A 128326-nucleotide genomic window follows, 5' to 3' on the forward strand; every position below is an offset into this window, starting at 1 on the left:
ATTTGTGTTTGCGGCTTCGAAGGAAGGAAGAAGTGTTCCGTTTGTGAAATTTCCGAGTGCGAACAATTAAATAAATTAAAAAAAAAAAAAAAAAAAAGAAGTCAGCGCTCACCAGCAGCAGCAAGTAATTTTGATAAGATATGCCAATGGGCAAGACATCAAAAACAAAAAATACTTACCGCACAGCATCTCGAACAGCAGTCAATATCAAGGTTACAACGGCTGGCAGCATCGTATCAGACATCTATCTAATAAACATGTCGATAAAGCACAAAACAATACTAATGTACTTCAGATGCCTATCGGCACACTGGCGCTACCATATAAAAGCGACTGCCCCCGACGATATTGTCATTTAAGTAAAGCACTCTTTGTGCCAAGTCTTCTGGTAGCCCAAGCATATACAACAGGAATAGCTGTCAACGCTCTCAACTCCTTGAAGATGAGAGCTCATTACGGTATGAAACGACAAATGGTGGTGCAAGATGCAAGGACTAACCCTACCTATATCCGTTTAACCCCTTTCTAGTCCTTACCTGCCTGGCTCTACTGGTGGCCACCACGGGTGCCGCCAACATAAGGCCCTCAGTGACAGCCGTGAATAACCAGCTGTACCGCCGGTTTGTTTGCGTGAACAAGTCCAATGGATTCCGTGCTCTGGTGCCTGGTAGCTGCTCTAAATACTACGAGTGCCAGAATGGCGTCGCCATGGAGACCACTTGCTCGCGTTTCTTTGATCCTAAGGTGCAGGGATGTGTCACCTATAACACTGGATGTGTTGAGGTCATGCAAACATCAGCTGCAGCATTGATTGGTGGTAATTCCGGCACTGCCGCAGAACCATGTGCAGAAACAGTAACCACTACATGTGTCCCACCCGTGACTACCACCTGTGAAACGACCACCCCCTGTAAGCCAGAAACGACAACTACCACATGTACGACACCGAAAACTACCACATGTACAACGCCAACAACAACCACTTGTTCAACAGTGACAACAACCACGTGCACAACACCAACAACAACCACTTGTTCAACGGTGACAACAACCACATGCACAACACCAACAACAACCACGTGCACGACTCCAACTACAACTACTTGCACAACACCAACAACAACCACCTGCACAACGCCAACAACAACCACGTGTACGACACCAACAACCACCACATGTACGACACCTACAACCACCACCTGCACAACGCCAACAACAACCACGTGCACGACACCTACAACAACCACTTGTTCAACAGTGACAACAACCACCTGCACAACACCAACAACAACCACTTGTTCAACGGTGACAACAACCACATGCACAACACCAACAACAACCACGTGCACAACACCAACAACAACCACCTGCACAACACCAACAACAACCACCTGCACAACACCAACAACAACCACTTGTTCAACAGTGACAACAACCACCTGCACAACTCCAACAACAACCACTTGTTCAACGGTGACAACAACCACATGCACAACACCAACAACAACCACGTGCACAACACCAACAACAACCACCTGCACAACACCAACAACAACCACCTGCACAACACCAACAACAACCACTTGTTCAACGGTGACAACAACCACATGCACAACACCAACAACAACCACCTGCACAACACCAACAACAACCACGTGCACCACACCAACAACAACCACCTGCACAACACCAACAACAACCACTTGTTCAACAGTGACAACAACCACCTGCTCAACACCAACAACAACCACTTGTTCAACGGTGACAACAACCACCTGCACAACACCAACAACAACCACTTGTTCAACACCAACAACAACCACCTGCACAACACCAACAACAACCACTTGTTCAACAGTAACAACAACCACCTGCACAACACCAACAACAACCACTTGTTCAACGGTGACAACAACCACCTGCACAACACCAACAACAACCACTTGTTCAACAGTGACCACAACCACTTGTTCAACAGTGACAACAACCACCTGCACAACACCAACAACAACCACTTGTTCAACGGTGACAACAACCACCTGCACAACACCAACAACAACCACTTGTTCAACAGTGACCACAACCACCTGCACAACAACAACTTGCTCAACAACCACCTGCTCAACAACCACATGCATTGTACCAGAAACAACAACTTGCACGCAACAAACAACCACCATTTGCGCTCCTGGAGCATCGGGCAGTAAGGTAAGACCCTCGTCTGTCCATGTGAGACCCGCCGCGAGACCGTTCCACAGCCCTCTGGCCGAGACACAGCAGCAGCCAATGGAGATGGCTTCGGCAACGAACGAATTGAGCATGAACCTTTACACCAGCTACGTGTGCCGCAACAAGCCCGACGGCTTCATGCTGGCCTCCCTGACGAGCTGCAACAACTATTATATCTGTCGCTACGGCAAGCCCCTGCAAGTTAGCTGCGGCAAGAAGTACTTCAACGCGCTGAAGGGCATCTGCGATCTGCCCGAGAATACACGCTGCGTACAGCCGCAGGCCTGAGCGAGTCGCTCACCCGTTGACAGCACTCCCCATGCATAGGAATGACTAATGACTCCACCATCTTTATAAATATAATTAACTACCTTATAAACGAGTTGTATCTACTGATTTAAATGTCACAGAAATGCAAATGCTAATACAGGCCATAAAAATGCAAATTGCTTGGGTTTTCAGTTCATCAGATCTTTCTCTTTCAAAAATATCAAAAGTTACAAACAAATTACAAATTAGATGCAAATGTACTAATTGGGTCTTCAGCTTGTAAATAGTATAGTGTACCAGTCTACGGTATTCCTTAGATAACTCCAGAACATTTAAATGTTAATCAAAACAATTTTACCTTGTGGGTTTAGTGTTTTGAAAATTCCCTAAAGTTATGGGCGAGTTAGAGCTTTTTTTCTAAAAAAGATAAATTATTTTTAGATTATTTTATAAAAATAGAAAAGGGCTAACACAATTTATGATAAATTGCAGTTCCTTTTGGCGATGCAACCTTTTCGGTTTCCATTTTTTCTACAGAGTTTCGCCAGTCGGCAGAAAGTGTAAATCATATTGACTACTGGGGTCTTACTTATACAGATCACATTTGCGCGAGCACAAAGCGGACCAAAAATTCCAATTTCTGTGCGCCAAGAAACAATTGTTCATGTATATATGTATATGAATATATGTATGTATGTATGTACGTATATGCGCAATGGTTTTGGGCAAAAAAACTGTAGATCTTATGTATGTCTTTATTTCATTAAACATTTGTCAATATATATCGCCTTCTAGTTATGAAAATGAAAACAAGAGGCAACTGAAATTGTAAGTCTGTTGAATAGAAAAACACCACATGTTTACTTGAATTTGTGGCGATGCCTGCTATCGTGATATTGAAGCCAAGCTTTATTTTAATTAAGCTACGTTTGTATTTAAACACATTTATCGATCATCTGCCCTTGCTCACCTACTTTTGAATGGCACTCACTCAAGTTTATGGTTAACTTACTCAATTTGTACACTCTGAGTCCGTGCAACAGAACTCGTTTTAGTTAACAGTCGTCTAAAGCTGTTAAAAATATTGTGAGTGCAAATTTTTGGGTAAACATGTTATCCTCCGTATCTCTCATGGTATACGCACGTTCGTACTAGTGCGGATCGGGAGTATTAAATGTTGATATATAATAAAATCGTATTCTAAAGTTTGACCGGAATGGCAATTAAACTTTTAGCCAAATCTTTGTAGGTTCTGAAATCAACATTTGTAGAGAGACTTCTGTCGAACGTTTAAGAACTTAAATGAGCTCCAAAAGATAAATTCTGCAGAAGTCGGTCGGTTTAACCGATATAAAGTCATTTAAAGTTTACAAAATACTGATAAACTTTACATTTTGTATTTTTCAGGCCATGGACTGGATAATAATCAGTATCGTTGGTAGCTAGATGGCCTCTATATTCAATGGATGGAAATTTAACAAAATGTCATTCTAAACGTTGACCAAATTGCAAGTCGTTTGGTTGTGAAATAAATACTTTTATTGTTCTGACAATTTTAACGGCTTTCATGATTCCCAAAAAGTGTTTCCAAAATAGATGGTAATATAACGTATATATCAAATATATATATATTATATAGTTCACAAAAATGTATTTTTTATGTGTATATGTATACTTTACTTTGCAATGAATAAAACTACAAAATTTGTTTAATTATTTAAAATAAATTATTTATTAAATTTTAAATTAACAAATTTGTTTTTTTTTTTACATGTATTTTCGGTTTTAGCTTAAATTTGCTATATCTAGCTTAATATATGTTCGATCCTGGAAGGAATAGCCTTTTCGGATTCGTAGAAGTCCTTAGAATCAATTGGAGTCCTTAAACCCTTCAATCTGAAAAGAAAAAAACACATTTGAATCAAAAATATCCTAATAAATACAAGGGTATTTTGAGGAAAGAAACAGCCATAACTCCGGCATATCCTTGCAGATCCTTGCAGGACATGGTGCGTTAGGATCGTGGGGACCAACTGCATCGAACTGCATTAAAATATTATGGGGTCATCTAAGAATCCTGGACTTGGTAATTTTTCAGTCGCGGGCCGCAAGGAAAATTGGCCTAAAACACAAAATTACAGTAAAATTGCAATATCTCTGAAATTAAAAGGACGATCTTGATGAAACTTGGCCAGATTGTAGTCCTGGTCCATACAATTTTTTTGACACAGGAATCGTAAGGATACGCCAGGATATGGCCGAGTTATAAGCTATTTTCTGTTTACAATTTTGTCCTTAAAACTTTTTTGTCCGAAGGACTTTCGTCCTTTGGATTGCATATTCGTAAATGGGATGATAAGGAATATCTACTGTCCAAAGGACATCTCGATAGTCCTTCAAATGGCAGAGTTAGTCCCGAATTTTTCGATTTTTGGCAATTTTCTGACTAAACCCCTGTGAAAATTTTTCGTGAAATTTTTTGTCAAATTCTGGAAATCCTTGAATGCCAATCGATAGTCCTGCTCTCCACGAGTTCAGAAAGGTATATCCTTTGGATATCCTTAAGGATATGACCAAGATATGGCCATAAAAAGAATGTCCTTTTTAGAAAATTAGCCATATCTCTGAAACGACAAGGACGATTCGGATGTCCTTTGGCCGGTTTGTAGTCCTTGTCTATACAATTTGTTTGACACACGACTTATCAGGATCCGCAAGGATATAGCAGAGATATAGCGATCTCAATATACAACACAAATATCCTTTTATCTTGGCTGTTTGAAGGACCTCCGTCCTTTGTATTACATTTTCTGAATGGGCAAGAAAAGGACAGTCTGATGGCCGAAGGACATGCCGGAAGTCCTTCAAATGCCCAAGATATGGCCAGATTTGTAAAAGTATCCTTTTTAGAAAAATAGCCATAACCCGGTCATATCCTTGCAGATTTTGAAAAAACATTGTGCGATAGGATCGTGGCGACGAACTGCATCAAGTGTTTCATCTAAGGATCATGGACTTAGTAATTTATTGTCGCGATGTCCTGGGTTACAGACTGAAAACAAAATCCTTTAGATTTCATTAAATGACTAGGTCGATTTGGATGTCCTTTGGTCAGTTGGTAGTCTTAGTTATAAGCTTATTTGTGTGTCTAATCTGATTAGATTTTATGATGCAGAGGGGTCAGTTAGAAAATCTAAAATATCTGGACTAACTTTACAACTTGAAAGACTATGGGGAACTTCTTTGCCCAATAGATAGTCCCCATCCTCCCATTAAAGAATATGCAGCCCCAGGACTCGGCTATATCGAATTAGCACTGACTACAAACTGGCCAAAGAGGACCGAAATCGTCCTTTTAGTTCCGGATATATTGGCGACTTTGCGTCTTATGTAAATTTTCTTGCGGCAACGACTGAAAAATTTACCAAGTCCTAGATTCTTAGATGACACCCTAATATTTTGTTGCAGGTCGATGCGCTTGGTCCTCACGATCATAACGCACCACGTCCTTTCAAAAAACGCAAGGATATGGCGGAGCTATAAGCAACCAAAGATTAAAATTTCAATTGACCTGCCGAAAAAAAATCATTGCATACCTGAATGGGGCACGTTCGACAGCTCAAATAAAATTAACATTTTTTTTGGCGAGTTGTGGTTACAAATGGAATGTCCTTTATGGAAAATTAGCCAAAGTACAAGGACTATCGTAACGTCCTTTGGCCAATTATAGTCCTCATTCGTGAGTTATTTTCGTTCCTTGTGAACAAAACACGGATGATAAAGATGTCCTCTAGCCACCTGCTATTCAATAAGTCGTTTCACACAGGACAGTTTGGCATCTGCAAGAATTTGATCGAGTTGTAAAACTATCGCTTTCTCTAGGTTTGACAAAACATGATACTCAGATATGACATGCTTACCAGTAAGTACCAGCAATCTGTAGTGTGAAGCTGCGTAGAGTCGTCGGTACAGAATATCCAACGTAGTTCACAACTCGTAGCCTCATCTACGCCGGAAGCTGCCAACACCATCGGGGCCCTTGGCCATAACAGACAGAAGAGAAGAAGCTGCACAATGGAATTATGGGCACATTTTTACACAGTTGACATTGGAAGACGTGCACTAAATCCACTCCGTTCGAGCTGCAACAAACACGTCCGGCATATTCAAATTAGCAAGGCAGCAGATGTCCCAAAATCGGCTAAAATGAATAAATAATGTAATATGAGCTGAGAGGCATTCAAATTATGCTCTTACCTTTTATCCTGGCGAGCAGTCTGATGATGTGCTACTCCAGTTAAATTCAAAGATATCTGCCCTCCTGCTTTTCAGACGTACTTGGGTTCTGTTACGCGCAGACATGTTCTAGCATATATCGGGCTCAATTATGTAATCACAGATATCCCAAGATCGCCTAAAATAAATGGATAATGTTATATGCGCCGAAAGACCTTTATCTTAAGTTCTTACCTTTTATACCGTTACTCCAGTAAATTCAAAGATATCTGCTTCACTGCTTTGCAGACGAGGAAAAAAAACTGTGAATACACTTGGGTTCCGTAACGCTAAGACATTTTCTTTATCCTCGCTGTGGCTGGAACTCCAATGACATCCGACATATTCATGTTAGCAAAGATTCTATCCCAAGATCGCCTAAAATAAATGGATATTGCAGTATGCACTGAAACACAATCAACTTGTGATCTTACCTTTCATCCCGGCGAGCACCCTGATGCGCGGTCCCACTTAAATTCAAAGATATCTGCTCCACTGCTTTCTAGGCGAGGAGAAGGAAAACTTTGTGCATCCACTTGGGTTCCTTAACGCGCAGACATGTTCTATATTCACGCAGCTGCTTACACTATAAGGAAATCTGGCCCAATTAAATAAGCACAGATAGGCCAAGATCGCCTGAAATGATTGAATTATGTTAAATTAACGGAAAGACCTTTAAGTTATGCTCTTACCTTTTATCACGGCGAGCAATTCAGACGTACAAAGAACATTTTGCGCCCACGTTGGTGCCGTGGCGTCCACGCAGGAGTCCTAGTAAAAGAAAGAAGTAGAGTAAAGTGCTGCCTCATACGCGTCCAAGAAGGTATACCATTCGAAAATAGGACGGCATTTACCCATGAAATTATCGTTTATATGTTTATTTAATATGCTTTAAGCGAATATAACTCACAGCGGAGCAACGCGTCACACTAAATACTCCAGTCAAACTAACATAAAGTGAGAAACGACTGGGCAAAGCAACCGAAATAACGGCGCATTGAATGTAGAGAGCGAGAGAGTAAACGATCCCATTCGGATATACACACTTGCATAAATATTTAACTGAAAAAAACACAACACACAAACATGTGTATGCAGAATATGCCAAATATGTGTATACATATGTACATATGTGTATATGCGAAACTGAGCATTATCTTATTGTGCATCGCGCTCTCACGAGTTGCTGCTGCTTAGCGAGCTGATTTTTCGTAAAGTGGCATCTCTATTTCTTGAAAAATTCACAGAGAAACCATAACAAAAGGAGAGTTACCGTTTTTGTGATCAGGCACCATCGATTTGCATAATACATACATATGTACATGTGTGCACAAATGTCTCGGCGGGCAGAAATTAGAGCAGGCAGATGATCGAAAGATAAATTCGTTATTTAGTGAGCGCGTTTTAGGCTAGATAAGTAGATGTCTCTGTAGAGTACAAACACCCAAACATACATATGTACATATGTATGCAGAGAGTATCGACAAATATGTGTGCACGTACGCATGTTTATATGACTGCTAGAGCATTATCTACCTACATTACTCATGCGTCGCGCTCAAACATATTTTTGTTGTTGCTTATTGCTCCGTAAAAGAGTTGCTCTCTCTGGATGCCGTTATTTGTGCCTTCTCTTCAAATTCCATGTTAGTTTAAACCCAGTAGTCAATATGAACTTATTCATCTGTAAATTCACACACACGCAATGTGCTATGTTAAATTAAAAAAGTTGAAATAAAAATCGAAAAAATAAAGACAGACCATGATAAGATATTTGTTTAGAAAATTTGCGGTCTATAAAAAGGGTTGACTTAAAATATAATATAATGTCATTTGACAATTAAACGTTAAATTGAAATTGAACGTTAATTCCCCGGCAAGTTCCACAGATATTTTGTAATGAATCTCGCAATTAAACAGCCCGCCATATCGACTAATTGGGCCAAACTAGGCACCCAGAAAATAGAGTAACCCATCAGCGATATGACAATAAAAATTGGGAGTGCATGAGCATAAGTAACGCACAAGCGAACATACACACAAACAGGTGCCTGCCTTGTCTATCTCTACTGTTGGCTTCGCTCTCACTCGATTTTTTATCGCCTGCTTATTTGCTGTGCGCCGGTTTTTCGTCCGCGTAAGTCACTCAATTTAAGTCTGTTTGAGCCCAGTGGTCAATTTGCTCCTGCAAAAATCTTGTATAGTCAACATGCTGACGAGTCTGTATAGCCGCAGGCTCCATTGGGTTTAACAAATGCCTTTAGGGTATTTTTGGCCAGTGTGACCAACCGAGGAAATAAATTGTCGTAAGTGCGGTGATACAGCAAACCCTTTTTCAAAGTGACGCTGAGCATTATTTAAGGCATTTCGAAAGAATTTGAGGTATAAGCTCTAGAAATGCGTGACACACGCTTGAGAGATTCCCCCACCTGCTGCTGTCCAAGAGCCTTTTAAAGCCACAATGCGCTCTAAGGCTTAGCGGCCAGTTACTTTGCGAGGGCATCCCAGCCCAGTTATTTCTTATTTTGTTCATGGCTAAGGTTTGTGTATTAAGAGCCTAGTCAGAAGTCTGTGCGGACGCAGCCTACATTGGAGGCCTAAAGTTCCTGTTATGTAATTTCGGGAGCTCAGCCCGCGGAAGGGTTCTGCTCAAACATTACTGTATGAAATTTGCTGGCAAATAGGCAGCTGAAGACGTTCGCGCTTTGTGGATTAACAGGCGCAACAGGAATGCCAACAGCAAAAGGCTAAAAAGTAAAACCAGGCAGCACGCACGCACACATTCCCAGGATAAGCCATGACTTTCAATTTCTTTGCAAAGTAAACTGTGCCGCCAGCTATTTTGTCGCGACCATGTGTAGGCGGTGGCGAGGGGTAAGGGGCATGGTTTTAAATAGTCCTGCGATAACAAGGCAGACGAGTATGTACGGATAAATCTGAGAGTTTGAACAGGCAACTTTTCGCTTGCTAGACCAGCGCTTAGTTTATCGGCATGCGGCATTCTACTAAAAAGTTTGCCTAACTAAAACCAGGCACAATTGACAGGTAAAAATTTTATTGTTCAGAATTTAACGCTATTACAGAAATTGTGTATGTTAACGGGGTAGCATATATCTGAAACAAGAAAAGTATATATTTATTAAAAAAACAAGTCGCCCATTCATTTCTGTTGCATGCTGTGCGCCTTGCAAATTTTTATACTGCGGCGGAGGGGGGAAGGCAAATTGCTGGCAGGGCAAAGCCAGCACCAATATGGCATAAAGCAAAGCACAATTGGTGGCACCGCGGGCGGTTTTACCGGCGCTAAACTCCTCGCCCGAAACAGTCAAATAAACAATGAACACAAAGCACGAGAAATTTCGTAATAAAAAATTACACACGCACATATGTGAAATGTGGGGACGCACCTCCCACGTGCCTTCTTTTATGTACGAATTTTCTTTGGCGCTTTTCATGTTGGCAACGGGCTGCGGAAAATGAAATCCGCTTTAGCTATTGCACCTACATGCGACACGGCTCCGCTTTGCTCTTCAGCCCTTCTCCGAAACAGGCAAGGAATTCAAATTACGTTACGAGTTTTGTTTACAATCGAACCCCAGCCCCAACTCCAACTCTTTGGCGCACACGAGTTATTGAATTGCGCCCTGACAGCGCGGCCTCACCTGTCCGCCCCCACTCCCCGCAACGCACCGCCTCACGACAGTAAAATTTTTATTGGCAACGCGCGGTGCTTTGTTTCGGCTGTCAAGCAATTTTCAATTTGCCTAGCACTCGAAATGTTGGCAGTCGGCTCAAGGCCGAAGGAGAGAGTATTTGGGGCTCACCTTGCTGGTTGGTTTGCTGCCTTTCCGCAGAGCACAGCCTGTAACCCAGGACACAAATAGGCGTCTATTCCGATCTTGTTTCGAAAAGTGTCGGGCGTAGCGGTTGCTCCTCCTAATTTCTTTCCAAAGCTTAGCACGTATATAAGCCAAAGGGCCAACAGGCTGGACCAGACGGACCACACCCCAGGGGCCCACAGCCGCCGCATGGTCCACATCCACAACCTCCAGAGGGTCCGCAGCCTCCGCAGACACTCCAGGGTCCACAGCCGGCGCTGCAAGGAGCACAGGAAGCCCAGGGACCGCATCCGTAGCCGCCGCAACCGTATCCACACATTGTGAGTTAATTTTTTTAGTGCTGTGTGCGGCATGCCCTTAGTTAAGCCAGGATAGGGGGGGTATATCTCACTCACCTTTGCTTCACAGAAATAGGAACTGGAAATATAAATTATGTATTTAGCCCAAAAATGCTGCTGGTATTATTTTGAGTTTTATTATAGAACTTTCAGTCCGATGTGGCTTAGACGAAAGTGCTACAAATAATGAACTATACAAATTTGAACTTTCTCTACGAGGAATTCGAACGGTGTCAAGGCTTACTTGGCTGATCGCAAGGATTATATAGGAAAAAGATTTTTAAAAGAAATGACCAAATAACCCACATTAGAGAGTAATAGTGATACAAATGAATAATAAATGAAAACGAATTTATTATTAAATTATTATGATTATTAATTTGCGCCTCGATTACGATGCCTTATTTTCTTATATTCAACTGGCTGACTGAGCAACTCAGGGGATTGCGATGGATGAAAGATGTTCTTTAAACATCCATCACATTATCTTGCTTTAACTTATTCAGCTTCCATTTCGCGCTGCTCCTGTAAGTTATATTACTGCAGAGCTGTGCTGGGAGCGTCAACTGTAAGCAATCCAAATGAAGGCCGGGGCAGAGTTGGCTTAAGTAAAGAAAGAGAAGCTGCGCGTAATTATTATACCTGGGAGCTCGTTGTGGGGCTTCCAGGAGCTAACGGTGTCAGTTCCTGCAACAGCAACAGCAACAGCAGCAGCAGCTGCAGCAATTTTTACGACGTCATTAACCCAACAAGTAGCTTCCGTTGCTGCCACGAGCCAACGAGGTGGCATCAGCCTGGGTAAACGGGTTAGCCAGACACCGAGTTGCACATTCCGGCAGCAGCAGCAGCAGCAGTGGCAGCAGTGGCAGCAGTGGCAGTGGCAACAGCGGAGCCAGACAGTTATGCGCCAGCAAATATGCAATGCAAAATAGCTACTGGCAAATTGTTTGGGGGCCAGAGAGACATTCTGCACAGCTCGTAATGCACTGCACAGAATGGGGCTAGATATTTGGGCAGCGGCACATGCTTCATAGCACAATTTGTTACCTGCTTTTTCAAGCTTGCACGTTGAAGGAGCTGCGAGGCTCTTCTTAGCTCTACGCACTGCATTTAAATCAAAAAGTGAAATAACTTCACCCAAACGCACCAATGTCGAGTCAACGGAAACGCGACTTAAGACTCAAGCTTTTTTCGACTAGATCTGTTTGAGTTGCACACCAAAATTTGAGCTGTAATCCAACTGCTTCGGTTGCATTCGATTAGCTCGAACATGTTGCTCCTAAGCGCTGCTCGAACTTCGTTTGAACGAATCGAATTTGTTGCAAATGAATTATGCGATAACGGCTTCTTGCTAGCAACCCATTAGAGCTCTTGAAATTATCATGGAGGCTAACAATATGCTGATTCAGATCAATTTCGCCTTGCGAATTTTTTGGTGAATTATTTGCGTATCGATTCGCATAATTTTATAGAATTTAAGAGCGCTTTTTATAGCCCAGTTAAGAGGACGCAACTGGAAAATCATCTTTGGCTGTTTATAGGCAAAAGTTTTACAACATTGCTTAGAAATGATGCAGCTCCTGCCATTTGCTGAAACATAAAACTTGGCTAATGAGCCGCTAAGCAGCAGCCGCGTGCCAAATAAGACCCCAAAGGGTTAACACTAACTACAGCAACAACAACAGCAGCAGCAACAGCAGCAGCAATAACAATTATAAAAGAAAATGCCACAGCAGCGAAGCCATGAAAATCAACGATTTAGTCGCACTTGGCTGGCAGCAAGACGTTAAATTTAATAACACAATTGCAAATTGGCTCAGGGTCTTAAATTTATGAAATTTAAATTGAACCAAGCAAATGGAGTTGCTCAAATCAAAGCCACCACCCGCTGCGCAGCCTGGACGAGCAGCAAGCGCAAGGGCAACAGCTGTGCCGCCCCCCCATTTTGGCCTTATTGTCCGCCCCCCTGTCCCGGGGGATAAATTAGTGGTTTTGGTCTCTAATATAGTCTTTGTCGTCGTCGTCGTCGTCGTCGTCTTGCGACATTTGTCACCCCTAGCTGCCGCACTGATTTAATATTTATTTTATTAATAGAAAATTAACATAAAAAAATTGCCGAAATATTTTGACACTTGGCACTTCGCATTGCCCTAACGGCTGCTGCTGCTGCTGCATGGGGCGTGGGGCGGGGGTTGATGCTAAGGCTTGCCAAGGGTTGGCTTGTTATTATTTTGACACTTGCCAAACAATTGGCATGCGAAATGAAAACCCAGCTGCCTTAAAGCTGCAACACAAGCAACGACAACAACTGCTACAGAAGGTGTCAAGACAAGCCAAGCAAAATTTTATTATGGAATTTCGTAAATTAAATATTTACACGACAGCTGTGCGAAGATCTGAAGTTCTTCGCAGGCATCGTGTTGATTCAATATTGAGCTTCAATATAATTGAATTTAATAGCTCGTTGGGTCAAGGCTTTAAAATTCTGCTGCACAACCATTGCGAGCTGATTGAACGTGGATATTGGCTACAAAAGACAATCGCATGTTTTGGGAAATTCCAAAAATAAATTGGAGACAGGAGCATTTCTAGGGCATCTATGCGAAAATATATTTCACATGTATCTCATAATCCGTCAACCTGGATTTAAATTTAGTTCCAATCGGGCTTATACTTGTTTTTACATTTATTTCTACGGCGAGGAATGGAAAGAAAGGTGAGATAGATTTCCATGTATCTCAAATCTTTTTAAATATAGTCTAATAACTAACTGAAGCCCCATTCCAAAAGGGCTCTCCGCAGCTGCAATCCAATTAGCACGCATTACAATTACGCGCCATAACCAAAGTCAACAGCAGTGTCAGGAACTACAAGGAGAATTGTTCATTTAAAAATAAAAATAAAAAAAAAAGAATAGAAGAGTAAATAGAACATAATGCAAAAGAAAAGGCAAAGGCAATCGAGGGACCTGGCGGGGCGACCAAACGAGCAGCCAGCGTGAAAACGCGTTGAACGCTGTGTCACTAATTCAGGTAATTTGTCACTTTATTTACATTTGAAATGAATGTTGTTGCTGTTGCTATTGTTGTTGTCGGTCGCGGAGAGCAAGAAAAACCGAGAAAACCAATTTCCATTCTCATTTTGTGGGCAACGCAGCGCACAGAAAACAAAACAAATGAGTGACTGACGTGCGGGGCGCGGAATGAAGCAACCCTTTATCTTATGCCACTTCCCCGGGCCTCACGGCCGAGTCCCGGCCAAGTGTCGATGCCGAAGGACTCCCGGACAGACGGACAAACGGACAAACGGGCCAGCAGCGGCGAAACCAAGAAATGCGATTAACATTTGAACAGTGGGCAAAAAGGCAGCGACGCGACGTCTTTTGTGGCGCGGCACGTTGCACGTTGTTCGTTCCACACGGCGTATGCTTAATTTGAATGAAGTGGCAATGTTGTTAATAGCCCTTCACCCCTCCTCCTGCTCCACCTCACGCTTTTACCTTTACAGGTGGTGCGCTCGGCTTTTAATGATGCTGTTTACTTTGCATTCGATGTGACAGCCTTCCGTGGAAAAGAATTAGAATTGTGACCCGAGCAAATGTTGGCACAGCAAATATTGCCAAAAAGAAATTGGCAGGAAATTCCTGCCTACCTGCCTACCAAGGTGTTGGCATAGCTATAATATTTAATTAAAAATGCAGAAAAAATATGCCAGTATATTTAATTGAAAATATGCCTGAGCACTTAATTAAAACATTTTGAGAAAATTATTAAAAATATTCACAGTTTTCTTTGCTCTGATAAATTATTTGAACAAATAATTGCAAGAAAATATTTAATTTAAATTTTTGCATAAATATGCCTATGCATACATACATATATATTTTGAATAGCATTTTCTTTCAATTACTTTTCGTTACCCCTTTTGAGGAAAAGTCGTCTGTAATGAAAATTTCAATCAGCCAAGCTCGACTCGACAACGTCGACATTTATGAGCAGCTTGTAACATAAATTCTGGCAAAACAGCCAAAGAACACTCCCACACCCACACACACACACACACACACACACACGCACGCCCAAGCACAACCACATGCCAGAACTCAGTTGCCCTCTCGCTTCCCTTTTTGGTTTTCCACCTGTTCTTTGCCACCTTGTGCCATTGCCACAAATAAAAATAAACACACGTGCGCTGGCTGCTTCATTGCCAAAACGTGTGCCCAGGCGACGCGTCTCGAAGACAATGCCAACGAGCTGAATGGGCTGGAGGTAAGAGTCTGAGAAAGGATATGTGTGCGCGGTTTTTGCGCAGCCAGAGACAAAGTGCCGCCACAATAATAGTTGAGGAGCAGCAGCAGAGAGGTTTTCACATAAATATTTTAAACATGTTTACTCTGCCATATTTTGTAGACCCCTCAACGTCTCACCCGCTCACACGGAACGGAGCTGCTTCAAACACGCCTGACCACGTACGCTATCAATGTCCAATCTTGGCTGACTCCTTGCCACAATTCCACATGCTTGCCACACATAAAACTCAACAAATTTTTGCAATGCAGACGCAAGATGAATTTACTTGGCCCGTCTTGTCTTTTCCGCTTTTTCGCTTTTCCACTTTTCATTATTTGCTTATTTTATTTGCTTTGATTTCCGCTTGCAGAGTTGCCAACTCTGCCAAATTTCGGAGTGTTTCTCTTCCTCTTCATCCAGTTTTTCATTCTTTTCGCCATTGTATTTGCCTTGCCCCATGTAAACAATAAGCTTAAATTGTGAACTGTGTGTATTCATAAGAGCCTCTGAATGAGTTATGTCACTCGAAAAACTACAAAAGGATTGTGTTCTAAGTATGCATGTGTCTGCTTGTGGCTGACTGTGTAAGTTAGGGTGTCTAGAATTGTGTGTTGCAAACACTACAGTGGAAACAAATTTCAAGTAACCCAAAAACAACCAAAAACCTACATTGGATAGATACATGCACAATTCAACTAATTTTTTTTATTTTTAAGAATCGCCACAAAACATTTACGAGCAATATTTGCTTTAGTTATCAGAATTTCCATGGCAACCTTTCAGCGCCAGTTCACTGTGCAGCCCATGTGATGTACGCATGTCTTTGCTCTATTGTTTATATTGTTTTAATTAATTTCATTTTGAGACTTGCTGAAAGTAACACGCACCGCAACCTCCTGTGCCACAAGTTCTGCTCACGTGTGCAGAAATGATATCGCACCGAGCAGCTTCTTTGAGGCCAAAGCAAATTTTTGAGTGTCGAGCGTTGAGCTTCGACCGCAAGCCGAAGTTGTGTGCTCTGTTAAGTGGAGAGCGGTTACCGCATCCACATCCACATACCCATCGCCATCGCCATCCCCATCCCCATCCCTCATCCCACTTCAACCTCCGGGACAAACAAGACAACAGAGAGGCCTTTAGAAATGACAGAGTCGGCTCTTGCCACTATGTTTGTGCAATGAAGCGTTGGGCTTTTATAACGCCAACAGTCAGTTAAGAGACTGCGACTCAGCCTGGCAGGGATAAGGGATGTGGGGCGAGGCGGGGCGCGGCGGGGCGGTCATTGAGAAGCTCTAAAAAAGCTGCAGGGAAATTCTTAATTTACGAAAAAATACAAAAAAATAAAAACAGAAATGGAAAAACCTCTGCGTAATAAATGAAACGTAAAGGCAAAAAATGTGAAACTTAACAACTCGATGCTGGGATGGGTCGGTGAGCGGTAAGGGACAATCTGTGAGCTAACGGAGGGAATGAGGGCTTCGGACAGTTTTAGGTTTTTGGACAGACACTATACTCCTCCAATCCGGGCACTGAAAGCTTTACGCTCCACTTGGCTGCTGCTTTGATTCTCACGGTTTTCATTTGAATGCGCCTGTCCCGGCGGCACACCCGGACCCCAGTTATACCCGAAGGACGCGCTCCTCACCTGTGCGCACGCCTTGCCATCGTATCTTTGAGATACTTAGATACGTATATATTTTAATGTGCGCTTTATCAACAGCTTTAGATAGCTGCGAAACGTACCCAGCTCCCAGCCATTTGTTAGACTTGACTGCATCGGCTGCTGCTTCTGCTTCTGCTACTCCTGATGATGTGGGTGTGGCGGGTAACCAGGTGGGCAGGTGGGCAGGTGGACGGGTTGGGCATCTTGGGCTGGCCAGCTTGTTGATGGTTTCGTGCTGTGCTTTTGTTGCCTCAAGCAAAAGATTTTAAGTGATTTTTCTTTGACTTTTTATGTAGCTGATGTCAAATTTATCTTGATTTTACTTTTTCGCTATGCAGTTGGCAGCACAGTTTGTCAATCAACGCAAGTTGACAGTGCTATGCAATTTATAGAAGAGAATCTTCTGCGCAATATTTGTCAGTTAATAGACTGTGCTAAAGAATTATTGGAATTTTATATTTTCCTGACATTAATTCATTATTTACTCACATAGCGAATTGGGCGAAGTCTGTTATATGAGTTATATATTTTTGTGGTCCTCGGCTATACCAAAAACTTGGCCCGGGCAAAGTCAAATATTTCCCGCTTAGTTTATATTTAAGAACTAATCCGAATACTTGCAGCAATGTCTTAAAGGTTTACACTCGTGACTGAAAATTATTTGACAGCGCCTAAATACCAATTGCAAGCAGGGGCACTGAAATATTTCATTTCCAACACGTTGGCAGCACCTTAGCCTTTCACTTTCGGGTTGTCTAATTAAAAACTTTGGCGCGTTTATCCAACATATGAGACAAGCTCACACCTTGGCGGGGCGCCTCATGGCTGCCAGTTCTCTCTGTTCACGCTCCCTGTCAAAACTGTCACAAAAATGACATTTTGCTGGCTAATTACAAATTCAAATTAAATCACAAGTAATTAGCTGGAAAGTCAAAGCCAAAGTTAACAACAATGCGCAAGGTGCTTGAGGGCGGCAAGGAATATTCAGTTGGTCGGGAGGCGTTCAGGAATTTGACAGCATTTTATGATTTACAAACGCTATAAAATGCGCCTAATGGTTTGTTTGTTTGTTTGTTCGTTTGTTTGCTACGACTTTTCAAAGGGGGCGTGGTACATGCCCTACAGGATGAGGCAGCATTGAGCCAAATGAAAGACATTAAAAATGACAACAGGCAGCCAAAATGCCGGCAAAAAGGTAACCAAATGACAGAACGGGCGACACATTAAAATACATTTTTAATGCTGATGTGTTCCATATGTGTGTGTGTGTGTGTGCCCTGCCACGCCCATAGCTCCGTTTGGTATTCCACATTTTAGGCGTGTTTATGTAACTTTTGCATGGACATGTGTCTGCCAGTCATTGGCTTGACTTTAACCCGCCCCCTAATAATGCCTCACCCCATTGCACGTTAGAATTGTAATCAAAATAATTACTTTTATTGTGATTTCACTGAATGTTAATCAACAAAAACTCGCACAGCTGCGAGCTGCAGCATTTCGGGGGCGTGGCGACGTTTATTTTTTTATCCAGAATTTCGCATCTCGCTGACTTTTGAATTATTGTTATGGCTTTCATTTTAATGGATTTTAATTTCCTGCTTAAACAAATCCAGTGGCTTGTGCAATTAAATGTGGTCTACGCCAGAGAAAAAGCTGTATAATTTTCTTAGTTGTGTCTAATTATTTGATTTTATTTTATTTGAATTCCGAAATGCTTTCTATTTATTCCATTTATTTTTTTTTTTTTGTTAAAATGTAATATTGTGGCTTATAGTCGAAAATTGAGTTGCTTAGTTCGTATTCTTGGACAACCAACAATTACAATGTGTACAATCTTCAGCCTGCTTGGCATTTTAATCCTTTCCACATTGACTACTGGGGTCAAACAGAAAGAAGTTGTGGAGACGCACGATGGGCAAAAAAAAGGCGCACAGAAATCTTAGCGACTCCAGAAATTCTGAAGATCATTAGGCAAAGGGCAGCAAAAAAAAGTCGTGAGACTGCAAAAGCATAAGTAGATAACGCACAAGCAAATACACATAATTTTACTAGGGGCCATCTCTATGCTCTGTTTTAGTAATCGAAAATGCGGCAACATTTGTACTTTTCCCATCAAGTTGGCAGTTTGCATTAAATTTTATATATATTAAATAAACGTCACACAAATTGTATTGCTCTAAATATTGTGCACTGAGAAATTAACAAAAATTACCAAATAATGAACCTGGTGTGGGGACACAAAGGGCCATATTTCCATGCGCCGTGTCAGCGCGATCGCTTTCCCAGCGTGCTGGACGAATTAGGCGAGGACGGCGACAAGCTGGTGGCCCATTTGGGCATCTCCAACATGTCGGACATGGGCGCCCGTCTGAAGAGGGGTCGCAAGCATACAAGTGTCGCCGAACAGCGTGCCGCTGATATTGTTAAGGAATCGCGGGTGCCGCTGCAGAAAATGTTTTGCTCCTCGGCGCAGGGAATGCGACGTGGCGTCGACAAGTACACCCAGATACCTAAATACGATCCCTATGTGGATGAGGAAGATCAACGTGAATTGGCGCAGCGCTATCGCAAGCTACTCAATCGCCCAAATCCCACACCAGCCCAGCGCCAGGTGGGCGAGCCCCCATACACAGGCAATTGCCAGCACTGTCGTCGCCGGGGCAGCAACGATGTGGCCAACGACTTTCAAGGACGACTGTATCTGCAGCAGGCCTATCTGCTCGGCCAAATCAATCTCATGTGCGTGAGTAGAGCTTATGGCTGGTGTCTTTGCTAATTGCTTGTTACTTTACAGGGTATTGGATGGTCAACATCAGCAGCAGCAGCAGCAGCAGCAGCAGCAACATCAGCATCAAAACGATGGACCGCTCAATATTCATCGCAATCGCAATCATGGCTAGCATTGGACCTACATTAAAGCGTTTTATTTGTGCAGTCTAAGTGTCATTAAAGTTCAACATCTGCTTTCAATTATGATAAACATGCAATATGTAGCACGACAGTGGGACAGTGGGGGGGTTGTGTCACAAATCAACGCCAGCATTAATTTTTCATGTATTGCATGTAATCACAAGCACCGCAGCTGCTGCACAAATTGCAGCTTTTTTAATTGCTATAAAACTCTGCGGCATTTAACAGATGTCAACAGCAAAAGATTAAGTATCTGTATCTGAAACACGAGCGCCCTAGCGCCAGCCATGTAAACTGTGTGCGCTCATGGAATGCTAAATATGAGGAAGCCTACAGTAGCAACTGCGATCGAGTGCTCAAAGTGGGCATCACGTTAGCTCTGGAACTTTGGCTAAAGAATTTGCATTTCACTTAATGTTATTTCGCCGAAGATTGAATACCCTAGCATAATTATGGCTAACGGGTTGGTAGCTTTGTCATGGGAATGGTGAAACTCTTAGTTGATATCTACACGCACAGAAGTTTCCTATACAAAAAGTGATATTGCGATCAGTTCTTATATATATATTGAGTTTGGTTAAAGTATTTTTACACGCTAAAAAGTTTTCCAAAGAAGAACTTTATTGCAATCTTTTCTAAGGCAAGTTTATGGTATAATAGTCCGATGTTGCCGTTCATGATGATATCTTTAAGACTAAGAGACTAGTTTGGGTAGAAAGAAATAGACGAATGTCAATGAAAATTATCGGATCGAATTAGCATTACAATGCTTTAACAATCAATCGGATGAAAATTAAACAGCCACTGAGTACAAGCCGTTTTACTTATTTCATTTCATTTATTTCATTTTCTAAATTCTACAACCAATAAAGAAAAATGGGCTTAATTTTTTAAGAGAAAGGTTAAGGCTCCCACGCTTAAGTTAAAAAAAAACAGGACGCACAACGTTTTGCTTAAGTTGTTGAATGTTTCTCAGTTATAAGCTGTATTTATTCATATATTAAAAGACAACGCTCATCCGGCGATCCTATGGACCATGTTGCTGTCTGTCTCAACGCTTTGTTCATTTCGCGCTGCTTCTTGCTCATTCGCCCACTTTCACCCACTCAGGGCTTGTTCACTTTGCCATAAGCTTTACATAACTTGAGGCGCAACAGGAAATGAATGAACACGCCCCAGTCGACTGGCTGGAACAAGCGACACAAAGCGAAAGCAAGGAAAAATGTTGCCGTGGCACAGTTTTTCCATGTACTTAGCGCCCATTCCAGCTAATGTCACGCGGAGAAAGACAGCGAAAGGGAAAGAGAGGGGGGAAAGAGTGTGCAAGGGGCGGCGGTGGATGTGCCATATCCAAACACAAATTGCTCTTGTAATATCAATTTAAAGCACCGTCAAAATTACGCCTTAAATTATGCAAATGTTTTGTGCTGCGGCGGGCGAAGAGCTAACAAGAAAAGTTTAAATAAATATTCAGTTTGGCTGATTTGTATCTTTAATTTTGGTCGTATTTGCAGTTGTTTTTCTTATTATTATTGCTTTTGATTTGTGAATGCCTTTTAATTAACTGCAAAATGCTCAAAACTTTAACAAAAAGTTTTCAGCCCATCAAATTAATTTTGAAATAAATCAAAAAACGTCACGAAGAAAAAATAAATAAATAAAATAAAATACCTGAGCAAGTCGAAAGTCGGAGCGTGAGGAGCCTTGTGTTGTGTTCACACACATCCAAACACACACACACTCGCACACACACACACACACTTAGCATAACTTTCATTTTGTTGAAATAACTTTCTTAATATTTTGTTTTATATCTACGTATATTTTGGCATCGCCTTTGCCTCTTGTCTGCCCGCCCATATTTTTCTCTTTCTGTATCTTTTGCTGCGTTTCCTGTGCCACATTTCCTTTGAACTTTATCTTTGTTGTTTGCCATTTTCATATATAGCACAACAACAAACATTTTCAACTTTTCCCGCTCAAGTTTATGCAAAGCATTTCAGGTCCAAGCCCTCCAGAACCCTCTCCTACCAACTCACCTAAAGTTCGCTCTGGCAAAAAAAAAAAAAAACAACTGAGATCTCTGCTAGGAAGTGCCTGACTACGAGATACTCTAAGCCCAACGACAAGATGCTATTCTATTATTTTTCTATACACTTAAGCACAGGTTGAGCTCCGCTTTCCATAGCCCGACACTTTGGGAAATGCATTCCTGATTAACTTCGGTACAAATTGTCCAATCTTTATGAAATTTTTAGAGTTTAAGATGTACCAGCTTCCGCTTATATGCTCCAAGATATGCACAAAATAGATTTCTTGCAAGCTGTGAAAATATTGCGATCTGTGCCATTAGAGGATCTACGACCTGGACCTTGATATTTTAAGTGTCTAGCTTTATAGTCTCCAAGACGGACGGAGAAACAGATGAGGCCTGAAACATGCGTTAGCACATAAACGCTGTATCCTTTGCAACAATGATCAATGGGTATAAGGCATAAAAAAAAGAAATGGGAGCGCCAAAACTTTCTGTTACCTTTAAACAAATTGTCCCTTTTTGTGGGCTTTACATGTGTGAGTGTGTGTGCGTGTGTGTGTTGACAACAACAGCAAAAGCAACACTACAAAAACAGCTAGAAAAGCACATTACAAAAACCCGGCTAAGCAGGATATGCACACTTTGATCCCGTGTTGGTTTTACTGTGTGAGCGGAATTGTGTTTGCCATATTTCCGTTGATATTTCTACTCAAAACTTGGCCAAGTTTTCTTTGCTTTTCTCTTTTATTTTATTTAGGCATTTTTAAGTTTTTCCTGCCTGCTGGCAAAATCTTTTAAGCAGTTGACATTTATGTGTTGGCTTTATCAAAATCTCAATTCAAAAGAAAGGGTATTCCAACTTAAAAGAAAAGCTGCTCATATTTTTAATATATTTAAATGTAGCTGGCGCAACAATAAGATGCGCAACCATTTCATGTTGTTTTTGATAGAGAGAGCAGGGCAAAGGGCGGTGCATCCAGTTGGTTTACATAATTATGGCATTGACAGAGCTACTTTATTGATGCCCCGACTTGACTGGTTGAACATGGAGCTGGCTTTGGCAGATATGGGAAAGAGCACAAACTTTTGGGAAAACACGCATTGCCTTTGACTGAAATATGTTGCTTGGCTGGTTTCGTGCGCTTGACCGACTTTTGAGCTGGCTTTTTGGTCAAAAGCAAAAGGCGGGCAGCATACAAAGGGAAAAATCAAGTAGCCGACGTGTGTGCTCAGCTATTATAAAAAATGCAATGCTATTAATATAAAATAACGCATGCTGAGCCAGAGCTCAGCGCGAGTTCAAGAGCAAAGGAGAGTGCGAGGGTGAGGAAACAAGAACGAGAATGAGAGTAAGAGCACAGCACTGTAACTACACAGACTACCTTTGGATTAAAACTACAATTAAATTCACATAAAACAAAATATCCTGCGGTGCTTTTTATGTGTACGCTTGTAATATAAATCCTTTTGGCTAATGGGAGCAACACACACACACACACATACATACATATTTACTTTCCCTGTCACAATCACACATACACATGTTTTTGGCTTTGGCGAAAGCTGCAAGTGCCACGAGGTCGACTAAAGCTGCTCACAGCAGGCGGTTCCTTTTGTCCCGAAATGTGGGGTTGGGGCAAAAAAAAAATAGAGCTCGACTAGCAAAATGAACTGAAAACGCAGCAAGGACGAGGGGAAGCGTTTCGAGTGCCGGGACGTAGCTTGTGTGTGTGTGAGTGTAAGCAGAGGTTAAGCAGCGCGCTCGTGTGGAGCTTCTAATGAACAAAATGTGCATGCGAATGAGCAGCCTGTGCTTGGAAGGGGGGGTGGGGGGTCTTTAGAGGGGGACGGCCAGGGTGCTGGCAGCAGTTAGCCAGGAACACCCAGTAAAATATGCATCCTTCGTGTGTGATTAAGCGCAAATCCATTTTTATGTCCCTAGTATTGCGCAACAGCAGCAGCAGCACACACACACACACACACACACACACACACACACACACCCACACACACACAAATCCGCCATTGTTGGCTGTGGGTGAGTCGCACGAATAGCAAAAGAGAAAATGTTTTAAATTAAGTGAAATTCCGCTAAATCTTATTTGGTTTAAATTCGATCTCTCTCTCTCTCTCTCTCTCTCACGCTCTCTCTCTCTCTCTCTGAGGATTTGCTGCAGTGTTTCGTAAATAGATTTATATTTAAAATGAGACCGAACTAAGATCTAACCTGAGGCAACGGCATAAATGTCATTATGTCTTAGCCAAATGGCATCTCAAGAAAAAATGATATTAATATGTATAAATAGTAACAAAAAATATTAGTAATTAATAAGAGTTGGTAGGACATGTAAATATCCCAATTGTGCAATTTTGTTCGTCGTTATAAATCATTTTATGTTTTAAGTGTATTTTCGTGAGTTCAAATCTATAAAAAAGTATTGAAAAATCAATCAGCTTAAGTTCAAACGTGAGGATAAAGGCATATGCCATGATATGCACCCAAAAATACTTTGCTTAATAGTATTCTGTAATTATTTGTAGCTACATACGATATAAACCTCACTCTTAAAATGGTAAAAAATAACATTATTATATTCCTAACTGGTTAAAAATGACATTAATCAATTATAACAGTAATTAATCAAATTTGTATCATTTATATTTTAAGTGTATAAATGAAATATTACCAATGCCGGGAACTTTAAGCTTTAAAGGTAGTTTATTGTCTCAGTTATGACACCAGGCTGTGCTCCTGTTATCTGGTTTACTGTAATGCATGCAAAATACCGCTTTTAATAATAGGTTTTGCAATCGCAATTTTCATTAAGATACTTATACTGCGCTACACAACACAACAAGAAGCGGCGACAGGCCGACAATTTAATTTAATGTGCATTTAAGTAAATAATTGAAATTTATTGCTCTTTGACTGAAAGGCTTTTCAACTGGCTGGCAAAACAGTAAGTACAGTAGATACGCTTTGGAAGCTCAGTGGAAGTACAGTGTGGCAGGGGTCATTGCAATGCAACTCAATTAAACGATTGTCATGTGGCGAGTGATTTAAAGTCAAATGCAATTGAAGGCAATTCCAGTTACGAGTATAAGCCCAGCTCAGCAGATCAGCAGCTCACACTAGCGATGTAAGAAAATATGCATCGATTTACCGCAAATATCTAATAGTCCTTGGGACTTTCGTGCCAGCCAAAGGGCTTATTTCATTTTTAATTGTTAAGAATTCAGAATTTGTGATTGGCATGCATCAGTAGAAAATAATGTTTAAAATTAAAGTTAGTTTTCGTTTAGCATTTAGATTTAGGTTTTTGTTATTTAAGAATTTTCTAGAAATATGCGGGAAAACCCGTTGCTAGATCTTAAATATTCAGATAGATCGACGCATCGACATTCTTGGCAGTTTTCTTAACCAATGTAAAAGAATCGATGTTCATTTTGGACTTACATCGCTAACTCACATACATAAGCTTGTTTGCAGGTTTATTCCAAGGCGTAAACAAAGAATTTAGCCTCTATTGTAGTGGACCGCTCTCTGTAGACAACTTCAATCGCATGGGGTCGATTCAAGTTTTGAGCTCTTCACATGGTACGCACATTTGCCACGGCAAAGAAAATTTCGACAGCCGCTTTTCCAACTGAGTTTTCTCTGCTTTGAATGCTTTTCTTTTTTTTTTTTTGGCTAATTAAGGTCACGTGACCTGGCTGCAAATATGCCTCCTTGTCTGCGTCTCCTGTGCGGCGATGCATGCGCCTGGAAAATGTGTGCTCTCGCATCAAATGCAGCCCGGCTGCTGAGCCGCCCCCAAACCGGCCCCGCCCCACCACAAGCCCATCCATCCAGCCCAACCCAACCCATCGGCTGCGGCACTTGATGGCTTCGGCCACTAAAAGAAACGCAACGCATGGTTCACGCACATTTGCGCAGAGACGACGAGCGAAGCGCCCATTCGGGCAATTATCATGCGCCGAAATCAAGAATCGCCCCACCCTCACACGGCCCGGCCCGCCCCGTCCCACCACCCACACCCGTAAAGCAAGACCGCCTGCCATGTTCAAAGCAAAGTTTTTCCATGGGAAAAAACAAACTTAACAGAGAAAATTACGCACACGAATTGCGCTGGACAATAAAAAAGCCAAAGCGCAAAAAAAAAGAAAAAACGGCAAATAAATTATGAACAGTAGAAGGTTGTGTGATGGGCGCTTGCGGGGGTGTGGAGGGATCTGTGGGAGGTGGGGGCCCTACTTGCGCGTCTAATTTGTTGGAAAATTAGTTTGTGTGTTTTGTGCGTGTAATTTCCATGCAAGTTTTGGTTTCAGACGAGGTCTGCAGTTGATTTTGATTGAAATACGCAAAAAAAAGAGAGGGCAGTCGCTACCGTTTACTGAGAGAAAATGAGGGCAAAGGGGAGTTTAGCAATTTTGGGGAGAGGGCAGTTATGACAATGTCTCCAAAGGGATAACAATATTTTGGATAGCAAGCACTGTGGAATACTTACAATAAAACTTATTGAACTCTTTTATTTTGAATACTCATCGCATAATGCTGCCATATTAAATAAGTGGTAATTAGGTAGACTTGATAAAAAAAATTGCATATGAGAGAGAGAGAGAGAGAGAAAGAGAGAGAGAGAGAGAGCTGAGAGTTTAAAAGGAGATATCAACATTGCCCTTCAATTCCCACAAAATTTAGTTAGCGGAAGTTAAATATTTTGCCATTTGTAATGGAATCTCTGGTGTAAACTCTTTCTGAGTTGTTTTAGTCTTCTCAAGTTTATTTCAGTTTCAAGTTTTTATTGTCCAGACACGTTTCTGCTCGACTTTGATGCTGTCTCGGTGCGCCACGCCCACCTGCTAGTGAGTGCGGTTTAATAAACGGTTTTACCAACTGCTCCCCATCCCTTGGCCAATCAAACGCATCAGCAGCAACAGGCTGGAGCCGGAATTGGAGTTGGAGTCAGAGTCGGAGCCAGAGACATGCTCGTAATCATGATGATCTTCCATGGTAAATTGCATGCACGCCTTTTTAACCCAAATATGATGTGCTCGTTGCCCCTCTTCTCCTGTATCTCGAGCCGTTGCCTCGTTGCGTCGATTGTCAGGGGCCGATAAGCAGGCACCGCGTGCTTTTATTATGGGGCAAACGAGTGGAGCGCCTCGCCGCATGGATTAATGAGTCGCGATCTTGCGGCGCGGCGCGGCGCGGCTGGAAAAACGTTTACGTGACTGAATTTTCAATTATTTTTTATTGCAATCGGTGCTGCTAGGCTGCGGCTGCGGCTGCGGCTGCAAAGTTGCAAAGTTGCAGGCCGCCTTTAATTGCAGGAAGTTGCATTTTGAATGTGCAATTTATTAAGAAATTATTTATTGTCCAATGAAATTGATTTTGAAAGTCGCGTGACGAGAAGTTTGGCATTGTGTGTGGCGGGCACACAGACACATGCTGGCAGGCTGCTGGTTCCACATAATTAGGCAGCATAGCTGCAACGATCTCGCTGCGATCTGTGATCGTGCCACATTTCAGGCCTTTCCACATGACTTCTAACACCTTGTCGCTGCACACGATCTGCAAAAGCCGCTTTCCCGATTTCCTGCCACACCCACTTGCGCCTGCTATTCGCTGGCAATTAATTTGATTTGATGGCTGGCCCTGGCCCAGGCCCGCGCTGACTTCAGGCCCAGTTGCTGGGCTGCTGCCATAGCTGCTGCTGCTGCGGTTCTCTAGCTCATTGCCTGCTTTCAAAGTGCATCCAGTTGCGAGTTGGCATCGCTGCTGTCTTGAGTAATTGACTGCTTTGATCTTATGGCCCGGGTGACGCCTGGAGCAAGCAGAGTTCCCTAAAAATAGGCAGTTCCCGTCGAGGCACTTTGAAGTGCACATATATACATATACACATGCTCTTAGGTATGTTTAATTAAAAACGTGCGCTTATGAAAATAAACAGCCGTCAAAGTGGCAGCAAATTCCCCTGTCAAGAAGTTTGCATGCCATTTGACAATTGTGGAAAAAAAAGCAAACAATGACTTTCAAGCCGGGCGGCACAGTTTGGAGACCAAGTTAAATGAATAACTTTACTGGCCTTTCATTTCCCTCTCAGCTGGTAGATCTGGGTCAGCACCTTTAAGAGTTCGCCTTCAGCTGCAGCCTTCGGGGCAGCTCACGCTATCTTGGCTTATGCGGCTCATTAATCAAATTAAATTGCATGAGAATTACGATGAGAATTTGTATCGTTCACTGCGCCCACAAGTAGGCAGCGTTGCGTGGCGATGCCACGCCTCGATTGCTGACCACCCCAAAGGGGGCGCGGCGATAAAAGGGTGGTGCGTGTGCAGCCAGCCGCAAAGATTGCGCGACAGAACACTCAGCAGTTGGTGTCCAGTCCCCCCATATGAAGGCATAGGCGCCTTTATCCATCCCACTGTCTTTATACTGAATAACTTCGACAAGATCATATCTAGATGCGTTTATCTATAGCAATAGCTATAGCCAATTGCAATAAGATTTGATCAATAGCAGAAAATCTAACTAACGGGCCGCCCCACGATTCAAACATTCTATTAAAGAAACAACAAACTCAACAGGAAATACGTTTTTCGACAAGCCGAACAACTAAATACCCTCACAGACATATTGGTTCGCAGGTTCGTTGTCTTGAAAACAAACAAAAAAAAAGAACAGTTTAATTTTCGACTGATCATTTTTGTGGAAGCTATATGATACAATTTCCCGATCCAACTGAGAGATAAGTTTTTGCATAGAAACAGTTGGACATGCATATGTCAATTCGATTTCTGATACTGGTCTAGAATATATAGTGCAATCCTTTGTATAAATAATATAAATGGTCACAATACAACAATAACAATTGCATCAGAAAATAAAAAGCAAAATCACAGTTTTATACTGTCAACAGCTGTTGGAATGGGGTGGATGTTCGACTGCAGGGTACCGATGATCGATGACTATCGATACGTAGAAGAAATGTTTATATTGTCTTTGATGAAATATAATATTATGAATAATAATATAATAATTATACTGTTAATGAATTTAATAAATATTTAGCTCTTCTTTATATTTTGAAATATACTTCTAAAATGAGTTTAATTAAAAAAAAATAATTAAATTGGCAATTACAATTAAATTGTTCAGGTTTTAATGTTTTGAAACATAAATTGAGTTCGGAAACTGAACTACCGAACATTTTATATACTAGAAGGGAGGTCAATGATCCAATGCAATGTATCTGGCACGTGGCAGTGGCAGCAGTCGAGTGGAAACGGCGTTAAATGACAAATTACAAGTATTTACATGCAAAACACAACAAGATGTTGCTCCATAGTGAAATAATCGATGAGGTGAGCGCGTGCCTGGCAAGCGTTGCGGAGCATCCAAAAACACGGCAACCACAGGTTGACAGAGTGCCGCCAACAAAAGACGAGCCGACGAATAGTCGGGGATGTGGGGAAAGAGGGCAACTGGCAGGATGCGGGTCGTGTAATTGAGCGTAAGAAGCCAAATGGCGAAGACGCTGGCGCCACCTGCCGTTGAGTGTGCGCGCTCAAATTGATTGCATTAATTGCATAAAATTGTTGCAGTTGTTGGTGTTGCTGTGTGCAATTTAATGGCTACAGTGAAAACTGCAAACGATTGCCAAGCTTCATCGGTTGCGCAAGTTCATTAAATGTCTCAAGTGGAGGCGTGGCAGCCGCTCAAATCAAATGCAATTAGCAATTGACACTTGGGCGGCAGTTTGATGCAGTTTGGAAACAAGAAAGTTGACTGTGCATTTGCTGCTGATTTAACAGACTTGCAGACTTTTGTTACCAATAATAATTTTGGGATCTCAGCGACAGCTAATTAATTCCCTCCTCCGCATCTGCTTTTATATTTATCTCAGAACCTATAAGAGCTGTTTATTAATGTATGTACACAGCCAATAAAACCTTTAGTTGGGGAATGTTCTTGTTTTTCAAGCTCCATAGTTTTCTTCACTATCAACGAGGGTAATTGGACTTCGGCGTGCTGAAGAGAGCCGTTCTTGGTTGTTTGCTCGTTGATTTTGAGGCTGGATATTTGCAATTTGAAATATTGTATACATTCGGGTATCGATAAATACACCATACTCTTACTTACTAGATGGCGTGTCCTATCCAAGCGCTGGCATTCAGTTGTGGGACTCTCAATGTCCGGGAAAATATGTACATTGTTGTGGCGAAATCTACACACACGCCAACTTTTAAATCATTTCGACGCCACGCAATGCACGCCTTATGGAATGGACCCGCCCCTCCCTCAAAGCGTTGGCATCTCAAGATCGCATGGCATGGAGTGTGAACAGCGGGTGCCGCTTTTTTTTTTTTCTTCATTTTTTTGTGTGCTGTCAAAACATGCCAGGCGATGTGGGAGCTTGGTGGCGGTGGCCACATGCTGGCAAGTGCCTGGGCTCATAAATTGCCGCTATCTGCGGACTGTATCTGAATCTGTATCTGTATCTGTATCTGAAGCTTTGTATCTGTTATGGCTCGAGCCTTGCAAAATATGCTGCTAATTGAATTGAATTGAACTTGGGCACAGTTCGATGAGCTGCGATTTTCCGTGTGATTTATGCGGGTGCGGGCGGGCCAAATGAAGTGCTAGCCAGTGCCAGGCCCTGTATGTCATTGCCAGTTTTAGCGACTGGTAGACAATAAAGCCAAACAACAGGCACACAGGCCACAGTTGGCTTTGGCAAGTGCGATTCCACCGAGAGAGAGAAGAACTCGGGAACGTTCTCAACCAATTAAACCAGTTTCCTGTCACAGTTGCTCGTTTCGCAGAATCTTTGGTTTATTTTTGCTGGTCTCGTTCATTTGATTGCACGCTGATGAAATAACAAGACCGAGACCCGACCCCTTGACACTCTTCCCAGCTGCTCAACCAGCGACGCCCTCATAATCAAACAGTGCCCCAGCCGGAGTGTCTGCGCAGACGCAGCAGAAAGAGTGAAGAAAAAAAAAACTGAATTAAAAATTAAAAAAAAAAGAGGCCGAAGATCAGCACTTAACGTACGAAAAGCGAAAATAATTTAGCGCAAAACGTGCGAATGTTTACTTTGAACAAAAGGACAAATACGAAGCCAACTTGCAACTCAACTCAAATGGAGCTGGCCCCAAAATGCTTCTCAGTCTGAGTCGGAGGCTCCGTCTCGACTGATGCACTGTGAGAAACAGCCGCCGCTTGTGCATATACCCCTCCCGGGCATAATTGGGGGCGGACAGCTGGACAAGCAGACTTCGAGCTGATGTGAATCTGTTGGGCTCTAAAACGAGCTGCTGGTATTATTCGGAGCCCACGAGCTGTGGGGCAGTTGGATATAGCTGGTACTGCTGCACGTACATATTTCAATTTGTGGGTTTTAAATTGCATTTTTGGTGCAGTTCGACTTATTATTTGTGTCTACACTATTTACAAATAAAACATCTATACAATGAAACGATTGTTAAAAACTTTAATTCAAGTAGTTTTCATTCTTGTTCATGTTGATCGACTAGCTGAGTTAGGATTATATCTATTGCCATTGAATTTCTGAAAATATCTTGCTAGATCTGGACAAGCGTCATGCGGCAATATTAGCTGCAATGAACTTCCATCATATTCCATCTGCCCAACCATCTAATCCCTGGCGCAATTCCCAGCAGTTTCTATTTGACACTTGACAGGGGATTCGGACAACAGGGAGCGGGGAGTCCAGTGTGCAACGCGGTCGTGACTACAACTATATATATATATATGGACGTGCAGTGTGCAGTGCAGTTGACAGCTCGAGTCCAAAATGGTGGAAAGTCGGCGGCGACGGCGACAACGAAAATTACTACCGAAACGAGTTTGTTTCGAGCTGCTCCTTTGTTTGTTATATGTATTTTTTCTTTTCTCGCTGTGGTACTTGCGACGAAATTGAAAATGCATTTTTAATGATTTGTTGCTGTGCGCTGCATGTGAAAATATCACGGGCAGTGCATCAATGGATGAGCTATGTGGGTTGCAGCTTCAAAGATGCGGTGACTGACCCTTAACGAAAACAGTCTGAAAAAATATACCACGATTCGGCTTGATCCTCAGCCGCTGCTCTGACTCATCTGGTAGGAGGAGAGAAGAGTTTCCGAGAAACATTTTGCGCGGTTTCCAAAATCAACAACAATAAGAGGTATTCACAATTTATGGCAATGCCAATGTGGAGCACTTTAAGACAAAAGATACGCAATGCAGCATTATCAGGAACTTATTCGCAGCGTGTCGAACCGAATCAAATGAAAGGCAATTTCGTTGAACAGAGCGCCGATTTTTGAATACCCTCACAAATACAAATGGTAATCTAATCTTAATCAGTCAATATTAAAAAGGTTGTTTTTAGTTAATATAGATCTATATCGACTTAATGTGGTCTACTCAGTTAACCTATTAGTTTCATAGTCCATAGCCTTATTATGGAAGAAGGGGTTTTAAACGTAAATTAAGTTTCCAATCAAAGCTTGTTTTGCAGAGAACTTTGATAACATTTCCAAATTCTAAGCGGAGAGGATTATTAAAAATGTTACATTTCAATAAAAATATGTTGCAAGTTTTCTCAAAACTGATGTTAATTAAAAATGTCTGCTAAAGCAGGCAAGAGGGAGGGAGGAAGGTAGAGAGAGAGAGAGAGTTATGGCTAGCACTCAGGGCACACTTGATTAATTGTCCTTAGAGTTTCATGCGTTGGGAACACACAAACGACAATACTTGACTTTTGGTTCGATGCTATTGCTTAATATTGAAAATGGAATTTAATATGCCAAAATATTGCCGGACACTTGAGGCTGTCATTGGCAGGAGCGCACGTATGGATATAGAAACGAATACATATATATATATATATATATATATATAGATACAGAATGCTGTAAAATTGATGATAATGAAGTGCTGCAGCTGCAGATACATTTGACAGGGCGAAAGCTTGAAAGCAAATAAGCAAATGCCAGAGACAAAAGATGTCATTCGAATATCTAATGGCTGTGCTGTGTGTGCTTGAGCAATTTGTGAAGCATCTTTAAATGTGACAACATGTTGTTTGCAACTAGTAGATACAAAAGTATCTACAGCTGTCATATCAAGTGACAGCTGCCCACAGCTCTACGATAGCCTATTATATCCACTTTGGATTGCCAGTTCAGCAGAAGCATCAACAGCAGCAGCAGCAGCTCCTCCAGACTGCGGTTTTGTGTGTTTTACTGCGGTCAATGGTATTTGCTTAAGAGGATTTGAAAAATTTCAAATTAAGTGGATTGCTTTGAGCTGCCTTTCATAGCCGCCTGGCCTGCGGTTGCCTGCATAATTGTCCTCGTTAGTCAGGCGGCATGTTGAGGCGCCACCAAAACCCCTTTGACGTGGCAATTTGAATGACGGCCTGCAAGTCATCAGCTGGATAGATACTGAACTTTTAATGCTCACTTACCTTTCAAATGGACGTGCTAATTGAAAGATGCGCACATTGTCTGTCAGGCTGTTAACTGCCAATTGGCTGCTTGAGCCTCGCCCTTCTCCTTGGCCAAAGTCAATTTGTCGCTGTACTTATTCACATGCATAAATTCCAAGCCAGCTCAGCAAACGAGCTGACAGCAGTCCACGAAGTTCACGTTGCACATTAGAACTTTGAATGCCAACTCGCAAATGAACTATAAATAATTAATTTGAATTACTGGGATAAGAAAAATACAAAACCATTTACGACTTATATCGAGAATAAACGAGGGCGGCTTATTGTTGTTATGTTGCTACTCTTAAAGACTCATCGTTTAAAATGATCTTTTCATTGCATATTTAAATTATTTTCTGAAATCTTATCGAATTCGATACGACTCTTGAAAAGATCAAAGATCAGATTTCCAACAACGGTTGTTATAATCAATGCTTGAAACTTTGATAGACTTGAATGCGTGAGAATCGCATAGTAAATCATTTTTTTCACTTGGAGCAAAGCGGGCTTTTAATAAAATGTATGTAAGCTTGGTTTGTGTTTGGTATAGAAGAATCTAAATAGATCACCTTATTTGTATATACAAAACTTATTTCAAAAGCAGAAGCAGCCCTCGCATGCACATGCAGAGCAATTCGCAGTTTTGGCTGTCAGAAAAACGAAATAAAAAGAAAAAAAACTATCGAAACGTAAATGCTCGACAGCAACAAATCGCCCGAAACAAAAGAAAAACAAAAGTACTTTATAACATGTCTGCTGCAGAAGCGTTCGCAAAGATACTCGAGCGTACAAAGTTGTAGATACTCGTACTCGTATTCGTATTCACAATTACATTCACATTCGTATTTGTATTTGTATTCGTATGCTGTTCTATGGCCGGTAGCAGCAGTCGCTCGCTACAAGTTCATTAAATAAATAATTCATACGCAACGTGTGCCAACAAAATGGCGACTGGCGGCCGTCGCTTTGTTTCACTTTTTTCACACACACACACACACACACAGTCACACAAAGACATGGTGGAACATTTTCATTGGCAGTTTGTTTTATTTGGCAATGTCTGCACCGTTGTGCGGAATGAAAACGCATTCGGTTTAAATATTTATGGCCAAATGTCTGTGTTTGTGTGTGCGGGCCTCGTACCAAATGGCCAAAGCCTCCCTCCATCACCAAAATGGGTCGTTTGGCGGTTCCGAGGCCGGTTTCATTCTCAACTTGACATTTGTGAAGTGTGCGCCGCTTTCACTCAACGGGCTGTCAAGTGGCAGCATCATTAGGTCACCCTTGCCAGTTCTCTGTCTCTCTACCCCTCTCTGCAATTCTCATTTACAATGCTAAATGCCAAAGTCCGCAAAGTGAGAGCTGAGAGGCCGCAACAAAGTATGCAACACTTTTCACCAGGCAACAGTTTCGCAAATCAAAACTAATTTAATTCGTAATACTGAATGACATCTGGATGCCCATTCGGACACCGGCTCTGGACTCTGGGTGATGACTACATCACAGATTACAGCTAACCAAGCTGGCAGGCTGCCCCCTCTCAGCTGGCAAATGGCAAGCATTTGACTGACATCTCTGATGCTGCTGCATGCGGCTACAGAATTTAAGCTGTTAAATGGAATTTTTTATATCCTTCTGCTCACAGTCGTAGTAGTAGAGTATTCCTGGGCCAGGTTAACCAATAAAAATGCATAGTGAAGTATGCAAATGTCAAATGTAAATGCCAGTAACCGACGATTGTATGAATACTTCTACATGTCAATGCATTCCAAGAGTTGGACCTGCATTTTTGACAGTTGCAACTTGTTGTCGGCCCCTGCTCCCAACCTCTCAACCCTTTGCTTCCATCAGTTGAGAGTACTATGTGGCATGCAAAAGTTGCCCGACATTTTTTTTATTGTACATTGCGGTTGGCTGAGCTGCATGAGATTGCATTTTGAAAAGTCGGATACATGCGAGCAGAACGCAAGAGTCTAATATTTGACTAATTTGAATTGGGGCGAATTGTTTCTGCCTCACTGGTCCCATGCAAAATTCCAAAACAGCTTACCCAAAGGGTCTGCACCATCCCTGTACAGTACGCCTTACTATTCGATTCTCAGCTGGAAATTTCTTGAATCCAATTGTAGCCAGGTTGGCAGAATAAATATTAAAAAAAAGTTTATGATTCAAAAGGTGAATACACATTAAGTGAACTCATGTTTGCTTAAATTGATAGGAAACTGTTTAGGAATATAAAAAAACGATGACTGAGAATATAAAGTAAATTTAAATGAGTTCAGTTATGAGATAATTAGTCAGATGTTAGTAAGTAAAGTGTAGGGTTCTCTTAGAGTATATATTCAATATAAACACTTCCTATCCTGAGTGAAAAATTCCAATGTAACTTGTCTGTAAACGTCGTTTACACGCATCTTTACAATTGAAACGGATTCTATTTATAAGCATATAGTTTTATGACTTCGTATTTTACATTATAAGCATTCGATAGCCGGCAAGTTCTCGCGCTGTTCCCGAAGAAACTGACTTCGGTCGTAGCTGGTCTCATTTTTTGCTGTTTTCCCACGCAGTTCCATCACTTTGACAGCTGGCCAAAGAGTAGAGCAGCAGCGAAATGTCAACGAACTGGCAATTTTTTATAATTTGCAAGCGGCAAACGTTCAAAATGAAAATATTTTTGAACAAGCGCAAACAAATTCATTAAAACGCAACAGCAACAACAACAGTGGCAAAAGAGGCTGCATATGAAGAATAACGATCCCAAACACAACAATTGACATTGACAAAGAGGCGTCGACGATGACAACGACTGAGCAGCTGGTGGTGCGGCACGGGGCGGGCGTGGCAAGCGGGGGCAACCGTCTGGGGGCTCTTCCAGACAGGCGGCGATGCTTTCTAATAAATCTGGGCGCAGTTTTTGCCTAGCACTGAGAATTTAATTAAAACTAAGCTCTTCATTTGCCTTCGTGCTGCTTAAATGGGTCAGTCAAATGGGCGTGGCAACAGCTGCTGATGACGCCCACAAAACTTTTGCTTTCGGCCTTCGCTCATAAATGTGGGAATTTGTAATGAGACTGCGTGTCCCAGAGCGGCACAGAGGCTGGAACGGTAGGCGGGGCTGTGGGGTTGCGACGCGACGGGTCCATATGCTAATGATTATTGTCATCATCTTTGAGCATTTACTTATTCATATTTTTAATATGCTTGTCGCTGCCGAAAATTAACGTCAAATAATATGTTTTCATTATGTTTAAAGTCGTCTTTTCTGCCACCGTTGTCAAATTAATTTCACTCCATTTTCTTATTAATGCGCACAAAATTATGCTTCGCTTTTTGCCCAGCCATCATTTTTTTTAGCCCAATTTGTTGCTGTTTTTGTTGTGGCTGCTGCGGCGCTGTTGTCTTGCCTGATGGAATGATTAAATGGCCAATAGAAATTGCGGACAAATTATGCATGCTACAAAAGAAAGTTAAAAGTCTTGCAATTAGCAAAAAGTTACTTCGATTTTTTAGGCAATTTACAGCAGATGCTAATAAAAAGTCACAGTCTGATGAGTGGCAAATTTTTGGGTGAAACTTGGCGCTTTAACTTATCAATAATCAATTAACAATAAAAGTCTAAAGTTGAGATCAATGTAGAGTTTAAATTTTCATTTAAAGCTTCCTTTTAACTCACAAGTAAGAAGTGAGTAAGTAGTAAATTTTAAGAAACAGAACGAAAGTTCAATCCCGCACGTAATTCAGCTGGAAATACGCCTTTCTGTTTTTTGTTATCCAGTGCAAGGGCATCCAATTTCTGTATATTTCCGGACTACAAGGTATTATAAAAACAAGTTGCACGACTAAACTGGTCTAAACAGAAACTAAAACATCAAGGGGTGCTCGGGTGGCGATTCAACTGGCGTACCGACACGCCCACAGCCTAGTGGACACTGATGTCAGCAACAATTTTAACCCCTATATACCCCCCACCCACACACTCACACAAATGCACCACATTTGGGAATAGAGTGCAGCATCATAAGGGATTATTTCTATCTCGCTCTGGCGCGCTTTGAACTCTGCTCGTGTCGAATAAATTTATTTAAATAAATAATTTTTCCATTAACCGCAAACATGGATTTTGGCGCAATTGCATAAATGGAATGTAATAAATGAAGTGCAGCGCACCGCTGCAGAGGGGCAAAGCATTATTATTGTTGTTGTTGTTGTTGTTGTTGTTTTTTTTGTGTTTTCCATTGTATATTGTTGTTGTTGCGGTTGCTGGCGTGTTGACGCGGTCGCATCGGCTTCGTCTATGCGTCGGATTTTCATTACAGTTTTTGGTTTCCACACTCTGTACACACGGCACGCAAAAATAGGGTATGCAAATCGTATACAAGCGATGTAACTAGGCTCAATTATAGGAGCCCATCATCTGGCTAAGCCTCAGACAATTTCCTTTACTCTCAAATGGGATTAATATCAGCTATCATGTCATATACATATATATATATATATATCAGATTAGCTTGATCAGCTATCATATCATATACATATATATATATATATATCAGATTAGCTTGATTAATGATTAAACTGTGTACACGAGATATCTTTAAGTCGAGCACTGCCGCTGAGTGCAATTGCCTGCTTTGGCTATTTTTTTGCTTTTTGTGTGTTGTTTGAGACTGAAAATTAGTTTGTAATTTGTTTAGTTTACACAGAGAAAATGGCCGCACAATGCATTTACATATTACATATTATGTTTTGCGGTCGCATTGTTGTTTCGTGTTGCTCGCATTCTCTGGTTAACTCGATTCCCTTCCGTGTTCGCTCCTTTGTGCCATAAACTCAAAAGCTGACTGGCTGTTAAAATTTAATGCCGACTTTTAGGCGTTCGCAATGTATGGGCCATGCGGCCGCCTCTACTGTGGCTCTCAGTGAGTCGAGTTAGTTAATTAATTAACTGGTGATTGGCTGGGGAAGGGGGGGTGGGGGGGGGGGGTGTGGCGAACAGCTCTGAAGCCTTGTCATGTGTATTATTGTTGGCGAAATTGGGAGGGGGGAATACTCAGTACATGGAAAATATTTATTTGTTTTTGGCTATAAAACTAATGAGCAAAATAAAAGTTGTGCAGCTGCCTAAGGGTTAATTACATATGTCATATCATAGCAGAAATAAAACTATACTAATAATTATAATAATAGTATATATTTCGTTCATGGAATATGGTTGTGTTTCGCTGGCTACTGAGCTGGGATTGTCCCTAAAAAACCCTTGTAACATGCGTCTCTGTTGTATGATTTATCGAATATTCTAAAAATATTCACTCATATAGTTGTGTATGTTGTTGATAGTTAAATTCATTCATTTATTCATACAAAGATACGCCAAGTTGAACATGCTTTTGTGTTGATTTTGTTGTTTTCAAAACTCACTCAAAGTTATTCGCTGATAATCCAAACAACTTTGACTGGCGACTTCCTAGTTCTTGTAGGCCCCCAAGAAGCACAAACCATTTGACAATTCACAGAAACTGACCTCACGCGGCATGTGGCAGCAGCAGCAGCAGCAGCAGCAGCAGCAACAACAATTGAAAACTCTATGCAACGCACATCTCATAAACAAAGTGACTTCAATTGAAAAATTATACAAAAATAACAGCAAATGAAAACAATTTGTTCGACTGTTGCCTCTGTTGTTGTTGTTGTTGTTGTTGTTGTTGTTTATCGTTTAATATAAACAAAACAAAATACATATTTAGCTAAAAGGCAACTCTCGAGTCGCGTCCGCCTTTTCGTTTGGCCACTTGAAGCCATCGATCGCCACGTCGTCTTCGATTTGACTCGACGCGGCTCGACTTGCCATTTCGACATCCTGCGTAGCATTTTTATTCAGCTCTCAGTTATTATCGAAACGTGCAGTGACAATTTGTGTATTAAATTTATGGCCCATTGTGCAATAGATGTCATGCCAACGCTTCAAAATGGTAGTAGCAAAAAAAAAAAAAGAAAAAGAATATGTATTTATATAGACGAGGTATGTAGAGAACAAAAAGCAGCATGAAAATGTTGCTGTCAACTTTGGGCATTTTTTTTTGTTTTCAATAATTTGATGGCACTTTTACAACGTCACGTCTTCGAACAGCTTTCGAGCGTTGCGAGTGTATTCTTTTTTTATGAATTTCTAATTAGGCATTTGCAACGCACATTTCTGACACCTATCGAAGGGTTAAGAGCACAACTCGCCCAGTCGTAAATGTTGTGAGCCGTTTTACGATATTTTTATTTAATTGCAAAAATACGCATTAATGTAATCGAGGGGCAGCCCACAAGCTGCTTCCTTGGCTTTTACGACAGCTGGCAGCCATTTGGAGCGACGATGTTGCACTGAGGTGCCGGCCAAGTCGTTACATTACAAGCTTTACTGTAATAATATTCAAATTTTCGAAGCTGTTGCTTGGCACACGCCGCCGGACAGACTCGAACGAACGGAAGTCATAATATATAAGTTAAAATACCAGACGAAGGTCTAAAAGTGAGACAACATGTGTTGATGATTAATGCCGAGGAAATGCAGCATGCGAAATGGAAGCTACGCTTTGTTGCAATTTGAATGATTTTCCAGGTAATTTTTGGCACGCATTTTACGCACTTACAATTTAAGTTCAGATCATCTTTTATCTAAGTTTAAACAATAACAATGCGATTGCAACTGTTTTAATTAAATTGTTATTAGCATAACAAAGTCTCTTTAGCTGCGGCTCTTCCACCTATTTGAGCCCTTTGGCCCGGCACAAATCGCTGCTGCTGCTGCTGCTGCTGCTGCTGCTGCGGCTGCTGTTCATCATGCTGCTCATGCATCTGAAGTTTTGACAGTTGACTGTGATTATTCAGGCCCCTGCCCGGCCACGCCCCGCAACGCCAACTGGTAAATTTAGCAGTGCGTTTGCGTTTTACATTGACGTTAACATTTTGCTGCCTTGCATACTAAACAAAGCCGCCAGTTGATCCCAACAGCCCAAATGTTATGGCTTCTGTTGTTGTTGCTGCTGCTGTTGCTGCTGCACAAACCGCAAAATGGACAAAATGTGTTCAATTTCAGGCCTGTGATTTTTCAATAGAGACAGCAGCAGTTGCACCCGACCCAATACCACACCAGCAACAACAACAACAACAGAAAGGTGGCTGCTTTGGCGAATTAACATTGATGGCTTGCCTATGAACGGATCTGGGCAGGTGACGGTTGGAAGGGAGGGGGGGGGGAGGCTGCTCCATTTTGTTTGCCGGGCAGCAGCATTCACAGTGCACTGGAACTGAGCGTTCATTAGCACGCACGTCGGCGCCATTTTGCAAACGCATTTCCGCTGCAGCTACGTGCAGTCGTGCGGCGGTTCCGTTCGTCCGTTTCCCGTTAGTCAGTTTAACCGTTAGCGAGCCGTTAAGGCCAGGTAAATGTTGTAGCCACTCTGATTCCTGTTTTACTATTTTTTTTTTTTTCTTTTACTATTTGTTGTGCGCGTGTGTGTGTGTGTGTGTGTGTGTGTGCGTTGTGCCGTGCTCTGCGCATGTCATCATCAAAAGGCATTTTTAATTGGCGTGTTGCAGCTTAACGCTCCGGAGAGCCAACGGTAGACAGCAGCTTCGGTGGGGCGGAGGCGGGTGGAAGGGTGGAGGGGTGGAAGTGTCAGGCAGGCAGACATGCAACAGTTCTCGAGTCGATAATTGGTAACGCGTCACGTGTAATGCCCCCAAAAGCCAAAAATGGAATTTCTAATTAAGTTTTGCTGGGATTTAATATCGACAAGCGAGCTGAGCTACAAAACATCAGTTTCAGTTACAGGCCACACACACACACACACACACACACGGCCAGTAACTGAAACTCACAGTTTATCTGTGTCCATGCGTGTGTGTGTGTGTGTGTGTGTGTGTATCTATATCTGTATCTGTTTCTATGGCTGTGTCTGTGTCTGCCTCCCAGCGAGTGTGTACGAAATTTTGGTCAATTAACACATCAACGAGCTTGGTTTGTACGAAGCCAAAAGCCAGAGCAGCCCCAAAAAGCTTCAGTTGCAACGAGTACAACAACAAAAAATAATACCAAAAAAAAAAGGGGGGAGGGGGGAGAAAAGAATGAACTAAATTTTGACTTACTTGCTGAAACATTTTGCAGTTGCTGCTGTTTGATGCGCTTGAGGGATTAGCAGCAGAAGCAAACGCCAGAATATCAGGAATATAACAGGACTTAGTTTTGGCTCTCTCCCACTCTCTGCCCACTCTTTCGCTCTCAATTGATGAGCTCAAAACAGCATTAGGAATCACTGCAGCAGCTCGAGCACTGCTTTACATGGCCATCCGGTGAGCTTTTTATGGTCTGTCTGCTCGATTGGACAGACTTTACAATCTCCTATTAAGCAGCTGTCAATGCGTTTGTTGGCTGGTGCCTTAGATTAATTGTGTTTCAGTACTGCAATTAAATGATTTGGAGAGTGTTAGTTGTGTGCATAAAACATTTGAATACATCACACTGCAATATGTGTCGTAAAAGTGCATTAAATAAGCAGCAGATTTTTTCTTCCTCAAATTAATTTCGTTCTCTCTCTCACTCTCTTTTAAGTATAAACGCGCGTCATGAAAAGATTAACAAAAAAACTCAATGACGTTTTTACCTTTTGCCAAATATAGCTGCACGAGTATTAATTGGATTTATGCTAGTTTAATAAACACTCACGACACGAACTAAGCACGTTAAATACCCGGTAATTCACTAATTAATTATTTAATAAAACATTTTTGCTTGCATGCGCGGACAACGAATCCATTTGAGAGACTAACTGCTCTCATCATGCTTGAGCCTCAAGCCACGCTCGCATCTGCATTAATACAACAACAGCTGAAAGCAATTAACGGCATTGACGCATTCACAACATGAGCAATGCTCTCTCCTTGCATCGGCGCTCTCAGCTGGTTGCGCATCTAAGGTAACGGGATCAAAAGCATTATCCTTTGCGGTTGGTAAACAGCAGTGTTGCCAACTCAGCTGTTTTCCGGCTAAATTTGGTTATTTGTAGAGGCTAACAGCCGGAAACAGTAGCAGTTATCAAATACTTAGCTATTTTTTGAATATTCTGATCAACAGTTCAAACAGAAATTGACTATCCTTCCTCTCTCTCTCTCTCTAATTTTTCTTCTTTCTATTATACCCCTCCTTCCTTGTATGCTCTTTAATGCATTTGGCTTTCATTCATTTGTTTTGCATTCAATTTTTTAATCAGCAAAGAAAATTTAGATTTAAATAAACATTAAAATAGCAAACAGGTTGCGCAGACAAAGAGCTGTTGATATGCATAAAGAATCAATATTATATATAGGCAGAGGGACACATAGACAGGCAAGTCGTGTAGCAGGCAACCCGTCAATCGCTCAGTCAGTCAGTCAGTCAATCGGACAGTCAGACAGACAGACAGTCAGGCAAGTTGGGCCATCATTTGCCTAGAGCTGGCAGCAACAATTGATATACGCGTACGTGAGCCGCATTTCGAGGAGTCGCACTGGGGCCGGCAATTGATTTGATGTAAGCGGATGGCAGAGAGAGAGAGAGAGAGCCAGAAGGGGAAAAGGGGCGGGAACTTACTTGCAAGTTTCCGAAGTGCGGTCGCAAACTTTGTGAGTGGCACGCGTTAAACTAAATTTATGAGTCAGGCCGAGAGAGAGAGGGAGAAAAGAGACCCAAATATAACTAAAGATACTTAAAGTGTGGCAGGCTAGTAAAGTATTAAGTAGCTAGTTTGTTTAGTATATTAATTTTAATTTAAATTTAATTAAATTGATTTAAAATTGAACAATTTCGGTTATCTCCGGCACGCTGAAGATTAAATACCCTTTAAGTTATTTTTCTGAGAAATGCTCTTTTCCAACCAATTGTACGCAGTCGCATTTGATATGTTTTATCGAACGATTCTCCACATAGAGCTATCAGATATAGATATTGAAAAGTGGAGCAGGAGCAAGATTTCTTGGTTTTATCTCCCACAAGGCTATAAAACCAACTCTTTACAACAGAAGTTAAATGTAAGGCAAGATTCTTCGATGCACATAAAGCAAAGTATGCAAACAAGTTGTTGTCCCGGAAATGGCAAAAATGGCAAATGTCTGCAACTGTGACAAACCAAACAGAAATGCAGCAAATAACAAATTTATCAATTAGCCATTTATCATTTATGCAAACAAGCCAAGTGCCAAGTGCGAAGGGCCAATCGGCAACTGCAACTTGCAACTTGCAACTGTTGCCTAGCTGCCAGGCAGACAAATGCGCTCAACATATATATGACAGGCCAGACGGACAGGACAGGGCGTGGCTCACTCAAATAAATCAGCCCAAAACTGTTGCGCATGCGCCGCTGTCGTCGCATTGTTTGCCTTCGGCTAGGAGCATTATAAACAAACACTGCGACAGAGCCGACTCTGAGGAGCTGCCTGGACGTTGATTGTTATTGTGGCAAGAATTTACACAAAAATGCAATCAGCGAGCTGGATAAATAAATATACAAATGCACGACAGACGACAACTGGCGCGTTATCATGAATGAATATTTACACAATTCGATAAATTTATCACTCGAGACATTCGTATCCCCACGCATAGATGTTTAATTTTCATATTTAGCTATTTGCTTGCGCCCAGCTCCAGTCAAGATAGTCTCAACGATTCGAGTTGCACTGCTGATAGTGCAGGCAGATAATATCTTAGGCAATTTTCAGATGCGTTTACATGAGCTTAAATTGATGGACATGCTTTTAAAAGTCAGCAGACTAACAAGCTGTCAAATGAGTTACGATATTTGTGCCCTCAGGACAGGCAGCTGGAGTAGAAGGCTAAAAAACTCTGCACAATAGTGTAGAAAGAAGACAACGTGGCTGGCTTACATAAAAGGAAATCTGCTCATTACAAATATAATTATTTTTCATATTTTCTTTCAATGAAAAACAAATTTAAATTATATATAACATGTTTGACTCAAGAATAATCAAATACAAATTGAAACGAGAAAGTAATAAATATATTCATAAAAGAATCTACTTTAAAATATATATATATATATATATAGTTTATCCGATTATAGCATTCGGACGCAACAGAAAGATAGACCCATGGAAAGTTTCAAGACAAAAGCTGTAAAACTGAGAGAATGGAATATATATACTTTGTTTTTATAAAGTTTACCAATTATTTTGCATTAAATATAATACAACATTTTAAAACTAATTATATGTGAATATTAATTAGCACATATTTGCATAAACTTGCATTCAAAGTTTTTAAATATTCACTATTATTATTAGTTTCGTATTTAAAATCAAAAGTCAAGTAATGTCAAATGAGATGTAAAAGTAATTAATTATATTTATAGCTTAGAATTCTTTCATTAATGCTCTCCTATAATCTGGCACTGTGAATAATTTTGTGTACAATAAAAGCGAAATGTGGGTCAAGTGGCTTATCCCTTCGAAGCTAGTTGATTTGATCAAGTCTTGTGCTTACGCATTTACCTTTGCTGTGTCACCTGGTCGCAATATTCGAAAGTAAAAACTGTTTGACTGGGTTCTGGGCATATCATAAAACAAAACCCAAAACAAACACAGCCTGTGTGCATGTGTGTGTGTGTGTGTGTGTGTGTACGGACCAATCAATCAAACTGGCAACGTAAAGCGCGCCACGATACCATCTACAACAAGTGCTGCGGCAGTACCCCGCGCCCGGCAACCCACTGCTATCCCCTACCCCTGCCGGCTAAGACTCTATCTGAGAGTTTGTATCGCAAACAAACGACGGCTCGTCATAAATCATGGCGAGATCGCACGCTGCTCTCTTTGCTCTGCTCTCAGGCTCAGCTCTGCTCTGCTCTGCTCTGTTTTTCGCTGTTCTCAGCTTCTGTCTCTGTCTCTGTCGCTGTCTCCGCTTCGGGCTGGCTTCAAATCTCGACGGCACTAAGCTGCTTTTTAATGCCTCATTATGACAAGTTGCGGCGCGTTACGCACTTTGTATCTGTATCTGCAGCTTGTATCTGGCAGCAGGTTTGGCGCGCGCGCGTGTGAATATCTTGATTAATGCGCTTGGCAATTATTGGAAATGCATCAGGCCGCAGATTAGCCACAGCTGATAAGAGCCAGGTGGCAAGGCGATGCGACGACAGGCAAACGGGACGAACTACTTAATTCCATTAGAGTTAATAATTATTTAATTTCTATTATTTAAATTACATTGAAGGCCACATTTGAATTGAGTATTTCAGACAGCGCTCTGATAACAGCTCAACCAAACGTATCTCAACCAAATGTATCTCACGGATAGATATCCAAATCAACAGTTTGAACCGCTATTTGTTTTGTTTCACGCGCTTCCCAAAATGTGCCACAATTGGAACAAAATGGCAATGAAAACTCTGCTACTGGCGGGCAAGAGAGCGTCTGCCGGGCTGCTTGTTTGCAAAAGAGAGTGAGTTGGTCTAAGAGAGCGGAAGAGCGGAAGTTGTATTCCAACTAAACTTAAATTGGACAGGTGAATCGGTCAAAGTAATACAATAAACAGCCAGAAAATTAAAAACAAATTAAAAAAAATATATATATATAATAACTATGGAATATAATATGGTATTATATAAAAATAAACAATTGAGAAAATCTTTAAAAAAAATAAACAAACAAATAAAGCATTTAAATAAATATATTAAGGCTCAAGGTCCATACAGTCAAATATTTCAAAATGAAGAGGTCGCCAAATTAACAATAAAAATTAAGAAAAATATTAGAAACGTGCAAAAATAATAAGTAAATAAATACATAATTAAAAACATGTCTTTATACATTTTTTAAATATTAATAAAAAATAAATATAGTAAAAATTAAATGATTTTTTTTATTTATTTTTTGATAAGAGCAGAAACCTAAAAGAATCTCTGTTAATAATATTGTCAATTTCTACCCGGTAACGCTGCCATCCACAGCTTAATTCATTCCACAAACAGTTCTCGCTCTTTGCTTAGAGGCCATGTTCCACTCTTTCGCTTCACGCTGACGCTCTCCGCTTGAGATCCACAGAGGGCAAATGCCGTTGTTCGGTTACATGGCCGGTCCGCGTCCGATAGGCGGCTCCTGAGCAACTTTACAACGTTCGTTCAATTCAATCGCTCGTCAACCTTCGTTCGGCGCGTTACAACAAGCGAAAGGCAGCAGCAGCAGAAGCAGCAGCAGCAGTGGCAGCAGCAGTGGCAGTGGCAGCGGCAGCAAACAGAAAACGCAGCGAACGTCGGCGCTTGTTGCAACAACTCGGTCGCGCTCGCTAAGGCGATGGTGGTTGCAACAGTGGCAGCTCGTCTCGTCCAGTTTCAGTCTCATCCCAACGCTCGTGGCGGCAACAACAACGCTCAGCTCAGTTTAGTTCAGTTCAGATTCGGTGCGCGTCGCGTTACGTGTTTTTGCGTGAGTGTGTGAAAGATACAGATACTGATACTGCGTAAAAGTATCTCAAAGCTGGCCACAACAAAATGCGGCACCTGTGCAACGGTCGGCGCCAGCCAAGCAACGCAAATTTGAATATCCGATAAATAAACGCAATGTGTGTCCCCGCCTAAGGCTGTCGGCATGTAACTAAGGCAGCCGCAATACAAAAGTATCTCAGCCGAGAGTGCTAAACATATCAAAACAACCCACAAGATACACGAGCTACGTGCAACAGTGCAAAAAATAAAAAAAAAATAAAATAAAATTTATTGCAACAGCTTCGACTGCATTTAGTTTGCATTTAAAAATTGTGTTGAGAATTTTGTGTGCATGTGTCTGTGCCCCAAATACGCTTCAATGCATTTGTGTAACGCTTTTTAACTATTCAAAATATTATATGAATATATACATAACTATATATAAATATATATATATATATATAACCCATATACAATGCAACACATATGCAAAGGATACAATCTATACAATTTAACTGAAAACATTTGATGCGACAAATATTTTCAAATTAGGTAAGTCGAAGTCAAGGCAGAATATTGTTTTATGCGAATAAAAGTGAAACTATAAATAATTATTTTAAGATTTGTGAAAGACTTGAATATTTAGATAAATATATTTTCTAAGCTCAATATAACTTCACTTTCTGCGTAAATTAACCAATCAAATTCTTGGAGAAATTTATGTGAAATTTAAAAAATAAGTATACTTTACCCACATTCGAAGATTTTTTAAATAATATTGTTTTAAGTGAGTTTAAAGTAAAGCTTTCAACGTTCAACTAAATAAATATCTTTTTTGCGTTCAATATACCTTAACTCTTTTAATAAAATTCTGAGAGAAATTTGCAAGAAATTCAAATAGATGAATTTTACACAGATTACATTTTTAGCAATTTCGCTAAATAAATAAAATAAATTTCGAAGATTCTGCAACATTTAATCGTTGGTCCACAACTCTATCTAAATCAATTTGGAACCTTAACCATTTTTTTAATTACATTAAAAATATTCTCCCGAGTAGATTGAAAAGTAATTTATTTGAATATTGAATTTTTCCATCCATGCATATTTTTCCCAATATTGTATTAAATCAAATGTTATTTATGGCTCTTGCAGTATTCAATATACCTAATCTGTGGCTCCGTAAATCAATTTGCGTAGAACATAGAAAACATTTAAAGTCTCGTTTGCCGTAGTTGTTGTTTTTATGACAGGCTTTTGGTAAAGTGAATCGAGCGACTGAATAAATAAACAAATCATTGTTTAAATAATCGATGAGTGAATAAAAAATAAAAGCAGCAAATGCTCAAACTCGACGTCGATTTGATTTTCTTGCCAATTAGTCGAGCAAAAATGAAACCAGTTTCTTTTAATGAATTAAGTCAGAAGTGGATACAAATGTTTTCTGTTCAGTTGCCTGCCTAAATATTACTCACGGTGCAAGTTCCAGTGCAACTATTTACAAGTGTTTGCCATATAAAAATAGTTATCAATTCCATGGAACAGTATGTGAACGAATGATTTATTAAACTATTGCCAAGCTTCTACTATTTCTCCCATTTCTTCCAATCGTTTACCCCTTCTGGCTGCCGCACACAAGCCGTGTGGCATGTGGAATTTAGTGCGCAGACTAAACGTTAATTAAACACAAATTAAGTAAAGTCAAACTGTCAACATGCCAGTCTAATCAAAATAACCTGCTGTATCTTATGGACACAAAACAGCAGCAGCAGCAGCCATCAACGCCAGCCCCAAAGCAGGTCATAAAAAAAGGAAAACAAAATTCAACAACAAAAACTAGAAATCCAATTTTTTTTTTTTTTATCAGCCAGAGAAAAATCTTTTCTCAAACAGTTTGTAACGCTTCGGGTAACAGGGGCCAACAGTTTTACACGATCTTTATCAGATACAGCAATGTATCTACGTATCTGCGAGTTGGCAACTTCACACATCGCTGGCGAGGCGAGCGTACTTAAGATAGTTTCCCACTGCAATTTCATAATTTCCTTGTGCTGTCAGGCAATTAATAGGAATTATGCTTGGCAATTAAAATTCTATAAAGAACTGGCCAACATGCGCGTAAATTTCTTTGCTGTTTGGGCAGGCAAATTAGTTTTTATTGAAACGCTGTTGCGTGTTTAAATCTCAATCCGAAACTGAATCTTTATCCGATAGCTAATGCAGCTACTGCGCATGCATAATTAATTTCGTGTAAAAATCATAATTACAGCAATTAAAATTTATGTAAACAAGTTGCCAGCCGCAACGCAACGACTCATAGATGGGGCAGCGGCTGCTGCCTGAGGCGCCATTGGGGCGCAATCATCATAATAATCTTGAAAAACTTTTCTTCTTTGCCTTGTTGTTGTTGTTGTTTTCTTGTGGTCGATTCATTTTATTAGCATTATGATAAAAGTTGGCGCTATCTTGTTTGTTATTTTGTTGTTATTTCACTGGACATTGTACGAGTTGCCGATAGAGACAGATACTTAAATGGCTTTGTCTTAAAGATTATAGATTTGCCAAGCTACGAAATCTTTGCGACATTCTTGCAAAGAAAGCGAGCTTCAATTTAAAATATATTAAGTTGATGCTGAGTAAACTAAATATGTTTTTATTGAAATCCACATTTTGCGATTTAAAACACAAGGAAATTCTATTGGTATTTAGAAAAGGAATAAAGTTGTATTAAATTATGTTTTGTTTCCGGAAGAGTAAAAATATATTGTCTTTGGTATCAGCAATGCATTTCGATAGCCCCCAGTTGCTCTGGCTAAACTCATTTGGTAATTATAAATTAATTTTTATTTAGAAATAAAAAAAGCAGATAGTTCCGGCATGCCAAAGATTAAATTCTCTTGTAGACATTTGCCTTAGGACTTTTCAGATATTTGGGAAAAGTTTAGTTCGGAGTTGCAGTTTTATCAAAATATCTTGGAAAACAGATTGTTTTCCATGCAACCGATTGTTCCAATGGTAATTATATGATATAATAGCTGCTTTAAAACTGAGTAACTAGTTCGAATAGAAACAGACAGCCGGACGAGGCTTTATCAACTCGACTGTTGTTGCTGATCTGATGAGCTATTTTTATTATGACACTTTCCCTACTAGTCAAAATTATATTTCAAGTAAAAAGAATGTTGGCATATTTAACTGAAATAATTCAATATTCCCTGTTTTATCTTTTCAAAAGGCCCATGTTTACAGCCCTGTCAAGATGCAAGTGTTTTTAAATGCTTGTTATTTCGATTCCTGTTATATTTCATGCCCGATGCTATTCTTAGCTCCTGCTACTGCAGCCTCCCACATCTCTTCTCTGTTTGCGGTCAATCCGACGTTTCCTGCGTCGAATCCTCCCACAACGAGACACATAGGGAAAATTTATGCTCATCATGCACTGAGAGTATGTCATGCAGCGTTGCTTCGACAACGTCTTGTGCTGTCGTATCTGCCCACATATTTGCCACCGAAGTATGGCCCCTGGGTTGTTGGTTATTGTGTGTGTGTGTGTGTGTGTGTATGTTACGGGTTCTGCTTCTTTAATTAATTAGCATCTAACTAAGAATAATGTTTCCTGCGGCCGACGCGTCGACATTGCGGCCGCTGCTGACTGTCATAACTTGGCCGCCAGTTTATTTGTTTGGCTCGTCGGCAAAGATACAAAGATACAGATGCGCGGCCGCAGATACAGCGCACAGGTGCCACAAATTCTACAATTTGTGCAGCGCCCGCTTCCCTGCTCCACACACGCACACACACACTTACACACACACAGGCACATTTGCCCCTACGGCGTTGGCGGCAGCAGTCGTGCATGGCCAGGGAAAAGAAACAGAAGGAAAACATTTTCGGGGCAGCCAAATAGCTGCCACGCCCCCACCGCCTACCTTGGCTGCTTGCCTTTATTTTCTTGTTGCTTGTTCTTATTGTCTTCTATTTTTTTTTTTTTTAGTTTTATTCTTGTTTTTATTGTTTGCCAGGTTTTATGCTGCTTTATTTTCTTCTGTGTGTTAAGTTGTAAGAATACAGCAAAGGAAAATTATATCTGCTGCTTCTTGCGGTCGACGTCAGCGCCTACGTCAGCGTCAGCGTCAGCGTCGTCGTGTACTTGTGAAAAATTTTCAAGTGTTGCGGCTCATAAAAAGAGCCACTGTAGCTATGTGTGTGTGCGTGTGTGTGAGTGTGTGTAAGTGTGTATGTGCCTTGGCATGTAGTTGAGAATTTTTTCATGTAATGACTTGGCGCCAGCTTTGCTCTTGTTGTTGCCTCCGCTGTTTTTTATATGGTGGCACATTTCTTTTTTTTTTTTTTTTTTCTTTTTCGTGGCCTTAACTTGAAGTTTTCCACAGTTCTATTTCGGTTGTTGTTGCGTGTGGGGCGCTTAATTAGTAAAAAGTTGTTGTTAAAGTATCCCAAATATTTCAGGCTGTCAGCAGAGCTTAGAAAATGGAACAAATGTGCAGCTGTAAAAGCTATTCCATTAAAAGACAGTCTTGAACATTGCAATTTTAGTGTTGTGTAGCAGCGAAAAGTGTTTATAGACTTGACGTTGATAACACTGTGTTCTCTGATCGCCTTTTGGTCAATTTTTATTTTATTGAATTGTTTCAGTTTTCTTTTTATTTTATTTATTTTCTTTTTATGCCTTAGTCTTCTTTTAGTATAATCTTTAACTGCTTTCTTACTTATATAATTGTAATTGTTTTCTGAAATAAATTACTTTTCACTTCCAAATGTTATGCTGCTTGTTTTCTTGGCTTATCTCTAGCTCCTTAAAAGACACTCGACGATAGTTCCATTTTGTGTTCCCAGCAAAGACGAACCCTTTTTGTTTTCTCTCACAAACAAGACCGACATGAAGATTTCCTTTTTAGCTGCGTCGCTATCCAAGCAGCCAGTCGACCCTTATAACACGGTTCGTCAATGTTTCTGATACACTCAAACTTTACAAGTTTTGCCTTTTGAAGAGACACTGAGAATTCGTCACATAGAGTCCCCTCGACTGGGATGCGACTGCAACTGCGACGATTTCGTTGAGCTAATTAACTTTCGGTTACAGTTCACTGCGCAAATTTGCGACCAGGCCCCGAGAACCAGAAACGAGAACTACGGGACAGGAGCAGGGGACACACACGTAGTTCATATATGTGTGTCTATATATGTATATGTATGCGTATATAAAGCATATTAAATTTGTATTTAGAAGTGATGAGCGGAAATGAATCGCCGCTCATCAAACTGAGGAGTCGCTCGCTGACGACTTCCCGCATTCGTTGGACCTTTGTCTGGCCCGCTCGCTTTGTGGGGCCTGGGCTTGCCTTTGTGTGCTCGGGCAATCAGAAGACTCACTCGATTTGTAAGAGGCATTCAAGCAAGTCGCAGCTCAAAATTAGCCAGTCGACGTCGTCAACAAAACATTTTACGCATCACAAAACAATAAAACGTCATTAGCGCCGTTCTGCAATGCCTCCATGCAATGGGCTCAGGGTCAACCGCGAGCCGCCGGGTAGCCCAGCCCACAAATCCATCAAAATGCGGGAAGACTCATCGGGAATGCGCCGAAAATTTGGTTTGGTAATTGAGTTCTAAGTTAGCAAATGCATAGCTTAAGCACACACATACACACACTTCGGGGCATGCACAGCTCGGCTCATTAATCAATGCACACACCCTGTCACCCACACCCGCTGCTAGCAGTTGGTATCTGCTTTTGAAAAAGTTTTGTCATACATGCAATGTAATTTTTCACAGTCAACACATTTGTTAGATACCAGACTGAAAACTTGTTTCATTTAGTCAGCAAACAGCCCAAACTAGAGATAGATACGGACAACCGGAGAACCGGAGACCCGACCCGTTCAGTCCAGTTGGAACAACTTAGCTCATATCACGCCCCTCTGGGACTATTCAGCTATGCAAATGTAGCGCCTGTTTCCCAAGTGTATATCATGATGGGCCACACGCCAGGTGTCAAAAATGTTTCAATGGAACTTGTCATTCGCCGTGGCCGTGGCCGTTTGAAGGTTTCCTCGAGGGTTGCCCCGAAACGGACAACATGTTTGCGTAATTAGAGCGACTCTCGAGGGTTAAGTGCCAACTGTTGTAGCAGCAATTTTTGAGTCAGCAACTGAGCGGGTTAGCAGAAAGGGTTAAATGCACGCGCCCGCTCAAAGTTATCAAGCTGAAATAACGCACAAGTTCAAAAGATTTTTGAAAACCAAAACCGTTTTGTAGCATTTGGTTTCATTTTGCTTTAATGCATAAGAAACCCCTAATAAAGGTCCAATATAGTCGCTTTATTGTTTAAAGTTCTTTTTGTTTTTAATAGGAAAGTTATACACATTTGTGTTTTTTAAGGTATATCAAATAATTTTAGAATTTCTTAACTTCAAAACTAACTTTCCTTAAAAAAGTGTCGTAAATTTAAAAATGTTCTATAAGTTCAGCTTAGAGAACACTTAATGATTTGAATTTCAGGAATTTACTCGAATATGTTCTCATTTTTTGACTGCAAAAGAAGATTCCTGGTAAAGAAAGGCAATTTAAAGTATTGATTTTTTGAAATTTACAGAAAAGGCACTTATAGATTTTCTTATGTCTCTGCATATAGCTCAAATACATGCACTTTTTCTAAATGCGTAAGTCTATTTGTTGATATTTATAGGCATTAACTAGTCGGCCAGATATAGGGTTATGTGTATTCTTTTCCATAAACGAATTGATGTTTCATTTAGATATTCTTCATACTCCATAAAAACCGTAATGCAGCAGACATCAGGGGGAGTTTTTTGGCTTTTGTTCAGCTGCATTACGGTACCGCAACAAAGTAGTCATTTAATGCCCATTACCTTATAAAAACAATCAGCTAATAAAGCCTTCCTGCAACCAGCAGCAACAGCAGCAGCAGCAGCAGCCCAAACAAGCGTTAAATTTTATGACCACAAAACCCACAGCGAGTTAACGTTAACCCGACCAACAAAAACAACAGCAACAACAACAGCTATAACAAATAGCAAAACAACAACAACAAAGCAAAAGTTTTCAACAAGCCGCCTTTCCGGCATTCGGGCCCCATTAAAAAGCGGCTGTCCATATGGGCAACTGTGTCACAATTGTCTAGTACATGATTTCTATAATCAAATGGCCCAAGCCGCTGCATGCCACGCCCACACACAGAGGCGTGCACGTGCAGCAGAATGAGACAAACTTGAGTTGCATTAGGAAACCAACGACAACATCAGCAACAGCAACAGCAACAGCAACAGCAAGAGCAACAACAAAAAATGGCTATGGCTATGATTATAAGCTATTTGCCTAATTGCGCATCATTAGACAAATGTTGGGTTGTTATGGCGCATAAACAACATGTGTGCATATGTATGATGTATGTAAAATGTATCTGAAAGATACTTTTGTGCCTGCCAGTGGGCTTATGCCAAAGTTCTGCTCACCTGCGGCTGTTGTCTCTGTCAGTTACAGTGCGCGTCATAAAAATTAATCAAGCGTTGCTAATTTGTCTGGCTAACGGTGCCTACGCGGGTTCCAAACTCCTCACATGGCAATCATTAAAAAACATGTGAAAACAATGAGTGTTAACGGCTCGGGCTGTGCCCACTGATGAGCCCGCTGCGGCACAGCTGCATTTGCTGCATGCCACTGAGTTGGCCCTTCAAAAATCGATAGAGCTTGAGCCGGTCTGAACCCACATGTCCTGGCCACGCTCCGTTGCCCGGCCTAACGATTGTCTGTGCTCGGGCTCGGTGCCCGGTGCTTTTGGCTATGGAACTGTATCTGTGGCCCTGGCATTTTGTCTCGTCATTCGTCTGTCGACTGTCTGTTCTGTCCATGTGCTCCGCTTTTGTATGCCTTCCTGTCAATCAGCGCTTTGTTGTTGCGCCCGCCTGGCAGCCACTTACCACCGCCTCATTGTCAATGTCGACGACGTCGTTGTTGTCATCCTCGAAAATATTTTTACATATTTTTTTGAGCAGCTTCGCCATATAATTCATAAAAATTCCAGCAGTGGCCCACACACGACGAAACTGCTGACAAACCGCAGACAAAGCGATCCACAGGATGTGCACTGTAGGGGTTGGGGGTGTGGCAACTGAACCGCCTACACCATTGACAGTTAAGTGAATGCCTGGGCGAGGCTTATCAGCTGCGGCTTACAAGCCGTTGAGGGATGTGTGTGCAGCATGTGGGGCATCCCTTGAGCTCCAAGTCCCCAACCGTCTATTGTGAGTTATGCCCCAAAAAATTGACAGGGTGGCATACCTGCTTTGCCTGGGGCACCCAGTTAAACCATTCCATTCCACATTCAGCTGAATTTATCATTACCCTTTCATCTGCTGCTTGAATTGCTTAACATACAACAGATCGGTTAAAAATAATTTATTTTTTTTATTTTTTCCCATTGTTTTCCCGTTTATATATTTTAAATTATGAAGTTTTATTTAATATCCTAAATTGCCCACCCTTTGGATTCTAACTTCTAGCTTTTATATTCATAAAGAAATATTTTAAATTAACTAAAAACTATTTTATTTCTAAAATTTACTTCAATATATTCTGAGTATACCTTCTATAGAACCATCGTTAATTTGTGTTTGTTTTTATATACTTTCAACACTTAATCCCATCTCTCCCATGGTGTATTTCTCCCGCTTTTATTACTACTGTCAATATCCTAGCGCTTCTCGTTACCCACTTCCTGGTTTTTTGGATGACATGTGACGACTGACAGGCAGCCACTTGAGAGCTTTACATTTGTATTTCTTGCATTTTGACTTGCGACCCCTTGAAGCACTTTGCCTCCCCACTTAGCATGCATATAGAGTCTAGAGTTTGCCGCATTCTTTTTCAAAAAACTCGACTAATTTGATCCCCAGGCGCTGCTTGGGCTCGTCCTCTCGTCCTCTTCTCTTTTTTTCTAAACCTTCTGCTTACGCGCTGTGATTTTCTCAGCTTGCCCAGGCGTGAAGCATTTTTTCGCAACCTTGTGACCTCACACACAAACACACACACACACACACTTACAGATACTGAACGACCCCTGAGCACCCATACAGGCATAGAAATTCAATATTGCGCTCTATGTCTATGCTAATGAATGGCTCGCGAACTGTGTACTCTGAATTGGGGGCCTGGGGGCGCGGGGAGGACTGCCCTGTTGTCTCGTCTCGCCTTTTTATTTATTTTTCCGGCTTCCTGTTGCGAGCGTCGCTCCGGTTCGCCCTTTTTGCTCTGCTGCCTTTTTGCGGTTTGCAGCAGCAACTAAAAGTATGCAACACTTTTTTTTCACTTTTTCGCATGTTGCTTTTTGCATATTTAATGGCCGGGCACAGACAAAATGGCGTCGCCTATTTTTTTTTCTGGTCTTTTGGGTACCGCCCCTCCGCCCATGCCTTTGTGGTTAGGCGTTGATTTGTGGGCGCGTCGTGTGCCGCTTGCTGTCGCATCTCGTGTCTATTTGCGGTTGGGAAAATGTGGGCAGAGAGGATATTTGTTTGTGTTTTGGTTTTTGTTTTTGTTTTCGCTTTTTTTGCACGCTTCTGATGTGACTTTAATGAACTTGGAACATGTCGAAAATCAATATGCGCTCTGCTTGAAGTGCTTTTAAGCCCTGGCAAGCTTCCTGCTTGGCTTTCAAGTGGCAGACATGCGAGAGACAGAGGACAGTCAAGAGACAAACAGACAGTCGACAGTCGACAGTCTCGCTGCCAGCTTGTCAGAATAATAGAATACATTTTATTTAAGAGTGGAAGGGGGTGTTTGTGAGTGGGGATGGGGTGTTGTACTGATTGTATGCAATGACAGTAACTGGCAAATATATGTATATATATATATTTATATATATAGAAAAAGTTGTCAACTGTCGTTCGTGTGGCAGCTATGCAAATGCCGGCTACCTGTGTTGCACACACGCACACGCACACAGACACATTAGCTGTGCCCCTTCCCGGGCATTTACGCCCACTTCCCCATTATTAAATCATCAAAAGTGTTGGCCATCAAATTGTGACAATAGTCACAGGAAACGCGCACAGTCAGAGTCATATTCCTGCGAGAGTTGCATGTCGCTTTCCCACTCTCTCCCCATTCTCTCCGTCTCTTTCTCCTGGTCTGCTTGGCTAGTTGCCTTGCCGTTTGGGCTTCAGCAAAGTCGTTGCAGTTTCCTTGCTGTCTGCGTTGTCATTTGATTTGATTACAGCTGAGGGAAATTCGAGTCGTCTCCAGTTCTTGTTGTTGTTGTAGCTGCAACTGTCTGCTGGCTTGATGGATTATATGACGCTGCTGTCTGACTAGGCAAACAGCCCGCATGTTGGGCTTTAAGCCGCCAGCAGCAGCAGCAGCGGCAGCAGCAGTAACCACGCACTGCAATCGCAGCCAATTTGTCTAGCTGGAGCTACCAGCTCGCTCCAACAGCTCCCAGCTACACCCTATTTAAATGCTCAACAGTCGCTCGCTTGATTAGCGCCGCTGAATTGACAGAAATTGTCACTAGCAGGTCTAGAGTCACAGCAAGACCCCAGGGCTCAAGCCGACGCCCGCTTGCAACCCCACTTGCACCCCTAGCCCAAGCCCCTTTCAACACGTTCCACAATTTGCGTCACTTGTTGTGTGTGTGTAAAAGTTGCATTAAGTCTTTCCCTGCTCGGGTACTCCTCGCTCGCCTTCCTTTGTGCATTTGCTGCATTTTTCACTTGGATTTTGTTCAGTTCTAGAGACAGGGAGGGAGAGGGAGCGAGACAGAGAGCGAGCTGCCGTCACGTCAATTGCTTAATTGATCAATTTAATTTGACACTCATTCAGACACTCGACGCGGCAGAGGCAAGATAAATATCTTTTGCTCCCGATTTGCAGAGCAAGTCAACTCGCTTTTTGTGTTTCGATTTATGCAAATCGTGTCGAGCCATGTGGCCTACTATATATACATACGTACATCTACATTCGAGACACATTCTATATGTCAGTCTCTCATTCCAGCTTCATTGATGTGCTCTACTTTGGAAATGTGTTTTTTTTTTTGTTGTTTTGTATTTTTTTTTTCATGAAAACTGCGCTGCGCTTCATCAATTAATCAATTTGGTTTGTTGGTATTTTCGTTGCGGGCATTATTCAGTTGTTCTGGTTCTACTTCTTCTTCTATTTTCGAGTTAATCAGGAAGTCAGCCAAAAACACAGTTTGATGTTTAAATTTTCAGCACGCGGGTCTGCAATTTGTTTAGTCACACACATTTAGATCGAGGTGTGTATGTGTGTGTGTGTGTTGACATTTAAAATGAAAACACATTTGATTGATGACCTGTGTCCAGTTAGCTGGACTCAAAAATGCCAGTGGGGCGTTAGAGCGATGAAATTTGAGATTGTTTAGGTTGATAGAGAATTGGTAAAGTTAATTAAGATTTCTAGGAAATTGTCAAACAAAAGCGTGTTAAACAACGAATTAACACGCGCTTCAAATGGCACTGCTCAAAGAAAGGGTATGTAGAATTTTTGACATTTAAGAATTGGCAAAATTCTATATTCAACATTTATTTTGATGCTCTTGTAGAAAGGTTTATAATTTTGTTATGAAGGGAAAAATCTTCTCTCCGACGTATATATATTCTCGATCTCTGGATATGTATTATATTGCATAGTTATGTCCTGAGTTCAAGTTTAGAATAATGTATATTACTTGGTTCTTCAATATCTGAATGTAATTTAGTTTTTCTCAGCTGACTGTGACCCTTTCCCACACATTATGCTCCGCAAGCTGGTTTCGCAAGCTATTATATCACACTCTCATCGACAGGCCAACTGTGAATGGCAATGATTGCCTGGCATTATATATATCTGTGTATTTGTGTGTTGTGTGTGTGTATGTGGCTATATATATACTGCTAACGCCTCTATCCGCTAAAGTTGGCTGCTACTATTGGGCGATAAATCTTTTATGACAACCATTAAAAATGCAGTCGTAGAGCTGAAATTGCTAGGCTGGTTCTCGCTGGCTGCCTTGGCCGGCTGGCTAATGCCACTTTTAGAGCCAATTGAGCGTGTAATTAACTAACTGTACATTTCAATTTATGAAATATTCGCGCGCGGCACAACGAAAAATGCAGCAGAAACAAAAAACAAACAAACCGCGCAGCGTACTTGCCACAAGACGTGGCAAGCTCAAGCCGCAGAGCGCTCAAAGCGCCGCCAGGTGCAACGGCTGACCAGAAGGCATTGCCACGCGCTCCAGAGCGAGTGTCACTATGCATCTAACCTACATTGTGTGGCAGGCAGCCAGCCAGCCAGCCGGGATCGCTTGGCCCGATCGTTGAATCGCTGAATCGCCGCTGGACGCGTTTGCTGCTGTGCATATGAAGCACAGCAAGTTAATACTATGACAGGCGGCATTTGTCAAGTATTTTTTTTTTGTTTTTAGTTATTTTTTTGCCCGCTGCAGTTGAGAATTTTCTAATTTGTTGGCCAGAGCGTTGAGCGTCAAAGGCTGCCGCTGGGCCAGAGTCAAAGTACCTGCGCCCTGCGACGTTGAAAGATGAGCAATTAAGCGCTGAGTTATTGACAAGAGTCAGGGGAAAAGCCAACAGAAACACATACTAGAGATACGGGGTCAGGCGGGGGTGTTGCCTTTCTTGATGCAGCAGCTGCCTCTCACGTGACAAATTACCACATGACGTTGCCCATTTTTTGCATGCATGTTGCATCGCGGCGTTGCTGCTCCTGCTGCTGCACGTTGTTGAGCTTGGGGTTTTTGTGGAGGAGTCATCAGGCGGTCGATAAGGTTGCTCAGGTTGCAAACAGCAGGATGGGCACATTTGTTAGATAAACATCAGCATGGAGCACTATGTGGGCATCGGCTACTCGTTAACTGAGCAGCTATTGAGGCAGCGGGTCTCTCGTTAGCTCCATAGGAATGTGAGGTGGAATGTGGCCAGGCAGAAGAGAAGTTTGATACTCTTACAGAGCACTTGGAAGCGTAGCTGAAGCAACGCTTTAGAAAGCAACTAATCGAACCTAAATATTGTAAGACTCCTTTTCAAGTCTTTAAAGAAATGTAAGCTCGTGAAGGATTTCTGAGATTTCTTTCTTAAGATCTGCATGACCGAATCCTAAAACATTTCACATAATCTTCTGTTAAATTAATAGACAAATTTACTGAAGAAATGTTTACCATATTATTTTCATTTATCGGAAAACTTTATATAATCAATTATAGGTGTAAAGGTGCTCTGTAAATAAACTGTAAGTCCAAGGGCAAGAACAAGTAGATATCTGACAATTTAACAATAGGAACGCTACCTTTATTTTTTTTTATGATTTGCCATATACCCTCGGGTAGGTTACAGATCGTTTTAGCCTTTATCGGTAGCCTGCACGCATCTTGTTTCTCTTGCCAGTGAAGGAAAAGGGAAGTCACTTGAGTATGCCAACAGTCGAGGCTTAGACTCTAACTAACTCTTAGCTTCTGTCAGAGCTGTCTGAATGGTTCTCTTCAATCTGTTGACTGTCTCCGGAATTAGAAAGCACGTTTGGTTATTGCATCATTTGGCTTTAACTGTGAATGAATCTGAAACTCAATTGATGCCAAAATAAAAACAACAACAAAAACAACAACTGCCAACGCCAAATGTGTTGCAGGCTGTCGACGTAGTCGGTCTTCGGTCTTCGAGAGGGGCTTCCACTTCGACAGCGACTTCGACTTTGCCTTCGAGTTGAATGAATGCAAAGTGAATGTGCGTGACGATGACGCGGAGGATGCGGACCAGCATAGAGTAGAGCAGAGCGGGGATCGACACGTCGTGAGCACAATGCGGATGAGGCGGATGAGGTATGTGCCAGTGTGTGCCCATGCCAGCATCCAAGTCATCGCTCCTCCTCTGCCCTCGTTTTCTCACCGCCACTCTTTCGGTCTGACTCTGTGTGGCTGCCTGAATGACTTTGTGCTTTTCATTTAACATTATTTTGCAACAATTTTGCTTGAGCGAAGGCAGAGCCGGAGCCGCAGCAGCCGGGGCAGATATGTGAGCCATAGAAAGCGGCCAAAGCAAACATGTTGACTGCCTGGCTGCCTGACTGCCCCCCCACTGCCCGGCACAAGCCAGTTTCCGCTTTAATTTAACGCTGGCTTACAGTTAAGGAAGAAGCAGCAGCCTCATAGACCCATAGACCCGTCAGCTGGCGCAGCAATTTAAAGCAGCAGATGCACTGCCAGAAAAGCACCTAGCCCAACCATCCCCAAACCCGGACAGACGAAAATCCAAGTCAGCCCACTTTATGACATGCCCGTAAGGCGGGTGGCCAAGAAATTTATTTAGTTTATGCAAAGCGTGCGGCGAAAAAAAGGGCAAAAGGTAGCACAAAAGGCGGCAGCAGATGAGCGAACGTGCCACGCCAGGCCGAGGCTAGGAGCTGTAAAAAGGACATCCTAGGCGCAGTCCACCCTGGTCCACCAGCTGCTGCCGCTGTGTTTGTGTTTAGTTTGCAAATTTCTTTTGATGTCTTTTAATTTTAATGAGTTGCGATGTGGGCGAAGCAGCGGTGACTACCCTAAGCAAAACTAATTAGAAGCGAAGGCGGCGCATTGAGAGCACCGCGTACGTAAGTGTTGAATGTGTGCACTGAGAAGCGCATAGAAAGGCTCGCAGCTTAAATGAGCTCTTACTGTGAAGGAGTTTGTAGTTGGTGTATGGGCTAAAGATAAAGACGGAAAGTGTTGCTGATGAGAAGGGCCTATCTAAATAAGCTTCAAATGCAATTATAGAAGCGTTGTTCTTTTAGAATTGCAAAGAAAGGAGACAAACTTCTCTCTGTTCCAGCAGTTCTAATGTAGCTTATGAGCCTTAAAAGCCTTTGTTGAATAAGAGTTGAATAAAAAACGAAATCAATTTTGCATGCTTATACATTTTTTAATATTAATTAATATTTTGAATTCATCTTTTTCTATTACAGATCTCACTGCCAGGCCAATTTCAATCAGTTAAAGTTTCTCACCAAAAAATGACGCGCAGCTTATCAAAAACAAACAAAGCGAATACAATAAAAACAACAACAATAACAGATTCTAGCTACAAAATGTTCTCCCGCCAGTGCCTTTCCAGCTCCCCTCGCTCTTGCTGTCCCCGCTCATCATCATCTACACCTAACCACAGTCGAGTCCGGCATTTAGCCAGTCCGACAAGTAACTGGAATGGCAACTGGAACCTTAGCCTCTTGGCATTGATTATTGCCAGCGGCTGTTTAATGCTCAATACGCCAGCAATTGCGGCTTTCGACATTGGTGAGTAGAAGACGACTCATTTTTTGGCAAAAACTAGTGCCTCGTATATCTGACAAATCAAATAAATGAACTCTTGGGGCGGGCAAGTCAAAAGGTGTGCTCATTTATCAATTTTGCCGAGGCCAAGCACCATTAAAGTCAAACTATATCTAAGGAAATGGAAAAAATTACTATATATGTTTATTTTGAATTTATTCAAGTGGCACTTGAAGGGGAAGGAGGCGACTTCAGTTCAAGAAAAATGTATTTTAATTGACATTGAAAGCACATTTTTATGTGGCTCATCATTCTCTGGGGCAGCGACAGGCGGCACAGTTGGTGGCTTCTGGCCAGTCGCCATGGGGCGCCCGTCGCTGTTGCACATGAGATCTGACACAGCTCCGGCTTGGACATGGGTGGTTGTGGATCGTCTGCTTTCTCCCTCTCTCGCTCTCTCTCTCTCTCTCTCTCTGTCCCCGGCTCATTAATTGGCATATGGACATACATATGCAGCCTCTAAACTTTTGCGCAAAAATTTTCCACACACACACACACACACAACACAATAGTTGCAGCAAAGGTGGCTTTAATGAAGCCATACTGAAGTAGCCATGGTAGCTGGAGCTGACTTAGGATTATGGCCACTTTGAATGGCCCTGGCATGTCAGCGGCTCATAAATTTCTATGTTGATATGAGGACAGGCCGCTGGGGACACTGTGAAGGCTGCCTGATGGACTGAACAAAAGCTAAGCGGCATGGGAAGACTTTCAAAGGAAAAGTATGAAACGCAAATGGGGCGCATTACAATGGCATAAATAGGTATACATAAATATATACAAGCATAGATACATACATATGCAGCATAGAAATTTATTGTTAATGGAACTATTGATTTGGTTTGTAGAATGCGTTAAAGCTCAGAAAATAGGTTAAACGAAAAACGTAACATTTTAAGAGGAAAAAGCATATTTTTATTATGCAAAAATTATAGGAATAGGAAAATATAGGAATTATAGCAATAAATGCGAAACATTTTTAGTTTTGTATTAAAATATGAAACAATATTAAGTCAGTTGGGCCTCTAATTTGAAAAGGGGAATAAGCGAACTAAGAGTACCCGATATATAATGTATGTAATTTGTCTAGAAATTTACTTTTGGATTTGATTGACTTGATTAAATTGATTTACATACCTTAACATTTCCATATAAATTCGTTTTGCTCTCCCATGCTGACAAAAGCGGAAAATTGTTGTGGAATCTGAAAGAAATGTAAAAGAAAAGAAAGAAAACAAAAAACAACTATAGTTTCATTTATTTCATAGCTTTTTCTTTAGAACTTTGTAATAAGTTGCGTAGTTTACTCGTTTGCAGCTTCTCTTATTTATACATTTTCCCAGAGTCGACCACAAGTTTTCCTGCAAACTTGCAGCTGTCATATTGCATAAACAGAGCAACCCCTCCTGCCCCCAGCCAGACTGGCTGCCTGGCTGCCAGCCTTTGTCTTCTCTAAATCAAATCTAAGCCATAATATTTATAGTTAATCAAGCAAGCCAAATACATAAATACGAATTTATAAACATGTTCATCTTCAGCACTCGAAGTCGATGCAAAACTGCCTCCTTACATGGCTTGTCGATGCCTTCAATATTTGCCCAGCCGCCCGCTCTAAAGCCCCCACATAAGCAAATAAGCAGAGGAAGTGCCTTAGTTGCTCTTCTAGTTGATGTTGTTCTTGATGTTGTTGTGCTAGACACATCGAGTGAGTTGAGTTAACAAAACATGCAACAATTTTCCAAATGAATGCACTTGCAATATGCAGTCGAAGGCAACGGCTTCTGACCCGGCCTGGCCCTGGCCCAGCCTCAGTTTCAGTCTCTTTTCCAGAGCAGCTTCAGTTCCCATTAGCATTGCCAGCTATCAAATCCAATCAAGTGCGAATGCAAAAAGCGCCTCTACCAGGTTCTGTCTCAATGTGTATGTATGTGTGTTTATTTATAAACTTCTAAACGAATGCACGCACCTTAGGCAGGAGGTACTGCAGCATTGAGCTGGGAACTGGAAGCTGGTCCATGCTGTGCCTGCGCAACAAAAGTCATGTCAAATCAGTGTTGATTCTGGCGAAAATGTCAGCAGGCAGTCAGACAGCCAGCCAGCCAGCTGTTGGCGGCGGGGGCTCCAACTTCAGCCTCAACTTCAATTCATATCAAAAGGCAACCTAGAGCAGGGGTAGGGGCTTGATGGGGCCTGCGAAATGCAATCGGTAGGCAATAAATTAAGTAAAGTAGTTGACGTTCTGCCCGGCTCGGCTTGACTTTGGCAATGATTAAGTGTTTGCTTTATTTAAAAGCAGATAGTAGTCGCAGTCTCTGCTCTGAGCCATGGGAAAGTGATAGGCCTACCTACACCGGGGACTAGACACATACAAAACTGGGCGTGCCACCGCCCTGTTGCGGCCCGTTCAAATGTCAAAAGAGAAAAGTCAAATTGACGCTTGACTTATTTTGATAGATTTGATGGGCGTTGCAATGGAGCTGGCCGAGATGAGCACCGGCACAGGCCATTGGGACCCAGCCCCACCCACTTGAGCATTCTAAATTTACTTTGGCGCGCCCGCCACGCGAGATGCAAAGCGCATCCATCATTAATTAACGTTATTTTTTTTCGCTTTTCTCTCTGAGCATTTTTAATATTTTATGGTTTTTTTTTTTTTGTCTTTTCTTTTTTATAGCTACGTGCAATGTGCCTTTGGGCATGGAATCCGGCGCAATTACAGATGCTCAAATCACAGCTAGCTCAGCCCATGATACGGGATTCGTTGGGCCACAACACGCAAGGTGAGTTATGTTCAAGTTTTGGTTAAGCCACAATATGCATTTGACTTTAAATTTGATAAAATAAAATCATATAAAAAGCTAAAGCTCTAAGTTTAACTGTCAAATGTAATAAATAAATAAAAAACATGTGGTTGAAATAAAGTTATTTTGTCTGAACGGCAAAGGCTATACGAATATTTTAGTCAAACAAATCAAACTATTATCTCACTAGTTGAGAAAAAACAAGAAAATCTTGTAATATTACTGATATAATTTGTGAGAATATTAACGGTACAAATGAGCCAAAGAGATAGCTTTATTGATTAGCAAATGCTGCTTCTTAAAGAAACTCAAGAGCTCTGATGTTTTATTTAAAAACATTTCATTTCAAAAAAGAAAATCATAATTTTACATGTCAAATATATATATATATATATTTCGAGGTTGGAGGTCAGCGCTATAGCACCTACGTAAGCACTTAACCCAAAGCTACCCCGACGACTGTCTCCAGACACTCCCTCCGCCCCACTGCATAGATTATCATGAATGCCCCTGCGTGTTCGTTTAATTGCCAATTTTATAGACAACTTCATTAGCGCGATAAGACAGACAGTCTATAAAAACGAAATCTCAGCCACCGATAGAAAAGAAGCGTCAAACAAACAAAAACTGGGAAAACTTATATTACAGATGACACAAGCAGTTGTCCCATCGAAATACCAAATACGAAATTCCAAACCAAATACAAAAGGGTTTTTGCATATCAGTTGGAAAAATATTTGGTGTTGAGCCAGCGCGCTTTAGGAGATATCGCGGGTTCGGGCAGCAGGAAAATCTGTTCGAAATCTTTTCATGAATATGCAGCAAGGGGCCCGGGCAACCGTTTAATGGCCCCAACAGCGATATCTGAATAGAGTGTGGCCGAGTGTGTCGGCAGCCCTTTTTTCCCTCCACTAATTAAATGCAATTTCAATGTGGAGCGACTGCAAACCGTAAACCGGTTCACAAGGCGGTTCAACCAAAGGGCACAAATATACCAGAAGCATTGCACAGAAACTGAACTGAACTGAGCTGAGCTAAACTGAATGCATTTGCCAGCTGGCTAGACAAGTTTAGTTGAGTTTTATATAGTTTTCTTCTTTTTTTTTTTTTTAGTTCGTTGAGGTTTTGTTTACTTTTTATTGACGCATATTTCGTTTGAATTAAAGTTTTATGACTCTACGGGAAGTGTGAGGCAATGCGGGTCAAAAGATTGGGGCGGAAGTTTTGCAATTGCCACGGCTGCTCGTTGCAAATGATTGATGACACCATCAGACCGCTGTCTGGCTGTATAATTAGTATAGGATATCAGAAGTTAACTCGCACATAACCCACACCAGCCACATCTATATAAAGTAAAGCACTCATTCAAACCATAAACATGTCAATTACCACGTGAGTTACGGCAAAATCAATGCAAACATCGGCTCTACTATATATACACATACATATATACTTGCCACAGATTCTTCTCGCTTTCTGTAATAATTCGCTGTCTGCGTTTATAGACATGCACTTAAAAAACACTCAAGTGCAGGGCTGACTGCCAGAGAGAGAGAGAGAGAGAGACAGACGCACAGACAGACGACTGACAGACGGACTGCGACCACAAAGGCATCATTAACATTAACCCTTTATGGCGGCACTAAAGTAAAACCACAAAACGATGCGTGATGAGCACGTTGAGATAAACAAAAAAATATATATACATATATATTTTCTTGTTTTTTGTTTTTGTCCCAGGCAGATTAACTGGAATTTTTACTAAAGAGCCAACGAGGCAAAGTTTAAACTTACAAAAAGCTAAAGACAAAGCCTGCGATACTGGAATTGGACTTGGATTTGAGTTTGGGCTGGGACTGGGACTGGGGCTGGGGCTGGGGCTGGGATTGGGGTCTGTGCATTTGATATGTTTCTTTTCGCTGCGGGCTCTTAACTGTTGGCCAATGGCAGCTGCTGCCTCTGGGCTCTCGACGACTGACTCACCTGAGCGGGGAGTCGTGTCTGGTGGTATCTGCTGGTGCTGCATAGTTAGTCGCTTGTGGTGGGCAAAGTGCTGTGGATTGACAGGCGATGTGGTTGTTGTGCAGCTAAGTGACTCGAAACTTAATGGCAAATGAAATGGATTAGCGGGCAATGCATTTATTACGTTGTTTCGTTCACTAAGCAGAGTTACAGTTTGGTACACTTAACAACACAAATCCTAAACGTTTTTATTTAAGTTTGGGATTTTAAGGTTCTACCCGGGGGTCTTCATAAATTATAGACAGTTTTAAGCGAGCAATTAGCTCATGTTTACTTTAGTACACATTTATATTTCTCTTCAATTGGGCTTATAGGAGTTTCTTCAATAGAAATAGGGGTAATCAAACTTTTTTCTATGGTTTGCTTAAAACTGGAATAAAATAAAGAATGCTTTGATTAATTGATGAACACGAGCATGCATTTAAGAGTGTTTAGCATACTTTTAGTACACAATTTATTCTCTTTTTACTGGTTTTTAGATTTATAATAGGATATAAATAAAGTATTTATTTGTGTTTAAAAGTTGATTTGATTTGAGTACTGTTTTGGTACATATTTGGATTTTTTAATCCTAAATGGGTTTCTGAGTCAGTCTAGTAAGCTCTTTATATAATCCACTCTTTGTTTCAATGCTTGAAGCAACCGAGCATGCTTTAGTTTCTTTAAATTCTCTGTAATCTTAATGGCAGCCTTTCACCTTAACCAACTCAAGTTGGCTTAACCCAATGAGTGCCGCACAGCGCAACAAACTCTTCAAAACTAGCTGGAACTTTCTTTTGTCTTTTTCATTCGCGTATTCCCCACCCTGCACCTTGGCCACCAACTAACCACCCACCAACCAAGTCCAATCAAGCGCACTGCAATTTGCTTAACCAAAGTTCCAGAGCCATGAAGCAAAGTTCAAAAGTGCAGGCAGCATTATAATTTGTGGCTGCCGTGCACTTAGCTAACCAGGCAGCTAACTAGCCCAAAACTCCAAACGAACTTAAAGTTATTCATTACAAAAAACATGCACTTAAAACAAATCACGCGCATTTGCCTACTGAGCAAAGAGACCCCCAGAGCCCTGAAATCCACAATCTGAGCCCTAAGCCCTCTGGGGCCAACAGGATGCGCGAACATGGAACGCTCAATGTTGACGCTGACGTTGACGTTGTCCATGCTGGTCGTCTGCAGCTATTGAATTACAAAGATTAGTTTAATGACAGTTGGCGCTGTTTGATTTTCATTACCTCGCCCAGCGTCCAACGGCCGTCAGGCCATTAAATTTACAACCTCTTACATATTAAAAACAGCAGAAAGGGGCAGGAAAAAAAATGAGAGAAAAATACTCTCGCCATTTAGCAGGCGGCGCTTGATTAGAAGCCAAAGCCAGTCCAAGTCCAGTCCAGAGCTCGAGTTCGGACCTGAGTCCAGTGCCCGGCAGCCAGCAGTTAGTTAGTCCATCAGCCGCTTGAAATGAGCAGCCGAAGACGGCGCAGATTGTTAACTTTGGCAATAACAATAATTAAAGTCAAGTTGAAATGCACATAACTGCGGATATTAGCATTTTAAATGATGTTTATACGTATTTCACTCCGATTTTTCTCTCTGCCCTTTTCTGCTCCTCTGTGCACTCTGCAATGCCTTTGGGTTATTTGCTTTCCGAGCACTTCCACAAGCTACTGCCTGCCTCCCAGCCTGCCTGCCTGCCTGTCTGGGCAGTCCAGGAAGCGGGCGGACAGAAAAAAATCTCTAAGCAATTTTATGATGATTAAATTGACCTTTTTTTTTTTGCCAAGTTGTTGGAGCTCTTTAAGTTTTTTTTTTTTTAATAAAGCAACTCTGATCTATGCACTTGAGAGTAATTGCAGTTGGTAATGATTATAACACGGGCTGGCCAGAGGAAGTGTGCTAAGCCACACGCAGCTTGCGGTCAGCATATTAATAAGAGCACAAAGAAAGTGTTAAAGGCATTTGTAGTGTTTCAAGGCTATTGTTGGAAATCTTTTGACTTTTAAATTAAATGATTCGCGGAACTATTAAATTGCTAAGACGCCGCTCTGTGCTAGAAACTATCTAAAGCTTCAAAATGCTTCAAGGGAATTGGAAAATTGAAGCTACAAATTTACTATAAACTAAAATAAAGGCTGAAAGACTTGCCATAGCAATCAAAAGCTTTCTTTATACGCCAGAATTTTAAAGGAATTCTTTTACAGACGCTCTGAAATTAAATTTCTACTAATTTACTTTCAACCACAAAAAATGCCTTTAAGAAAGTCATGTGCTAAAATTGAGTTTTAAGATTTGTCATAACCATTCAAGCTTAAATTACTCGCAAACACTTAAAAGGGCCACAATTATATGTCTAAGCCTCTCAATTGATGCGAAAGACATTACTAATTGCACTCGATGCACACGCCAGGCACATACATAAATATAAATAACAAATTGCAAAAATGCATTAAACGCATGTCGGCCACTAAATAAATATTGCAATCAAATTCAATAACCTGCTGGCTCCGGCACAGGTTCAGGCCTAAGACTCAGCAGCAGCTGCTGCCAAAGACAGGCAACAGAAAATGAAGCAATTTGCAAGACGACAACAACGACAACTGGCTGGGGAATGCGGGGCAATGGTGGGGCCAGGGGTAGGGCAGGGCCAGAGGCGAGGCTGGAATCAGGCAGGGGTCTAGGCCTAGTCACAGCCGATGAATAATGGGCAAACATTAAGGCCCCAAAATGCAATCAAGCATGTAAAACTTAATTGAAATATAAACCGAAAAACGTATTTGTAGTGGTTAACATATCAATAATAGGCAAGAGGCTGAAGGCGAAATTGATTAAAGTAGCAGGGGGGAGTTAGCACACACACACACACACGGACAGGCACATGCACGCACGAACATCCTGCCGTCCAGCCGTCTGTGTCTAACTTAAATTAATCCTTAATTACATAGACAACATCCTGCTGCGTCGAAAACCGCAACAGCTTAACGAACGAGACGAGCTGCCAGACAAACGTCCACCAGTGCCAGGCTCCAGCTAGAGCTCCAATCGACCCCCTCCCTCCCATTTGGGCCGCAAATGTCAGTGGCTTTGGCGGTGGCTAAGACTGTAGCTGTAGCTGTTGCTGCCACTGACTGGAGCCTGCGGCTGAGGCTCCGACGCCGTGTGGTGCCGCACGTTTAATGTCAATTAATTTATAAAAATTTTACTAGCGAACCGCCTGCGCAACTGGTTTTTCGCGCAGCTACCGTTTGCAAGCCTAATTAATAAAGTTGTCGTCTCTCCGTCTCCCTCTCTCTCTCTCTTTGACTCTTTGCAGACTGAAAACCGATAATAATGGCGGTGCCTGGTGCCCCAAGCATATGGTATCGAATGCGCTCAAGGAATATCTGCAGGTGGACTTGCTGCAGACGCATGTGATAACCGCCATACGGACACAGGGTCGCTACGGCAAGGGTCAGGGTCAGGAGTACACCGAGGCCTATGTGCTCGAATACTGGCGACCGGGCTTTGACAAATGGCAGCGCTGGAAGAACACCCAGGGCAAAGAGGTAAGGATGGCCTTCAATTAACCCAACTAAGAATCACCACAATTCAACTCACTCCACAGATACTGCCCGGCAACATCAACACGTACAGCGAGGTGGAGAACGCACTGCAGCCGATTATCTTTGCCTCAAAGATACGCATATATCCGTATGGCCAATACGATCGCACCGTTTGCCTGCGCGCCGAGATCGTCGGTTGCCCCTGGGAAGGTAAGTCCCTTGTCCAACCTGCTTCAGCTTCTCGCTCTCCGAATCGCAGTCGCAGCCGGAGGCGAATTTAAACGAGTGCGATAAAAACTCGACATGAGCAATGATAGCGCGGAAAGGCTAACAGAGTTTTAGTGTCAGCGTTAATTTATCATCGCGCTCTGATGCTCCTCGACGAGGAGTGCCCAGTGCCAGTGGAAGCTAGACGCTGGCTCTGTGTGTCTATTAGACAAGCCAAAGCGACTTAAGTGTGTAGTTAGCGATAGGTGTGTGTGTGTGTGTGTGTGTGTGTGTGTGTGTGCGTGTGTGAGAGTGTGGCTTTATGATGCAGCAATGCATTAGCATAGCTTTGGAAAACTTAAGATCCGGCATACCGAGGCATGCGAAAAACTCTGCTTATAAGGCTTGGCATGCTCTTAGATATAAGAATAAGCTGTTCAGCTACTTTGACTTTTGCGACCACAAGGAAAATGGTATTATTTTCTTCTTTAGAAATGCCAAGCTCAGCGGTTTGGAGGTTTTCATTTTTATTCCACAGTTCCAAACTGAATCCGTATTAAAAAGGCAGCCGTTTTTCTATTTTTCCTAAATTTTTTTTTCACAGGAAAAACTTGTAGATGCATACTGGCGGCTTCTAAGCAATAAGGTTCTAGAGGTTTATTTAGACACAATCATGAGAGCTTAATGGACTTTACTTTCAAAGTTTAAACGAGCGCTTGAGCCAGGAGAGAGCGTTAAGGAAGATATCATAAAATAATCGCTGCATTCTGATGCTTCCTGCGGAATTGTTTTGCCCCTAGCAATTTGCCAAGTTATCGCCTTTGAACGGAACTCTTATTATTGTTGACCGTTTTCGCTGTAAATGCGCCAATTTTTTCTTCCCCAAAAGCCTATCGCAATTGCTCAGCTCAAAGAAAAACATGGCATTATGGGCAGCGTATTAGTCAAACCGCATAATCCAATCATAGCAACGACTGCGCCTATGTTTTCCTTTGGAGCCCTTCTGCCTGCTTTACATTTGGCCAACACACGAGGCACCACGCAATGTTGATATGTTGTTTTTGTTGTTGTTGCTGTTGTTGTTTGGTTGCAACATGCGAAATGTACTTGAAAAAAATATATCGCGTGCAGACATTGGCTCGGCCCATGCCAGAATCCGAAAGCAAAACCGAAACCAAATCGAAATCCAGACGTCGACAAAGCTGGCTGAGAAACTATGCAGACGACAAGCCAACGTGTGTAGTTGTTGTTGTCGTCTGGACGGCCCGTTGTCGATGTTTGCACGCAATTGTCAAGTAGTGCACGAGGAACAAAAAAAAAAAAAACAACTATAACTAGTCTGGACAAACAAATTTTTCTATAATTTCCAGGTACTAGCGATAACAACAACGCGCGCGCCTAATGACAATTTGTTTGACCAGAACCAGAGAGTCAGAGTCAGCTTTTGGCTTGAAGCCAGTGTTGCAACAAAAAAAAAATTAGCTGAAAATAGCTTTAAAAAGCTAAATGAAAATGTTTTTTTATATTAAATACATATTGCCAGGCCACAAAAGGCAAGGGGTTGCCACCATTTGTTCAGTTTTCTGAGAAGCACTAAGAAAGGTTTTCTTTCTTCTTTTAGCCAACTATCGCTACAAAAAAATTGGGTGAAGCAGCGTAATTAAATTTAAGCAAAATACCAATGCAACTAAAAAACTTTAAAAATAGCTAGAATTGATGGTAGGAGCGAATTGCCGTCTGATGTCCTCTACAAACAGCCAGTTTTAGCTAGAAACGAGCTGAAGTGGCAGCACTAGTCGAACACTTTACCGGGGGAACTGGGAAACCGGGCGCGGAAGTCAAAATTATTCCGTAAATTAACGCAATGTGTGGTTGGGCTTTGGGGCCTGATAACTGGCGCCATTTGTGTTGGGGTCTCAGAACTATGTACACGCCCTTTAGTGGTTGAGTTCTGTGCGGTTGGTGGGGCTCAGACATGCAAACTGACCGCCCCTCAAATGGGGGCATGTCATTTGATTTGCTTTGGGGAATTTAGTTGTACAGAGCGCATTTCATATGCAAATTAAACGAGATAAGATGGCATGAGCCTTCATAGGGCTCCATGGTCTGGGGGTCTAGACAAGTGCCAGACAGACGGCGCAAAGAAATCAATAAAGCTGCCAGGTAACGAGCGCATTGACAAAACTCAACTGGCACAAACTTTTATGGCACACATTAATCTCATCGATGCGCTTCAGCTCTTAGAGATATTTAGACCGAAATCATAATTGTTTATAAATTGTGGCCATAAATTCTGCCACTGGCGGGCTCGACTTCCAACGCGCAGCATTTAAATGCAAATCAATGGGCACACCTACATAGATAGAGCGCTGCTCTAGACCGCACCCAGGTTTGTTGCTGTTTGCTCTGGAAGCGCCGTCACAATCATAAACAAATAGGGCTTAATCGAGCTGAGGGCAGCCGGGAAGGGAGGCAGGGTCTAGCCGGTTCGGGCTATGGTCACGTCATGGCTGCAGATTATCTTCGGGGCAAGTGACACACTCTGATTTCCCATCGAGCTAAATACAAATATGTTTCGATTTAACAACGGCTTAGCCTTTGGCATACGAATTCACACAACAGATTTCGGTTTAATCTTTGGATGGGGATTTTTATGCATATGCTAAAGTGCACTATTTTTATTTTATTTTGTTTTTTTTTTTTTCCAAATGCAACAACTGATTAGCGTTGAGCTCCAGATTTATGAGTGCCCGCTACAAAGCGATGTGAATAATTTATGAGTGTTTTGGGGGCATTAAGCTGAAGTATTTGGCCATTATGGAAATTGAAAGTTGAGCTTTAATCGATGGTCTTTGTGTAGGTGTTTGTTGAGTGCTCACTGTGGGAGCTATGTTAGTCAAGAGTGTGAAATAGTTTTGTAGCACAAAAATTCGAAGAGGTGTAGCAGCTATTTTAATTGGAGACTTAATCCAATAACATACTAAGGCTATTAAATAAATGTGAAATAGTCATATGGTGAATAAAATGTGGCCTTTAGATCAGCTTATGGTGTTTAGGAATATATGCCCAATACAAATACAAGTATGTTTCCTCCCTTACCATAGACAGAGTGCCAGACTCTGTTAGCCAAGTTATTTAAATGTTAAAAATGACTATATGTAAGTCAAATATAAACTATCAATGGCCCATGTCTGATAATAATAATCTGCAGAATTTCTTCAGAAATCTTACGGGCGCTTTCAACCCTGCTTGCGCTGCTTCTGTACTTTGTTTTGGTAACTTTCCCTTATTCTGGTTGCGTAAAGAAATTTCAGCTATAACTCACAAGTAAGTGGAGTTGTTACGCCACAAGCTGGCTGGTCTGCAGCCAACTAAGTATCTATTTATTCATTTATTTATTCAACTGCTGCTCAATTTGACTCATCAGCAAAGTTCACAGACGTCTTCGTACCCATTGTGAATTTGTTTGCGTGACGGGGGCAGCAAAAATAGGAAGCAAATTACATTTTATATATATTGTAGTTGCTCACTGCCCGATTTTGTCTTGGACAACACATGCATATAAAATGTATATATGAGCTTGGTTTTTTTCTGGAGGCCGTTGCACGCACTGTGAGGACTACGTTTTGTTACTTCTTTTTTTTTTTGGCAGTTTCCATTTTGTCTCTTTCTCTCTCGACACGCAAATAAAAATCGCATGTGAGCACGCGAATAACAAGGCTTAAGTGGAAGTGTCCACCCAGGCTCCACCAGGGATCGGAAGGGGCGATTATTTGTGGACGTTGCGTGAAAGATGTCGCGTCGCAATTGTAAAACGCGCTGCCTTAAATGTCTTTGCAGTTAATTAAATATCCCATATGCCATACAGCATATAAGTATATGTATGTTTTTCGCATATCGTGTACTTGTATAATGAAGGCTTATCTCTCTGTCTGATGGTCGCTCCGGTTATGTGTGTGTGTGCCTGTGTGTGTGTGTGTGTGCGTAAGTGGACGAGACAAGGACTTTGCCCTAATTCCTGTAATTAAGTGTGGCGTTTCTTTTTTGTCGTTGACGACTGCCCATACACATTATAAATAAATTAAATAATAATTAATATTTGTAGGTGCCTCTCAATGCCTACAGCCACCACCCCCTTATACAAACACACACAGACACACACACACTCGATTGTGTCCGCCCTGCCCCTTCCTTATTATCTATGGCCAGTGCGTTGCCTGCGATTCGGGCTATGTTTTTCCGATTCGTATTCGTTGCGCGGCCCGGTAATTATATGTAATTATGTGATTTTTGGTAATTATTGGAAAATACCTTTGACTGTTTGTCCTGTCGTGTGCTTGCCACGAGCTCGATTGTGTAAATAGAAATGCGAGTAAATTAGCCAAGCAAACCCCTCTCACTCCCCAACAGTTTGAGCTTTGTGTGTAATTATTTTGAGTGCCCTGGCAACCCTGTTGTTGTAGTTGTTGTTGTTGTTGCTACCGTTTTTCGATCTAAATGTAATTGTTTTGTTGGATTAACGTACGTACGTATTCGTTGCTGTAACTCTGGTAATTAGCGTCAGGTGCTGTTTGCTAGGCGTTAACCAACACTTATTCGGGTCTGTACTTAATCCCAAACAATCCTTCAACAAACATCAAAACACTTTATAAACTCAGCCACAAAAGCATGACTCAGTTGCTGTTGTTGTTGTTGTGGTCTGTCAGCCACTGTGACTTTGACATTGAAAAACTATGTATGGCCGAGTATACGAACAGCCAACACCCAAATCCCCAATTCCAAACTCTAAACTCTTAAAACTAAACTCTGTACTTTTGCCTCCTCCCCTTCTGGGGCAGACACTTTGCTAAAAATAACCACAGAAACCAAATGGCAGACAAAAGACAAAAGTGGCCGCAAAACGAAATTATGTTTCAAGTAACTCAATATCCTGCCCTGCTTCTATACCCCCCTATATAGCTACTGCGCCAGTCGCACGCCCCTGGAAAAAGTTGTTGCCAGCTTAGCACAGGGGAAAAACTTTAAATTCACCGCAGTTTAAAAACCAACACAAACACAAATTCGAGACTTGCTTTGTCACTCGTTTGTCTGTGTCACGTGACACGAAACGTGACGTGACATGACGTGATGTGAACCGAGAGGAAGTAATACGTATATATTTTGATATACATACATGTGTGTGGGTGTGTGTGCGTATGTCTGTGTAGGCGGCTCGAGTTACTTTAGAAGGTTGTGGGTTCTGAATTTTAGTTCTTCGAATTGTGCATCGCTTTATTTAAAATTTCATTTTTCATCTTCTTTTTCATTCCAGAGGGCATTGTTTCGTATAGCATACCGAAGGGCGTGCAGCGGGGCATGGAAGTGGATTTATCGGACAAGACCTACGATGGCAATGAGCAGGGCGATCGCTATGTCGATGGCTTGGGTCAATTGGTCGACGGACAGAAAGGCAAGGATAATTTCCGCACGGATATACACGGCTTTGGCAAGGGTAAGTGCAAATCTATTTTAAAACGCTTGAGCTTTAGGTTTAGGGATCGAACCGTCAAATAACAATGTTACTTTCAAATGTATTAAATAAATCGCAAATATTTAGAGCTACATGCATAAGTTAACATATATTTCACTTGGAGCCACCTCGCTCATTAGAGCATGCTCTGAAAGTTAACCCTTTCGACCCAAAGCGGGCTAAAAGTTAGTTGCCATTTAAAGGTTTATTTTACATGGACATAGCGCAAACTTTCTCCATATATTTAGACTAAAACTGGCTGTTTTTTAGCTGGTGAAATCGGCCCCCCTCCGTGTAAAGATTTATTGCAATAGAAAAAACTGATTAACATCAAATAATTACAAAAGTTCAACGACAGAAAAAGCATAAGGCAAATTCCAAAACAGGGCGACCAAGCCGAAAGTTCACTTCATTGAACATCGAAGGGGAAAGAGACTATGTGTTCGAGGGCGTGGCCAGGCAAAACTTTTGGCCTGCAAATAATTTGCCTCACAACACAATAAACAAAATAAATAATAACTTGGGACTATTTGCTGGCGTCGCAGTAAACTTGGCCGGATACAAAACCTAGTACACAACGCACCGAACTGAGCCAAACCGAACCGAACCGAACCACTTCCCTCCACCGCACTCCACAGCGCAACAAAGTGAACCGCCCTGTGAACTATGCGCCTGTAAAAATGTAAACATTATGCATATTTGATAATTTATGGCAACACTGGCATTCATTTCCGAGCCGGCGGCTGCAAAAGTTCGCAACTGGCAAACTGCGAATTTTCGCAAGTCTCGTTTTTTTTTTTTGTCTCTCTCGATATTTGTATTCCCTCGTGGCGGGTATTATAGTTTTCTCATGAAATGTGTTTGGCATTCGAGAAAAAATATTCGACTCTATGAGGCATATATACATATACATTCTAGATCCGAGTCAATGATAGACCTTCGAAATCAATGAAGGCTTCGCAATAAACCACTTACCAACAGGGTATTTAGTTTTCGGCTATCCGGATCTCATTTCTTCTGTTTTTTTTTTGCCTTTTCGCTGGCGCTTTGGCAAATGGCCAATAATCGAAATTATTGAAAACTTTGCGCTGTGCGAATTTAAGTAGAAAAGTTCGCACAGACAATTAGACATGCAGTCGTCGCGACAGACACACACATAAAGCGCAATCGCATTGCAGGAAAGCCAATGGAAAAGTTTTAGCGCATTATTTTTCATCGCTGACAATTGAATGGCCATCTTCTATATGATTATTATGTACTGGCATTTGGCTTATTTGCATTGTAAGCAGCTGCAATCGATATGGTTAAAAGGCGCCGCCCCTTGCCTGGCAGCCCATCGATATTTCACTTCTACCCCAAATGTCTCAACTGGAAATTGTATAATATCTGGTTGGAGCACAGTTACCATAGCTAGTTAATATTGCATGACTAATGCAGCGCTACTTAAATGCTTCCTGGCCTCTTAGAGACTCCAAAGGCCCATCTCTGCCAGCTGCGCACCTAATTCAAGGCAAATTAGGGCCATGCAAACAAAACAGTGGAAAGAAATGGCTTAAATGTCGCGTTTGGCCATAATTTCTAGTTATGAGCAGTCGGCCAACCCCACACAGTCGCCCGCCAAGCCCCACTCAACCCATCCCACTGTCGCCTGCCGTGAGCATTTGTTTGTTTTGGGCTACGAAACTTCACCCCAAAGTGCCATTGACTTCGGTTGGGGGGCTTAAATAGCTTTACATGCCACTCTGGAGCATATGTGCCGCCGGGTTGGCCTATTGATTATTTTTTTCCCTTTTTTTGAGAACGAAAAAAATAAACTCTTACAAAATGACGATACATTTCATTGTATATTTCATATGGATGGTCTTTTACTATTTTATATTTGCTTTTTTTTTTTAGGCTACGAATGGATTGGCTGGAGAAATGATACGCCCGGTCTGTTGGGCAAACCCGTTGAAATTGTTTTTGAATTCGATACGGTGCGCAATTTCAGTGCCATCGTTTTGCATACAAACAATATGTATACCAAGGATGTGCAGGTGAGTGTAAGCCCTGCATGATTTATGAAGCCGATTAGAGCCCAAGGGCATTATTAAAATATTATTGATGTTTAGCTAAATTTGAAACTGAAGTGAATATTTTAGGTAACAGAACAGAACAGTAACACATTTAGCTCTTAGAACTTCAATACAATTTTCCTTTCTGAACATCAACTCATCTCATTCATTTCGATTTTCTGCTCTACCATGTTTAGGTTTTTGTCCACGCTAAGGTCTTCTTTAGCATTGGTGGACGCTACTTCTCCGGCGAGCCCGTACAGTTCTCGTATATGCCCGATACCATAATGGATCATGCTCGAGATGTTACAATAAAGCTGCATCATCGTGTGGGCAAATATCTGAAAATCAATTTGTACTTTGCTGTCAAATGGATTATGCTATCCGAGATCAGTTTTATATCCGGTAAGTACGTGACTAACCAGCAGGAGGAATAAAAAATTGCTGCGCAAATTGCCCGAAAATTGCATTTGGCATACTGAAAAAAGGAACTGCATACGCGACGACTGCAAATGCATTTTTCAGCTTCATTTCACTTTCAAGTGTGTGACTACAACAACAACAACAACAACAACAACAACAACAAGTACAACAATGTGCAATGCATTACTTTTAGCAAGAGGATAAAAAAGTGCCCGAGCCCAAAGAGAGTACAAAACATTTTCCAACATTTGGCTAACAACAATGTGCTAGGTAGAGATAGAGATAGAGACAGGCGAGATAAGCGGCCCGAACGGCAAAATCTCTTTAGTACAATTTTCTTTTTATTTTTTTTAGGCAACTCTTGTTGGGTGTGGATTGGAGTGTGCTAGAGAAGTAGGGGAAGGGGTACTAAAGTCAATAAAATGCCCAAAGCCCATGGATAGAATGAGGGGTCTCCGACTCTCTGGCAGTCCCTCAGCATGCAAAAGTAAACAAGCAGCTCGGGCTTAGGGGTAGATGCAACCCCCTAAATGACAATGCATTGTATGCCTGGCTGGCTGCATGCATGGCATTTTTCAGTTACATTTGCTATGAATGCCGTGTCCGTGTCCCAGTCCTGATTAAATTGTACCAAGTGCAAGGATGCTCGGGCAAAGATTTAGGCTGCCCCCCTTCCGCACAAACCAACAGATATTTCGACAATATTTTCATGGCACATTGGGTTCACGTTTAGGGATGGTCACAAATTGCTTAGAGGCTACATTGCTGTTAACATCGCAGGATCGGTCACTGAACCAGAGATCATTTATATTCATTGATTCAATGGGGATAAAACTCTACGCGCGGTAGGTGTGAAAATGAATAGGGGATAAAACTGCCAGCCTGCCCACGGCATTTGATTGATGAGTCAAATAGAGCGTGCCGCATGAATAGGGGATTTTCCACAGATGGCTGAGAAGGGCAGGCAGACAGTCGTAGCTGCGTTGTAGGCTTAATGTATTTATAGAAAGGAAGTCGCTTATAAATCCTAAAGTAACTGAGATTTTATAGTTCAATAATATTAGCCAGAGAATGTGAATGTGGATGCATATGAATGATGAATAGACTGGCACAAAACTTGTGGTATATAAAGAAAATATCACAAATTGTTCATGGATAAAAGTACTAGGCCATGATCAGAATAAGATGTAGAAACAAAAAGCTTGGAAACTATAGAAAATGAATCAATTGTGAAAATAAATGAAAGTTGAAAAGATTATATGATGAAAGAAAATTTGAAAATATAAAGAGATATATAAAGAACTTTAAGATGTATTCAGAGGGTAGAAAGAAATAATACACATAGCTACGAAATACCAAAACAGCTTTATCAATCAAAATTGAGGAATGAATATTAAATATGCCAAATAAGATGTCTGCACTTCTTCTATAAATTGGAATAATATCTGTAGGAATCGGCAAATAATTTAGCAAATATTCAACTCCAAATGTTTAATTATACTGATTCACGCAGAAGCATTAAGTGATCGCATAAGAAAAGGAACATTATTGTAGATTGATATAAGCAACAATTCTTTTAGCAACTCATTTTGAGAACAACGCAGTTCTTTACAAATAAATAAGTACAAAGGGAATACACAGAAGGTTCGGATAGAGACTTTAAGCTGAAGAGCTGAAGAGAAAGATGCCGCACTCAAAGATCGTCAGTGGATCAGTTCGGCTACCGAGCATTACAAAGCACATTTTTATAATGGGAAACTGGCATTCGGTTGTGCTTAACATCTGACAGCCGTCCATCTGAGCCAAGGATATTCAGGCGAAAAACCACAGAGCGAAGGCTGAACTCAGACCGAGCTCGGTTGCACCACATGCTGCGGCGACTTCCCTGGCGGCAATTACATGACGAGTAACAAACACAACGACGCATTTGTCACGCACACAAGGATGCCGAGGAGCGGTACAGGAGGGGGAGAGGGGAAGAGGGGGTTCACGGCAATGGGGGGCAGCCTTAGCAGCAACTAGCAAACCAGCTGTTTGCTGGTTTTTATTTTTATTTATCCACTTTTTTGTTATGGTTTTTTTTTTCTTTTTTTTGTGCACTACATCGAGTATAGGCTGGGCGGAGTAGAGCGCGTGAAGGGCTCGAAAAAGTAGGGTAAGGGTAAACAAAAGAAACGCACGTACAACCAGTGGAGAGAGAGGCAGCATCTTTTAAGTGTGTGTGCGTATATTTTTATCAGGCACTGCAGAGATTTAACCCCAATTTGTGAGATTTGCTTGCGGTGATTGCAGCTCGTGTGTCTATTGTTGTTGTTGTTGTTGTTGTTCTTTATGGAGTTGTATTTAAAGGTTTCTAAAAATACAAAGGCCAAAAAACAATGAGAGAACAGAGACCCCGGGGACAGACCCACAAACACAAAGAGAATTAGTTATAAAGAGCATGCGACAGAAAAAAAAAAAAATAAGTAAATGCGAAAATAAAAAGGATATGCGGCATATTTGCCATTACTTCTATTTGTACACCCTCTCCCAGTGTGTGATAAATGTGGCTCGAAATATTTTAATTATTTTAAACGTTTTATGACGACCACAAAGAGCTGAGTACCGAGAGATGCAAGATATGCCTTTGTAAGTTGGAAGCGAGCAGTAACAGCAGCAGCAGGAGTAGCAGTAGCAGTGACAACAAGGACAATGGCATTGGCGAAACAAAAGGCAGCCAAGCACAAACTTCAGAGGCGTGCCTGACGTCCAGTGTTCTCCTTGCTGCTGCTTCTGCTCCTGCTAGTGCTGCTGCTGCTGCTGCTGCTGCTGCTGCTGGTGTCCAAGAAGGCGACATAACTCAAAACAGCAGCAACAACAGCTTCACACAGTAATTACGCCATTTACTGTCTGGAGAAACGGGGTCACCCACTCAAGAAGGCATTTTTTGGCTAGCCCGGGGGCGCGTCTTGAGTTTGGGAAGTGAGGAGGGATTGCTGTGCAAAAAGCTGCTGCCACCCCCGCGGGAGCAGCTACATTTTGCTTTTGTTGTTTTGTTATGCCCTCAAGATGTTAGCGAAGATAAATGACAACACTGTGCAGCGCTGAGCCATATGCTGGAGCTGGGCTCGAGCTGGGAATGCAGAAACCTAAGCTGGGGGTATTAGAGATCAAAGTGAACGCCTGACGAGCAGGTGTTGCTGTGTTGCGCGGCCTGCAGGGCATGACAGATCTAAGCTAATAAGCGGCATAGGCCTGGGAATAAGGTCAGCGTGGAAATTGTTATGTCAGATTGTTGAAACCCGTGCAGAGCTCAGCTAAGGGTGGTCGTAGGCAGATAAGAATCATAATATTTAATAGTAAAGAGACAAGCCAAGTATAAAACATGATAAGCCTAGCACAAAATATGGACGGCAGCATTATAAGCCTATTCAAACTGGAGGTATATAGGGGTGCAGCAGCAAAGCTGCTTTTGCGGTTAGTAAGCATACTAAGTGAGAAAACTAAAATCATAATGAAGTATGAGCTAAGAATTAACAAAAACCTTATGGCACATAATGTATGGGCTGGTCAGTTAATTTTTGTGTGTGCAGTAAGTAGAAAAAACTGGTACTTAAAATACTTATATGCGCCATATGCGCAAGAATCTAAAAAAAAACCCATGCAATGCATAAGACAGGCGTCTCAATGTTTGGAAAAAATCAAACATCTGTATAAATTTAGTAATGCACGAGAAGCGACATAAAAACCCAAATGGTTGACAGGAAATGAACACGTTAAAGGTCTAAAGGTCTTGGGCAAGAAAAGCGTAGCGAAAGCAAAACAATTTAATGTGGAACGAAAGGTGTAAAAAGAAAGGAAACGAAGAAATGAAGAGCGAAAGATGATGAAGAGAAAAACTAATCATTGAAGCGCAGCTGTGTTCAAATTGAAGCGGCAACTTTTGAAGATGAAATTCAGTTGATGTTGTCCATAAATGACTATCTCTCTCTCTCTAACCTTTCACTCTTTCTCTCTTGCACTTTATATAACGTCTTGTCTCTTGTTTATTCTTTTGCTCCTGCAGTGCCCGCGATGGGAAATTTCACAGACGAGCAGGAGCAGCGAAATAATGCGCCTGGCATTGCACAGGATACACGCGAATATCCTTTGCAGAGCAACGACTATCAGCACAATCATAACAAAAACAAACTGAATGGCGGCGTCTCTGGAGGCGCCAGCAACGGTGGCGCCACCGATGCCAGCGGCAACAACAACAGCTACAACAACGGGCCGCAGTGTAAGTAACAGCTCGCTGATAAATTTAATTAGTAATTTTTTTTTTTTTTGTTTCGCTCGGCCTCTCTGCTAATTATTTAGTTGAACAATATTTACTTTTAATTTCATTCGATTGGCCAGTTCGAAAATTGTTGCACTTTGCATGTTAATTGAAATGGATTTTATTTTTTTGTGTCTGTTGTTTATTGACGCTCTTTGCAGTAATTGCGCCACGCCCCATTGATCAGGAACCGAACGAGGCAAACTTCATTGGCGTTGTCATTGTTGTTCTAACCACGATAATTATCCTGCTGGTTGCCATCATTCTGTTCATCGTGTCACGCACGAAGCGCGCCCGTGGCAGCAACGTACTCGATGCATTCCAATACAGCTTCAATCCAAACACTCTGGGCGGCAATGTCGACAAGCATCGCCCCAATGGCAATAGCATTAAGGTGAGCTTACCACACCGAACCACACCTATATACCTACATATATATCTGTACATAAAAGAGGGAGCTGTGCTGGCTGTATAGCAGGACAAATTCCTGCCTCGAATTTCACATAATTGTTCAATGTAGCGTGCAGCTGCCACGTCCTCAGCATGTGCTCTCTCAGCCATGCCGCACTTGACCAGACGCCGACCGGCATTTATTTTATTTAATAGAACTTTTCAACGGCTTCCTATATAGGGCCTGTTCCAGCAAACGGCGTCCGGCAAATGGCCGGCCAGCAATACCCTCCACCCGGCAAACCACCCTTGACTTGTGGGTGCTAAGCTTAAGTGGCGAGTGTGTAACACTTTAAAGTTGGCGAGTGTGCATGGGGAGCATAGGACATTAAATGCAACTGCTTTAAGGCAATTGCTTTAAAGTAAAGGAAATGCGATTTGAAATTACAATGCAATATAAACGAGCACTAAAATGCGATATCGAAATTGAAACAGGTATCGAACTTAGATACATTTGTATGACATTTTAAACAATTGATTAATAATGTTATTATTAATTATATATAAAAAGCAATAGCTTCAATAGTCTTCAAACCGGGTTTCTCACTATCTCTATCAGATTAAACAATCAAATAAAATTAAATTAACTTGATTATTGCACAAAATTAGCTAATACGAAAACAGATTTAAATATATAGAAATATAAAATGAAAGTAGAATACCGAAGCCAGAAAATTTGCGAGAGACCATTAACACACCCAAAGTAGAAAAAACAGGATCTAAAATATATTCTGTTACTTAAATAATGCTTTAATAGGAGCAAAGCTCCTTCAAGAAGACAAAATATTTATAAGAAATTGATGAAATGCTCACATTAAACATCTAAATGCCATTTACCCGCACACAAAGCACAAACTCCCATATATTTTCACATACCCGTCTTGTCACTATATTAAACATACTGCATTTTCCTGCTCTTTTCCAACAACCAACTAACGCACGCATATTTCAGGCCAGCGTCGACGACAGCGACTCCATTGGCAAGAACAGCCTTTACCACGAGCCCTTCAATGTGAACATGTATACGAGCGGCGTGAACGGCTACGCAGCGGTTAATGATTTACAATGTAATATGACGCCAGACTATACAGGTGTGTATGCCAAAAGCTCCCATTACCCAATACTCAGAGCACGAGCCCGAGCCCGAGCCCGAGCCCGTAAGCCTGATGCCTCAAACCCCAATTCCCTTGGCTCGCCCATTTCCGCTGCGAGCCATAAAATATGGCGCCGCCAGCAACTAATGCAAATAAATTTTTGCGGCGATTGCCAACACACACACACGAACACACACACACATAGAAACACACACGCATACACAATCACCTTTCAACCTTTGCCATTTGCCTGACTAAGCGAAATCCTTTTGCGTCTTTTGCGTTCGGTCCCCCGCGGCCAAACACAGATGTGCCTGAAGGTGGCTATGCGGTTCCCCATATGCAGGACTACATGCCGGCTTCGAAAATGGCCAACGCCGGCGGCGGTTACGTGAATGTGCGACGAACGCCGCCGCCACCGCTGAGCAGCATATTCCCCAGGCCGCCCACGGTGCCGCCGCCGCCCATGGAGAAATACTACGCGACCACGGCCATATTTAAGCCCATCAAGGGAGGCTCGGCGAGCGGCGGCGGCGGCAGCAGCAACACCAACACGGTGAGCAGCGGCGGCGGCAAGAGCAGCCATAGCAACCAGGACCAGCTGAATGGCATTTACGATGACGGCATGGGCACCATGAACTCTCAATCCACGGCACCCATGATCAATCCGTATAGCAGTGGCAATAGTGCTGCCGCCGCTGCAGCAGCCGCTGAATTTCAGCGCGCCAGAACTTACAATTTCCGCAGCTATCCAGATAATCTCTAGTTCGAAGCCTCACTCAAGTTGGCAGCAGCGGCAGAGGCGACGGGCGCTGGCAGCGATCTGGCCGCCAGCAAGCACATCAACGCCTCCACTACAATGCCCAAAAAGCCGCAGCATCTGAGCCTCAGCAGCGCCAATGGCAGCGGCAACACACTGACCGCCAAGCCCAAATACAGCCTCACGCTGCACAACAACAGGTACGCCACGGGCAACGCCAAGAATTCCACATCGATACGCGACAATCATCAACAGCAACAGCAGAGGCAGCACCTCAAGGCGCTGCGCCTGACTCGAGACGTGGTCAATACAGATGTGAATAGCTGCGCTCCGGACTACAAGCGACCGGTGCTAACAGGTCTCTCGCCCGTCGACGATGTGGGCGTTCATCTGAGCAGAAGTGCGGCGGCTCTTAAGATTTCCGCTGGACAAGCTGCTGCTGCTGCTGTCAACAACAGTGAAGCTTCGACTAACCAAACGACAACAAATGCAACTAAATTAACTGGTACTACAATTGGAAATGGAAATGGAACTGGAACTGGAAACGCAACGGCAACTGCAACTGCAACCGCAAATCCGTTGGCGAATGGTGTTATGAGAACACAAAACAACAGGCTGTGGTATCATTGATGAAAACCCCATATTAAATGGATTTGAGGTGAGTTCTACAATCATCTTACTTTGAACTTAACTGGGGAAAAGAATATATGCTTAAATTCAAGTGAATAATGCATTCAACTGAATTTTATTTTATATTTAACCAAAAATCGGAGTTGATAAATTGTTGGCATATTAAGAAAATAATTTATGTATGACAAATATATTAAACTTAAGGTTTCTAAAGGTTCTAAAGACCATTTTTATCAGATTCATTTTTAAAACTTTGCTTAATGAAATCAAACCTATTTTTTATTATTATTGTTATAATGATTTAGCTTTATACAGCAAATATTTTTCCAAAAATGTTAATACTAAAATCAATCTCTTCCCATGTTACTTTTATCCTATCAATAGCTCTGGAACTCTACACGGACATGCAACCAGAAAATACAAAATGAAATACAAGTGTTAAGTACTCGTAATCGTATCGTAAATTTTGTTAGAACCCGCCCCTCCCTTATATGGAGAGCACAACGCGTCGAACAATTAAACCCACTGAGCAAACGGAAAAGATAAATTAGCAAAAGTCGAATAACAAAGCAACAATGTAGCGTCGAATATATGCCAACGAAATGATAATGATACAACTTATAGAATACAATCTGTAAATATATATATGTATACCTAGTATATATTACCATGCGAAAAGGTAGTGGAAAATCCATATGATAGTAAAGCGAGCTGAATTTTTAATGAAAAGAATAACGAAACGAAGTAAAAACAAAAAATGGGCACTAGTTTCTCATAGATCAAATGCAATCGAGCAGAACATTAATGAAATATAAAAATAAAAAACGAATTTAAGGTCTAGCATTTAGCAACACTTATTGTTTATAAAACGAAACGAAATGAAACGAAGAAAATATAACGATATAAAAAGATGAAGTAACTAGCATATAATAATAGAGTTCAACTGATTTTTAGTACCTTTCCGAAAAAAAAAACAAGAACAAAAAAACGATAATTGCAAAACTAACTGTAAATGCCTGTACAACCCTAGACCTAAACTATATTACCCAGCCCCACAATGTTTAAGCCCCACTGTAAATTTCTGTGTATAAATTTAGAGAGAGAGAAAGCGAGGTATCCGTGAGATACATAGATTGTTTGCTTACCGAGCAGATGGAAATGCCGCGTCAAAAAAATTATGTAGAGACGTTGATGATGATAAAATTGTAACGGAATTTAACGGACCAAGAGAGCGTGCAGAGCGTCGTCGCCTAAAACCAATTAAAATGAAGTTTTCATCAATGATTTGTGATTAAATATATATTCAACTACTTAACTTATAACAAACGAGTATATTCAGTTCTTAATGCTAATTATAATTTATGCAAACGTTTTACCCGACAACAAATGACTCTGACTATAAAAATTACTATGAATAAAAATATATATATATAAATAAATAAACTATATACGAGTATAATTAATGTATTGTATAATTAATAAATAATCATGTATATGTTCCTTTTTAGTTTAATGCGCATACAAATTATCACAATACACAAGTACTAAAAGTTAAAATCGTAGTAGCTTCGTAGTAGTTAAAAAATAAATCAGCAAGTAAAAAAAAAAACAAACAAGAAAACACAACTGTAAACACCGCATTTTATAAAATATTAACTAAGTACGCGCGTTAAAATAATATTTATAAAATAATAACACCCACACGCACACAGACACTGACACTTAACACAGAACGTGCAGTTAAATGTAGTTTAAATAGTAGCAAAAAATAAAGAAAAAAAAAACAACAACAACACAGACACATACACAAGAAAGTATTTAAAATGTTTGTGCAACACCTTCGAGAAATTTTCAAATAACAAGAACAACAAGATTAAGAGAAACGAGCTAAACATTAAGCTAGACACTTTTAAAAACATATTTAAAATGTTAATTACAATTAATGAGCTGTCAAGGGCCGATCAATATAGATATACTACTAATCAGTACATATATATATATATATATTTACACATTTCCAAACTTTCTGCACAATTCTTAACTTTCCAAGTTTCCAATTGCACAAATCGTTTGCCAATACTGGCCATAACAACAGCAACACACATACACTCACACACACTGACACTTACTGCTACACTTTTCGCATGCAAATGCAGCTCTGCAACACTGGAGACACTCTCGAAACGATATGAATAGAAAATCACGAACCTACCTACAAGACTTGTATAAATTATAATAATAAACGCAAAATTAAATAATTAGTAATTAAGTTTAAATTACATTTTGTAAAAATTAATAAGCCAGGCGTAAGTGTACACTGTAAAAAAAAAATGATATAATACTTGTAATGTTTTTTTGTAAATTATGGCAAAGTTACACAGGCGAATTACTAATTTGCTGTTGCTTCGCATTTCATTTCTAGACTAGTTTAATTTCTAAATTAATTTAAACGCATTTATTACGAGTATGTGTAAATTTCAAGGCAAAAATATAGTATTAAATTATTTAAACAAAAAACAAAAAAGAAACGCTTTTATTTATTTCTCTCATTTATCAATACAACTGCAGCATTAAATATGAATTCGTTTGCAAATTCGTTGGCAAGTATAAAAGAAAGTAAAACCGAATAGATTTTATTTCAACAATGGCATCAAATTTTATAATTATTGATAGCAAAAATAATATTTGAATTATTTGAAAACACAAAATTGCATACAAAGCAATTATACACACAAAAACAAATGACAATTAACAAAATGGGTAATAAATATTGAAAGCCATAAAACAAAAGCGTGGTAAATTTAATAAAATTAAAAACAAAAATCCAAAATTGTAATATTCCTTTGTCGTTTTAATTTGATTGAGCAGAGCATATAACTGCCTTATTATAGCAGCACTAGAAGCATTATAAATAACTCTATTACAAAGTTCAATTGTGTTTGAATTTTTGGAGTTTCTATGATCGAGCACGTGCCAGGGTTTCTGCTCAGGTACATTTGTCAAGGATTTTTGGCCAGTTGAGATATTTACTTAATGTTGCAATGCTAATATTAGCTATTTAGAAAGTCAACTAAGGAAGAACAACATACAGAAATTCCTACTTTTTGCATTTCAATATAATATTAAATATTCTCGAGTTCACATTGATTATATAGGAAGTAGCTGCGTATCGATTGCTAATTGAATTGCAGTCTTAATTTGAAGGCGTTGCATAAACAGAAACTTGGCAAGATAAACAAGCCGATGGCAGCCAGTCGATTGACGCCTTTTAAGTTGCCCGCGGGCTTGATCAACCACAACATAAAGCAGGCACATAAGGCTGTATCTCTAGGGACCTGAAGCAGCGACAAGGAATAAGTCACTGTTTACTTTTACCCCGAAGACAATACATATGTGCCCGGAGGCATTAATCAGAGCACTTTACAGAACTGGGATCAATGACCGCCGTGGGGTACTGACATCTGTTTTAATTCACGCATATTTCGCATATTCCAATTGAAATTGAAATGGAAAATCGACAGCAGCGACAAAAACTCGATTGCAATGCCCAGCAACACGCAGGCCACAAATCGCTGTTGGGGAGTTGGCATTGGCAGGGCGTGTAGGCAGTGTGGATGGGTGTGCAACTGGGCCGGAGGGAAAGTGCACACATGTCGTTTTCGAAACGTTTAAATCAAATATAATAAAATAATAACGTTGCCTGCTGCGGTGCCAGTCAGCCAGCCAGAGAGCCAGCCAGGCACTTGGCATTTGCTATTTGTTGCTGTCTTTTAATTGACACTTTCGATTGTTCGACTGAATAAATGACGGGCTGGGGCCTGTCCATCAATCCACTGATTGGGGCGGCGCGCCGAGCCATCACCTGTCTGTCAGGCGTGCGTTGAAAATTAGTTGAAAGCCATTTACGAGAACCGAACCAACAAACAGCACATAAAATGGGCGAAATGTTTGTGATTTTTTTATTTGTATTCTATTTATTCTATTTATTTTATTTATTTTTTTTGGGTTTTTGGGTGGGGAAAATGCGTGAAAAGTTCTCTCAATTCGTCAAATTGTCATTTGGCTTTTGAGTTGAGTGTTAAACGATTTTATTCTATTTATTTTTCATTGCACTTTTCGGTTTTCCGTTGTTCACTTTACAACACTTCAATTTGTGACGCTCGTCGTTGGTCCTTTTTTTTTGCTGTTGTCCTGAATGACTTTATTTATCGCATTATGTGCGTGGGCCATCCACAAACATTGGCGAAAAGGGTTGGCCTGCCTGTTACAATCGTGATGGGATTGTGGTGCGAATTTTGTACAGTTGTCAACTGAACGCGACGACAGAAGCACTCCCATCTATTTGAAATTGTGGGTCGGACATAAAAACGCGTGAAATAATCATAATTATGGGCAATATGGCGAAAATGTTGGCCAAACTCAAGGGTTATACTGTCACGCCCAAAAATAAAAGAGCCAACTGTCTGTGACAAATGCGTGTCAAGTGCGCGGCTGCAAAATGCGAAAGGCTATGTGACAAATCAATTTTGGTTGATTTCTGGCGCAAATCATCTGTAAATCGTTAATTGATTAATCACTAAAAAAAAAACTACACAATGCTTGATTGACACTCGGATAGATCTGTGAGTTTCAAACCATTTAAGAATTCAGCACACATCAAAGTTAAATCGATATGAAGTACATTTTGTCCTGTTTGGGGCGCGATCCTCAAAGTTCGTCCACAATATATATATTTTATTCATTAGAATTACAATCAAAAAGAACGTTTTTTCATATTTCGACTAATTATGCCAATATATCTCAGAGCAAAAAGAAATATTTATTAAAAGAAAAATGATTCTTATTAATTTTTCCATTCTTTCAACAAATAAGAATTGTTCGTTTAGAGAAGGGTTTGTAAATGATTTCCGGCAGTAAAAAAATAAGAATTGAATATTCTTTGTTTACGGATTTCTTTCAAAATCCATAGATTTGTTTCAAACATGAAGATTAAAGGCATTACATAGTTCATCTAAGATAATGCCCGCTGATACGCATGTATTCCGCAAAACAATATCTCATTCCAGTCAAAGAGAATCTTGGCTCAACTGGGGAACCATTCGGCGGCTAGAGCTCAGAGCATCAGCTGCTTGTGCCATATCTGGGTATCATCATGGATATCCTATTAACTAGATACAGCAGCTCCCTACTAAGCTGTCTGGACAAATACTTTAATGCTGCAGCACAAAGTCCACAACGTAAAAATTCAGAAATATGTTTTTTATATGCCTCGCGAGCCTCTCCAGCAACTGTGCAAATAAGTAAAAAGTAATCCTAATTACAATTGCTAGTTATAAATAAACATGGACAAGGCGAAAGTAGCTAGCGGCACAACAAAGCCAGACTGTGCCTGGGACTAGCGCTGGGTCTGGATCTGGATCTGAATCTGGTACTGAGAATGATGACGACGTCATTGTAATAATGAAAATCCCCAAACAAGCCATAAAAGGGATAAACGAAACGAAACGAAACGTAATGGAATGAATGAATGAATGAATGAAATTTTCGGCAAGCTGCGAATGTGACAGAGTAGCAGATTTGCGCTGCTACAAATGAACGGAGAGGCAGTTGAACAGGCAGACAGACATACAGGCAGACAAGAACCTTCAGATGGAGTCAACAATATGTTGCGACCTGTGCAGATTTTTTAGTGGTTGCTGCTGCTGCTGATGCTGCTAGGCGCGCTGCTGGTGGTGGTGGCTGTTGCTTATTTTTCGCCAAATGTTTGTTTGTTTTTCCGCTTAAGGATTTTAATAAAGCAAATCGCTTAAATAGCTCAGCCGAGAGACTCGCAGCTCATAATTACAAATGTCAGACGGCTGCAAAATGAAAATGTTTGAAATCTTTTAATGCCCAGGCAACACACACACACACACACCCCTCGCCAAGCAAACTAACCAAACCCAGCCCAAACCGAGCCCAAACGAACCCAACCCGAATCGTTGAACATGCAATGCACCTCTGTTAAAAACATATATTCCTGACGTACCCCTTTTGACTTTTGCATTGAGGCTTCAACAATAGGCCGGATCGAACAATGGGCAATAGCTATATACCCTATAGCCTGGTCACAGGCATTCAGAGTTGTCAACTGCTCTGGCAAGTCCAGCAGAGTTGCCCCCAAGTTGCTTATCAAGCGTTAAATTGCAGCAATTTGACAGTTTATCGTTTCAGTCATCGTCGCATACTCATTGTCAAAGACAATGCCAGAGGCTCTCTGGTATTTGCATAGCGCAACGCTCTTCCCCTCAAGAGTTAACCCCCGCAACTGCTGCCCGGCGTTTTGCCTAAAAACAAAGTACGAGTTAAATGTCAAATTGTCGCCCCGCTGACGGCTGCCGTTGCAACTAATGCAATTCATGTGTTGACTGTTCCACAGCATCTATCTCACTCCCTAGCCCAATCATCTCTCTCTCTCTCTCTCTCTCTCTCTCTCTTTGTTTGCTTTTGTTTGTATTTGCGTTTGGCATGATGTCCTGGCGAATGTCCTCTCTGTCAATTTGCATGTTACCTTGCATTTGTATTGGCATTGAATTGCATTTTGTCTTGGGCTGCACCACTCCCGCCGCCCACACTCTTTCGACTATGAAACTCTCTCTCTCTCTCTCTCTCTCTCTCTCTCTCTCTCTGTGTTTGTGTGTGTGTCCTTATCAACTGCTGCTTCCGGCCGCACGTCCTTGTCGACTTCCTTTTGTCTGTCTGTGTTTGTATTTGTGTATTTGTTTATCTAACTATCAAAGTGCTGCGTGCTGCTTGCATAACTCGAGATTCGAGTGTGTTAATTGCTGGTCTGCCATGCCCCTAGCCCCACTGTCGACGGCTCTGCGGCGCTCCCTTAACCAGTGTCCTGCATCCTTTGTGTTAACATTTCCATTGCAGTTTTAGCCCACTTATCTATTATTTGGCTTCTCATCTCTGATAAATGTGCACAAATCATGTGCTGGCTTTCAGTGTACTTGCTGCAGTTAGGTTGGGACCAATTAGCAAGCACTTTAAGTTACTCAAGAGATTAGACTTGATTATGCGATAGGTTAAAATGTAATCTTAGAAAAGGGTAATAACCTAATACTTCTCATATTAACAATTTTAGGAGTCGTTTATTTGTTGCTTAAGAGCTTGCAATCGAGTTGAGAGACAGACGGATGGACAGGGCTATAAGTATAAAACGGACTGAATGTGGTTCTGCCTGACTGCTGATCAAGGTACAGGCCAAGCCTTAATTTTACTTACTAATAATTCATAATTTTATGAAAATTAGTTCGTCAATCGATCGGTTCGAAATCTTAGCTGAAGCTCTGTAAAAATGTATTTTATGCGTATTTCTCACTTTTCGGAAATTTGTTACTACTCAGTGGAAAATGTGCGTCAAAGATTGTATGTGCGGGAGTTAAGCTTAATATAGAAATCAATGCGAGCTTTAACGATTTTGAACTGGTATATGAACAACCTTTTCTTTACATATGTATCTTATCGATTTCAAATTTTATTTTATATAGGGTGCATTTATCTTTCAACTATACTTTCCAGCCTATAAGCTCCTTTATCTCGATAGCTTAGTGTGCAGCTTTTTAAACCTGTAGCCTACTTTTGTGTGCGTGTATCTTGAGGAATGGCATACCCTGGGTTAACTAAACCAAAACAATTGGCCAGACATGTGGTTAACTGTAAGTGGTTTAGGAAGTTAAGATCCTATTCAGTCGACGCGCACTGCTTGGTGTTAACTAAGCTGCCTAAAATTTATTTAGGTAAATTTGGGCTTGCATCGATTGGAGCCAAGTTATAAAGCGTATAGAGTCCACTTAACGACAACAAACTAATTGAAACTTTGTCTAATGCCTGTTTATGGCACAAACAAACTGAGACGGCGCTAGAGCCGAGTTGAAGCGTGGGACTTCGTGTGAGAGGGTAAACGGCTGATGTGCCAGATTATAAACTGCAACCTAAGACTTGGCAATAATTTGATAATTTAATTACACTTAACCTCGTTGAACCGACGCGCCATGCCACGCCCCCCAACTAACCTAGCATAATTTATGCAACTGCTAATATAGATGTGAGTGTGTGTGTGTGTTTGTGTGTTTGTGTGTTTGTGTTGCTGTTGGTGTTGGTGTTGCCAGCGACATTTTGCTTGTAGAAACGCATGCATAAATAAGTTCTACATAGGAGCCGTGCCGACGCCTGTCTCCTGCCCCTGAGCACACCCTTTTACGCAGTCCACCCCCCTTCTCTCGGTCACACGCTCTCTGCTCCGCATTCAATATGTGCGGCATCCACATAATTGTCGGCCATGTATCTTACGAATGCAAATTAGATGCAAATGTTAATAATCTGCGTGGATGAATTTTAATGAGCAGCCAAAGTGTTTTGGCGACTTGTCTCCGACGTCAGCGTCGACGTCGACGTCAACTTCGCTGTCGCCGCCACCAGAAAGTGTCAGACATGCATCAAGGATTAGCCCTGACCAGCCGGAGGTTGTTGTTCTTGTTCTTGTTCTTGTTAAAGATTTCTCTTTTCCAGCGAATGACAGCTGGAAACGTGCCTCATAAACGGTGCATAGGTAGGCTAACCCTTGCCGCTGCTTGTTACGTAGCCAATTTAAAGTTGGGAATTTTTATGGGCCTCAGTCCCCCCTAGCCTAGACTGGCCTAGCCAAGCCAGCTGTACGGCCAGACATCAAGTGGCTGCGGCTAATTAACGCTGCTGTTAAGACGCCGAGCAGCCAAGTGCGGCGGCACAATCACGTGCTCCTCTGGATTCAAAGACTATCAAAATTATGTTTTCTGACACTTTTTCGAGTCCAAATTTAGACGGGTCGTCTGCATCATTTCCTTTTCATTGCCTTCTGCGTGCTGCTGGGTCTCGGCACAAGGAACTCCAAAAATGAAAACAGATGTTGAAAATCAGTTGCACATTAAATGCTGTTCATGTGGAAACTTAATTGTGTTGCCACAGTCAACGGCACAACAGTCCCTCGATCTGTCATTTTGCAACTCGGTTTGATTTGCGGCAAGTGTCGCACAGCTCTCGACAGCTTAGGGGTTGCCGTTCCAGCGTGCCATTTAGGTGTTTAATATTTGCCAATAATTTTATATATATAAAACGTTTATTTGGCTCTCTTTCGCTTGTTTTATATACAGTACATACATATATACACATATCAGTAATATGAGTTTATTTGCCCACAATAGAGGCGACATATGTTTGGAACTCCTGCAGTGGACGTGGTCAGTTGGGAGTCGAGGGTATTTATAATGGGAATTGGCGACTGCCGCTGGAAATTGAAATCGATGACTGCTAATGATTATTATGGTAGAGCCCTTATCGCGAAGAAGGAATGGAAATGAATAATATTTTTAGCTCTTGCCAAGTTGAAATCGTCAATATACCAATTATCTATCTGAATCTTTATCTATATATTTATCTATATCTATACCTATAGCTATATATATGTCTATATCATCTAACACTCTGTTTCGCTCTTCTCCCACAATATATTTCTTTACCTTTCCGAAACTGAAAATATTTCTTCTCTTTGTTTCGCATTCTCAAGCGTTTCGATTACCTAGAAACCTCGCTTAGCTAATGATGCGCTTATCGCAGGAAACTATTCACATATGTCCTCACCATATGACCACCTCATGCAATTTTCTCGTAATCGAACACTCAATTAAATTGCATTACTGTAATTTCTGGATGGCAACAGAAACGCATGAAATTTTGAACATACGCCGCGCACATGATGCATTCCCAGATCGATGGGTGCTGTGGCTGTGCGCTCGGGGTTCAGAGTTGTTAAAGATGTGTGCAATAACTGCGCAATATATCAAACAAATACACCTGGGACTACCCAGTGAGTGCACCCGGGGATGTTTGGCTCGTGAGCGTGAAAAAAAAAAAAATAAAATAAAAGGAAAACAAAACAATGGAAAACTCCAAATGGACATGGAAAGGGAATGCAAACGAAAATTTTATTTATATGCGATTTGATGGAAATGCAAGGGGGTTGGGTAAAGAAAACAAATAAAAATAATGGATTGAATCAAATTTTGGTAAAGAGTCAGTGGGCGAGATGAAACCCTAGACTCTATTGAGTCTAAAGTATGCAGTTGCATCAGCGACGAGAAAAACAACAAATGACAACAAATGTAGTGCAAACAATGGAGGGGAGTTGTCCAGGCAAACAATTCACAAGTGTATCGTCCCCCACGAAAACGCGACAAAGGCAAAAAATTAAAAAGTTATGCACAGTAGGCCGACGACTAAATACCCTTACCGATAACAACACATATACTTCTGATGGGCAATTCAGCTTTAAAACTATTGTTTCTAATGTCGATAGTTTCAGCATAGTCATGAAATTCTAAGACCTTATAGAAGACAAACTCGGAGACAGACGTGAAATTCGAAATTCAGCTTTTGATACTGACCAATAATATATATATTTATGGTTTCTTGGTTCAGTGATGACTCCTTCATATGTTTGATAATACCCTTTGTAAGGGTGTATAAAAAAAAAACGACCTTGTAAAATCGGAATGTCACTTTAGTCCAATTCTCGGATGTTGTTCTGCTTCGCCTTAACCACTTCCGTTTTGTTGTCCAAAAAACCATGAGCATTGTTGTTGTTTCTACCGCCATGCTAATCCTGTAACTGAGCCCTCGAGGGTGCCCCTGTGGCCCCGGCACGCCTCAGTGACTTTCGCTGTCGCCAGCGCAGCCTCGGCGCCCTTGGCTGGGATTAATTCCACACATTAGCCGGAAATTGTATATATGCAGTATATATGCTCGTGCCCTGCCTTGCGTGGCCAGTTGGTTATTCCGTGAATATGTTTTTTACTTATAAAGTGTGCCTAATGCCAGGAGCTAAGCCTGGAAATCTTCTCGAACTAAGCTGACATGACCAATGGCGGCCACTTGTTAATTTCTCATACTAATTTTCGGTGGCAGCTCTCTGCGCTTGCTTTGCTTTGGTCTCATCATTTTTTAAGGAGTTTCCAGTTGCCCCTTTCATTAATCACACTGATCGCTTTTCGAGCACGCACTATTCGCCATCATTTTTTAGGATTTGGCGCGCATGTGGAATTTCCACACGCAGCTTCTCAAGGGAAATGCGACGCTGTTTCTCTCTCAGTTTAAGCCGAGTAATTGAAATTTGTGTGAGTGATAAATTCAGTTGTGGTGCGCCATGTTAAGCGCATGATTAGCGCATTTTCCTCGCACAACCGACAGTTTGCCACACACACACACTCACACACACACACACATACATAGAGATTTTTGGCCAGCCCGCTGTGCCGCTACCCGCGGGAAATGGAGGTGTGGCACATTCGTGCCTGGCCTGCCAACAATGGCTTTTAATTATTTATTGCCTAATGACCTAATGACTTTTCTTTTGCCCAGCCTGAGAAGACCAAAACTCACTGTGATTGGCATATTGCTAGTCGACGGCAACAGCTAAGGCCAGAGACAACCAAACCGAACCACAGTCACGAACAGCCAAACGAGTGAGTGAAGGGCAAGATTTCTTTCTCATGGGAACTTGTGGCCTTAGTCAAAATGATCGTTTTTCACAATTTAGGAAAATTCTAATGCATTTGATTGTCAACCTGTCTCAACAAGTATGCCCCATTGACTATGTGCCAAATTTGGACACAGGAAATAAATAGATGCGAAAAATCCATAATCTTATTTAACTTATGCTTTATAGTTATGAATTATTACTATCCATCAGGGATAACATTACGGGTTTCCGTGCTGAGATGAGATTTTCAAATATGTATTTCAAATGTTCGACTTTACTCATTTAAAAAACTTTTTGCTATGACTGACTTCATAGTTTCTATTTATTGTCTCAGAGTTCTATAGAGTTTTGTATGAAAGACTCAGCAATTTTAAGCAGCAATAAAAAAAGTAAAACGAAATTTGTTTATTATTACATTAAGCTTTTATTGTTACTATATTTCTTTACTAGTAAAAGTTACTTTCTTATTACTTATCTAAATTCTTCTTGGCTCTAGTGCTGATTTAATATTATAATTTGAAACGAATTCTGAGTAAAGGCATTAAAATTCGCATTGCGTCTGGTCAGTTGAATGCACTTTACCTTTTTCGCAAACAATCTAAGTGCCCTATAATCCCATTAGCACCTTTATTAGCTGTCCAGACTGTAATTCAGCTGGTGGCCCCAGAAGTCAATATTGCCACTCCTTCTGCCGAGCGCCCACAATCAACTCAATTTGCAAATTGTGGCCTGGCATGTGCCACACTTGAAAGTATTTTAAAACCATTTATTTCAAATGACCCACACGATGAAGACGACGACGAGGAGTTGGGCCGACAATTTTAAAACTCCAAACACGTAAAGGCAACCAAGGAACTTGGCCACGATTGCAACCTGGCCCGGGCCGTTGTTGGTGCCATAAAAAATTCATTTGACTTAAAAACTTTCCGAGAGACAAAAAACCAAAGCAAACTGAGGCGAAAACTGAGCAGCAGTCGGCACTCGAAATTGATATTAAGTCAGGTGGCGCGTGTCCATTACACGCATTGCGGCCAGAAAGCGAAAGCCTCATAGAATTCAGGTAGAATATAGATATACAGACAGACTGGGAGTAGAGAGAGAGAGAGAGCGAGAGAGAGAGAAAGGGAGTCGAAACTGACAGTTTTGAGGCACGCACATTCCGTGCATGGCATAAACAAAACAATGCCCGCTCCTCAAACTCAACCAACAACTCAGCTCTTAACACAGAGCAAATTTGCTTAGCCAGCGCGGAAATTGTGGCCTACTGGTGCTCTATTGTCTTATTGAACTCCGCCAAGAGTAGTAGGAAACGGAAGCGCGACCCAGCCGCAGGCAGAAGCGCAACCCCCGCACTCCGTGCCCAGCCCCTCAGCCATGGTCAGCGGTCGGCGTTTTGTCAAGAGGCGCACGTGAACTATTAAAATCACTTAAGTGCAATTCATGTCACGTTCGCGGGGAGTCAGCCCAAAACTTACAAGCGATTGATATATGCGATGTCAGTCCTTGTATATGTGTGTAAAATTATCTCTGTGGGTGTGTTTATATGTGAGATAAATAAACTGACAGTATGCCCGGCCAATTCTTGATCAACTTAATGCCATTTACATATATCCATTTCCCATTCTCTCTTGTCAACTTTTGTGATGGCCAAGGTTATGTTAAATTCAATTTTTGGATTTGGGTGAACAAAAATTTGGAGAAAACAAGCTTAAAAGTTTTGTTGAAAAATGGTTTTGCCAATAATATTTGGCCACTGAACAAAGAGATTCCAAGGTCGAGTACCATTCTACTCAATGAATATAATTTTTCTAGCCAAATGAAAGCAAATTTTTAACACCAGCCTATATCTCAATAGTTATACGAATTTATGGTGAATGAGTTTCTTAGTAATTTTCATAAATCAGATGAAGAACTGTCTTTTTGTCATGATAATATTAGCCCATAAAAGTCCACTCCTTCTGCTCATATGAATATCATTTGTTTCCTTTCGCTCGTTTATTTCTTTTTATCTTGCAACGTTCTAAGCCGCGGCCAGTAGTTTGACTGATCTAACGAAACTTCTTACATCTCATTTCTATTTCTTTGCAAAAGTTGAGACTTGAGTAAAATAAATCGGTACTCACATGAAAATAGTTCCGACACAGAAGACCACTAGATCACATTGTTTAAACAGCATAAACAGCCGAGTTTACCACTGTAATAAAAATACAAACATTATTTAATAATTTAATGAATGAATGAATAATAATATAGATATATATAGTTTTATATTTTACTATCGTAATACTTGTTTTTTTGGGATTTAAATTCGTGTCGGAGTTTTGATTAATTTACTAACCAGAAGCCACTCAATGCTTATATGTATTTGCGTTTTGTGGCTAAGCTTCCAGTTTATTTGAATATTTAAATACATTTTGACGCTTGGCGAGATTCCCATTCGCATTTTTAATGAAAAATGTGCATAGATGCGTGTGCAGGGAATAAACAGCAAACAGTTGTATAACATATGGCAATGTTTTGTTGGTCAAAATAGATTTGATCTAAGCTGATTATTTGCATTGGCCAGCCAGGGCAAAGCATTTGACCCAATTCTGTCAAATAAGCAAACAAAATATTACTGTGAATTGGTTTTTGGACATAGTTGCATATGTTGATTAATTTTACAACTATTTGTGCACACCCCAAAACAATTAATACGCAACCGCAGAGATCTTCAGTATAGGAATTCTGTGTTTGCTCCATGCGACGTGTTGTCAATTAAATGCTGGAAAATTAAACGCCACAAGCCGCAGGTCTAATCAAAGCTGCAAAGAGGGGCACAAAAGTTGTCCCACCATTTACAAGGCAGCCACTTGACAGGCTCAGCAACAACAACAGCAACAAAAACAAAGACACAAGTGCGCTTCTTGCCCACTCCACATTTCACTCGCGCCTTATATGTATATAAGTAGAAGTATCTCAGCTGCACTGATTAATTACAGGCAAATAAATTTTCCACCTCTCGCTGCTTCGCTCGTCCACACGCTTTTCATGTCATGTGTGGAAATGATAAAAATACTTAGCACTGTGTTAGCATATTTTTTTAATACCCTGTATCCATAACTGAGGCATTAAAGGCTATGCAGGTCTTTCTATAATCCCAAGAATGACAAACTCTTTAAAAGAACTTGGCAAATATAATGTTATTTGTACCCCGCATTTAAAGACAAGTGTGTGCACGATCAGCCGACGTCGGTAATTAAGTTAGAATATACAGGAGTTGCTTAGAATTGTGAGTATGTTAGGGTATTCGCATTCATTTATATAGTATCTTAATGTCAGTCACTCTCAACTATCTGAGTCTGATTGTGTGTTTTTTTTTGGTTGTATTTGAAATTTATTTCTGCTTCTTTGCGTTTTTGGATTATTAATTACGCTGACACTTTGGGTCTGCGCTAATGAGCACCGAAATAGAATTTTTCCATAATTTGGCTTCTGTCTATAAGAATATCTTGGATTCGTATTTATGTTTCGTGGACAAGCGAGCCAAGCACCGCTCGCCTGCTCTGCTCCGCCCGCCCCCAACTGCACAATTTATGCAAATGATGCTCGTTGGGCAAACATAACCTCATTTTGCCTGGCCCAGCTCCAATATAGAACGCTAAATGTCGCTGTTGTTTCTGCTGATGCTGCTGTTGCTGGTGCTGTTGCTGTAGATGCTGTTGGCCATTCGCCTGGCACTTACCTCTACACTATACTACACGTCCATGAAAAATGATTATAAGTGGGTCACAGGATATGCAAATGTTTCTTTTTCACGCTCAGCTTACGACAATGCCAGAATGGAGCGAACTGGAGCACAGCTGCTGTGCCGTCCGCTAGAGGGCGTTGCCATGGGCGGCAGGTGTTGGGCTACTCTTGAGTTATATATGTGGCACGTCGACTATACAACTACGTACTTGGCAGGACATTTTTCGAAATGCAACTGAAAGTTTGCCAAGAAAATGGTGAAAGTTTTTTGCGCTTTCGTATTTTATATCCGGCAGCGACGCCAGCTGCAAGTTGGCAGTTGCAACTTTAATTTCCATAGAGGAGCCCAGCGGGCGCTGACACGCAACATGAACACCAATGTGAGCAAATGTGAGCGAACAGTTCAGCAATTGGCCAAGGACAACAAGTAAAAAACAAGGAAAAGAGCAACAACAACGCCTAAAGTTACATTTGATTTAATTTTCTTTGTCAGTTTCAAGAACTTGCCGAAACCAAACGCACAACGCATGAAAACTAATCAAAATTGCGCTTGTCCTGGGACAAGAACTTCCCGCCCCACTTCCCCATTACACATTGACCCCGTGTCTCAGCCAGGATGCTGCCGGCCATTTGCACTTTTCTCGTTTGCTCCCTGACACATGCACATGTCCTGCGAACTGTCCCCGAGCGAAAGTTTATTTAGCTTTTTACCATGCCTTCGCAAGTCAAATGCTTAAAATGTGTCACTAGTTTTGTCATTTGCTTATTTATATTTGTTATATTTTTATTTATATTCAGTTTTTACTGGAAATGCAGAAATAAATATAATACACATTCCAGAATTGTGTGTGCATTTTGCTTAGGGACGAGGTCGAGCGCATTCTCCCAACTGGACAAGCTTTGTGCTGCGTTTTGGACATTGAAATTGAAATAAAACTGCAGACAAATCCTTGGCTTGTGCATGGAATGCAAAATGAAAATTTTACAATTGATAATGAAATATGCATTTTGAACCCACAAATCAAAACAGATCCAAAATGAAGGCAAACATTAAAAGTGTTTTAATAATCCATATTTTAAGATTTTAACAAGACAAACCTGAGATACATTTACTGATTAATAGAAATATAAAAATGAGTGATTTTAACATCTGTAATTTAATAAGTTAAGGTTTGGCAAAATCAAATAAAGGCAAAAAATTCAAATATTGAATAGCTTATAGTTTGTGAAGCATAAGTTGCGGATATTCTACCTGTTGTTTCTTTTATTCGCCAAGAAAGCCAAACATTTAAAAAATACTTCACTTTATCGAAAAAAAAAAATATTCCTATTTTTAAACATTTAAGAGTTTAAGCCAAAAACTTAAAAGCTACGTAGCTCAACCGCAGAGCACTGATGACCGAAAACCAAGCCGTGCCCCAGTCCCGAGTTTACCCGCAGCTCCGACACGGATTTTTGTTTGTTTTCTTTAAGCTGCAAACATTTTGCTTAGTTTGGCAAAAACACGCAGCGACCATTTTTCATATTTTCATTTATAAATTTATTATAAAGCCAACAGCAGCAACAGCAACAGCAGCAGCAGTGAGAGCAACAGCTACTCTTGGCTGTTGGATGGGCTTAATAGCAACCATTTTCCCCCTGCATCCGCCGAGACCAATGCCAGCCAATGCTGCCGCTTGCCACAACCCAACCCACTCTGGCAGTGCTGCTGAGCTGCGGTTTAGAGCAACGGCTACTTTGGCATTTATTTTAAATTATAGTTCGCAGTAATAACTAATGCTCAGAGAGCAGTTGCTGTTGTTGGTTATTGCTGCTGCCAGTTGCTGTTTGTTGTTGTCGACTGCCATGTACAGAAATTATAGACATTTTGGTCTGGGGCTTGTGTGTAGTTTTTGTCCGTTTAATGACAGTATTTGCGAGCTATACCAAAGTTCTATGGCAGCTTGACATGAGATTCTGGTCGGGTTTTTGGGGGAGGGCAGTTTCAATTAAATTTACTGCAAAATGAATGTGGATTAAACACAGTTTGACAAGTCATCTGCATAATTATGAAAATTCCCCAGGAAACCAGTTGACATTTTCCAGCCACTAATTGAAAATTCCTCAAGTCAAGTTGAAGCTGTCAGCCAGCTGGCAAGTTTCTCGCCAATTTCCGTGAACAACAGTGCCAATCGAATGTGTTGTGCGAACGAATTTTCACCATCATCGGCAATCGGCCCCATTGGGGCCCACACTTTGCCCTAATGGCCAAACACGCCCACTCTCCACTAACCTACAATCCGCCCACACATCAGTAAATATGAATGAGTTCCAGTTAATGAAATATTGAAATATGAATAGACAAGCTCGCCTTCGTACACTCCAAAGCAATCATATGTCCATCAAGCAAAACTTTGCGCAGTGCCTGCCAAAGCCAAAAGGGAACTTAATCAAGGAAAATGATTGGAAAGGACTATCACATACCCTGTACTCAGTGCTGAAAATGGGTACACAAAGCTATTTTGTGTGAACAAAGTGCAGTTAAATTTTTGTTTTTTTTTTTTTGTTTTGGAAATTACCTGGCCTTATACGGATTGTACAGCTATCTAAAATATACCCTTTTTATCTTCACAGATAGTGTATTAAGAAAAAAAACATAATGTAATCGAGAGCCGGGGAGAAATATAAAGCCTTTACCGCGAAAGCACCCTCTCATCAGAAAAAAAAGTAACCCGAAACAAACAAAAATTACAACGCTTAATTATGAAAAGTGTTTTTTTCCTTCGGTTAGTCGAGGAAAATGAGTAAAAATGTAGAAAGCACACGAAACGAGTTAATGAGCGAAATTATAATGAAGTTTTTCCTCACTGCGCTGTTCGACGAGCGGGAACCACCCTTATGGGGCCTGGATGTGGGTCAGAGCTGGTTTGGGAGCTGCTTCTAATGGGGCTAATCAAATATTTGACATTTGTTTTGGGTGGAGCTGATGTTGAGCTGTTGTTGTCTAGTGTAAAACTCATTACAATCGCAGCTCGCAACGCAGCTCTCAATGTTAAGATGTTCAGACAGCAGGGCAGTCAGCCGTGCCGTATGCAGCGGAATATTTCATTAAATCGCTTAACATTGCAACAGTGCAATCCAAGCAACCAGCCTACAACCAACGACCAACATCAACAACCACATTAACACTGACGGCAACAACAGCAGCAGCAAAAAAGGCCAACGAAGAGTATGGTGTGATATGAGTACAATAAGTAGGATTGCGCCAGCAGGAAAATTAAATAGCCTTTACATAGTTTTAACTAATAAATGGCAAAAATAGTAATATACATTTTTAAAATGTATCTCGTAAAATGTAGGCAGGTTGTTCATTCAAGTCGTGTATTAATGCTTTTGAGCTTAATTTCCAGTGACTATCTAGTCAGTTTGCTGAACACTTTGACTTTTAAATAGATTTTCGCTCTATTTTCTACACTAAATAGCTCACGGGAAGGTCACCTTATGATCTGCCAGCTGATAGTCGCGTCCATTCTGCAGCTGCTCATGTATTGACTTAGATTACGGGTAAAACAACCTTCATGAACATTCTTTATAGTCCGAATTGTAGATGTGAAGGGGTATTAAAGTGTAAACGCTTGCTCACAAACGAGCAGAGGAAAATGAAAAAGACAAAAACGGAAGCGGAAATGTTTAATGCGGGTTTGGCAGCGCTGAGAACGATGCGTTGACGCGTCCTCGCTGACCGGCTGGTTGACCAGCGTCAAGCGGAGGCCGAGACCGAGACAGAGCCGGGTCGTGTCCATGTGAGTTACACGCTAACGAAAGCCGATAAATATTTATTTGCATGTGTGTTCGTGTGCGCTTGTGTGTGTGTGTGTGTGTATGTTAATTAAGAATTTGCAGCAGTGCCGCCCAGCCCCCTGCCCCTCCCGCCATTCAGAGTCCAGTACAATCGATGTGCTGGACACGCAGAGGATGACCATTAGTTCCGCTGGCCGGGGCAAGGGTTGGTAGCGATAATCGAATGAATTAATGGAACACGCAAATGAAATAAAAATTGGCAGTGCCAGCGATTCATTTGGATAAATCTCTTTACCCGGCAGCGAATACAAATAGCAGTATACACTGGGTTCTTCACAGCCATAGCTGTTTATCAGATCTATATGCCGAATTCCTTTTATACAATAGCCAACTAATGCACTGCCCAAGAATATTATGAGCTCAAATCAGGATAAAGAAAATGATATCTGGAAAACATTTTCTGCTTTTCTTGGAGTATAGCACTGTCTTTCAAAACGCCACAATTGTTGAAAGTAGTTCGAATCGAATGGGATAACCTTGATTGACATTTAAAATATTATTATATTGAATACAATCATAATATAAGGCAATATTAACTTTTAACTCAAGGCAAAGTTATAAAATTACAACACTTATATTCTTAAAAGATTTTTATATATTCTTTAATATTTTCACCTTTTTGATGTGTGCATTGCCTGTAAGTTTCCTGTATACTAACTTTACGATAAATTGGCAACTGTATAAAATAAAAATCGAAATACATGTCAAAAATAAGCATCCAAATTATTGGCTGCTATAAAGCTCAAGTGAACCAGGGGACTTTGCAAATGAGCTGCTCCATGATGTCTCAGAACATACTCGGTCCAATAGAGCACGCTCTGACGCGCAGTCGATGGGCGATCGCGGAATAGCCTCGAAAAAGCTTGTACTTTCTGAGTATATTTGGGATTCTCGAGCACTTCTTTAATTTTGTCATGAAAAGGCTGCTCCTCCAGTGTTAATAAGCTCATGCTTAGACCAAACCCATCTTTGACCATTTTATCAGCATTGGCAGGCTGATCTCCAAACACGGGAAGCGAGAGCATGGGCTTTCCATGAAACTGAGACTCTGTGATGCCCCCTCTTCCAGCATGATTTATGAATAGTCTGATCTTGGGATGTGCGAGTATATCATCCTGCGGTACCCATTCCGAGTATAGTATATTTTCTGATTTTCCAGGAATCTTATTTAGATCTTCCCACTTCCAAATAACTTTTTGCTTTAATTTGGACAGCACATTGAACATTTTGTTGACGGTGCCGGGTAGTAGGTGAGCACCCCTTACATTGGAGCCCAGGCACAAGAGGATGGCGCCGTCTTTAGCATCACTTAGAAAATTTACAATTTTTAAGGGCAAAGGATCTGGCTTATCCTTTATTTGAATGCCTCCCACCTCTATGACTGCTGGAACGCTGGATCTGATAGGACCCTCGCTAACGGAGTAAGAATTAAAGAATACAAGCGACACATTTTTGTTAAGGTCTGCATAAGCCGGCATGCTAGGATCGTTGCCATAGAGTTCCCTGCGAAAATGGACGCGTTTAAGCATATCATATTCCAAAATTGGATGTCCCACTTACTTGTAGACTTTCGCGTTATCGACTTCAATGACATACGTGAACAATCGAAGTGCATTGCTAATAATGAGATTGTCCAATCGTTCCGAAAAAAGGGACGCTGGTTTGGCTTGGACACTTCCCAGCATGCTCTCAAACACCTCCCATTGAAACATTGAGGTTGCTATTACAACAGGCACTTTCAGCTTCTGAGCTATGCCTATCTGGAAATCGTTCAGAAAGTAACCGATCATAACCAGATCGAACTTATTATCCTTGTTCTCGTAGAGATCGATAACACGTCGATCTTTCATTACGTTTCGGTTTTTCTTGAATGCAAACGACACTTGATCCCGCATGCGAAATAAAGCCGAAACCATGTTGGAATTGTCTCTTTCAACCATGCTGGCTATGCTGGCATCCTGTGATAGCTGCTCCTCTTTGGTGAGTGGTATGTATATCAGGTTTATGTTCTCGTGTGTAACGTGGGGTTTTAGAGTTGTGATCACCGTCACATTGTGTCCATTCTCGGCCAGCACCTTGGCCATTGAAATTTCCACAATTAAATGCGAGGGAAAAGCGCAGCTAAAAACTGCGAGAATATTTGCACCGCGAGCACAGCTCATAAAAAGAACTCCGAGAGACGAAAAGAACAGATTCTGAGGCGACATGTTGTCGGTTTGAGTGTTAAGCTAAGTCTGATCAGTCATGACTACTGGCTACATTTCATATTGGACCACTGATAATTTTGTATGACATACTGGTACACCCTCATCTTCAGGCCTTTGTAAGTTTTTGTAATGTAACGGAGGCAACAGTCCATGAGATAAGTCCAAATTCAAATCTAAACACGCTTTATCAGTATGTATTAGGCGGTAATCTGCGGTAGTCCGTAAATGTACCCAGTGTAAATAAATATGTTGTAGAGTGTAAGTCATACATTTTGTAGGAACTTAAACTACAACTAAACGAAACAAATCTATGAAAAAGTTAATTTAATATGACATAAATCCGCATGTAAACTATCAGAAAGAAGCATATTTAAATATGCTAATCCCTTATTTAAGTGTATTGAATATATTTATTATTTAGCTTTTGTTAAACATGACCCATATCTTTGAGGGATATATGAAATGGTGACACAAAAATTAGGCATTTCAAATGAAGATTAAAATTAATTGCTCTCTGCAAAATTAACAAAACACTCAGATTAAATTATCAATGTCAATAGAAACTTGCTTGCAAACAAAGAGATATACTTTCAAATCAACTCAATTCTGATAACCTTGAGACATGTACATACAAACATAACTGATAGGCGTTCATTTACCTAGCCAATCAACTATATTAACGATAGTCAAATTGTTCACTTATTTAGTAATTATTTAAATGAAAGAAAAAAATATTACAATTCTAGTTAATTTATTTAGTTTTTAATTTTTTGGGCTTTTCGACAAATTCTTTTCTGGCGGCCAAGACACTAAGTTTCCTATATAGTCTCTTTACAACTTCTTTACTTATAAATAAAAAAACAATTAATAAACTTAATAACAACGCATAAACATCCAAGTTATTGGCTGCTATGAAGCCCATGTGAACTAAGGGGCTTTGCAAATGAGGTGCTCCATGATGTCTCAGAACATACTCGGTCCAATAGAGCACGCTCTGACGCGCAGTCAAAGGGCGATCGCGGAATAGCTTCGAAAAAGCTTTTACTTTTTGCGTATATTTGGGATTCTCGAGAACTTCTTTAATTTTGTCATGAAAAGGCTGCTCCTCCAGTGTTAATAAGCTCATGCTTAGACCAAACCCATCTTTGACCATTTTATTAGCATTGGCAGGCTGATCTCCAAACACGGGAAGCGAGAGCATGGGCTTTCCATGAAACTGAGACTCTGTGATGCCCCCTCTTCCAGCATGATTTATAAATAGCCTGATCTTGGGATGTGCGAGAATATCATCCTGTGGCAACCATTTTGAGTATAGTATATTTTCTGATTTGCCAGGAATTTTATCTAGATTTTCCCATTTCCAAATGACTCTCTGTTCTAGTTTGGACAGTACATTGAACATCCTGTTGACTGTATCGTTCTTCAAAAAGGTTCCCTTTACATGTGTGCCCAGGCTTAGAAGGATAACACCATGTGTAGCATTTTCTATAAAATCTCCAATTTCGCTGGGCAAAGGATCGGGCTTTTCCTTGATTTGTATTCCCCCTACATCTATGGCCACCGGAAAACTGGGGCTAATGGGACCCTCACTAAGGGCATGAGAATTAAAGAATATAAGCGATACATTTTTGTTTAGATCCTCATATTTTGGCATGGCCGGATCGCTTCCGTAGAGCTCGCTGCAACAATTTTAAGCCTTTAAGAATTTCCTTAAGCAAACTTTCGTTAAGATCGACTTACTTGTAAGCTTCTGCATTATCTTTTTCCGTAAGATACATATTCATCTTAAGGGCGCTGAGTGAAAGGTAATTGATTAATCTTTGTGCAAAAGTCATCGTTCGACCCTTTTCGACGGAAATAAACATGGATGGAACATAGGCTTGTTTGCCTATATCACCCAAAAAGATATTGAATATGCTTGATTGGAATAACGAAGTCGCTATTACTACAGGCACTTTGAGTTTCTGAGCTATGCCTATTTGAAAGCTGTTAAGGTAGTAACCGAGCATAACTAGATCAAACTTGTTATCCTTGTTCTTGTAGAGATCCTGGACACGGGGATCTTTCATCACATTACGGTTTTTGTTAAATAAAAACAACGATTCTTTTCGCATGCGAAACACAGTTACAAGCATGTTGGAATTGTCTCTCTCAACCATGCCGGCCAGGAGAGAATCCCGTGATTGCTGCTCCTCCTTGCTAAGTGGTATGTAAATCAGGTTTATGTTTTTGTGAGAAACATGCGGCTGCAGAGTTGTGATCACCGTCACATTGTGTCCATTCTCGGCCAGCACCTTAGCCATTGAAATTTCCACAATTAAATGCGAGGGAGCTGCACAGCTGAATACTGCGAGAATATTTGCACTCTGCGAAACATTGATAAGAAAGGCAGCGAGGAACAACGTGAATAAAGTCTTAGGAGACATGTTCGCGGCTTGAATTTTCGGCATAAACTAATCTCTAAACAGAAAGAGAAACGCCTTTTATAATGGCAGCTGGCAGACAACTTGATAAATATGAATGATTCTTGACATTCCCATAATGTCCATAAATTTGATGACGACTGATTCATCTTAAAAGGCTTGTTTAATAAGGTGTTCCGAAATTGGTAGGATTTCGCTCATTTGTATGGAGCACAGTGAAACTAATTAAAGCCAGCTCTTGGTCCAGGCATCTATTACATAAGATAGAAAGATGCCAATCTATGTTTGCACATAAGCATAGTATCTTTATCTATAACTCTGAGACAAGACTGCATAGAAATAGATATACGAAGGGACCGACATAAATAAAGACACATGCACACATGCGACGTGACTTTTGGTAATAAACAAGATGTTATTATGGGCTCGCGGATATTTCATTCTTTGCGTTCCACATTTAATTAAAACATTATAATATCCTCAACGAGTACACAATTAATTATAATATCTTACTCATGTTATTTGTTTTATTAACGATTTATATCTCAGTTAAGTGCGAAATGTCAATATATTTAGAGAAGCCATATGCTTCAATTGCTTGCTAACCAAGACATATACTTTCAATTCAACCCGATTATGATAACCAAAAGTGTTTTATAGCTGATATGTGTTCATTCGAACCGATAAGCTATTAACCAATAATCCAATCTTGCGATTGCTCTCTTAAGTGTTTACATCGATGGCAAATGACGAATGTAGAACGAAAATATAAGATTCAAAATATGGTATTAGTTATTTATTGATTTATTTAGTCTTTAACTTCTTGGCCTTCCCAAAATTGTTTTCTTTTTTTGTATTGCCTTTTAGTTTTCTGTAAAGACTTTTTACAACTACTTTGCTTATTAATAAAATAACAATTATGAAACTCAATAACAACGCATAAACATCCAAGTTATTGGCTGCTATGAAGCCCATGTGAACCAGGGGACTTTGCAAATGAGCTGCTCCATGATGTCTCAGAACATACTCGGTCCAATAGAGCACGCTCTGACGTGCAGTCAATGGGCGATCGCGGAATAGCTTCGAAAAAGCTTTTACTTTTTGCGTGTACTCGGGATTCTCGAGCACTTCTATAATTTTGTCATGAAAAGGCTGTTCCTCCAGTGTTAATAAGCTCATACTTAGACCAAACCCATCTTGGACCATTTTATCAGCATTGGCAGGCTGATCTCCAAACACAGGCAGTGAGAGCATGGGCTTGCCATGAAACTGAGACTCTGTGATGCCGCCTCTTCCAGCATGATTTATAAATAGCCTGATCTTGGGATGTGCTAGAATATCATCCTGCGGCAACCATTTTGAGTATAGTATATTATCTGATTTGCCAGGAATCTTATCGAGATTTTCCCATTTCCAAATAACTCTCTGTTTTAGTTTGGATAAAACATTGAACATGTTTTGGACTATGTCGGCCTTTAAAAAGGCTCCCCTTACATTGGAGCCCAGGCTTAGAAGGATTGCACCATCTGTAGCATTCTGTAAAAAATTGTCAATTTCTTTGGGCAAAGGATCAGGGTTTTCCTTGATTTGTATTCCTCCTACTTCTATGGCACCTGGAAAATTGGGTCTAATGGGACCTTCACTTAGGGCATGAGAATTGAAGAATATAAGCGATACATTTTTATTCAGATCCTCATATTTTGGCATGGCCGGATCGCTTCCATAGAGCTCGCTAAAAAAAATTTGATTTCTTAAACACTTCCTTTAAAAATTTTGTTGAACACACTTACTTGTAAGCCTCTACATTATCAGTTTCGGTAAGATACATATAAGTTTTAAACACACCAAGTGTAATTAAATTGGCCAATCTTTGTGCAAAATTCATTGGTCGCCCTTTTTCGACGGAAACAGACACTGTTGGAACATAGGCTTGTGCGTGGATATTGCCTAACATGATGTCGAATATTTCCGATTGGAACATTGAGGTCGCTATTACAACAGGCACTTTGAGTTTCTGAGCTATGCCTAACTGAAAGCTATTAAAGAAGTAGCCGAGCATAACCAGGTCGAATTTGTTATCCTTGTTCTCGTAGAGATCTTGGATACGTGGATCTTTCATTAGTTCGCGATTTTTATTAAATATAAACGACAATTCCTTCCGCATGCGAAAGACAGCCGTCATCATGTTGGAATTGTCTCTTTCAACCATGCTGGATAGACCAGAGTCCTGTGTCTTCTGCTCCTCTTTGGTGAGTGGTATGTATATCAGGTTTATGTTCTCGTGTGTAACGTGGGGCTTCAGAGTTGTGATTACTGTCACATTGTGTCCATTCTCGGCCAGCACCTTGGCCATTGAAATTTCCACAATTAAATGCGAGGGAACGGGGCAACTGAATACCGCGAGAATATTTGCACTCTGAGAACCATTGATTAGAAGAATACCGAGAAATGTCAAGAACAATATCTGGGGAGACATGTTGGCGGCTTGAATTTTCCCCGTATACTAACTTTTAAAAAACTAAGGGCTATGCCTTATATTATCACAGCTAATGTGAACTATTGTTGATGGTCACAATGAACATTTAAATATTGAATACTGTTGAGTTAACAATGATTTTCAAAATTGACTGCAATAGAATGTGTCAAGCTGATAATGCCAGCTACTTTTTGGCGGCAATAACTATTTTAAAACGACAGTCTGTTCGATAAGTATGCGTAACTGATTAACAGAGTCTACGTTTCGCTTATTATCTGTAGCTGATATATGTTTGCAAGCGCTTTCTGTAAAACACAGCGTTTTGATAGTGATGCAAATGAGCTTTGAATATTTATATACATATATATATTTATATATATATATTGCTTAGATTAAATTCCTTATGTTTTACGCCAAGGTTAGCCAAACAGGTTGAGCAAACAGACTCTTTTTTATATAGATCTATTAATAGCCTTCTATTGGCTTAGGGTATGCACTGGATCATGACCACACTCACTGCAAAAGCTATTGTAGCTCATAATTTCACCACAAGATAATGCTGTTACGTTTGATGGTGCTGTCAGGCAGGTTCGCGATAAGTTCGCCTTATCGATGCCAATTTAAAGAGCTTCGTTGGCCGCGTTGCCAAACAGTGTTTGCTCAACGATCGTTCCGGCAACATGGCCAGTGCTACTAATCGCATTCTGCTACTCGCAATTGTTGCCGCTGTTTTTATCAGCGGCAGCCAAAGCGCCAATATATTGGGCGTTTTTACGAGTCTGAGTCCATCGCATTTGATTGTACAAATGTCCATGGTCAAGGTGCTGGCGGAGAACGGGCACAATGTGACTGTGGTTACAATACTGAAGCCGCCCATTACACACAAAGCTATAAATGTGGTGCAGGTGCCCCTCTCCGATGAGGATCAACGTATGATGAGCGCAACCATAGGCAAAATGGTAGCCAGCGATAACAGCAACATGGTCATTTCTATGTTCCGGGTTATGGGCCAAATGAAGTTAATGTTTGAGAAGATGAGAGATGCCATGATGGACCAGCGAGTGAAGAACTTATATGAAAACAAGGACAACAAGTTCGATTTGGTTATGATTGGCTACTTCTTGAACAACTATCAGCTTGGCATTGCCCATAAGCTGAAGGTGCCAGTGATATTAGCAGCCACTATGCCACCAAATCAATTGTTTAATAAAATGCTGGGCAATCCTCAGTTGGATTCACATGTGCCGGCACTGCCTGGAATCAGTGTAAAAGGTCAGCCAATGACATTCTCACAGCGATTAAAAAACTATATAACAACCTGCGCTATGGGTATTTTCATGTGGATTTTGGAAAACAATGATGCCAAAGATTATAAGTAAGCAAGATTTCCAACCTCACGAACGACAAATATTTTAAATAATCATATATTTCTAGAAAAGTGTTTGGCGATGATCCAAACATGCCCCCCTATGAAGATCTGGCTAAGAACGTTTCGCTTACATTCTTTAGTTCGCATGCCCCCAGCGAGGGTCCCATCAGACCCAATGTGCCGGGAATAGTAGAGGTGGGCGGCATTCAAATTAAAGATAAACCAGATGAATTGCCAAAAACAATTGCCGATTTCCTGAGCGACGCCAAAGATGGCGCCATCCTCCTTTGCCTTGGCTCCAATGTAAAGGGTGCTCACTTGAAACCCGACACAGTCCAGAACATGTTCAATGTTCTGTCCAAACTCAAGCAGAGAGTCATTTGGAAATGGGAAAATCTCTATAAGACACCTGGCAAATCAGATAATATACTCTATTCTAAGTGGCTGCCACAAGATGACATTCTGGCTCATCCCAAGATTAAGCTCTTTATAACTCACGCAGGTAAAGGCGGCATCACAGAGGCCCAGTATCATGGAAAGCCCATGCTGGCGCTGCCTGTGTTTGGCGATCAGCCTGACAATGCTGAAAAGATGGTCAAAGATGGGTTTGGACTCAGCTTGAGTTTAGCAACACTGGAAGAGCAGCCTTTCCATGAGACTATTGTGCAGGTCTTGAATAACCCTCAGTACGCACAGAAAGTACAGACCTTTTCCTCCCTTTATCGCGATCGACCAATCTCTGCCCATGAGAGTGTGCTCTATTGGACTGAGTATGTTCTGCGTTATAATGGTGCACCTCATTTGCAGAGTCCGTTGGTACACATGAATTACATATCAGCCAATAATTTGGATGTTTATGCGCTGTTAATTACTATCTTATTCGTATTTATTTATGTAAGTAAAGTAATTTTGACTAAGTTATATAGAAAACTGTTCGGTAAAGCGCAGAAAACTAAAAAAATAAAAAAATCTTAAGCTGAAGACACCCAAACATAAAATTCTTATTTTATTTTTTTTATATATTATTGCATCTGGTGCTAGGCTTTTCAAATTAAAATATGTTTGCCTGTCTACAAAAACTAAGCACTGATAAAGCTGTTAGTTCGTTTTAAAGACTCTAGATAATGTTCTATAGATAACACTACTAATTATCTGACCAAATAAAGCACTTGGCTGATTGTGAACGTATATTTCAACATACCATACTACAATTTTATAATGTTCATATGTTGGGGGAATATTATATTTAGAATAGACAACCATTCAGCCCAGAAAAAAGTATGTATCAAATAAGAGTAAGTCATATGATATATATTAATAGCCTTTAAATACTTTCATATTTTCTGGCTAAGTAGTGGAAGCCAAAACTCGTTTTTGACTGCATCTTTTATTACTGAAGGGAAGGGGCTTGCTGCTAAAATACTTGGCAACTTTATTACACAAATTCACAAAATACTTTTGCACGTCGCAATGTTGTTGTCTGGGTTTATATTTCCCATACACTTCAACAGTATAATTTGCAAAAAACTAGAAATTCTTCAAACTATCCAACGTGCGCACTGAAAACAAAATAACATTTTGCAATAAGCAAATTTCAATTGAAATAGCAAACGGAAAAGGCATGCTGAAAACCCTCAATTCCAAACGCCCCTCCTAACCACACTCAAGCCGTGCGCCCAGCCCAACGTGGTCGATGGAACGTAGACGGTTTCGGGTTCTTTTTGTACTGAAATAAAAAAAAAAAAAAACAGCAAACAAGAACATTGAAAAGCATCCCAGAAATCTGTGCAATTGTTGCATGTAGATGTGTTTGCACTTTTCTGCATGAAAATGCCAATTGTGGAGCAGAGCGCTGCCAATGAGGCGAGATACGAGAGCCAAGACTTTGAGTATGCAGGGTTAGGATCCACCAATAACATTTGCAGACAATACTATTGTAAAACGCGTGAATTATTTTGTAATTAAGGCTGGAATTGTTTATTGGACTCCTCTGCGTTTGGCATTCACATTGGCCACTCGTCCAATTACATTTTTATTAACTGCCAGGTGAGAAAGCAAAAATTTCATTAGAGTTTTATCAACAAAATCGAGTGCAAACATGCAAAAATATGTTTAAAAATATAAAATATGAAAATACCATGTGCACTTGTTGTTCCATTTACCAACGAAATACTTTTAAAATATTTATAAATGAAAATACGATTTACACTTAGTTGGGCATTTTCATGGCTAGCAGCAAGTGGCTAACAAAAGTGGAAAAAGTATAGAAAAAGAACATTTTCAGCTTTGTTGGATGAAACCCCGCAAACAATTTCATATGATGGAATGTTATTTGCCTGAGAAAAATGAACGAAACCAATTAATTGAAAGAAGAGCTTATAGAAAGAATAAGTCGAATATAATAAATACCCTAAACGCATATAATACATTTTATAATAAGATAATCTATTTAAACATTGATCCCTTTCATATGCATAATAAAATGCTTGCATAAGGAAAAACTGTGTAATTCTTAATTCTTTTTCTTTGAACTGTGAATCTTTTCACAAAAATAGAAAACTCTCTCAAAACCGTTTACAAATTTTTCAATGTATATTCATTAGGCTAGATTAAGTAGAGAAAAAAAGCAACTTCCCTCTTCACTCGAGTGTTCACTCTCTGATATTGATCGATCCTGCATTTATCCACATTTAACATTCGTTTCTCATGCATATGTTTTCTAAATATTTATCTATCTTTAATTTACTTAATTGCATAATGCGCCGCTTTAGGACCACCTCATGCATATGAATTTCATTCAACTTATTTGTTTTGCAATCCTGTTTCTAACCACCGAAAAAAAACTAGTTTTTACCATTCCCGCCTGTTTACCCAAAAACTGTTCCCATTAATGTGTCGCTGTTGGCAGTTTGTTTAATTAAATGTGGAACAACACAATGCTCAGAAATGTTCACGATCCCGAGTTCCTTTGACAAACATTAAAAAGAAGAACGCATTTCCATTGAAAACCTTTTCAAGTGCTTAACATATCCAACAATACTAAAAAAACAGGAATCTCTGTCGAGTGGAATAGCAAAAAAAATAAATGTATATAATACAAAAACTTGCCGCGTCATGGGCATTGTCAAATGAAAACATTTTACGCAGTAGTCGGCGCATAATTCATAAAGCCGCAGGGGATACGACGATCCCCGTACCACATACCACGCACCGTTCCCATTCCCTGGCTCTGTCCCAGGCTGTAGTTGTTCATGATGCGTGTGATATGCGTAACCTACCCTACAACCTCAACCTCAAGTGGCAGTGGCAACTGATATGTCTCAATCAGGACACGGACAGGAGTATTCTCAACCCCGACTGCAGCCTCCCCGACAGCCTACTTTTGCTTCTTTCTCTGGCAATTTGCACCCCGCACGTGTCTCATGCAATTGCAATTACTTTCGGTTCAGCATTTTAACGATGGGAAACTGCATTTTCGGTTTCCCGGCTCGAAACTTTTTCGCGCACTTTGCCCAAATTCAATTTCGATTATATATATTGCCCAGGAAGGTTGCGTGGGAAAATCGTTTGCTGCGGTTTGTCTGTCAAAAATGTATTTTCCACGTTTCCACGTGGCTATGGCTATGGCTCTGAATTTCACAATTTTAAATTACTTTCATGTGTTCTGTGGTGAATTATGGCAAAGAGACATGGGCGACGCGTGCCCCAGCTGCAGCGGCCAACTCTGGATTTCCCAATTTTTGCATTGTTTGGCAACGTTCTCTCCTTCTACTATTCGCCAATCCTCTGGTATTGCATTTCATTTGTTTTGCTTTGTGGGTACCGCCCGGTTGGGCGGGGCGGTGGCGGGGCAGGCGCAGCGATTGTAGGTAATTCAAATTTGTTGCTGCGTAAATTGAATTGCTGCGAAAGCGCATAAACATTCCAATCAATTTGTTGGCCAAATGAATTATGCAATGGAAATTTCATGAATTCCAGGTTTGGGCAACGGCCGAATTCATTTTATTGGTTGTGGTCATTGCCAGATCACAGCCAGTAACAATTTATTAGCCGAATACATTTTTTACCATCATGCGCCTACGCTTATTGCAGAGAATGTTCATTCTAGGTGAACACACACCAAATGTTGAAGACATCAAATTATTATTATTAGAGGTTTAGGAAGGCTATTTTTACCAATATAACAATAATCAAGGGGTTGCCAAAACCAAGTTTCGAGGCATTAAATTGAAAAAATTGCTACTTTGTCGAACAGGTACTTGGCCCCTCGAGTCTGTCAAGTTTACAAAAATAAATATTAAATAAATTTTGAAAAGGACAATAAGTATGTAACCTGATTTGGTTAAACATTCGTATGAATGCACGATTAACACATAATAAAAAATAAATGAATTTATTTGTATTAAGGTTTTTCTGTTTAAGTTCACTTCGCTAAGTTTTGTTTGAACAAGAGTCGTATAATTAAACATTACTGTAATATTTGTTTATGTTATTTTGCCAACACTTTGCTGAATGGTTGTTTAAGCTGGCTTTCCTCTTAGAGCGATTTAAAAACGCCTCTCCACAATAGTTGGCCGCAGAGAGACCGAAATCATAATAAAAAGTGCACAAATCTGAGGGGCAAAAAGTGTTGGCCAAATAAAATCAATAATCCTTAAAAATACAATACTTTACGCATAAATAGCTTCCGTTTTTTAATATGCTGCCCATCGATATTCAGCAACAGCTATAACAAAACGTTTCGCTACTGAAAATAAAAATGAAACAAAAAAAAAAAAAATAGTTGTGACTGAAAAACGCGCGGGATTTACGAAAGGCGTTTTTTGTCGCGCGCATTGTCGGTTGAATGCGACAACCAATTTGTAATCAAAGTAATTTTAATGCAAATTTTATATGTTGCTGCACGTAGTTGCAGCTGGAGCCAATGTGGGCGTAGACATGCCCAGCTGGGCGCTGTCAGTAATGCAAAAGCCGTAAATAAATACAAAAGTGACCCAACAACGCGAAAGGGTCGCGAAAAACCCGGTGCTTAAACCCGGCAACAGCCCCAACTCTGCGATACGCCACGGTTTGTTTATTTAAATGATTTTATGACTTTTCCAAAAACCAAATGGTGACAACTTGTGGCGCTAAAAGTTGAAAGTTTTGTGGCCAAACAAAATGAACATAAAAACCGGACCATAAAAACGTATAAAAAACGGATACCAAATGGACTTAAAGCCGAAGTAGAAATTCACTAACTTTGAATGGAAATGCAACCATGAAACTATAGAGAAGTTTGAAATACTCCAGCCTTACTTATCCTATCGTAATCCTTTAGTAGTGTATATAACAGACATAAATATATATATATATAAAGGTGATATCTGTTGCCGAGGCCAAACAAATTAATGCCCAATTCTTTCTCACGTGACAAGCTTAATGGCAATGTGCATGTACCCGCTGTAGATTTTATAATAAACAAAAAAAAAATTGTATACAAACGGCACCTGTGTTCTGGTGGTCTTGTGCAATGTTAGAGGCAGCTACAAAGGCGCCGTGGAAACTATAAAATGGCCATTGGGAAAAGAAAACCCAACCTGGTCCATAATTTGAGCCGACAAATTTTCAATGCTTTGGGTCGCATAAATTTTCCCATTGAGAAAACCCATCTTCCAAAAGGTCACATTAGGCATCATTAGCCGGGAAAGAATTGCGGTTAAGGTGCGGCCACTGACTCGGTAGTCGGTTGCCTCCGATAGGGGCCCACACACATGACACGGTCAGGCCGCAAGAGGATTTGGGTAGGGGAAACCGGCCAAAAGTCACTAAGAGAAACGAAAAGGAAAAAGTGAAAAAAAGGACAAGGAGCGGTCTCAGGTAGCCTAGCGCTGTTTTTCTTGAGAAATTGCTTTGAAGTAATTATGTAATTGACTTTCGGTTAAGGACGAGCTGCTGCCTCGGGGCGCCGTCATCAGCAGCAGGCCAAGAAAGGCCAGTGGCAACAGGCAGCCGTGCATCCCGACGGCTGTCATTTTTCAAGCCATTGTCCTTTCTTATTCCTTACGACCGAGCCTATTTACTGCGCTGTGCTGCCCGTCAAATGTCAGCTTCCGTTTTCACTTGTTATTTGTGGTCTAGGCATTTGCGCTGGCTTTTTATCTTTATATGTGTATTTGCTGTTCTGTTTTTTCTTTTTGTTTTTTTATTTTCGCTTCGAGTACGTGGCATATGTCGCAGATTATGACATTTTGGCGGCATTTTGATGGACAGCCGCCAAGGAGCCTAGCAAAGATCCTGGCTCGGTCTTGTCAAGTGTCGGTTATCATCAATTTTGATGTGGGCCCCATTAGTAATTATTTAATGGTCCATTGCTTTGTCCTGCTTATGACGCTGCCAACGCAGATGCTTTCAATGTGAATCCAAAGTCAAGGCACATAGAGAATGTTATATCATTTGTCGCTAGCAAGGAGTCAAGGCCGCAATCACACAAAAGGTCTCAGAAGTAATTATTGATAAACGTAAAGTAATGGAGTGTACATGAGTTCTTGAAATGTAAAGGATTACGTTTTTTTTTTGTAATAATTGACCACTTTCAGCTCTACAGATATCTTAGACTGCTGAGGACTCTGAAGAAATTACGACAATTATTTTGTAATATTACTAAGAACATTGGGAATAACAGGACATCCCATTCACCTTTTGCAAATTTTTCAATTTATGGAAATTATCAATGTATAAAAACAGAATAAATACAGAGTTAATCCAAACAAGAGCTTGTTGAATGGCATTCAAGAATTGCCTGAAATTTTAATAAAAAAAATTAAGTTTACATAATAAATATTTATGCCATACATTTTTTTTGGCAATGCTCTACTAAATATGTACTATATCGATTGAAAATATATTTTTCTTAATAAATATACACAAATACATTTTACAATAAAAAGCCCAAATTTCCATGTGGGTCAATTGCGTGTTCAATTTTTTTAAGTAGAAAATGTTGCATGTAAAATTCATTGATTAAATGAATTTTATATTTTACAACTCAAAAACTCAACATTAAAATAAATTAAAACGGTACACACCAAAAACTAAAATGAAAATTGGCATATATTAAACAATTATTCGTATAATAGTTGAATATTTATTGAATTGTAATGGGAAGTGACTTTTAAAAGTCGCCTGCTTCGTACCTGCCTCGTCTCGCAATCTAATCTCACGCCCTTGTCCCATTCGGAGAGACAAGTCCACAGCTTTAACATTTGAAAACTGTGCCCTCGGCTTGTTTGTAAGTCGATACTTTTTGCCTGACAGCAGCAACTGAATGAAATCGATTTAAAACTTATTTCGGTTGCATTTGCCAGTTGCCACGATGTGGCATTTAAATTTAAATCAAAAGCGACAAATGTCAAAATGACAACAACAACAACAATGAAAAGGTAAGTGTGTGTGTGTGTGTGTGTGTGTCATTGTTGTTATTCTTGTTGCTGCTTGAACTGTTATTTAATTATGCGCTAAGCTGTCAAGTGACATGGGTGCACTGCAGCTCCCCTACCCCACTGCCACCGCGACCCATGTAACTAGAACTCTTGTTACATTCAAATGAGCTGGGCCAAGCAACTCTTTCAGCTCCGCCGAACTGTCGATTTACCCGAAAATCCGCTTGACATTGATGGCAGCCAAATTGACATAGAAATTTGTAAGTTGCATTCCTGGGGTTAAGCACTTTGCTCGTTTTTTTTGTTGTTGTTGTTGTTTTCTATCGATTATTTTTGACAGTTTCTAATTGCTTGCCAAGCGATTTCCGCCGGCTGTCAAAATATTCAGAGAAAAGTTGATGACCTGCAGTCGAGCAGGAACGTGGGGGGTGTGTTGTAGGCGAAAGTGGGAGGGCCAAGACTGCACTTTCCAGTGAGCTAATTTGCAATTAGGCCAGCCGAAATGAAATCAATGCATTGACTAGCCTCAGGCACTGTAGCTTAATTGAAAACGGCACAGGAGCAACTTTTAATGAACCAAGCATCCAAAAAACAAGAGTGAAATAAATAGAAAACAACATTTTAGCCAGCTCATAACAAACTGCAGATACTCTCGAATTTCAAAATTGGAATTGCAACAAAAATGCGGTTCAATTAAAAGCAGTTAAAAGTTGATATATATAATGTTTCTTAGCTCGTAAATATTTTCATTCTTTTATTTATACTATGATTAACTTATTTTTAAATGTGATTTCAAGATGTGAATATCTTTAAAATAATTAAAATTAAAAGCTCAAAAAATGATGTGCAGTTACAAGTTTCAAGAGAAACTTAAAATACCCTAGAGAGGGCTACTAGTAGAAGAAGGAGTTTTAAGCAGACGCGAAAATGCAAAATTTACTTCATTTGTTTGGCAAGTTGTAGAAGTCGAAAGTTTTTAGTTTTGTACTTAAATTTTTTGTGCATTGTTTAAGAACTCGAAGCCAAAGTGAAAGTGCAATTTCAGCAAACAGAGCACCGAGTTTTTTGGGTTTGGGCGTTGGCGGGGTTGTTTGCAGAGTGGTAGAGAGCCTGGTGAATTGGCCTCAACGCCATTAAAATGCCAAGTTAACATGCCCACAACTAAAATGCCTAATGAGCCAATAAATTTGGTTAAAAACCCCAAAGAGCTCGGACATACACATGCAGCATGCACTGGGCCATAAAACAGTTCCAAGTAGCTACAACTCTTTGCTCTGCTCTTTCAAGAGATTCTCATTTTTATGGCATGGCCCTAACAAATTCTGTTTTGGTTTTTAATTAAGGCGCAGCAGCAACAAAACTTTTCGTATCGGTCCACACAACAACGGCATTCACAGTCAGTTCCATTGATCTTTTGTTTGTGCTACGAGTTTTTTACGATGGCATCTGCCTAGATTTGTGCCTGCTGTTGATATATGATTATATAGGGCTTGGTCGCTAACATTTTAAGCATATCGCTGCCCCTCCGGCATCGGTTGTTGATGCTACGGGGCGCTCAAAATCGTGTTTGTATATACTCAAGTTGTAAAAGTTAGTGGGGCGCTTAAATAATTCGATTTTTTATGAAGGTTCGAAAGGTTTAAAATGTGCTCATAATATTTATAAGGTTTAATTATTATTGTACTCGAATATTCATCAATTTATTATACTATACAGCACATAAATATTTTAATTTTAAGACAGTCTTTTGATTGCATAATTGCATTGTTTGACTTTAATTTGAATTTTAATTGATTTACTTAAAATTTTGTATAAAAATGTATATTGGCATAGCTATTGTTGTTAGGAGTCCGTTAAAAGTGTTAAGCACACAAATTAATATTTTCCCGACAATAGTTAATTTGATAAATATTTAACAATTTTGATCCGAGATCTGCTATTCCCAGCCAGTTGGCAGGGATGGATAATAAAATCTGTAGCAAGCTTTTAGCCAACTGGCGCATAAATACCCGATGGCTGACGAACAACTTTTGCATGTTGTCCACGGTTTGCCACAAAGCGAGCACCAAAAGCCGCAAAAACAGTGCCCAGGTATCGAAATGTAACAAGAAAACAGCTTGGTTTCACCCACGCCCAAGCTCAAATACACAGCGGGCCACAGCAGAGTTCCAGCTGCCAGAGCTCCACGTAGCTTCAAGCACCCCAAAAGCCAATGCCAGTGCTAGCAGTTGGACAAGTTGCTGTTTCTTTGATACTCAATAGCCAGGCAGCAGTTGTTGCTTTGTTGCAAATCATCCACAGCAACAACAACAACGACAACAACAACTGGCAATCCGTGCAGGAGCCATGTGGACATTTTGGACACGCTCGTTTGGGTGATTTGCAGCTTAAGTCATGCACCGCCCGCCATGCAGAGGTGCCTCCTGTTGCCGCTTTTCCAGTTCAGTTATTTCCATTGGTGCACCAGCTTCAACTCCAACTCCATCTTGGGGGCACCGCATGCAAAAATCAAATGTCAGGCATAACAAGTCACGTGATGGATGCGTTTCTCGTGTAGCTGGCGCCGCCGGGCGGCAGTGCCAAATGAATGCATGCAACAACCAGAACAACAACAACAGCTGCAACAACAAGAACAACAATGCGAAGCCTTGGGGAATTTACACCTGCCCCCCAAAGAGTGTGCAATGAAATTGGCAGAAAGACTCGAAGAAAAGCTGTCAGAAAACCATTGTGGCACACTCTCTCTCTCTCTCTCTCTCTTGCTCTCTTGCTCTCTTTTGCTCTGTCCCTCTCTGTCTCTGTCATTGGCGTAATTGATTTTGGCGATAATTGATTTGATTTGGCAACGAGAGAAAACGCTGATTTTTCAGTGTGCGCTCATAAACGTGCCACATCAGCATCCAAGCAGGGACAATGCCATGCACCCGTACTTGCAGCCAGCAACTGGCGACTTGCAACTTGCAACCAGAGCCATCAATGGCATCGTTGTCGCTTTATGGTCGCCGGAGTTAACGGACTCGACCCCCCATATCTGAGGAGTTATGGCAGCGAGTGAAAATGAAAAGTCAGCCAGCAAATTGGGTCAGCGTCATGAAACTTGACACACAAAAGGGAAAAGGATGCATGCATAGCTCTGAATCTCAGAAAATACAAGAAATGGGGTGCTCCACCGAGTGGCAGGCGGGCAGGCAACTTTTACAGCTTGCCAATTTTTGCTATGTTGCCAAGTTGCAAGTTGCATCAATGACAGCAAATTCAGAATCGACCAGTTCTCTCTCACTCTCACTAGACCGAGCAAACAAACACTCTCTCTCTCTCTCTCTCTCTCTCTCTCTCTCTCTCTCTGTCTCTCACTCCCTTCATCTCCTTTTGTGCTCTGCTCTGTAATTGTTTTAAATTAATTTCTCAAATGCGAAACTTTTAATTGTTATCGAAACGAGAATTCAATGCGCATTGCTGCAGATAGAACAAAGGCAAGGGTAAGAGACGGCAGGGAGGGCGGCAATAGGAGAAAATGGCCTGTCAGCTAATTGAAAACTTGAACTTTCCAAATGAATGGAACGATTCTAGTAAAAAGTCATAATTAGAAATCATTGCATTAGCTTGCAACCAAATTGCAATTGAAAAGAATTAAATACTATGTTTTTCAAGCAGGGATAAATATTTTGAAAAAAGGATAATTTAAATAAATCCTTTAATCCTTGCAATAACACTATCTAAGCCTTTATTCTCATATAATGAATATTATATTTGTTTCTGTATATAATCCAGAAAACTTGCAATTCTTTTGTACACGAACTAAGCTAGCAATTGCCTTTTTCATTATCTTGTGCCCGGCTTCAATTTCCACTCGACTTACCGAGGGCCCCGGCAATTCCGCACTTAAATCTTTCAACACTGTTGCATCTCACTGTCAGCTCCAGTTCCTCATTGCTAAGGCGATTCTCTGCTATGCAAACTTCAAAACTTCTGTCATGACCATAAGATTCGTTTCGATTACAAATCGCCAGACGTGACTGGCATTTCGACTAGGACTAGGAGCTCTGTGCCAGCTACCAGGGGACGGAGGCGCTTCATCCGCTGCCACGGGCAGAAGAGCACAAAAACAAAAATAAAAACTGTGCTCGCATTTGAGATTTGCATTTCAATTTCAATTTCGCGCGCGGCGACATTTTTAAATCGCGTGACCCGAGGTGCTTTAAGAGATTTCCAGGCTGCTTTCACGTTCTGCAAATGATTTTCAATTATGTGCGAGGCACTTTTCTCTGCCCCACTCAATATTTCACGAAATTTTGTAAATGAAATTAATTTGAGTAATATTTTAAGTTAAATTTCAGTCGTAGTAAAGAAACTTAAACAAAATTAAGCGAAATAATTAATTGATGCTGGCTTAGATATGCATATAAAAATTATTCCCGGCCAGCCAAGGAGAAAAGCTGAATCGGAGGTTCTTGAAATAGCTATAGCTCAATTTAAAATTTGCTTGTCAACATTTTATCTGGTAGTTGTTTTTTTTTTTTATCCCCCATTTGTACACCTTTTAATTGCCAACAATTGTTCTAAACTGTCCACTTTTCGACAGCTAGTCTCAAGTGTTCCCCACTCTTGTGTTTCTTCGTTAAGTCCACTTTTCAGCTTATTAACTTCCACTGCGCTTCCCGTTTGCACTCAATTAAAATTGGCATAGAATTGTGAGCTTTACATTTCACGTGCTTCTTCTTGAAATCTTGACAGCCTTTGCACCTTTTTTACTTTTTGCTTCGTGTTCCCTAGTTTATTCTTGCTATTTTGCTTCTTGTGCTTATTCCGACTCCCTTCGGCTCTTCAGCCCACATCTGTTATACAATTTGTGCTTTATTCATCGCTCGCGGCTTGAGCCTAAAAATGGCTTCCTCTTTTCGAGGTCCAACAGAAGAACTTTTAGCTAATTTCATGGAATTGTTTGGGCCGCACGGCGTGAGCGGGTGTTCGCGGTGTGCGGCGGGGGAATTGAATTGGGACTCGGGGACTAGGCATAAAACGGGACAGGCAGCAGCTGCAACTGCAACTTTTACACATTTTATGCAATTTGGCGTGGCTCACATTTCAACCTCCAGTTACAGATACAGCTACAGCTACAGCTATAGCAACACAATCCACAAAAACCCACCCACCCATCGTCTACTCCCTCCCCTCGAGGGGACACCACTATCCGCTTTGCTTTCATATTTAAAGCGCAGAGTAAGGACCGTTTCCCATTCAGCGCCGCTTTTGAAAACGTAAAATTTCTAATTTTATTTGCCCAGGCACTGTACAAAAGCATCCTGGCGTGCGCTTATTATCCTGTGCGTGCGCCGCGCTGCGCCCCCTGCGCCTACCCCATCTCCACCAGATCTGCCCAGCTGGGCATTGTTCGGCCCTGGACATGGGCCCGCTGCTGGGCATTGCTTTTAATGCCTATTAAGCCTAGCAATTAGTGAAGTATTGGTTTTTGAATGGGTGTGTGGGCAGAAGGATAGGTACTGGCCGGCCTCTAGTTTGATTTATAGTCGAGAGTTATTGGGAAAAAATCGTGGGATCGGCTCTTTAAAATGTTGCACACAATTGCCACATAATCGTAAAGAGAACGAAACTTACAGCAGAAAAGAGTCCAAAGTTTATGTCTAATATATAATAGGAATTACATTTCAAAACTTTTAAACAATTGTAGCTTACCCTTTGATTTATGTTTCATATGCAAAACAGAGTTTTCAGTTTAGATTATAATTTACAGCTGTCAATCAGTGTATAAAACCAATTACCCAACGCGTGGCTGGCGGATGATTATTCTGTAATTAGCAAAAAATATGAAGATAAAATAAAAACATCAAAAATCATCGAGGTGAAATACTTAAATTATGATAAACCCATTTTAATATTTACAAAATTTTCAATAGTTTAGAAACAGAGTCTTAACTTATCTCATAAAAACATTTTTAAAACAAAACAAAAATGCTTCAGTAATAAATGGCAAAGAAATATCGAAATAAAATTTAAATTGTAAAAAAAAAAGAAAAGCAATTAAAACAAAAGCTAGTAAAGCATTTCTACAGATGATATTGTATATAATTATAGAATGAAATGTAAGAAATGATATCTATCTTTTTTTTATGCCAAATATAAATAATATGTATATAAAAACAATAATAGTAAAATACTAATGCTAACAATTAATTATTCTTTATTTTTTGAGCTATGATATTTTCCCAAAAGTTCTTTAAAAATATGGGGCGCCCTTGGCAAAAGTGAATAAAAACGTATCTGAGTTTCCATCTGAGGACACCTTATGAAAGCCATACAAAATAAAAGTACAGCTGGGTCAAAAGGGCGAACGAACTAGCGCTGTGTTGTATCCATTGTTGTTGAAATTTTGGTGCTTCGCATGCAACAGAGGATCCACAAGAGAAGCGCCAAGCCACAGGGGGCGTGGCGCTGCATCAAAGCGACCACAGCGAGGCAGGGAGGCAGGAACAGAGGCACGAAGCCACGCACGCTGCTTATTAAGTTTGTTTATTTTTTGATTAAGCGAATTTACGGGCCAAACTGAAGCCCGGAACCAGTCGGAGCGAGAGCAGAAGCCGTAGCCACGTGCTCGCAGCTACGAAAACTGGATGTAAAGTATTTTTGAAAATAAAAGGAAAAAAAAATCATAACGGAGACCTGCACGCTTGAAAAATGATTTTTGGCAATTAGCAAGGCAGGCGGCCAAGCGGCTGGCGCAAAAAAAAATATTTTTCCTGCTTCCCATTTTGTAGGACACGCGCGTGGTTTATTATCCTGGGCTGGCTGCAACCTGAGGGACTCGTGTATACATCGAATATATAATTCGGCATTGCATATTTTCCACCCACCGCTTCATACTTTTGCCGCGTGCTGGTGCGTGCGTCCACGCCCAGCACACCAGCAACGCCCACTTACCACCCGAGCTGCATAATAATGTTATTAAATTAAATATTTGCTTTAGGGTATAAAATTTCATAATTTAATTAATTTTTTACAAACAGCTCAACGGCGACGTCTTGAAAAAATATTGAATTTTACGCTTGTTGTTTGATAAATGATTACCATGGCTGCGATTTGAGGGTTGGGCTGAAGGTCTTCCTTTTAGCAGGGTGAGGAGAGCAGCAGTTCTTCTTGCTGGTGTGCTACCTTACGGGTTGTTCGGCAAGCAAACTACGGCAAAGAAAGCGAAAAAAAAAGTAGAGCAGCTGGTGGTGGAAATTAAAGCACAGCTGGGATTGACTTGCTGCCCGATATGCGTGTCACAGCAAATGCTAATGATGCACCGGCTAAAGGTCTTTAGCTTTATGACAACCCTTTAACCTCATAC

At 40.9% G+C, this 128326-nt stretch overlaps 8 protein-coding genes and 1 long non-coding RNA gene across 10 annotated transcripts; 4 read left to right on the top strand and 5 right to left on the bottom strand.

The window, feature by feature from the left end:
- The first annotated feature begins 344 nt into the window (after nt 1-344).
- Nucleotides 345-2690, top strand: Muc26B (Mucin 26B). Its single transcript, XM_070209394.1, has 2 exons — nt 345-458; nt 530-2690. Exons 1-2 carry the CDS (start codon nt 443-445, stop codon nt 2515-2517), a joined length of 2004 nt encoding a protein of 667 aa, XP_070065495.1. The 5' UTR covers nt 345-442; the 3' UTR covers nt 2518-2690.
- Nucleotides 2691-7466: 4776 nt separating this feature from the next.
- Nucleotides 7467-11166, bottom strand: LOC26530356 (uncharacterized). Of its 2 annotated transcripts, none has more exons than XM_070209178.1 (3): nt 11009-11166; nt 10599-10953; nt 7467-7545 (listed from the first exon to the last, which is right to left on the bottom strand). In XM_070209178.1, exons 2-3 carry the CDS (start codon nt 10901-10903, stop codon nt 7473-7475), a joined length of 378 nt encoding a protein of 125 aa, XP_070065279.1. In that variant the 5' UTR covers nt 10904-10953; nt 11009-11166; the 3' UTR covers nt 7467-7472. The 2 variants fall into 2 exon arrangements, with proteins under 2 accessions (XP_070065279.1, XP_015028806.1); XM_015173320.3 differs by lacking the exon at nt 7467-7545 and adding an exon at nt 9813-9888 and having other exon boundaries at nt 11009-11165.
- Nucleotides 11167-15960: 4794 nt separating this feature from the next.
- LOC116651476 (uncharacterized) lies at nt 15961-17719 on the bottom strand. The gene is made up of 3 exons (XR_011416691.1): nt 17393-17719; nt 16128-17337; nt 15961-16068 (listed from the first exon to the last, which is right to left on the bottom strand). It is a non-coding gene; the product is annotated as an uncharacterized lncRNA (long non-coding RNA).
- Nucleotides 17720-19031: 1312 nt separating this feature from the next.
- Nucleotides 19032-19873, top strand: LOC6628695 (uncharacterized). Its single transcript, XM_002051323.4, has 2 exons — nt 19032-19642; nt 19698-19873. Exons 1-2 carry the CDS (start codon nt 19122-19124, stop codon nt 19801-19803), a joined length of 627 nt encoding a protein of 208 aa, XP_002051359.1. The 5' UTR covers nt 19032-19121; the 3' UTR covers nt 19804-19873.
- Nucleotides 19874-46524: 26651 nt separating this feature from the next.
- On the top strand, nt 46525-87566 carry smal (smoke alarm). Its single transcript, XM_002051321.4, is given in 13 exon segments — nt 46525-47367; nt 61807-62134; nt 64845-64950; nt 70301-70532; nt 70592-70739; nt 76048-76227; nt 78142-78281; nt 78497-78704; nt 82768-82980; nt 83181-83413; nt 84422-84560; nt 84872-85981; nt 86338-87566. Coding segments are annotated over 11 exon segments (2961 nt in total). The 5' UTR covers nt 46525-47367; nt 61807-61854; the 3' UTR covers nt 85954-85981; nt 86338-87566.
- Nucleotides 87567-105673: 18107 nt separating this feature from the next.
- Nucleotides 105674-107585, bottom strand: LOC6628691 (UDP-glycosyltransferase UGT5-like). Its single transcript, XM_032437904.2, has 2 exons — nt 106643-107585; nt 105674-106585 (listed from the first exon to the last, which is right to left on the bottom strand). Exons 1-2 carry the CDS (start codon nt 107287-107289, stop codon nt 105787-105789), a joined length of 1446 nt encoding a protein of 481 aa, XP_032293795.1. The 5' UTR covers nt 107290-107585; the 3' UTR covers nt 105674-105786.
- A 99-nt stretch (nt 107586-107684) lies between these two features.
- Nucleotides 107685-109729, bottom strand: LOC6628690 (UDP-glucosyltransferase 2). The gene is made up of 2 exons (XM_002051318.3): nt 109030-109729; nt 107685-108968 (listed from the first exon to the last, which is right to left on the bottom strand). The coding sequence occupies exons 1-2, from the start codon at nt 109713-109715 to the stop codon at nt 108041-108043; spliced, it is 1614 nt and encodes a 537-aa protein (XP_002051354.1). The 5' UTR covers nt 109716-109729; the 3' UTR covers nt 107685-108040.
- Nucleotides 109730-110514: 785 nt separating this feature from the next.
- On the bottom strand, nt 110515-112197 carry LOC6628689 (UDP-glucosyltransferase 2). The gene is made up of 2 exons (XM_002051317.4): nt 111503-112197; nt 110515-111444 (listed from the first exon to the last, which is right to left on the bottom strand). Exons 1-2 carry the CDS (start codon nt 112186-112188, stop codon nt 110517-110519), a joined length of 1614 nt encoding a protein of 537 aa, XP_002051353.1. The 5' UTR covers nt 112189-112197; the 3' UTR covers nt 110515-110516.
- Nucleotides 112198-112853: 656 nt separating this feature from the next.
- Nucleotides 112854-114559, top strand: LOC6628688 (UDP-glycosyltransferase UGT5). Its single transcript, XM_002051316.4, has 2 exons — nt 112854-113563; nt 113623-114559. Exons 1-2 carry the CDS (start codon nt 112869-112871, stop codon nt 114530-114532), a joined length of 1605 nt encoding a protein of 534 aa, XP_002051352.1. The 5' UTR covers nt 112854-112868; the 3' UTR covers nt 114533-114559.
- Nucleotides 114560-128326: the final 13767 nt, after the last annotated feature.

This window comes from Drosophila virilis, chromosome 4 (genome assembly GCF_030788295.1).
Source record: "Drosophila virilis strain 15010-1051.87 chromosome 4, Dvir_AGI_RSII-ME, whole genome shotgun sequence".
NCBI classification, from domain to species: Eukaryota; Metazoa; Arthropoda; class Insecta; order Diptera; family Drosophilidae; genus Drosophila; species Drosophila virilis.

What these genes read in the sequence shown, in the direction of transcription:
- LOC6628695 (XM_002051323.4), top strand. Translation starts at nt 19,122, where the DNA reads ATGAACCTGGTGTGGGGACACAAAGGGCCATATTTCCATGCGCCGTGT. An exon ending in CTCGGCCAAATCAATCTCAT is followed by an intron (nt 19,643 to 19,697) that starts GTGCGTGAGTAG and finishes GTTACTTTACAG; the next exon opens with GGTATTGGATGGTCAACATC.
- LOC26530356 (XM_070209178.1), bottom strand. Translation starts at nt 10,903, where the DNA reads ATGCGGTCCCTGGGCTTCCTGTGCTCCTTGCAGCGCCGGCTGTGGACC. An exon ending in GCAGCAAACCAACCAGCAAG is followed by an intron (nt 7,546 to 10,598) that starts GTGAGCCCCAAA and finishes TTCTTTTACTAG; the next exon opens with GACTCCTGCGTGGACGCCAC.
- LOC6628691 (XM_032437904.2), bottom strand. Translation starts at nt 107,289, where the DNA reads ATGTCGCCTCAGAATCTGTTCTTTTCGTCTCTCGGAGTTCTTTTTATG. An exon ending in GATAACGCGAAAGTCTACAA is followed by an intron (nt 106,586 to 106,642) that starts GTAAGTGGGACA and finishes CCATTTTCGCAG; the next exon opens with GGAACTCTATGGCAACGATC.
- LOC6628688 (XM_002051316.4), top strand. Translation starts at nt 112,869, where the DNA reads ATGGCCAGTGCTACTAATCGCATTCTGCTACTCGCAATTGTTGCCGCT. An exon ending in AATGATGCCAAAGATTATAA is followed by an intron (nt 113,564 to 113,622) that starts GTAAGCAAGATT and finishes ATATATTTCTAG; the next exon opens with AAAAGTGTTTGGCGATGATC.
- LOC6628689 (XM_002051317.4), bottom strand. Translation starts at nt 112,188, where the DNA reads ATGTCTCCCCAGATATTGTTCTTGACATTTCTCGGTATTCTTCTAATC. An exon ending in GATAATGTAGAGGCTTACAA is followed by an intron (nt 111,445 to 111,502) that starts GTAAGTGTGTTC and finishes AATTTTTTTTAG; the next exon opens with CGAGCTCTATGGAAGCGATC.
- LOC6628690 (XM_002051318.3), bottom strand. Translation starts at nt 109,715, where the DNA reads ATGTCTCCTAAGACTTTATTCACGTTGTTCCTCGCTGCCTTTCTTATC. An exon ending in GATAATGCAGAAGCTTACAA is followed by an intron (nt 108,969 to 109,029) that starts GTAAGTCGATCT and finishes AAATTGTTGCAG; the next exon opens with CGAGCTCTACGGAAGCGATC.